Source organism: Notolabrus celidotus, chromosome 12 (assembly GCF_009762535.1).
Source record: "Notolabrus celidotus isolate fNotCel1 chromosome 12, fNotCel1.pri, whole genome shotgun sequence".
Taxonomy (NCBI): Eukaryota; Metazoa; Chordata; class Actinopteri; order Labriformes; family Labridae; genus Notolabrus; species Notolabrus celidotus.
Genome location: NC_048283.1, coordinates 31,571,137 through 31,715,315, shown reverse-complemented (window position 1 = coordinate 31,715,315; position 144,179 = coordinate 31,571,137). Strand labels below are relative to the sequence as shown.

At 40.7% G+C, this 144,179-nt stretch overlaps 5 protein-coding genes and 1 long non-coding RNA gene across 9 annotated transcripts; 3 read left to right on the top strand and 3 right to left on the bottom strand.

Moving 5' to 3' along the window:
* Positions 1-51,914: 51,914 nt before the first annotated feature.
* On the top strand, positions 51,915-67,012 carry LOC117823273. The gene is made up of 3 exons (XR_004633355.1): positions 51,915-52,006; positions 52,225-52,273; positions 66,621-67,012. It is a non-coding gene; the product is annotated as an uncharacterized LOC117823273 (long non-coding RNA).
* On the bottom strand, positions 54,315-60,744 carry prdm13 (PR domain containing 13). The gene is made up of 4 exons (XM_034698396.1): positions 60,577-60,744; positions 58,985-59,116; positions 58,740-58,860; positions 54,315-56,902 (listed from the first exon to the last, which is right to left on the bottom strand). The coding sequence occupies exons 1-4, from the start codon at positions 60,742-60,744 to the stop codon at positions 55,413-55,415; spliced, it is 1,911 nt and encodes a 636-aa protein (XP_034554287.1). The 3' UTR covers positions 54,315-55,412.
* A 112-nt stretch (positions 67,013-67,124) lies between the features above and the next one.
* On the bottom strand, positions 67,125-71,525 carry zgc:172323 (uncharacterized protein LOC564165 homolog). The gene is made up of 13 exons (XM_034698397.1): positions 71,305-71,525; positions 71,013-71,172; positions 70,707-70,856; positions 70,138-70,257; positions 69,958-70,053; positions 69,743-69,877; positions 69,547-69,657; positions 69,356-69,466; positions 69,084-69,208; positions 68,549-68,991; positions 68,282-68,425; positions 67,681-68,059; positions 67,125-67,462 (listed from the first exon to the last, which is right to left on the bottom strand). The coding sequence occupies exons 1-13, from the start codon at positions 71,523-71,525 to the stop codon at positions 67,369-67,371; spliced, it is 2,289 nt and encodes a 762-aa protein (XP_034554288.1). The 3' UTR covers positions 67,125-67,368.
* A 1,976-nt stretch (positions 71,526-73,501) lies between these two features.
* tstd3 (thiosulfate sulfurtransferase like domain containing 3) lies at positions 73,502-76,287 on the bottom strand. Its single transcript, XM_034698398.1, has 4 exons — positions 76,000-76,287; positions 75,702-75,869; positions 74,336-74,495; positions 73,502-74,101 (listed from the first exon to the last, which is right to left on the bottom strand). Exons 1-4 carry the CDS (start codon positions 76,136-76,138, stop codon positions 74,041-74,043), a joined length of 528 nt encoding a protein of 175 aa, XP_034554289.1. The 5' UTR covers positions 76,139-76,287; the 3' UTR covers positions 73,502-74,040.
* Positions 76,288-77,563: 1,276 nt separating this feature from the next.
* usp45 (ubiquitin specific peptidase 45) lies at positions 77,564-127,183 on the top strand. Its single transcript, XM_034698563.1, has 18 exons — positions 77,564-77,886; positions 80,324-80,434; positions 81,894-82,063; positions 84,513-84,613; positions 85,057-85,157; positions 96,181-96,332; positions 97,595-97,690; positions 98,118-98,248; positions 110,891-110,978; positions 117,401-117,482; positions 117,729-117,820; positions 120,337-120,393; positions 120,625-120,756; positions 120,918-121,578; positions 123,005-123,102; positions 123,201-123,287; positions 123,450-123,594; positions 125,576-127,183. Exons 2-18 carry the CDS (start codon positions 80,332-80,334, stop codon positions 125,704-125,706), a joined length of 2,427 nt encoding a protein of 808 aa, XP_034554454.1. The 5' UTR covers positions 77,564-77,886; positions 80,324-80,331; the 3' UTR covers positions 125,707-127,183.
* A 7,656-nt stretch (positions 127,184-134,839) lies between these two features.
* Positions 134,840-144,084, top strand: pnisr (PNN-interacting serine/arginine-rich protein). 4 transcript variants are annotated; one of them, XM_034698559.1, is made up of 12 exons: positions 134,840-134,981; positions 135,479-135,585; positions 136,197-136,442; positions 136,768-137,003; positions 137,334-137,496; positions 139,893-140,083; positions 140,202-140,342; positions 140,439-140,538; positions 141,114-141,167; positions 141,545-141,739; positions 142,066-143,182; positions 143,732-144,084. In XM_034698559.1, the coding sequence occupies exons 2-12, from the start codon at positions 135,498-135,500 to the stop codon at positions 143,763-143,765; spliced, it is 2,565 nt and encodes an 854-aa protein (XP_034554450.1). In that variant the 5' UTR covers positions 134,840-134,981; positions 135,479-135,497; the 3' UTR covers positions 143,766-144,084. The 4 variants fall into 4 exon arrangements, with proteins under 4 accessions (XP_034554450.1, XP_034554453.1, XP_034554451.1 ...); XM_034698562.1 differs by having other exon boundaries at positions 134,853-134,981; positions 136,197-136,373; XM_034698560.1 differs by having other exon boundaries at positions 134,975-135,080.
* The last annotated feature ends 95 nt before the right edge of the window (positions 144,085-144,179 follow it).

Sequence of the window (144,179 nt, the reverse complement as noted above, 5' to 3'; positions counted from 1 at the left end):
GATGAGGCCTTGCACTCAGCGTGAGGATTCTTACACTGAAATCTAACGTGACATGTGTGATCATGACCCAAAGTCGTGTTTAATTAATTTGTGTAGCAGCACAGGCGCACAGACATCATTCCCTGCAGCTCTCATCACTGAAAACAAGAAACAACCGTGTGCTAAAATAGGCCACTTTGAATCATTCTGAGCAAATATATGAAGGCTTGCTGAGTTAATTTATGCATTATTTACGAACAACCTCAACAAGTGACAGGTGCACATATTTTGTTTACAACCCAACCCTTTCTTAAAATCAAAAAGTGTGTCCATTTGATGTGTTTTAACCTACTTTAGTGGAGTTACACATCATGTTGCCCTTAGCATTTAAGCATGTATTTGCCGCCTCATGAATGTCGGCACATGCTAGCCAGGCTTGTGCTTATTATTCTGCTACAAGCTCCAGATGGATCAACACATGCTGAAAATATTACAAGCAAGACATTTGCATGTGACCTAAATCCTCTCTTCTGCTCCACCATGCAAACAAGTCAGTCCAAAGACATTTTTGATGACCCTGGCATTTTCCCTCACTGGATATCCAAAAAAAGGTTAAACTGATAATAACTGAGTAGTTTGTGAGACATGTTATATCTTTAAGTGTGAACTGTGTTTTATTTTGGGATATTTTTATGATTTCTTAATCTCTATTTTGAAATATCCGCCCCCTGAGATGTTGCTGTGGATGACATGTCTGTGTTGTTTCCAGTTAGTCAGCCTGTAATGCATTTCTTATCACTGTAAGTTTTAGGTGCTACTTATTCCTTCATAAGCCCTAAACGTGCATTTTATACGAGGTCAAGAATGTAAGGCCTTTAATGGATGCATTGTTTTTCTTACCCCCTGTACGTGTTGTCCATCTAATCACTAATTAGTTTCATAAATGACTTCTATTACAAACCGTAATGTATCCTCAACAAGTAGGCGTGAAGACAATGGTCACAAATGAATAGAACTATTGAAAGGTAAGCCCACCATCACACTCGGTGCACTCAAGACCAGTGAGAGAGCATGGATAATAAAAACCTGAATACACACTGAGGCTGCCTATTGTCTGAAATCACATTTAACATGCATACACTTTACAATATTAACATGCATGTATTTGCAACAACAGCCGCGGTTATTGTTTTCTGGATCTTCATTAATTCTGTAATTGTTCGCTGGCAGTGATTTACTGCCAAGTTGCATGAGCATCAAAGCATTTCCATTTTTCTGAAACCAGACATAACCCATTAAGTTAACACGCATGTTGCATCTTCAGCTCACTAAGTTGCCTAATTAATTGTTACAGCTATACAAAGGTATACAAAGTATGTTGTCTCTTTAGATGGTATGTCCTGCTGAATGTATGTTCACTGTCTGTTGTTGATCATAAGGATATGAAGACAGGGTGGTGTATGTGGTGGTAATGCAGCCTCCAGTGCTCTCCTTGCCCATTAATAACCAGGTTCTCTTTGATGTGGCCACGCAGAGAGAGGTGGTCCCTTTTCTGCATCACTTGCAGCATGTAAATCCGCCTGCTGTGTTATCTCCTTACCAGCTCAAGGGTCCACCTGAGTTTATCCACCTGACACATAAATTAAACAATCTACAAAGACTGTATTTTTTCTTTTTGATCAATGTGCCCTGTACCAACCCGACTTCACACGTTATTCTGGTGCAAAGGTTCACACTCCGGTTTAAGGCTTGGCTTTCTTTTACAAATGACAAATTATAAATTCAGCCTTTTTTGTTTGGATGAATTTTGATTGACTTGATTTAGATATAAAAGTTTAATCACAATCCCTCTGATATTTTGGATTCAAACATCTTAACGTGCCATATGAGTTACAATCATAGACTGTATAAATAACAGACATAGTATCCGTGACGTCACCCATCTGTTTCTGAAGCACTGTTTTGAGGCCAATCGTCGACAGCAGCCATGTTGTGACGTAAAGAGGCGGGCTTTGAGCCTCCTAGCCAACAGCTACAGTGTTCCCGCCTGTCAATCAAGTCAACTGTGCCTCTCATTGGAAGACTCGTAATCTCAATATCTTCGAAATTGCTGCATTACAAAATAATTCACCCCCCGTACAGTGTGTGCCGATCGAGAAATGAGCTATCTAGACTACACTCGTTTTTTGAACCAGGCTGTAAACATGTTTATTTCTGCTGTAAAGATCGTCTTCTTTGAATTGGTGTGTATGTGGTTTCCGGTACTTCCGGAGCCAGCCTCAAGCGGACACTCGATGAACTGCAGTTTTTAGCACTTCTGCATTGGACTTGTATTTTTAGACCGGAGGTTGCTGCTTGGTTACAAAATGAGCAACCCATAGTCCCCCTCAGCTAAGCAGTGTGCCTCTGGCTAACTGCTTCACTTTCATTACCCACAACAGTGCTGTACTTGATCAATTTCATGGCTTTTTTATTTCTGAAAATCCTAAAATAAAGAAAATAACTGCAAATCACCAAGGCCCAAAACAGCAAAGTTTGAAACAATTCAAAAGATGTGGGATATAACTTCAGTCAGCCACAAGCTGCTGCATATAGCGGAGCATCTGGATGCAAAAGCTCTGTGGCAGAAACATGGCTCCAAATGAATGATTGCTCCATATCTGGACCTGTAAATTAGCAATAGTTTGCTTTGGTCTCATATCTCCAAAAAAGGAGTTCAAATGCCAGTGTTCTGATAAAAAGTACCAAGCTTCAACCTCCGACCGCGAGAATTGAAGCCAATGCGGAGGTGTTAAAAACTGCAGTTTCTCAAGTGTCTGCTTGAGGCTGGCTCTGGATATGACTGAAACCACATACACACCAATTCAAAAAAGACGGAAACAAACATGTTCACAGCCTGGTACAAAAAATCATTTTAGTCTGGATGGCTAATTCCTCGACCAGCACACACTGTTCGGGGGGGAGTTTTTTCATAACGCGGCTGATTCGAAGGTATTAAGATCACAACATTTCCATTATGAGAGGCACAGCTGACTTGACTGACAGACGGGAACACTGTAGCTGTTGGCGAGGAGGCTCAAAGCCCGCCTCTTTACCTCACACTAGCTCGACAGAGGTTAGGTTGAGCTCAACATTTCCAATATGGCTGCCGCCGATGATTGGCCTCAAAACTGCGCTTCAAAAACAGATGGGTGACGTCGTGAATACTACATCCATTAGTTATAAAGCCTATTATAAGTACAAACAAATGTAAAGGTAAAGATAGACTGCTTCAGAGAGAGGGGCTCAAGACTACATATGTTATATTAAGACATGTTTACCTTGTTTGAGTAACATTAGTGTCTTCTACATGTATGTTGCACGAAGAAAAAAATGTGATGTTTACACTTTTAGAAATTTCAAAAAATACATTCATATGAAGGCTGCTTGTGCAATGCACTCTGGGTAGTGATGTCAGATGGTTGCATGGCTTTTCTTAATGTAAAAAGTTTCGCACATTTCTTTCATGGGACAGGAGTGACAGAGGAGAGGAGTGAGACCATCAGAACAAACTACCACACACAATCTAACATGTGAAAAAATCATGTATTAGGCAAACCTTGCCTGATGATGAAGGTATACCACAGAAATGTTGCTAATGAAGGTATTAGATATTGTGCAGGACTTTTGCATGGTCTTATAAGTATTTTCGATTTAGTCCCAAGTGCAGTGAGTGTTAGTGAAGAGGACAAGTAGAAAGAAGTTACTTGCAATAAGATTTTGGAAGAAGACAAAGCTAACATTTGACCTTACTACCCAGAGCGCATTGCACAACAATGGCAGCACACGTGTGATTTTTGTTTTTTGTACTTTTCTCAAAATCTAAAAATGTAGCATGTGTCTTCATACTACATAATATTAAAGACACTAATGTTAATTCAATAAGGTCAACATGAAGGGTTCCTTTTTAAAAAAGAACATGTAGTCAGATGCAGCAGTGGCAACACATCAAAAAAAAATCGGACAGTAATGTTATATTAGTGATGTATCTTTCATTTGTCTACGATATGTTCTGCCAAAAGTCTACAAATTCAGCCTGAGGTAACCATGTTTATATCCTGAAGACCGTTTAAAATAGTCATCTGTTCTGCTGGTCCCTAAGAGTCTCCTGAGGGGTATACTACGAAGTGATTTCAACATATCCCAGATATCTTTTCTTGATCCAGCTTCAGTGAACCTAACAAAGGAGATCACGCTAATCTGTCACAGGAAGCTGGTTATCAACATGTTGAGTCAATCCAGAATTACCCTGAGCGCTTTCACATGAACGGGGTGGAAAAGGCAACATGTGACCAATCACAGACACGGACAGTCTGCCGTCAGCACATCCACATGTTCTTAAAACACTGCACTGATATTAGAAATAGATGAAGAAGTTACCAACACATAATCCAGATTAACTTCAACACAGGTGAGTTTGAAACATGAAGGAAGAACTAAGAGATCAGACAAAAACACAGAGAATCTGCAAAATATGTCTTATTCACTTCATTGGTGCAGATAGATCTGATAATAATAATGTTTATTCCCTGACAGTGATCTCTCTCTCTCTCTGATTTAATCTTGTGTCGTGTGTGACAGTTTTAGACATAATATTTCAGCTGCAGCCCTGATGGTATCAAACTGAGCGCTGTGGAGAAATACAAATGAGAACATGATTCAAAGTGATAAACACACGCAATTTTATATTTAATGCAGGACAAAAACTTCACCTGACTCACCTGTTTTAGACTCTGTTTAAGTCTGATGTCAGGAAAGAAAATCAATCAGTATTTGATATAAAATCATACAGGTAGACAAAGTATCCTGTCCGTCTCTACCCCCTCGCGATCAGCTCACAGAGCTCTGTGATCGAGCGAGCTGATTGGTCAGTGGGTGGAGTTTTCTACAAACTGATCTCTGACCCTGAACAGAACCTGTCCCAGAGCAGGTTAGGAGTTCAGCATGAGTAACCATGGTGATCTACCCAGGTAAGACGGGAACCACCTAGTACTGAAAATCCATAGTTAACCCTGAAGTTACCTCAATAACCCCTCTGGCCTGTTAAGAGCACCTGATCACACTCTCAACCTTGTGCTAAAGCTCTCTGTGCTTTCCTCCACTCCAAACCCAAACCTCCTGACCAACTCTCAGAGGAAGGGGTACAGGCAGGTCAGATTATTTCATGACAAAAATATTCACAAATAGAACAAGTTTGGAACAAGTGAGGACATCACTGATGAGTGTTTGTGTATTGCCATAGCAAAATAAAGCAGTGTTTTTGTGAGTGTGTTGGGCTCCTGCTGGCTGTAAATGGGTGGATAGTTCATTATCTATTGTCAGCAGGCATAATGGCCTGGAGGCCAGGCTATGCTGGCCGAACAGCTCCAAGCACAATACCTGTAAACAGTGAGCAACCTAATTGAAAACACAGACTAGCATCAACATGTTTTCTCACAATAACAAAGCCCATCATGAATAGAGAGGTGGGCTTTTAAAAGGGAAGCTTTTTCTGTTGAGTGTTCCTAATAAAGGCTTCAACAAGTGTAACCTCCAACATGTTGTCTGTTTTTTCTGCAGGTTCTCAAACTGCAGGTGCTCTGATCTATTTTATCCTAAACAGGATGTTTAGAACTGAAATGAAAAATATTGGCATCACTACATTTGGATAATCGTACATTCATGGTTAGACATGTCAACATAAAATACAGCCCGGGATGATTCACAGCATTGATTTGCTTGCTTTTAAAATGTTATGCATCAGCACACTAATGCATTTAACTCTCGCTGATTGAAACCAATGTGCCCCTCGAATAAGCCTGTAGCACTTAAATCAGAGATGTTATCGTTGTGAATGTTCCAAATGAGGCCTATACGTCCTTTAAATGACATACGCAAATGTGGAAATGCCCTTCATGTAGGTCACTGAGTCTACATCCATCCATCACCTCCACCCACCAGGATCTTTGACAAAACAAGAGAGAGGGGATGAATCTAAAAAAAGAGCTTTGTGTTACTCATGCTCGGCTGCATGTGGTCTAAGTAACAGTAATCCAATCAGATAAAAGACTAGTCAACATACAAGTTTTCCCGGATAGCTCAGCCGCTTCCTGCCCACCACAAATTCACTAGTTCCCTGTCAACTTGTTGGCTTCCATTATCTGAGCTCTGATGGTATGGACCTAATTCTTTTGACGCTGTTCTTTAAGTGGGTTTTGCGATTAGGCTCATATTTCTGCCTGTTTGCTCTCATGCGCAATAAAAAGCCTCAGCCATGTCTCCCTCTCTGCCTCCATCTATCTTGTATCCCTCTCACCATGTAGCTGTTACACTTCCTCTGATTTGTCTCTGTTTGTACACTGAGCCCATGTTCAAAGCCTTTGGTGGGTCACTGTAATATCTTCTGGTCGATGTTGCTCACCTGCTGAGCTTCACATGCTGCTTGTCCTGAAGGTTGGTAGAATGGACACCACATGTTGGTCAAAATTCTGTTTAAAGATGTGCATTTCCAAAACAGTGGCACGAATTCAGCTTGGTAAACATGCCCAAGTGTCCTTGAGCGAGACACTTAACCCCGAACTGCCCCTGGTGCTGTGTGTGAATGGGGTTTGTTAATACTGATGGACTCTTTACATAGGAGCCTCCTACATCAGTGTGTGAATGTGGTGTGAATGTGACATGGAATTTAAAAGCGCTTTGAGAGGTCAGAAGACTAGAGAAAGCGCTATATGAACACAGTCCATTTATGCTAACTGTATCGTAAATAATTGTAAAGACTACTGCTCACACTGAATTTCTAGATTTCACAAACTCGTTCTCGTTAAAGGGACATTCCACCAAAGATTTGTGTACATATAACAGAACTATTCATTCAGACAGTTCTATAAGGTCAAAGTCTACCACAAGATACTTTCCAAAACAACAATCACGATGTCATCACTTTTTCCAGCTTGGAACCTGCATAAGGTTCTGATGAAAAGATGCTCACAGGCTCCATTATTGGTATTGTATGATCCAGCATTTCTGGACCTTGAGCTTTCAGTCATCCAAGTTAGGGTGTCTTCTTTCTTTCCCTTTCAATGTTACATGGTAAAAATATCACTGATATTTACTTCATTGAGAGAAGAAAAAAAATGGAAAGAAATGTATTTATTGGGATAAACCTCTTGAGATGTGCCATCTCGTTTTAGAGGGGGTCCCAGAGAGACCATGACAAATAGAAAGCAGTAAAATACAAAATACAGAACAAAACATGAATCCTTCAAAACAAAAACAAACAAACAAACAAACAAACAAAACAAAAACAATCAGACAATCAACCGACTTGACAACGACGACAACAACAACAACAACAAAACAGGGGCTGGTACAACCTTAAAGGTGACATATCATGCAAAATGGACTTTTTAATGGTTCTTTACCTGAAATATGTGTCCCTGGCATGTCTACAAACCCCCCGAGAATGAAAAAAATCCATTCTGCCCCTGTTCTGATTTCTCCACCTTTCTGTAAATGTGTGTGAAACGAGCCGTTTCAGACTTCCGTGTTTTTGTTACGTAACAACAATATCCGGTCTGTCACGGAGTCAGAGCTCGGAGCTTGTTCAGCCCATAGACTGTATAAAATAATACTGAATCCCCCCTCCGTTTTTCATTACCTGCACAAATGTGTGCTAACAAGGAGCTTAGGAGGGAGGCATGCTAGTTGTAGGCTGTCTTAATAAACACAAAGGTCGGTTTTACTCCCCACGTCTGCAGATTTGAAGATCTAGTGGATGATTTTTATTTTTCATGGATAAGTGCTAGCGCCAGTTAGCATAGCTACATAGCTACATGTCGTAGCTGTAGCTGTGTTGCAAGACACACGTCGACATACTGACAAATAAAACAACAAGAAACACAGAATCTGTGACCAATCCTTCAGAAAAGGTCCTGCTGCCTTTCTGGCAGAGGTCGGTTTTACTCCCCACGTCTGCAGATTTGAAGATCTAGTGGATGATTTTTATTTTTCATGGATAAGTGCTAGCGCTAGTTAGCATAGTCACATAGCTACATGTTCGTAGCTGTGTACCAAGACACACGTCGACATACTGATAAATAAAACAACAAGAAACACTAAATCTGTGACCAATCCTTCAGAAAGGTCCTGCTACAGGCACCTCTCCGTCAGGATCAGATTCTGGATCAGATTCAGAGGGTTGAAGTAACGTGATCTCTGAGCAGCCGTGTATATTCAGCCAACATGTAAACATTAGATCAACGTGCTGGAGAGCCGACGCACATCCACTTCCTGAGGGGGCGTGGTCAGAGGGAAAACAGAGTGTTCTGAGTAGGACTGAAGAAGAGGGTTTTTCAGGCATGCCAAAATCTGATTTTTAAGTGTTTTTTTGAGCATTAACTTTAAAGACATGTTTTGGGGACCTCTCAGACCAATATATATTGATGAAAAAAGCGTGATATGTCACCTTTAAACAAGCTACAATCGACAAGAGAAAAATAGAATAGAATTCAATAAACCAAAGGAGCATTGATTAAACACACACAAAATAATAATAATAATAATAATAATAAAAATACTAATAAAAAAACTAACCATCATAAAAAATAAATGAATAACCAAGTAAAGGAGGTAGAGGAACAGTGAGGGCTTTACTGAAAACATAAGCAGTTTGTTTTGAGATGAGGAAACAAATAATTTTTAAATAAGGGAAAAGAAGATATACAACGAATATCTAAGGGTAAATTATTTCAGTCGGGAGGAGCCTGAAACATAAGAAGCCAAAGATAGAAAGCAGTGAAAAAATAAAAAATAAATAACAAGCTCAGAGTTCACAAAATACAACATGGTTCAACATGTGAAATGTTTGAGGATGTTTTTGAAAGTCGTGAGTCTATGTTTAGTTCAGTTTTTCCTTGTGTTTTATGCCTTGGTTCCTCCCCGTGTTTATTCTGTATTAGTTATCCCTTGTGTCCCTTGTGTGTTTAGTGATCCATGTCTCTTGTTACTTTCTTGTGTTTCTTCCTCTTGTCTTGTGTTCTCTGTTTTGTATTTCTTGATCCCTGTGTTTCCAGTTTAGTTTCTTCCTGTCCTTGTGTGTTTCCCTCCTTTTTGATGAACCTGATTAGTTTCACCTGTGTCCTGTGTTCACACCTGTGTTGATTACTATGTGTATGTAGTTTCTCTGTTTCCCCTGTTCCTGGTTGGATCATTGTCTGTCTCTCCTGTGTTCTGTGTCCCTGTGTTTCTCCAGCATTTCCTTTACGATTTAGTTTTTAGACATTTAAGTGAGTTTTGTTTGTACCTTTTGTTGATTAAAACCTTTTTATTTTAAAATCTGTACTTGGGTCCTCCTTAAGTCTTTCCCCCATCGTGATAATTTACTCTTTTTATCTGAAGGATGACAGTTTGCAGAGTTGGTTTCACTAGGAAGGACCACACCAACAACAGAATAAGATTTGAAAGATAGTTTATTGATTACGGATTGTTGTATTGATCGATGTTGAACTAGTAGTCGCTTTAGGGAAGCTTCGTAGGGCATCACCCGTAGCACAACCTCAGGATTTTTATTCTTGTCACTCCACTATTTGTGTCCATTTTTCACTTCACACTGCCCTGCACTTTACCTCACCATAACTTCTTTGCACATTGGTAGATCATATGTGTGTGTGTGTGTGTGTGTGTGTGTGTGTGTGTGTGTGTGTGTGTGTGCGCGCGCGCGTGTGTGTACGTGTGTATACGTGTGTGAGTTTGTGTATGTGTATATATGGGTATACTGTCGCCTGTTAATTTTGTGGGGTTTTTGTATAACTATTTTCTTTCTTTTTTACAATCCTTATAATTTAAGTGTCTGTTTTTTTGTATTCAATGCTGCTCATACGTGCTCAAGTTTTTTTAATTGAACTGAATTGAATTGAAGGGAAGGAGGGATGCGGCAATTGAGAGCGAGAAAGGAGGAAATGGTCAGGTTTGAATTTATGGGAAAACGCAAGAGGCGCGGTTGAGTTGTGGCCATGCTCCTGAAATTTTGATATCATCACCACTAAATTGTCTGTATCTGCCTAGCTGGGAGACTAGCATTTGTAGCTTACTGGCTAACGTCAATGAAAGAAGAAAGAAAGCTACCTGGATTACGTTGGGGGTTCTCAGTAGCATTAGAGTAGACTAGGGTATCATCAGCATAGTAGCATTAACCCACTGTGGGGGCTGTTGCTGCCATACAAAAACAATGCTGCTCTTTTATTTCCATGCACCTACGGCTGATTTATACTTCTATGTCGAATCAACGTAGCCTACACCGGATGTCTGTGTAGCTCCTGTACCTACGCAGACGTTGCTGACATGCACCTCCTCCAAAATATAACTACCCATAGAATTGACACGGACTGCAAGCCCTGTAATTGGTTCGCTCAGCGGCATTGTATTCCCCGCATTTTCAGCACTTACGGGATCCCCGCTCATCAGCGGCACATCAGCCGTGTATTTCATCTCCTCCTCTCTATTCTTCATGTAATCATGTCTGTATGATAAACAGCAACATGTATCAGCTGTAGATTATCATAACATGCTCTGAATCTCTGTGGAAAAGTAAACAGACATCGTAGCGGGGCAGGAAGCAGGCGACCGGCTATCAGAGAGACCACACTGCCCTCAAGCATTTCGGCGGAGAATTGCTGCGCGACACGGACACATCAATGACAAGTATGTGGTGCTAATGTGTGCATCAGCCCCTGCTGTGTAGGGGCGATGCAGAAGTATTAATCAGCCTTTAGAAGGGCCGCCCTCTTGTGCTTGTTGCCTCTTTCTTCAGTCTTTTAGTTTTAGCCTCAGTCTTTGACATTTTTTGTTATTATATCTCATAAAAAAGAGTTTTCATTTCACACAGACTTTTTAATAAACTCTTAACCCCTATGGTACCAACTAGCTTTTAAAGTATCTTCAAGGACAGTTTTTTTTAGCATCAAAGAGCGTGCTTCTGGTGATTAATTTGCAGTGCTATCTGATCAAAAAGAAAAATTTTGCTTAAAATGTGAACTACAGAAGTCATTTAATAAGTCAACAAAACAGCAGTGTTTTTTCAGTTAATTAAATGTGCTGAATCGTTACACTCGAGGTCGACTCAGCTGTAAAATAACTCGGAACTCAATGCTTTATAGTCTTCCTCTCTGACCCCATCCCCTTCCTGAGCAGCTCCACTTAAGGAAAACACGCCCCTTGCTCCATGCGGATGAAGCGCTCCAGATGTTCATCAGTCCAGATCTTTTCCCAGAGAAAATGAGGAGGGGTCATCATGTGGCCATCATGTGTCTCACTGTGCTGGTCTTTCTGGGTCGGTCAGCCTGTCTGGCCCTCTCTGCTGCTGCTTTTTCAGCACCCTGAGGGCACTAGAGCTGGTCAGTGGGGCCACATTTCCTGAGGCCATGGGTAAACTCGGGCAGGTCTTGGGCCCAGAGGTGCCGCCTCAGATTTGCAGTTAGTTAGTCTGAGGGGCCTCTGAGATGGGCCTGGATGTGATCCGATCCGAGTAGCACTAATCCACTGGGCTGGTTGGGGCGGGTTGGGACTCTGGTGTCCCATTAAGTTTGGCCTGGAGGGTCATAAGGTTACAATTTCAAGATTCTGGACTAGCCTTAGGTAATGCAATCCGAAGGTCCACAGCGCGGAGACACTGGTAAGACTACAGAGGAAGAAAAGAGGCTATTAGCCTATCAGAGTGACAGAGAGAGAGCGAGAGGTGGGAGGGTGAGGAGAGGAGAGCACTCTCCAGGCCTGGATAGAAAAGCTTTTACACAGTCCTCATACTTCTTAACTGATCACGACACAAACATTTAAGAGAAAGACTTCCCGGCATGTATGATAACGCATGCACCAGTTGAAGAGCAATATGTTGGGTTTGGGCCAAAGCCCTTATTCTCCTTATGTGCCTGTCAAGGATGAAGAAGCAGCACCATCCTTTCATTTATTCAAAGTAGCAATGCCACAGTGAAAGAATTCTCTGTTAGCGAAAACCAGTCTGAGGTGTGGTGTTAAAACGTTAGCTAAAACATTAGCAAGTATCAATCTCTCCCAAACGAGGAATGCCTGTGTACAGCTACACAACATATCTTTGTCACTGTGATATGAGTGAGTTTACCCCTTTATTCACAGTACTCTAGCTAACTATTGTTATACACCGAACTAAGAGGTTCTGACCACATGTGGTAATAAATGGGTTGGATTAATGAGGTTTTTGTTGTTTGGAAGTCTTCTTTCCAGACTGATGATAACAGGTGAGTATTTTAGTACCAATGATGTGTAGTTTTTTGGACTCCCTTCTTTCTTTATGTCCACCTTGAAGACAAATTCAAACCCTGCAGGCAAAAAAAACCCTCAAATTATAGCAGATGTAATCAGATTCAATTATGTCCTGAGGAAATGTCCCCATTAGGTGCCTTTTTTCGTTTCTGTGGGAGGGTTCAGTGCATAATATTAATTGGACCCAATGCACAGCCCACTTTATTGAATGTGACACTCCAAACAGGCCCTGTCTTTGCATCTACTGATACAGAAAAAAGTGAACTAATTGGTAGACAATGGACAGAAATTATAAGAAATAAATTAGACCAGTTAATTTGGCAATTATGATCATTTAGCCAGCACGTGGCCAAGTGTGAAAATTACAGCAGGCTCAGATCTTAAAATGAGCATTTTGACACTGTGACCTGTTTCAGCCTCAAGGGGCAAATACAGTAGATGTTTATGAGCATAGTGTGACAGCCCCTGCTTGTATGTTTATATTCTGGGGGCCACATCTACTAATTATTTAAGTTCATATTTTTCTTTGAGGTGCCAGGAGAGCTGACTGAACATGTCTTCTCAGATAGTGAGCACCTGAGCCTGGTGCTTCATACATGCAGCCTCATTACCTCTCTTACCATATCTGCACCCTTGTTTCAGTTAGATGCATCCTGAAGGCGGATTTAAACTGCTGACGTGCAACTCCTCCAAAATGTAGCTACGCTTAGAATCGACGCGGACCGCAAGCCCTGTGATGGTCCTCTTGGCAGCATTTTTTCCCACATTTACAGCACTTCCAGGATCCCCGCGCATCGGCCGTATATTTCATCTCCTCCTCTCTATTCTTCATGTAATCATGTCTGTATGATAAACAGCAACATGTATCAGCTGTAGATTAACAGAACACGCTCTGGATCTCTGTGGAAAAGGAAACAAAGATCGTCAACTATCAGAGAGACCACACTGCCCTCAAGCATTTCGGCAGAGTATTGCTGCACGACACAGACACAACTACGCACAAGTATGTGGGGCTCATGTCCGCGTCAGCCCCTGCTGCATGAGGCCTGCTGACACTATGATACTACAGATTTATATAAACACCATATCCATTGTTACCATTCAGTTTATTTAACTTAGTTATGTAATCAATCACTTATATAGTTTGGTATCTTGTCTCCAACACCTTAATTTAACTACAAAATGCCAAGGCTTCATGATAAAAACACCTGAGCCATGACTCAATTGATGAGACACTTTCTGTCACATTTTCTATCACAAAAATGACGGCCCTCCATAAACACCTCTAACAATATAACTTAACCGTTTTAAAGATGTTGCCCCAAATATGCCATAAGCCAATGGAGTCCAATAATGGCATCACGTTTTGTTAAGGCCATCACCATCAACATGAATATTTAAGTTAGCTTCAATTATTACTTTATCTGCACCAGTCTGTTTAACTGATCTTTTTTTTTTTTATTGAATATTATCTGGCTTTCTCACTTATCACTGTCGTGTCTTAACAGCCCGTGATGTGCAGATGTAGAATGAACCTCGTGACACTGGCCAGCTTGAATAGTAATTCGATTTATTACAATCAAACAGCATCAGCATCAGTAACAAGCACCGCGACTGCTTGGAGGACAACCGGGCCAGATGAAGTCGCCTCTCTTCTGTCTCCACGTTCTGGCTTAAATACTATGAAGGTGCACTCAAATTAGAATGAGGGTGTCCTTCAAACATACACATATATGGACTCTTCAACACAAGTTTCAAGTTAGCTGCTATTTGACTCCATTTATGGACGCCTTGTTTTAAGTATTGACAAAGACGTCAGCTGTCTATCATAGATTTGCCTATGTCAAAGGTGATCTTTTTTAGGCCCTTCCTAGAGACTTCTGGAGCCTACTATTGTATCTCATTCTTCTGGCCCCCTGGACTTATTTTAAACAACACAGACTAGCAACATATACTTAATCTTATGTGGTTGAATATCAGATACTTCATCACCCAGCTCTTTATAATACTTGATTCTGATTGGTCAAAACTCCACAACAGCAGTTATGAATTCTGACTAGTAAGACTAGGGACGGAGAGTGGGCGATGTTAAGTGCAGATCAGTGTTAACTAATCCATTCACATACATTCACAGGCTACATGTTATGCCACTGGAAGCAATTTAGGGTTCACAGTATCATGCCCCTTCAGTGTTACTTCAGCGCTACTGGTGCTTGAACTGAGCCCTAACTTTCTGATAGGAAGATGATCACCTCTACCACTGAGCCACAGCAGCCCACAATGTGCACACTGATTCATTAATATTAGTGACTTCTAAGTGTGGCTCTTTAATTTGATTCTCTCTCACCTGCTAAAAAGTTCCTTGAATTACAAAATACATGGCATAAAAAGTGCGAGGTCATTTAAACTAACAATAATGATTCAATTTTAAATACTACTGAATAATTAGTGCTTGAAATGAATCTCTATTTGAACTGTTGTCAATATCATCATATTTTGATCACACAGGACACTGGGCCATCTTTAAAATATATATACATATTGATATTGTGCTACAAAATAAGCATATGGTGATACCATGTAACTCATTGATTCATTTTAGGGAATGGTTAGTTGCATAAAACAGAGGGAAGACAAAGGAGAAGCAGTAGCAGCAGAAGAAGAAGACTCAAGAGCCAGCTAGTCAGCTATCCTTTACCACAGTATCCTGTAAGAGGAGACGACAGATGAACGCAAGGTGTCCAAACAAGTTTCCGGTTTGAGAGTTTTTTTTATATTTCACGAAAAAGACGAGGTGGTTATTTAATTTAATTTTCATTTCATTTGATGCTCAGACCATGATCACATAGTATGGAGCCACAGAACATAAATTACAAACAACAAAACAATATAATGATGGCACACAGCATGGTTGAAATACAGCAGATCTTACTTAAACAATGGAAGGACATTCTTCATAAAAGCCTCTAATGTACAGATCATTTTTGGCTTATCTGATTGCAAAAGTAGAATTAATTTAAACACAGAGGGACGTTTGAAATGGGTATGAACCTCTCTCTATTATTCAGAATGCTTGTGTTCCTGCATTCAAACACAATATGGTACTCACCACCCACCAGATTATCATTACAGAGATTACAAATCCTCTGTTTTCTATCCAGGCCTTTATACCTTCCAGTGACCTCAGGGATCCTGGTGTTATTCGTTCTTAGATTACAGATAGCCTGTCTATACTTCTGGTTTTCAAATAACAAATATTTTTCTAGTTTTACATCTCATTTAAATTGTACATATAAATCACATGATGTAATTTTATCCAGTTCACAACATATTGAAAACATGTAACACAAAATCAGAAGCAGAAGAAGACAGTGAGTTTCGCCTAATCAGACGTTTCTGTCACAGGGCTGGTGATGCAAATAAAACATAAATTTGATCATCATCAGAATCAGAAATACTTCAGTCACTCTGGGGGGATGATGAAATGTAATGATGTAAGTAAATCAGAGGGTTATACGGTCAGCTTTAAAAATGATCATTGTCTCACCTTTCCCTAATTTGGCTAAACATAGAACGTTTTCCATCATTATTGCTGTAATATATTTATCCTGAACATTTGTGATCATGATAATTGTTAGTTGAACTGATATTGTGACAACCTGCCCCATACATATTCAGTACAAGCTAAAGTGTGTTTTTAAGCTGATGATTCATCTCAAAATGATACTTACATTACTCCTAATTGAGCAACATTTCTGAACTGTAGAATACGATGTCTCAATGATGTCTGTGTGTTTCCTCGCTCTGCGGTAGAGGCAGAGTTAAACAACCTGCCGTGAGAGCGCATAGTGGCACTCGTGCTGTGCTCTGTTCCAAACATAACGGCTTTCGTATGGCTCAGAGGTTACTGAAGGGATGAACGTTAAACGCTTCACTTCCCCACAGTAATAAGCAATGCCACAGAGCCACTGATAAACCAATGGTCCAAATAAAGTCTGTGTCAAAAAAAGCAGCGTATTAATTCCTGCTGGTGATTTTGGTCTTTGGTATGTCTGAGTTTTCTTCGCCTGCATGTTTATTTCTCACGTGGAAAACAATAGCATGGTGATGTAGTGCTGCTTTTCCTTGTCACCAGTAAAATGAATGGATTCTTCCCTCTAGGGATCTGAGGCATTGAGACATTCAGTCCAACACCAGCAACACAGAGAAGAAAATAGATCTGTCTTTCTGTGCTGTAGCCTTTTGTTCTTCCATTTACACCAGTTTGCCAGCTTCCTCCTTTCTCCATATTCAAAGGTACAGTCCATCAATTAGAGAGCTTATTCTATCTGAAGGGGATGTTGGAGTTCAGGTCGAAATATTTGGAGAGAGAGGTGAGTTGATGCGGCAGAGAGGCCGTTAGCAGGGCTTAGAGACAAACAAGAGTTCTAGTGCTGCAACAGTGACCCTCAAAGCCCCCTTCAACGCCACACACACGTTCCCACACTGTCACAGTCCATTTCTAGAACCTCTCACCTATAAACTGCTTTTGTTGGAAGCACTGCTGGGTTAACAGCTTGAATCTTTGCCTGTGGTCAAAAGTATCTGAATGTGCCATTGTTGGAGTCTTCTCCTCAGGAAATTTTGTTGTGGCACAAACCTTGAGGTGGTGGTGAGTATTTTCTACTGTTTGAGAAAGGAAGACTTGTATCTCGAGACCACAGTGTGACCTCCTTCATAGCTCATGAATTGATTTTATTTAGAAAAGGAGAATAAGCAAGGCCAGTAGCGATTGTTGGGGAGGTCCTTTGAAAGAGTGGAAGAATAATGGAAATAACCCATTTGCCTAGCAATTTCTTAATTCTTAAGAAATGTGTCCATACCACTATACAGTGCCCTCCGCTGTAAGGCATGCGTCAATAGGGATGAATGTGTTTACATGAGTCTGACTGCTCCTGAGGTCATTTGCATTGCTTGGTGCCAATCCTTTCACTTTCCAGTTCAGTAAGATTCTGAATGTCTTCTGACAAGTCGTTTGATATCTCTGCAGTTGAGCGGTTTCTAATGGTGAGCCGTCATGTTCTTCTTCATACGAGGTGCGAATGAAGGAGGCGACTCCTCTCGAGGCTCTTATTAAAGTGAGCGATCTCTGAGGCCTCAGTGTTCTGACCTTACTGACCTCTTAAGGCCCCACGGGCAAATAACACTACACTGACACTTAACTGTTGGCACAGGACACAACAACACAATTTAATAATGAGCATATTTTATGGAAATACAATATGGCTGTCTTATGCGACTCAGAGTAAGAAAACAAAAAACCTGGTAAATATAATAGTAAGGATCATTGAATTTCTCTCATTCTCAAGGTGTTAACAGGAAAACAAGCATAGCAAATATAGCTGTTGTCATGCAGAAACCTTGTATCTCTATATTTCATTATTTATTGATTTTTTCCCCCCAAAAAAATTGAGTAACCAAAAATTCAGCCAATGGAAGATCTTGTGACTGAGTGTTTTATTATTTAGAAAACCCTTTTTTTTATTTCCTGAAAAGCCCTAGTATTGGCGATATGAGGTTTCAGCATGACAGAAGTGATATGTTTTTAAACTAGTCCTCCTTTGCATTACATCTCTTGCCTTATTCTATAAGATTTTCATAATAGCTCTTCATCAGAGGAGAACAGAGAAATTTATTGCATGATTTAAAAAATAACTAGTTCCCAAAAATTCAAACAAAACATAACAATATAATGTTTTGTATATTTTTGATATTTAATAATATCAAAAATATTTTCTCTCCTAAATGAAACTACAAAAAGAAAAACATCTCTGCTTCAGGATAATTCTCAGAGTTTTGTGACATGCATACATAAATTAAATTAATTTACCTCGACTTTGAATCAATGCATTAAGAGTCTGTCATGTTCATTTTAATAATAATTTATGTCTCTCAGTCCGATCACCTGAAGAGCCAATAACAGTGATAAGACACAGGTTACAGAGCCGGTTAAAGGTATTTTAAATCGAGAAGTATCGGGCAGTTAGAAAATCCCTTCAAGGAGACTGGGGAACCAATTATGATAACAAGAATACTTTTTCAAGAAGGCAGTAGAAATAAGAAAAGAAGGGCTTTCCATGGCTTTAGTCTGCTTAATCTGGTTGGTTTGCTGAGGACAAGATACTCAAAAACAGCACTTAGCCTTAAGCAAAATTATTAATTCATTATAAAAAGAAAGAGAGAAAGACCATGCAACGCAAAGCAATAGAAGAATGTTTCCCTGAACATGCACTTGAATCCAGTCCAATGCACTTTTGCACAGCGCAGTATCCCTGTCTGCTTTCACAAGCCAATCCTCCCTCCAGGTTTGAAAAACTGCACTGGCCTCTCAGACCCCAGGGCAAGGCATTCATCTGGCGAGCGAGCCGCGTATTAGACACATATGGTGCCGAAACAGATTTATGAAATAAGCTGTCATCAAATAATCAAATCATTCATGTTTCAGGGAGCAATAATGGAGGTATGCAAGCAGATACGTCCGGGTTCTCTCCTAGTGGGACTCCTTTGTGTGTGCTTGGTGTGCCTTTGGACAAAGGCTTGTTGCTGTGCTCTCCTTTTTGCTTCATGGTCTCACAAATACATGCGCTTTCAATAATTACAGCGAACTTGATTCTAATAAGGATGCTAATTGGCAAGCTGATAGAAATAAGATCAATGGTCTACCCTCATAAGATCCATGTCCAAGTGCAGCTGATTAGATGACCATTTCATGCTTATTCATGAATTACCTCTATACTGCTTCACTGCCCTATTGGGATCTATTTTTTGACTATGAAGTACTTTGTAATCTAATGATCAAGACAGAAGTATCAAATTCCAGATCAGTGTTTCTTAACAATTAACCTTCTTAATTTGATCTTCAGTTTTCTCAGTCTTAAATACTGTTAAAGTTTTTAGGATTTTAAAAATCTGGCCTATGATCTGACCGGTCCAGAAAAAGGTATGCTCTCTAATCTGATGAAATGATCCCTTTGTTACATAAATGAACAAATTCCACTGTTCTGTTCACAAACCAGAAAGAGGGTAACTACCAAGCAGGAATTTAATAGCTGAAATCATATAAGGCTGAAAGTCTCATTCAAATGAATGTTTTCTTCTCCTCAAAAGTAGAAGCCTACACTTTCCCCTCTGATAAGATGACTGCTGATCAATTCCCACTGGTCCAGATAGGCACTGTATATAAATTAATTAGAGCCTTAGCCAGGCAGTGGCTGGATATGATGCACACTATGCAAGCACTAGAAAAGACAAGCTGATGCTTCCCGTACCCTGTCTGCATTCATCCCATCAACGTCAACCAAGTGCAGCATCCTCGCTGAGAAAACAAGCCAGCGCAGAGGAAAAGGGGGAAAAGAACATGCACCACTCCGCCCACCAAACCCCAGGCTCTGCTTTTTTAAACCCATGCCTCCGCTTCAGCTCGTGCCCCGCCCGCTCGCCTGCTACCCCCCACCCACACACCCACCCTCCACTTACAACCCTAGGCCATGAGTCCAGGCTGTGCATGACAGCTCCAAACATCCCCTGCCACAAATGTTTTCCCAAAGCATCCACTTCCGTGACCCTATCAGCAGATAAAACCTCCCCACAACCCCTGATGGAGTGTGCCTCTCACTTTTCTGAATGTGTCAACAATTTCTGGCTGGCTGGCCAGACAGTGCGTCCTGGCAATGTCTGCTACATGTGTGTGTGTGCCACAGTGTATGCGTGTTTGTACTTGCCTATGTATGTTTGAATATATTTACGTCTTTGCGTTTTTTTCCCCGGTCGTTTTCTACATAAAGCAGGACAAAAAGGGCCATGTCATTCTTCCACAACTTAATCAGGAGCTACACACAGGAGAGGGCTGCTGCAGCACGGACCTCCCTGATCATGTTAATGAGGTCCCCTGGCTATGCAGTCATTGAAGTATAATTGACTTGTTCGTCTCTTATCTTCCTAATAGACACTCTGACCCAGAGCACGTTTATTTCGCTATGAGAAATGTCAAGAAGGATTGGAAGTTTCCTTAGTGTGCCCATTAAAACTGAAGGCATGCCACCCTGTCTCCAGCCAGCCAGGGCTGCCATTGGCTCCCTGCCTCATTATGCAGATGCCAAACGTAAATAAATGATTTGCAGATCACTGCTGCCCCTGCTGTTCTCCCCCCTGCCCCTTCCCCAAACTGTGGTCTTCTGCCCTCACCCAAGACGGACAGGAAAACAGCAAAGGGAGAAGGGGAAGGAGGAGAAGAAACCTTGACGATTTGTCTCTCTGGAGCAAAATAAATAATACAAAGGTAGTAATTATAATAAGACATGTCCCTGACTTGAAAACCTGGTGAAGCGCATTGATGTTGTTACAGCTACGTATGTCTCCTGGCTTTCAGTACCCATCAGAATCAAACAGGGCCGTGTGTAATGTGGAGGAACCAAGAGGCAAGCTGCGTAAGCTGGCGCCAGGCAAGGGCAGACCAGTGACTGTGGTCACACGCTTGCAGATATGAGGGGGAACATCTGTGCACATCAGCAGCCTGTATCTTCCCTGAATGTCCACCATGTCTTCTCGAGCCAGTCGCAGAGTCACGGGGAAATTGCTTTTGGTCACAAAACAATGTTCGCAGGAAACGTCTTGCTTGGAAAGGCATACTTTCTGCACGTACGGCTTCTGTATCTTCACTTTCACAGCTTGCTTTAGCCTTCACTTCTAAAACAACAGCTACATAAAGGTGCTTCTTGGTAAAAGTGAAGGATTTTTCGTGGATGTAAAAGTTTATATAACTAAGTTTTGTTAATTTTATTATCACTTACTGTGCACAACAAAATGAAGAATCATGAAGGATAACTTTTTTAAAACAATTTTACTTCAGTAAATCTTGTAAAATGTAGCTAAAAGGCAACGAAGTAATGGTAAATGACATCAGTGAGATGCACAACTGCATGGAGTAAATGATGGATCATATTCACAATGTTATTGTCTTACTTAATGTGACTTGGTAGGAACAAGCACACACTCACAGGCTTTTATAGGCTAATCTTTCATAAGTTTTATACATTTGAAGGTTAGCAAAATACACTATTATTTGAGCGACATCAGTAGTTAGGTGAATACATATCTTCAGCTCAAAGGGGTAGTGCATTTCAGCCTTCAAGCTACCTTCTTCATGGGGACCACCATTTATAAACCATTAGCTATCGCCTATGAAGTTGTTACATCAACACAAATTTAGCCTTGTAGCCTTCACTTGTTCACAGTTATCTTCAGTGAAAACACTCACATGTTATCTTATACTGACATGCTAAGGCTAAAGACACACAGGAAACAAACCAGCTCTAGAAAAACCATAACGTTGTGCTAAAGCTGCGTTCGGGAAACAACACATTTTGCATATTTTCCTTCATTATATGTTCTTCAAAAGAACTCAAATTTAATTTACAACAAAGGAAGCACACAATGTGTCAAAACCAACAATCCACAAATGAAACGGAATAAGACACAATGTGTGACCTTGGTCTGCAAAAGATGATTAAGACAATAATGCTCATGTGCACCACACACATACACATACTCAAAAGTTCTTTTTGGATGTGCTTACTTCCGTGTCATTGGCAGCAGTTATTTGCACACCTATAGCACCCACAGGTGTGCAAGCCACTGCTGATAATAGTCCTAATGAAGACCATCATAATGTGTCAGCCTTTTCTCAGATATGTTTCCATGTAAAATAAAGGCATTTTAATTTTAAACCAGTACTACAGTGTGGCTCGGAGTGTTCTTGAAGCACAGCTGCAGCTTTCACTTTTGACTGAGCTCACTTTCTACCAATGCAGCTACTCCTCATAAGCAGAATTAAGCACGCCAAGATGGAAATATCCAAAGAGCGCTTGTTTGGGGTTTATTTCAAGACCCAGCATTACTACTCTCTTGTCTTTGAACTCCGTTTGGATGATTTGATGATCTTATTTGTTTCATTGGTTTAATTTTCTATGTTTTGGTTTGTGATACTGGTCAAAAATACTAAAATATATTTATTTAAGTCAAAATAATTATTGAACTTGCACTTTGCATGAGACAAATAAGTGTACAAGAAAGCTTGTGACATGCTTAAATGCATAAATACTAAGGAACAATACAAAATCAGCATCTTCTGTATAACAGCTGGAGTCTTAAATTTACAATATCAGTTACATAAGTGAGTTTATTTTTATAGTAGAAGGCAAAATGTTATTATTCGAACACGTTACAACCTACAAACTTGAATATCCTGTGCATGCACACAAAAACAAAGCTGTCTTCTTCATATTTTAAAAACCTGAGATGCATTCCTCTGTCAGTTGTCCTTATTTAGTGTACATTAATGAGATGACTGTAGCTGCCTTATGTGCCCCCTGAAATTTGTATTTCCTGATCAGCTTCTGTGTGATCGCGGCACTGGCTGTGCCTTGACTTGGAGACATCATTATAGTAATTACCACAAGCTCTAGTAGTTGCAGGCAAATAATTCTGCTGGCTTCACCCCCCTCCCCCCTTTTTTTTTTTTTTGCTGCAGCTCCACAGAAGAGGGGAAATTACATTTTTCACCAAGCCTTTCTGTTGTCTGTATTGTGACAGCGGTCATACTCCATCACGTAGTCCCTTTCTCAGCTATGAGTATCCCACAATCGGGGTAATGGTGAAAAAAGAAAAAATCAGAACAGAGGAAACAGCCTATTTACAGTACAGTCCCATACCACCTTTAGCTTGTGAATAGAAGAATAGGCTTAGTTCAATAGCTACCTTTCATTTGCATTCATATTAGCGGTTATGGACAAATTTTAATTACACCGATCAGAATTGAAGGATTCCTTTTTATCTTCTGCAACACTGGCATGGCCACAAGGAAATAGTGTCTTTCTTGATTTTTCCTTTCAAGTTCTGAACCTTTTATTAGATGGGTTGTATTTAATATCCCAAAGGAAGCTTCCAACAGGCAGACTTGTGCCTTGGATTACTGGTATCCATTGGTTTTGTGACCTGTGAGTTTGTTTAGAAAAATGTCTAGCAAAACAATGAATCAGAATTCTACAAATTTTAACATTAATGGTGTAAAAATCAGACACATGCTGTCTATAAATTACAGACAAACCAGTTCTAACTTATTTAAAGTCTGTATTGTGCTCTGCTAGCTGCTTCAGTTATTACAAACCACATACTGCAACTGGATCCTGCTGCAACAACTACTTTAGCTCATGATAACAATTTAATTTTACTAGCTTAATTATTATTGCCTGATAGAATGTGCAGTATGTGTCTGCTTCATTTGTCTCACTCTTCTTCTCCTGAGCCTGTCGGTGCAGGTGGCATCCAGCCAAGGCCTGGTTCTGTTCAAGGTGACTTCCTGTTGATGGGGAATCATTTCTTTGCACTGTAACTTACTGAGTGTTACATTATTAAGTCTTTGTGAATATGACTACATCTACTGTCTCGACCTGTGCCATGTGTGTAAATCGTGCTTGGATATTGTGGCACTTTTTATTAAAAACTGATCTGATATCGCCCCTTTATCAAGGCACTTTTTCAACAGTGGAAGCAAACAGACAAAGATGTAAATTTTCAAATTAACATTTTGTAGATTTTGTTGTGTGCTTATTTGCTTAACTATCTTTGCTTTTAAAACCCAGCTCATCCAAACCAATTGCTTAGCTTGTAATAACAAACATAATTAGCATATCTTTTATATTTGAAATGATTTTTTGATGAAGTGTTTAAAAACTACACATTGTCACTATGCTGAAGTGTACTCCAGTGTTAGCTTGTGCGCAATATTTTTGAAGTGCAATTGTCGTTCCTCACTTGTTGTCTGGCGCTGTAATTCTCTGTTTGACGAATGAACAATTAAGAGTGATTCAATTAATGCAAAATAGATAAAAGAGAACTGGTGAAAAGAAATGCATAAAGAAAAACCTTAACAATACAGGGAGAAAATGTTGTGAAAACACATTATATGAGCATGAATATCAGCCACCGCTTCACGCGCAAACACACGCACGCATACATATAGTTGAGCTCAGGAGGGACTGAAGTGTACGCTTTGTATCAGGAGGATAAAATATACAGGTTTAAGAGTGTGTCCCCTCAGATGATCAGGGTGAGAGTCTGTTTGTTAAGCCTGACTGTAATTTTGGAGAGCAAGCTGGATAATTTTTCTCTCTGTAATTAGGTATTCAAGCCAAGGCCGAGCTGGTCACTGTCTGCATATTCTGTTCTAATTAGCCAAATTGAACAATTTGTTTCTCCTTTCAAACCCCAAATCATCCCCCAATCTAACAGCCATTTACATCCAGAGGTGACAACAAGCCACACGGATACACCTCCCTCAGCTTTTTACAACACAAGCACATCAGACATGTCCTTCTGATAATCACCACACGCAATTAAGAGTTAAGGTGTTAGATGTGACATGTATAAAAAGTTGTTTTTTTCCTCGTTGGTTGATATTGCACCACTGCACTACCTTTTCCACACACACTACACTAATAATGTTAGGCATGCACTTTGTATGATTTTTTGCAAAAGTTCACGTGAGCTTGGTCACCATTGTTCAGTTTGCTTTAACATTTTCAACTGTTCATTCTTAGAGCATAGCATTAGTGTCAATTTACACCACACTCAAAAATAACCCTACTTTAGCTAGCAGACTGATTTCTTATCATTTTGTCCACTTGGTAATATGATGTCTAAAACATTACCAGGGCTAATATTCAGTACATTTTTATGAAGAGCTAGAATAACAGCCTACTTGAGAAATTATTTGTTAGGGTTGTTAAATTTTATTCAAAGACTTGCCTTCTCTCTTTCTCCTTTCTTTTTTTCTTTATAGTATCCTGATTTTGCTTTCCTGGGAGATATATTATGATGCAGCATCACTCACTTGACTCTCAAAGATCAATCCTGTGACTCTTGCTGGGCGGACTCTGATACCCATGCTCAAAACGTCCCCAATGAAGCGGCTACAAATGATAGAACAAGAGGTGCTTAAGGGATTGATGAATCATTGTACTTTAAAGTATATCTACTCTTGGATTAATCTTTTGATAGTCAGTTCATCCAGCAGTATATTTAAATTTTAAGTACCACTAACATAGCTTTAGTTCAGGCTCAAATAGCAGTATATATATAGCTCATATATTAGCACTACTGTCATTTTTTCTGTTGAGCTACATTTCCTAAAAGGTCCACATGTTGGTGGTTGCCTGTTTAAATCTTTAAGATTAGAGACTCCCGCAATATTATTTAAAAATAACAGAATATCATTCTGGATACATTCTAATCACAGGAAGGAACTAAATTTATACAGATATAAAAATACCCAAATACAATTTCCTAACAGATCGCCAATGGTAATTTTGAAATCCCTCAACTTTACCTGGAGTTACAAATACCGTCTAAACTGGGGGGGGTTAAGCCAAACTAACACTTCAGCTTCATCCTGATCCAAAATGTGTTAATTTTAAGGGTAAAAAAATTATCCTAAGTAAATTTCCACCTGTGATGTGCCTCTGAAAAATCAGCTTTTACTGACATGGGTCCCAGACTGTGAACTTTGGCCTTTCATTGATAACCACAGAATATTACCACAAGTGTAGCTAATCCCTTCTCAAACCCTCTGCAAGTGCCTCTATGTAAAGAGTGTGTTTGTTTCTATTTGTGCATCTGTGTTAGTGTGTTTTCATTTGTGTATGAATAGATTATGACTGTGGGGGTGCACGTGTCCTTGAGTGTGTGTGTGTGTGTGTGTGTGTGTGTGTGTGTGTGTGTGTGTGTGTGTGTGTGTGTGTGTGTGTGTGAGTGGCAGCGTGTGTTGAACATGTGCTGGCGTTCTCAGAGGAACAGCAGGGCTCTAATAAGGACTAGTCCTGCATGGCAGCTGGTAAACTCTGTCCTCAGAAAAGGTGTCCTTTATTCATACACAAAGGAATGCAAATTAGTCCCAGTGCCAAGTGGACACTGAGAACGGATCCACATGGCGCACACACTCACTCTCAACATGCATTGAGAGTTGCAATGCAGTGCAACTTCCTTCAATCAAAAGAAAAACAAGCAGGACTAATGACAAGGCCCACCCGCACAGCTGTTTGGCTTATTTGGGTGAGAGACTTTGCGTCTGTGTATGTATTTGTGTTTTCTGTTTGTGTGTGTGTCCATGTCTGTGAGTGTGGGTCGGTTTGTGTGGGTGAGTCTCAGCATGAGCAGCTACCAGGGATCAATTTTAGCTATAAAACTGTGTCAAATAAAGAAGCATGGCACTTTAACCACGAAAATCTAACACACACCCACGCTAACTCAAACCAAGATATATTCTGAAAGCATCACGAGATAGCTTTGTATGAAGGACCTGCGGGTGACCTCATCATTGCTCTTGTTTTTTTTCTTCACTTACATTTCATCCTGTCTCAACAAATTATCTTCTATTGATTCAAGTGATACAGCCTCTTTTCAGCGTGATATTCAAGTCCATATAAATATCAAGTGAGTGACTTTTCATGGACGTCAGCTCAGGTCTTTCTTGATACAGTATTCAACATGTCCCTATTAATCCTATTTGTATATAGCACAGCAGTATTTAATCACGGCGCTCATTTCACTTAGCATGTTCAGAAATAAAGGCCTTGAAAACAAGCTGATGGTTAGAGGTACGAAACATAGATGTCTTCACACGAGAGTAAGTAAGCTCTTGACCTCACATACTGTATGTATTTTGTGTGAGTTTGCATGCGTACTTCAGAGGTCATTATGAAAATGCAATGTCATCACCTCAATGAAAATTCAATTTGCCATCTTGAACCTAATTTCCTTCCACAAAAGACAAAATATTACATGTAATTGAGATGTTCTTCATGCTACTCATGGTCGCTGCAATAAGATGTTTCATATTAATAATGAATTGAACTACTTTGAACAATAGGAACAGGTTGGCTTGGGGTGAACAACCAATTGATGAATATCATCTTACTCAGTTGTTCCCACCAGTTTTACAGAGTATTTGAGCCATCTTCAGCTCACTGTTCTGGTTCCAATTGTGCAACACCATTGCTGCCAGGGTTAAAGGTTGTAGTATTGTTATCACTTGGATGTGATACCTAAAAGTCTTGCACATCCATACAGAGCAGAATGAAAGTCTTGCAGAATCTATAATAATTCTACAATCATGGGGAAAATGTATTGTATGTTTGAATTTTTGGTCTTGTAAATAAACAGTTGTTTCTGGAAGAACTTTTTTTTTGCACGGCAAGCCTCTGCACTTAAAATGTCTAAGTATCAACAAATACGCTCCTAAATATCAGTAAAGGATGATTATCGTTAATGTGAGAAAACATTTGGAGATATTAAAAAATATATAATAATTCAAGAAAAAATAATGTAATTTTTTTGTCAGTGCCCTTAAAGGAAAACCCTCTGAACTCTAGTCTGGAGGAGCTCCCTGGACTTATTAAAACTAGTGAAAATGTGATAATTGCAGAACTTAAAGCCGGGTTGGTAGTCCGATTTAGATCCACTTTTTGTTATACTGGTTAAAATGATCTTTATGTCCCGATGGTAATCAATACATAATGTGTTCTTAAAAAAGAGGGGAAAAAAGCTGCTATCTACAGCCGGGGTAAACCTGGGAAAACACCAACCAATCCCTGCCATCAGGAGCCAAATGATGAAACCAATCAAATCCCGTCCTGCCGTTCTGCCCGCCTCCTGTAAAGCGTACATTTCATGTTTGTTTGTGTTTTTAACTTTCACTATGAGAATGTTTTGGTGTTTTCTTACCGCTGAGTGAGACATGAGTCGGCATAGTGCAAAACACAAACCATGTGCTGAGGACCGGTTTGGAATCGATGAGACTGAGTCCTGGGGAAATGGTTTTCTGTGACTACCAACCCTAGCTTTAATAAAAAACAGCATTTCAGAAGCTAGTATAAATTTGAACATGAAGTTGCGTTAGTTGAGTCATTGCCATTTACACAGACTGTTGACAGAAACAAAACTTGTGTTGATTCAACTCTGGCCATGTCAGAAAATTTCACAGGGATTTCACTGAACTGAAAGAGAAATCATCTTGAAGGAAGCAGCAATTGGTGTAATTCTTATGATGTTGCTTGATTAAGGATACAAATTATTCTTTTAATCACAAAGTTAACAGATGGGATCTGAAAGTATCGAATCACTGCAGAAATATCTCTTTAACTGTCATTCAGAAGGTTAAGTAGATATTAAATATAGCATCAGTTCTGAACAATAACTTCAAATGATTTTGCAGATAGACTACACAGGAACATGGGAATACAACCCACTATTCCAATATTAAATACTGTCAAACTGGTAGAGTGGAATATGCTCAGAGTCAGAGATCTTAATTTAGAGAGCTGCTTCTGTGCCATATACAGTAAGAGTACTACTTTATTGTGAACCATAGAATGAACACTGGTCAGGTGTCTCTATCTGCAACCATATCTATGCTTACAGTGCAGAACTTGTCAATCAACTTTACATTCTGTCACACACATATTGAATAATAATGCATTACAACGTATTCCTTATCAACAAACTGTAAAATGATCTTAAAGGCACTGACATGCTTTTAACAGTCTCACATGCCCTGTTATTCCGAACAGTACTTATAACTCATAGCCATTAAGGGTACAGCACTCAAAACCAGCTATTAAGTTGAACCAACAATTAATTATTGAGTTATCCAAACAATTAATGTTGTTCTAATTATTTGTGGATCAATTTTGTTGAGTTAATATTCATGTCCAAATACCAACTTTTGAATGTACAGGGGGAGGCTGCGTATGATGTCATCAACGTCACCACGTAAGTCTTCACACACTTGAAAAACCACAATGGCTGTGCTTCACGAAGCGGCAAAACTAAACTGGAGACACAAGGATTCAGAAGTACAAAATAAAACAGGAAACACAAGACTAGACTAAGAAAACACAACAAGAGACATGGATCACTAAACACTCACCAGAGACAAAGGATAACTAATACAGAATAAACACGGGGAGGAACCAAGGCAGGCTGCATAGTGGTGCGGTGGGTAGCGCTGTTGCCTCACAGTGAGAAGGTTCCTGGTTCAAGCCCTTGGTCAGGCAGGTGCCTCTCTGTGTGAAGTTTGCATGTTCTCTCTGTGCATGTGTGGGTTCTCTACAGGTACTCCGGCTTCCTCCCACACTCCAAAAACATGCTCTCCAGGTTAATTGATCACTCTAAATTGCCCGTGGGTGTGAGTGTGTGCGTGAATGGTGGTGTGTCTCTCCATTTTTGCCCTGTGATAGGTTGGCAACATGTCCAGGGTGTACCCCGCCTTCCACCTGAAGTCAGGAGGGATTGGCTCCAGCCCCCCATGACCCTGAAACAGAATAAGCGGTCTGACAATGGATAGATGATGGATGAAACCAAGGCATGAAACACAAGGAACAAACTGAACTAACCAAACCATGACATGTACTCAGTTTCATCTTGTATGTATGAATTAAAAATATATAAAAGAATGTAACGAACACATTTGAGCTGGGGAAAATTTTAAATTTTAAATTTAAAAAAAAAGAAAAAAGAAAACAATTGAGTAAACTGAAATCGTATTTTGTAATTTCAGTTCTATTCAAAAATTGTATTTCTGCTACTTAAGAACTATTATGTAAACAGTTACCACAAACATTTGGAGTCATTTCAACTTGTTCAGGTTTACAGTGTGGCTTTGCTCCGATAGGTTTGTCCGAAGTTCAAGTGACCGCCACTGTCAGGCTGCTACAATCCTTAGATTCCTCTGTACTGGCCAGGAACCAAGGAGAAGGGTTGTCACTATCCAAATGAGAGGTTCAGATGTCAGTGTATCAAATGTCTGGAAGTTAAATCTGGCCTCTTCCAAACTCTACACCAAATATCTTATGTCTAATGTCTTACAGATTTGCAGTTTGTGTCACAGTGTTTTGAAACAATTTAGAGGATACTTATTTATTTTAAGTTGTTTTTGGGGGGTATTTTTTTTTTGCCTTTATTAGCCAGGGCAGCAGAGAGACAGGGAACATGGGAAGTAGAGATTGGGGGAAGACATGCTTCAAATGGCTATGGCCAGCAGTCGAACCAGTGACCGCAGTGACAAAGACTATAGCCTCTGTACATGGGGCGCATGCTTAAACCACGAGGCTAGCAGATCCCATTTTTCTCTAAAAAGACCTGATAATCCTCCAGCCGTAGTAAAAAAGAGTTTAGTGGACCAAACAATCAAAAGGTTTGTCTCATTTTAGTCATAAGGTGAGAACTATCCATTTCTGGGTGTCAGGGAGCAGCCCAGGAAGCTTATGATATTGCAGCATGGTGTCAGATAGAAAATGATTTCACCATTCTGAGAATAGCATGAATAGATCCCCTGTCAAATGCAGCAGTGAAGGTGGTCCAGTGTGAGCCCAGTCAGACATCAAAGGGGGCCAGCTGTTTTCTCAAACTGGAGGGGGGTTAGATGAGAGGGACAAGAGGGGCTGAAAAGGAAGATTGAGATGACACGTCGGTTCTCCAGTAGTGTCACTTTGTGTAATAGGTGAGTGGCGGGTATTCATCTGCCTTGAGAGAGAGCGAGAGAGATAGAGAGAGAGGGGAAGAATACTCTACATGGACTTCAATGAGACTTCAGTAATTACTTATTACTGCACATATGGATGAGATGGGTGAAGAGAGGACTTGAGGCGTGCGTGGCTCTTCCTCCATCTGAAAACCACCTCCGGGGTGACTTCAAGAACACCCCTGTAATGCTCCAAGACAAAAGTCTCATTACAGGTAATTATGGACTGCCTATATGCTCCCCCAGCCCCCCTTTTTTACGAAAGCCCTCGGCCTCATCCTCTCTACTTTTATCCTCTCATTCAACAGCAGAGGCAGCCCGTGAGAGGGAAGCAGGGATGCAGAGATGGAGCAGGGGGAGGGCACGGGGCTATTACCTGGGAGCAGACAGTGATCATGGCCGCTGATGCTTTACTGCACTTCCATTCATGTGGAGTGGCTCACTTGTGGGCAGCAATTACTCACCAAATGATCCAAACTGGGCCTTGTGATGAAATAGCTGGACTGACAGCGTATTGAGCTGCTCTGTTTTTGGCTAGTGTTCGTGGTACTGTCGGCTGTGCTGTTATACATGTATAGATGTGCTGTGTGTGTTTGGATGGCTTTATTTTTCTTATGTGTGACTAAGTTGCCTGTTGGGGAGGAAACCTTCACTCTGTAACATCTGTACTTTGTTATTTGCACACTTAGTTCAAGTCAAGTCAAGACAAACTTAATTTATATAGCACATTTAAAAAACAACCGCAGTTGGCCAAAGTGCTGTATAAGCTTAAAACACAATCAATAAAAACAAATAGTAATTAAAAAAAGAATAGATATTGAAAACAGAATAGATAACAAAAGAAAAAGTCACAATAAATAAAAGCAAAATAATTGTTTTTATTTAATTTCAATCATTTCATCTAATATGATGGATTGGATTTTAATTTGTGAAAATATCTAAGAAAACATGGAAAAGGTAGTTTGGGGAAAACAACAAATATACATAGGAAGTCAACGTCGTGATGGCAAAAGCTCAAATTGTGTTCCCTAAATAGATAGGAATGAAGACACTGTTTTTTTGGGGGTTTTTTTTAAAGAAAATTTAAATTATTTAAACCCCGGAAGGATTAAATGACAAACTACGTTGGGTTGGGATCACATGTTGGACCTCAAAGGGCAATGGACAAAAATTTGGGGTGTCCACTATATTGAGCAAATGTGCATTTGATATTTTGGGGGAATATTGGATGGAGATTCAGACCAAGACTTCAATGCACTGGCCATTCTTTAGGGTCATAACTTGAGTTTGATTTGAGACTTCCTCTTAAATGGATTATTACCTGCTTTCTCAACAATTAGTCAATAACAGTAAATCAATGACTCATAGTTAGAAGAAAAATATTTCCAATTATATTTTGTTATTTCTTTAAATATTTTGAAATTAAATTTTTTTAAATTAAAACATCACGATTGGGTAAAATATATAAAACATGGTTGGCATGTGGTTTTGGTATCTTATGTTTGGTGGTTATAAAATCTGAAAAATGAATGACCTTCAAAATAAGGTTACCTCAGAACAAAATCCGGTAAATGGCAGTTCGAGTATAATATTAAAGACAAGTGTTTTGTTGTAAATTGTGTTGATATTAAGGGCCTAATTGCTACTTTTTCTTCAATTTGAAAGTATTTTAAAACATTTGCTTTAAGAGGCTTCTACCTTTGAAATAATTTGATGTAAATGCAATTTTAAAGATATGTAAACACTTATAAAATGTATTCCTTTTACCAAAGAAAATCATATTTTGTTTCTCTATCGGCTAAATTCAGCTGTTAGAACACCAAACGATCTGGCGTTGGTGTTCAAAAGGCCATATCTGCAAAACCCTGTTGTGTACTGTACACGTCCCTGAACATGTGCCCTGCTCCCCTCTCACCATGAGCTCGCCAGTGTGGAGCTGGTGCAACAGGCAGGGCTGTCATCCACAGATCAGAGGCAACAATGGCGCCTTCCTCGGCCGTCTTTGAATATGTCACTGTGGGAACAGCATAATCAACCCCATGTCACCACCAGCTGCTCCATCCAGACCACATTAGAATAAACAACAGGCCAGGAAGACGCAGAGCTATAAAGAGGGGAGACGAGTGGGTAGGGGAGACAACAATACACGTGGCCTGTCTGCCACCAATGGAGAGATGATATTGTTCAGGGTTATTTGGCTCAGTGTCATCGTTGTGCTCTATCTGTGGCTGCTGGTGAATGAGGAGGCATGAAGCACATCCTGAACTGGAAAGTGAGGTGAGAAAAAGCATGAAGAACCTCTTCTACTTGAGTGTGGTACCTCACTGTCGTCAACTGAAAGAGTGGTCGTACCATGTACAGAGATAACCCTTATTTTGAATTTCTGATTCCCTTTAGGATGCGAAATGTTGCACTGTACGTACCAGTATGTTACTGCAGACTTTTCCTCATTCACTGCCTTCACTTTGGATGAGCTTTTCTCTTTCATATAAATGTGTGCAAACAGTTTGGGTGAAACAGCAGCAAAGGTTTACCAGTACCTCCTTGGACCAAGGATAAAGGAGTAGGCAACGGAAACAGGAATGAAAGCAAAAGTGCCCAAGCACCATGACCACAAGAGCATTCATTGTTCTTTATTATGAAAGATTTCAGTCAGGCTTGTATTTGACGACAATGGCATGTCCTTGGAAAACTCTGACAGTGTATGAATGGCGGTTTTGTCATCGTCTTTGACAAAGGACCAGTACTACCTGTATAGAAGAGGCTATGCTTCCAATTTGTCTGAGGTCCAATACAGGTCATCCTCAAACAGGCCAAAATATAACGTTTCGTGACAAGCATGGCTCCATGAAGCCTCCCTGAAACTTCAGAAGTCAAAATCTGTTGAACCCACCTTGGACACACATTGAGAGAAAGAAATGTACCACGATCGCTACCCCATATGCTGTAAATTACATTAAATATAGGTTGTGTAATGCATATACCACTCCCTATTCATCCTGTTTGAAGTGCCCTCTCACTAGCCAGAATCTCTTCTCATCCTCAGTACCTGTGAATTACACAAAATGATGCGTTCACCATTGATTTCATCAGTCCACTGTAGTCGCTAGTAATCCCATTATAACATGTCTGTTAGTACAATAGCCAGATATGGCCTGAATAATAGAAGCCTTTCTTTGCCTTGTCAAAGGTAGGCTGTCTTCCAAATTACTTCTTCAGAAGTTAAAAGGCCCACTGCCTAATCAGTCTTTTATATCAGGCTAATAGATGACCAGTAATTGCAACTAATAACTTATTACTCATCTACACAAATATTCTAATAGCTCGTATTTAGAAGCCAATTTTTTCAATGGTAATAGTATGAAGGAGGAGGGGGTCCTATTCACGAGCCAGACAGAGAGCAACACAAAGAAATACTCCCACAAAAGGAGCTGAGAAAGCAACCTGTAGCATGTTTTTTCTTCTCTTCGCTCTTCTTAATATCTAACCTTATTCATGGGGATGTGAAACCTCAGCTTCGTCTTCATCTCCAGAGCTGTCTAGCAGCAGGGCTTTGTTTGGTGCCCGAGCCCCTTTTGAGGGAGAGACAGCGAAGGGAATTATAGATGATGTCCTTTATCCTCTCCCCCTGCTAGCCTGCTAGGCCTCAGACATAGAGCTCAGTGGGGACCGGAGAGGTGAACACACTGTACATGATTTGAGCTTCAGCAGCCATTGTAGTCCCGACAGGCCTCACAGGTGGAAATACATTCAGTCACAGCAAGGCAGCAGGATATTACCTGACAAAATAATAAAGTGCAGTACATGGTGCTCACATTTGTTTCATGATGGTGTCTGTAGCTTCAAACATTGTTCAACTTTAATTATTTCTAAAATGTCAAAAAGTAGTTGCTACTATTAGGTTAGGCTAGCATATTACAAATTTTGAGATAATTACTTGTCACACCGTAAATCGCAACAAAATTAGCCAAATTGCTCTTAATGATTTTAATTAGCCAGCCAAGCTCAGAGGTAGAGTTTACCCGTCCTGTTTTTCCCAGAATTGTTCTTTTATCACCAGCTGTCCCGGGGAAATAAAAATGTCTCCCGGGACACAATTTGTCCTGTTTTTTGGGGAAAATGCAAAAACCCTTATTTGATTTCCTTCGTTTTGTAGACTAGAAAGGTCCCCGTGCTTCTGCAGCTATTTAAAATTGTCTCTGTTTTCTTCCCGTCTATGTGTACGTCACAGGCGTGCGCCCTAGCGCTCAAATCGTCTCAAGCAGGGAGGGAAACTTGACCGAAGAGAGACAGCAAGCTGAATTGACCGACGTACTCCGCGCTGAGGTCTTCTTTTCACCAACTTTTGGCGTCTCCATTTGAAATGGGAGGAGAGACGACTGACGAGGAAGGAGATGGAGCAAATTCATGCAAGACACCAGCACGAAAAAAAACATATACTAGTTACAATCCTGACTGGACGACACTGTCAGAGTGTGAATAAACCATATACTAGTTACAATCCTGACTGGTGACACTGTCAGAGTGTGAATAAACCATATACTAGTTACAATCCTGACTGGGAGACACTGTCAGAGTGTGAATAAACCATATACTAGTTACAATCCTGACTGGACGACACTGTCAGAGTGTGAAATAAACCATATACTAGTTACAATCCTGACTGGTGACACTGTCAGAGTGTGAATAAACCATATACTAGTTACAATCCTGACTGGGAGACACTGTCAGAGTGTGAAATAAACCATATACTAGTTACAATCCTGACTGGGCGACACTGTCAGAGTGTGAATAAACCATATACTAGTTACAATCCTGACTGGGAGACACTGTCAGAGTGTGAATAAACCATATACTAGTTACAATCCTGACTGGGCGACACTGTCAGAGTGTGAAATAAACCATATACTAGTTACAATCCTGACTGGGTGACACTGTCAGAGTGTGAATAAACAATATACTAGTTACAATCCTGACTGGACGACTTTGTCAGAGTATGAATAAAACATATACTAGTTACAATCCTGACTGGGCGACACTGTCAGAGTGTGAATAAACCATATACTAGTTACAATCCTGACTGGTGACACTGTCAGAGTGTGAATAAACCATATACTAGTTACAATCCTGACTGGGCGACTCTGTCAGAGTGTGAATAAACCATATACTAGTTACAATCCTGACTGGGTGACACTGTCAGAGTGTGAATAAAACATATACTAGTTACAATCCTGACTGGGCGACACTGTCACAGTGTGAATGGGTGCGGCCGACCCAGGGAGACTCTTTTTCCACCACATGCGTTTAGTGTCTGGCGAAAATCTCTGTAAAATCTGAAGGGAAAAACGCATTAGAAATCCACGCAAAAACAAAAAAGCATCAAGCTGTAGAATCAAACAAACAAAAACAGGCAGCCATTGCAACTTTTAGGACCAAAAAAGGTTCACCAGAAGAAGACAAGATTGCAGCAGCAGATCTTACCAGTGTCCTATGTCCCAATTTGATGTTCATTTGGTCAGTCTGAACTGGTAATTGTGGCCGAGCCCTCCGCCCTCCCTTTTTTTTCACAAATCCAAGGTGGCAACCCTACTCTACTGTCAAACAACTTCAGACTCTCCAGCACAACACATTGCCCAAGCTTTAGCTGTCACCTTAAAACATGTTGAAAAGGAAAATTTGAAATTCTGATTAAACAAGCCAACAAGATAGTAAGCAAGCACTTACTCTCAACAGCTAGCTCAAAACCATTCCCACTAAATCACAGCAATCCGCTGATCAAAATGATATCTCCTCCTCATAGGTCACTGACTTAACACAGCCCACAACAGGAAAAAAAAAGCCATCACACAACAGCACACCTAATCAGTGGCTAGCATTAGCCTTTTAGTTACAAAAAAACAACAACATGTGATTTTTGCATGCTTACTGCTATAAGCAACAGGTGTTAAAAGCTAGCCAGCTGAATTAAAGTGCTACCCTAAAACTTAATACATATTACTGTCAATGTTGCCAACCAATGTTTTGCACCACTACAATGAAAATCAGCTCTTTATTTACCAAAAGTGTCATGGTTTTGATCAACCCACCTAAGTTTCAAGCATGTACTTTTTTGAGACATACATTAGCCTGAATCTACACTTGGGAGGAAGCATCATTAACAAATATACTAGGTAAGTCATTTTTACTGCATTGATGCCCTTTGTTTAGCTTGGACAAATCCATATATTGACCTAATGATGATGCTGAGTAGAAAGACAAAGTATCATCAAACTAGTCCTGCTCTTTCTAAAGGGGAAACTAATTTGTTACCAAATTTCATGGTGATCAAAACTAGAGTTTTCAAGACATCTGACTAAAAGTGTGTGGCAGAAGGACTTAAAACAAGGATTAACATCTCAGTACCAGGAATACCTTTGCAGAATTTGTGTGATTCTGTCCATGTACTTTTTTGAGACATACTTTAGCCTGAATCTACACTTGGGAGGAAGCGTCATTAACAAATATGTTTATTGACCACAATGCATTGAGGATTGAATAGGCAGAGTACAATGGCAGTAGTTAAAGGGGCAGGACACACAAAAACCCACTGGGAGTATACGGCCCCCACTGATCAATGACCTCATCTAGAGTCAGTTTCTCTTTCAAAGGCGGCGAGACCAAAGAGCAGTGGGGCCTTTTCAGCCTTGCAGATAACAAACCAACACCAGACACCCAATAAAGAGACTTCCACTTCATTTAAAAGCAATTAATATTCTTGGTCGGCCGGCATGATCCCTTTGGTGTGGCAGGTCTGTACACGCCCCCTGCACTGTAATGGAGTTGACTGGTTAACTTTGAGTCTGTGGCCACAGTGTTGGCTGCTTGGATAAGAGCATTGATGCACAGTGGGACACAGTGTTTAGATCAGAGTGAATGGACCTGTCTCACAGCCCGCTGCACACCAAAAGAGCCCCCTTTTTTCAGACTCTCTCTATACGTAGTTCACTCTTTCCGTCTTTCCCTCTCTGTATTTCCCGTCCTCTTTCTCTTCTCCACGTTGTCTCAGAGTCTATCTCGTCTATTGTTCCCTTTTTCCTTTTCCTTCTAAAGTCCTTCAGTAGATAGGAATTGGCTTTCTATGGGAGCAAGGGTGCAAATAGTTTGCCTTTGTAGTGTTTGGTAATAATTATCCACTGAAGATGTGAAAGACAGGCTGTACGGGAAAGAAATATTTTATTCCTTTAAGCACACACAACCTTGCCTACAACAAAAGGTTATGCTGGAGAAATGTTTGAGTGGTCGAGTTAATGTCCTTTATGTTGAATACAATGTTAAATACATCCATTGGATTTGAATGTAGAGCAGGAATACAACAAAATAATGTTCACTACAGCCTTGAAGAATCTTTAACTGTTCACATCAAGAATATGGAGCATTATTACCAAGATGTTTTCATTTTGACTTTTTGCTCCCAGCTGCTATTTGTATGCAAAATCTGGACCTCTCCCTGCTGAGAAGATTAGAAAAAGTAGCTTACACTGACATGGCAGTGACACTGCAAGTGACAAACCCAAGCAGATATACACTTGACACAAAATTAATCAATATAATAACAATATATGCTAAGGTCAGTTCACTGTATTTGTAAAGGGAGAAGCCTTGGTAGTAATGTCTGAATTCAAAGCAGACTGTTAGTGGCACTCCATCACATTGTTTTAATGCTTGACCTGATCAAAACAGTAGGGCTGGAACTCTGCCCATGTGTGAATGTATCTGAGCCAACACTACAACTGTCAAGACCGTTTTCATTTACATAACATGTTTATCTTTTAGCTTTAAGAATCCTAAGGCCAAGAGAATACACAGCAGCGCTATGATTTAGTAACAAGTGGCAACATCTAGACTTGAATAGTGAAGTCAATGCAAAAATCTAACACTAAAACCAATAACTACAAGAATAAAACAAATCATTTTCAAAACTTAAAGGTGACATATTGTCCAAAATTGACTTTTTAATGGTTCTTTACCTGAAATATGTTTCCCTGGCATGTCTACAAACCCCCTGAGAATGAAAAAAATCCATTCTGCCCCTGTTTAGATTTCTCCACCTTTCTGTAAATGTGTGTGAAACGAGCCGTTTCAGACTTCCATGTTTTTGTTACGTCACAACAATATTCGGTCTGTCACAGAGTCAGAGCTCGGAGCTTGTTCAGCCCATAGACTGTATAAAATAATACTGAATCCCCCCTCCGTTTTTCATTACCTGCACAAATGTGTGCTAACAAGGAGCCTAGGAGGGAGGCATGCTAGTTGTAGGCTGTCTTAATAAACACAAAGGTCGGTTTTACTCCCCACGTCTGCAGATTTGAAGATCTAGTGGATGATTTTTATTTATCATGGATAAGTGCTAGCGCTATTTAGCATAGCTACATAGCTACATGTCGTAGCTGTAGCTGTGAACCAAGACACACGTCGACATACTGACAAATAAAACAACAAGAAACACAGAATCTGTGACCAATCCTTCAGAAAAGGTCCTGCTGCCTTTCTGGCAGAGGTCGGTTTTACTCCCCACGTCTGCAGATTTGAAGATCTAGTGGATGATTTTTATTTGTCATGGATAACTGCTAGCGCTAATTAGCATAGCCACATAGCAACATGTTCGTAGCTGTGTACCAAGACACACGTCGACATACTGATAAATAAAACAACAAGAAACACTAAATCTGTGAACAATGGTTCAGAAAGGTCCTGCTGCAGGCGCCTCTCCATCAGGATCAGATTCTGGATCAGATTCAGAGGGTTGAAGTAACGATATCTGTGAGCAGCCATGTATATTCAGCCAACATGTAAACATTAGATCAACATGCTGGAGAGCCGAGGGCACATCCACTTCCTGAGGAGGGACAACAGAGTGTTCTGAGGAGGACTGAAGAAGAGGACTTTTCAGGCAGACCGAAATCTGATTTCAAAGTGTTTTTTTGAGCATAAACTTTAAAGACATGTTTTGGGGACCTCTTAGGCCAATATATATTGATGAAAAAAGCGTGATATGTCACCTTTAACTAATTGATCAAACCAGCATTGACGACTAAATAAAAATAAATAAAACAATGTCAGAACAAAATAAGGATAAAAACGAATGGAAATTTCCAAACTAAAACAACCTTAGCACGCTTGAACTCCCCTCTGTGTCTTTTTACTGGGTTGACCAAAAGTTAGATTGAGTCAGCATTTCTAATGGTGGCTTCAAAATGCCATTTCACAAACCAGTAAGTGATTCAACTGAGACTACATCCATGTTTTATAAAGTCTATGGTCTATTCTTGGGTACAATGGTGCTTGAGCTAAATGTCTGTATGCTAACATTCTCACGATGACAGTGCTATCTTGTTAATATTAGGTAAGTCATTTTTACTGCATTGATGCCCTTTGTCTGGCTTGGACAAATTCAGATATTGACCTAATGATGGTGCTGGGTAGAAAGACAAAGTATAATCAAACTAGTCCTGCTCTTTCTGAAGGGGAAAATAACTCTGTTACCAAATGTCATGGTGATCAAAACTATAGAATTCAAGACATCTGACTAAAAGTGTGTGGCACAAGGGCTTAAAACAAAGATGAACATCTCAGTACCAGGAATACCTTTGCAGAATTTGTGTGATTCTGTCCAGTGATGTTGACATATCTCACTAGGCAAAGTGTTAGCAAGTGACAACAAGAGGACCATCTCTGTACCACTTAAGTCTAGGGGATTCATCATCTGGTCACCATGATGGTGTATTATCTCCTGGACTACAATCTAATACTGTAGTTATTGAAATGTTTTACTAAGACTACAAAGTCTCAAACTCTTTCTATAGAAAAGGTCAATCAATCAATCAATCTTTATATGTATAGCGCCAAATCCCCACAGGCGTTATCTCAAGACTTTTTTACAAACAGAGCAGGTCTAGACTACTTTATGTTATATCACTTAAAGCTAGGGTTGGTAGTCACAGAAAACTAGCATGAATTTGAATCCTTAAGACTCTGTCTAATCCCTCCCCCTCCCCTCGGAGCTCCTCCAAAATGATGCCCCCGCTCACATGCAAGAGCATCACTGATTCATGACCATATGATGGTGACTGATTCCAAACCGGTCCTCAGCACATCGTTTGTGTTTTGCACTGTTTTGTCAACTCATGTCTCACTCAGCGGTAAGAAAACACCAAAACATTCTCATAGTGAAAGTTAAAAACACAAACAAACATGAAAAGTACGCTTTGCAGGAGGCGGGCAGAACAGCAGGATGGGATTTGATTGATTTCATCATTTGGCTCCTGGTGGCAGGGATTGGTTGGTGTTTTCCAGGTTATATATATATATATATATATATATATATATATATATTATTATTATTATTATTATTATTATTTATTTATTTTTTCTTAACTTATTCTATTTTTAGTTGTTTTTATGTACAGCAGTTTGTGTTACAATGTCATTGTATGGAAAAAAACTTCATAAATAAAGTCTGACTGATTGATTGATTGATAGCTTTTCTCAAACAAGTGATGAAATTGCATCAATGAGACCAAACAACTTAAAGAAAAGCACAATTAAAGAGTACACTTTAAATGGAGGTCAAATCCTTACTTTGCTTTCCATTCTTTAACGTAAACTTGGAACACTTGTGGTAAACAGTTTCACAACAATGAACGTCCTTGGAGAAAGTGGAGAAAGATTTGCCTTCAGATACATTGTCCAACAAGTTGAATTGCAATGACAAGTGCATTAGCAGTCGCCTGGTTGTTAAGTAGGCTGTGTGTAATGAGGAAATCAATAGAGCACATTAAACACATCTTCACTTACAAACACAGGTTACAGACAAAGAGCTATTCAATAAGTAGAGTTTATACATTCTCAGTTCTGAGTTATAAAACACAGAGTGAATTTCTGAGTCTCACCTGAGCAATTCCAACAAGGATGATGTGAAGTGAAAAGTTCAATTCTACTCCCTTATAGACAAGTGTAGGCAGCCTGTCGATACAGTAGCTAGTAGCAGCACATGTGCTTTAGTTGGTCAAAAAAAGCTGGACGTGTAACTTTAACTGCTTTACACTTACTCTTTGACCCTGTTCCACATCCTTATAGAGCCCAAGATCTATGTTGAACAATTTATACACAATGATACACATCAGCCTGCTGAATTCATAATTTACAATAACACCAGGAAGTGTAAGATTGAGAAGTTCTGAAGACACAGTGTGCTCTTTGTTATAACAACAATATCAGCATATACATATCTGTAAATGCATGAGCTTAGTTGTATGTGTTTATAAGCTGGACATAAATAGACTGCAGTGCACAAAAACCTGACTGCATGATGTGACGGACCTAAACAATAGGCATTATAATTTTTAGAAACCTGTGCAAATGAAAATTCATCCTCATTATTCATGACATCAAACAAGGCTGGGGCCCAAAGCGGGCTCATTTGCAGTTGAATGTGGGAGGCAGCAGAGACAGTGACCTGTTTAGCATGTGTTTGTGTTGTAGAGGTGGCGGAGGGACGAAGGAGGAGAGGGCACCAGTGGGCCACAGCTGGTGTGCCACAGTCTTAACCTTCTACCTGCTGCTATCACAACTGACAAGCTGTGCCATGACCATGGACTAATAGTCTCCCTCTGACTGAAGTTGAGGCTTTGGAGTTTCCCCTTGCACAGACCTTGTTATCTTCATGTCTACTTGTTTATCTGTCTGAGCTTAAGCTGTCAGCTTGTTTCCTCCAATGCAGTCTTTCACGTCAGGCAGTGTGCTCACCTGTCTGCCTCCATCACTAAAAAGAGCAAAATAACCCTAGTAAAAATGTTTCCCAAGCATTATGTGAGGTAGTTTCTTCTGAATGATTGTTTTCTCTGAAATAAACCCATTTTCCTTAAAGCTATAGGAAGGGATTTTCCAGATGTCTGTCTTTTTGATTGTGTCCTTTCCATACTGTCCTATACAACTCCCTACGGTTATGCATTTATGTCTACATGCATCAGACCGTCATTTCTTGTTCAATTGTGCTTTTCGTCCATGCATGTGTGTCTCATCCTTCACTGCAGCTTTGTGAAACCAGCTGTGTGTGTTTACTCTACCTGGCTCACCTGCTCCAGGAGAACAGGCTGCAAGAAGTGGCCCCATCACTTCACATCCACTCTGTCAGACCCCCGTCACTGCCAGGACAACTGGATGTCAACTCTAGGATTTGGGTGTACAGCTAGGTCAGTTTTTTAGATGCAGTTGTTGTGCATGGGCTTACATGCATGTCGTGTGCATGTGGGGTCATTTGTTCCATCTCTTTCCAGTTCTGTCTGACTGGTTGTGCGTGTTGACTCTACCTGCATTCATCTCCTGGTCTACCTGCTCCAGGAGAGCAGGCTGCCAGCAGCAGACAAGTCATGCCGCATCAGCTCTGTCAGGCCCAAAACAGGCTGAGAAACTGATATGACCATTCCTTGCCTCTCTGTCACAGAGGGAGAGACATTTTGTTTATACCAATAACATTTCATCGGAAAACGGAGCCAACTGGCTGTATGCTACAAAAGCAACTATGGAGCTGTTGCATGGAAAGCATGACAACATGTTTTGATCATTGTGGAATCTTACAGGAAACTACTATCGACTTACAAATACTCAAAAAATGGGCACCTGAAGCTATTTGGAATGTCATTCCCTTGACAAACATAAGCTAACAAGTATTTTGTTAAAAAATGTATGGACGAGATGAATCAGAGGAGAAATGTGGATCCTTGGAGGCAGTAGGATTCACTCTTTTAGGATTATGAAGGTCTGTACAGTATCAACAGGAAATTCTGCAAACAGTTGTTGGTATGACGTCTATGTCTAAGTGGTGCTGGCTTTATTAGAAAACCCTTTCTAGTGTGCTTTCAAATGGCAAGACGGGGGACCAAATCCACATTCCAAATGTATTTGGTTTAGCAACGTTAAGTGAAGAGAATTTAATTAGGGTCTTTAAAAGAAGTCTTTGTAGTACTGAATCACCTCTTAAAAGGCAGTTTTTCTGTGCTTAGCTGTATTTAAGATGATAGCACAAAGAGGAAATGATTACTTTGAGTGGACCTATATCTTTGAAAGTCATGGCGAACCTTAGTGCTGGGTCAACACAGCTGAAATAAGGTTAAGGATATGAGTTTTGCACACCAAGGGGCACTGCTGACTTGACTGACAGGAAACACTCTGTAGTTGTTATCCAGCAGCCTGTTGCATCAGCTGTGCGTAAGTTCAAACGTAGCCTAGTTGAACATACTTTTTAGGATGGAGTTTACACTCTACTAACATTTTGGGTGTTGTACCAGCTGAGATAGTTCCAACGTCAGCCTAAGTTACCACTTAACTCTTACACTTAGCTCCTAGTAGGTGTTAAGTCCTCTGTAGAGTACCGGATGCCATGGTGCGTCGTTTTGAAAGGTGGGATGATTTGGAGGATGAGGAGATACAGAGGGTTCTCCAAGTATATTACATCCTTTGAAAAATATGATGACCAAGATTTGCACTCCTCAGTATTAAAGCTGGGGTTGGTAGTCTCGGAAAACTAGCATAAATTTGAATGTAGCATGTCTTCAGGACTCCGTCTAACCCCTCCCCCCCCTTCCCCTCGGAGCTCCTCCAAAACGACGCCCCCACTTGCATGCACGAGCGCCTCTGATTCACGACCATATGAACATGACTGATTCAAAACCGGTCCTAACCAAAACATTCTCATAGTAGAAAGTAGAAAGTTAAAACCACAAACAAACATGGCTGCTGTTAGTACTCACAACTGTCATGCTAGCATTATCCAGTTGTACTGGTGACACGATATCAGGAGAAAAGTTATAATACATATATAATACTGTAACAGCTCTACTGTTTGTTTCTATCTTACACCATGAGCAGAGAGCGTTGGTGTAAAAACTAAGAATCATTACTACTTTCCACCTAGAGTTGTCATTTTTAGACCCAAATTGTGTAAACAGCAAATAAGCGTGCCCATATTTGCAAACATGGGTGTGTTAGTTCAGGCATGTGCAGGCATAAAGGTGGTGCATTGATATCTGCTAACTTGCAATGCAGAGGGTGACTACACCACTTACGTGAACCAAAAACTTTGGCTGTTTACGAATGGCCTGCTACATACTACTTACTAATGTAGTGGACAGTAGGTATTGCCTACAACATACTGCATTTGAATTTAGTATGTGGTATGAGTGTTTCTGTTTGAGCTGTGTTGCAGTACGCTGGGCCAGACCTCACTGAATTTCCGGTTTCTGAAAGTGGAAGTTAACAACGGCAAAGCTGATAGAGAAACTGCTTCTTTAGCATCACTTATGATTTAAAAAGTTAGGAAGTGGTTTATATGGAATTTAATAATTTTCACAGCACCTGAAAACTGAGTGCTCCCCTCAAAAGAAAAGAAGAGGAAAGAAAAAAAGTGGAACGAGCGCTGTGCATTGTGGGAAACAGTACACAGTACGACTGGTCAAATGTATACTGTGAAATTTTCCAGAATCAGTAGACATCTGGGGAGTTCTGGCATACTGCAGATTTTGCACTTTTTCACTTCCTACTTACTAAATACTGAATTTTGGCCAAATCAGTACGTACTGCTAGTATAGTACAGTCATGGCCAACAGTTTTGAGAATGACACAACTATTAATTTTCACAAAGTCTGCTGTTTCAGTTTTTATAATGGCAATTTTCATATACTCCAGAATGTTATGAGGAGTGATCAGCTCAACTGCAATTAATTGCAAAGTCCCTCTTTGCCTTGAAAATGAACTTTATCACCAAAAACACATTTCCACTGCATTTCAGCCCTGCCACAAAAGGACCAGCTAACATAATTTCAATAACACACAGGTGTCACACACATTAACACAGGTGTGGGTGTTGATGAGGACAAGGCTGGCGATCAATCTGTCATGATTGAGTGACTGGACACTTTAAAAGGAAGATGGTGCATGACACCATTGTTCCTCATCTGTTAGCCATGGTTACCTGCAAGGAAACACGTGCAGCCATCATTGCATTGCACAAACAGGGCCTAACAGGGAAGTTTACAGCAGCGAGTAAGATTGCACCTCAGTCAACTGTCTATCGAATTATCAAGAACTTCAAGGAGAGAGGTTCAATTGTTGCCAAACAGGCTCCAGGGTGCCCAAGAAAGTCCACTTCTCTCCAGTAAAAACATCAGGGACAGACTGATATTCTGCAGAAGGTACAGGGACTGGACTGCTGAGGACTAGGGTAAAGTCATTTTCTCTGATGAATCCCTTTTCCGATTGTTTGGGGCATCTGGAGGAAGGCTTGTTCGGAGAAGACGAGGTGAGCGCTACCATCAGTCCTGTCTCTTGCCAACAGTGAAGCATCCTGAGACCATTCATGTGTGGGGTTGCTTTTCGGTCAAGGGAGTGGGCTCTCTCACAATCTTGCCTAAAAACACAGCCATGAATAAAGAATGGTACCAGAACGTCCTCCCAGAGCAACTTCTCCCAACCATCCAAGGGCAGTTTGGTGATGAAGAATGCCTTTTCCAGCATGATGGAGCACCTTGCCATAAAGCAAAAGTCATAACAAAATGGCTCGGGGAACAAAACATTAAGATTTTGGGCCCTTGGCCAGGAAACTCCCCAGATCTTAATCCCATTGAGAACTTGTGGTCAATCCTCAAGAGGCGGGTGGACAATCAAAAACCCACAAATTCTGACAAACTCCAAGCATTGATTATGCAAGAATGGACTGCCATCAGTCAGGATTTGGTCCAGAAGTTGATTGACAGCATGCCAGGGAGAATTGCAGAGGTCTTGAAAAAGAAGGGTCAACACTGCAAATATTGACTTATTGCATGAATTCTGTGTAATTCTCAATAAAAGCTTTTGATACTTATGAAATGCTTCTAATTGTATTTCATTATACCATAGAAACATCTGACAAAAACACCTAAAAACCCTGAAGCAGCAGACTTTGTGAAAATGTAATATTTGTGTAATTCTCAAAACTTTTAGCCATGACTGTAGGTGGTTTTGAAAACAGCCTTGGTCCAAAAGCTAAATTCAATGGTGCAGGTGTTCCTTATATTCAGAAGGCACATTAGAAAAAGGGACATACATAGGCGAGTTCAGAATGCACATTCCTGCTTAAAGTTATACACAAACTTACAGCAGCACTTATTCTTCCTTTTATACACAGACACCCACTCTTACACACATCCTCACACACAAACTCAGGATTCTTTCTTATAATCCTCAAACATATGAAATAGGGCAAAGTGTCACCAGTACTCACAGGGTCAAGGAGAAGATCCCAGTGTGAATGGACAGGCAATATGAAGGTTTTCTTCTTTCGTGACCATTTCTCGAGCCACGGCTTTCTTTCAAAAGGGCATGATTGAATTATCACTTGAACACACATGATAGGCAAATGTATGAATTGCCATATAGGAAAGACACAGATTCTCCAGATGACCGAGAAATGGGATAAAGCACAGGAGAGGCTAGAGAGAACCACACATGCACACACACACACCTACACACACACATATTATCTAACTTTTCTCTTACCTGTTTTGTTTTGTTTTTATAGCTAGCATGCTAACTTTGTTTTTAATGCTTTGTGGTGTTTATTTCATTTTTACTGCATCAGTAGCTGTAAAATAAATGTGAATATCACACTATATGAGAGGATATGATAAGATAAAACAAATCTCTCTTTTGATCCTTAATCACATTAAAAAAAAGAGTTTTCATCTGCAGTTGGTTTCACTCTGATCAAACCATTCTACCCTTTCAAATGAATCAATTTAAGATCGCAAACCACATGTGGGATACACATGGCCAGTCTCTTAACACTCTCAGTTCAATGAAGTTTCCATCAGTTTTTTGGTAACATAGTTGGACAAAAAGAGTCCTTCGCTATTAAAACTATATGTTCAGTTTAATTTCCATGCTGCAAAGGGTTTTGATTGAAATCATTTACAAGACATTTAAAATGTTTAAATGTTTCTCTTTCCTTTCCTGCTTCAGTGTCCAGTCTTTTTGGTGGATAGCAAATTTAGTTGATGAAAAAATCGAACATGAGTGTAAAAAATCTGCTGTTATTATCATGTATCATCTGTATTGGTCATTGGAGGCTAGCGGCTGAAAGGGTTTCATGTGATCAAGGATGCCCGCATCAGGCTGTAGAATGGACTGAATCGTAGCCTGGAAACAGGTTGTGTGATGGTTGGCCTGCCGGTGAAGTTTGGATCTAATTCAAGGCTGTGAGTCAAACTCTCAATCAAACTCTTTTTTCCAATGTTCCCACTAATGAACGGCACTAATTGATTAAAAACGCTGGTGGGAGGGGATGAGCGAGCAGGGTGTTATAGTGTGAGAGAGTGAAGGGGGTTTGAACACAAACAGCATCTGGATTGGGTCCAAACTACTGTGGGGGCCCACAGTGGAGGACCTTGAGTATTGTACATAAAGGAGAGGATATTATACTGAGTACAGTGGGTGCCTTGCCCACTGCCACCATGTTTTGTGCTGGCAGTGCCGGTTTTCTATTCAAACTCGGTGTGATTCAGCGTTTTCAGCGCTCAGCGTCCTTGGCGCAAAAACGCCCGTCAGCTTATTTTTGTCGCAGGGGTCACGGCCTTCTAAATTAAAACAATTAAACTTTTGGAACACCGCCGCACTTATCAATTTCAATTTGTGATCACCGACCAATAATAATCAAGAAGGGGCGGAACTTCTGCAATCAACTTTGTCTACAACAATGGCAGATGTCCATATGGAGGAGAAAAGATATCACACTTGTTTTTCAAGAGCTGCTGATAATGCTATGACACGATTTCTATGAATAGTTTATACAGTTTTTTTGTTGAAATGTTATTGAATGAAAGCATGTATGAAGCATGCTGAGCATTTGAAAACAGAACACGCAGTCACTGTGTCAAAAGGAAAAACGTTCAAGTATTGTAGGCAAAGATTAAATCCAAACAAATTTCTCATCACCACCAATAATGTGATGCATATGTTACACTCAGAGAACCAGATGTCTTTTTTTTCCCTCAATAATTTCCAACAACAAGCCATCTTGTACGAAACTAATGAAATCTTCTATCAGGAAGGTTACAACCGCTGCAGAAAAATCTATTCCCCTAAAGCTTTTGACCAGTAGAGGAACAAAGATCAACCATCAAATCAAAAGCCTGTCTTTGTTGTTCACTTCTATCTTTGCCATCAGGGGCAGCCGACTCATGCTCAACCCTGCCATCCATTCCACCGTCACCAGTAGTAAAAAAAAAAAAAAAAAGTCAAGATATCTGCTCTGCTCCACTTTGGGCTGTTGTTATCTGGGAGGGAAAGGCCATATTTTCAGAGACAGAATCAAAGCTTTCACTCAACCCTGTTGAAACCTAAAAGACAGAGTTTGAATTGGGATAGCAGTTTCCTGTACAGAGTGTCAGCACATTAGATCTCTGATAAACCTGTTACTTTGTAATGAATGTGGGTATTCTTCTGTTTCACTAAATAGGATTCTTATTTTCTGCCCAAACTTAGTAACAGAGGATTCAGAACTGTGCCGCCATGAAGGCACAAAATGTGTCCGGTTTGTATCTGGAAAGGTGCATTAATTGTCTGAACAGACAGCAGCAGGTCATAATGAAAAATGTTAATTTGTGCAAGTTTTAACAAACAGCGTTTTGCATACTGTATAATCACGTAACACAGTAATGTGATACATATTTTACTCAGGCTTTAAAATTGAGTCTAATAGGCTGAATGTTCCCCAGTGCACCTGCCATTGTCGTGTTTCGCATTGTGCTGCTGCATTCATGGAATGGAAACTATGGAAAAACTTAGCAGTGAAGATTATGTGGTCAAGGTTGGATGCTGCAAAATCAAATTTATCCAGACAACTGAGCAGCCTTTTTGGGAATTAACTCTAATGGACACTAAAGCATGCAGTCGTGTTGATATTTAACCTGTGTCTGAATAGAACTCTCTCATTGCTATTAAGTACACTCGCTCCAGGATGCATGGGTAGACTTAACTCAAGGTACTAATGATAATTCTGAAGCCTCTATAGGCCCTACGAAAGTAGAAATAAACACTATGTGTATATGCTTTAAGTCCATTTCCATTCTTAAGTCTTCATCCAGAACCATCAAACTAAGCATGCTTACTGGACTATCATCACTCGTGGTCAAACTTGGGCCGCTGATGTTGTCTGATAGACAGGGCAGGTAGGGCAGCTAGGGATATGTCTGATAGTAACTGTGATTCAAATATGCCTTTAGTTGGTGAAACCCTTGGTCTTCTACCTTAAATTAAAGTGCCTCATCAAGGGCTGTAGATTCAGTCACGTCATGAATTCCTTCAGCTTTGGTTTGTCTTTGGCAAACATTCTGCAGTTCTCCAATCAGCGCTACAGCACTTGCTGATTTCTTTGATGCAAATGTTAGCTACGTCTACTGCAGCTTTGTATCATTTAAAACATCTTGGTTGCGATGATGAGATTTCAGGTGACTAAAAAGATTTGTTAAATTAAAATTTGAGGATTTTTTGTCTCCTTCACATAATTGGAGCACATGATGAGCAAGGTGCAGTCGTGTTATCCTCCACTGAAACAGTGATCAACAGCCACACGGCTGTGCTTCCTGTTCTCTGCATGTCATGGCAGATCACACCTACTGTGTCAAAATCAAGCGGCAACCTCCGGTCTAAATATATTAGTCCAATAGAGAAGTGTTAAAAACTGCAGTTCATCGAGGATCCACTTGAGGCTGGCTCTGGAAGTACCGGAAACCACATTCACACCAATTCAAAGAAGCCGATCTTTACAGCAGAAATAAACATGTTTACAGCCTGGTTCGAAGGACGAGTGTAGTCTGGATAGCTCATTTCTCGATCGGCACACACTGTATGGGGGAGGCTCAAAGCCCGACTCTTTACTTCATAATGGCTCGACAGCAGCAATATGGCTGCCGCAGATGATTGCGCTTCAGAAACAGATGGGTGACGTTGCAGATACCACGTCCATATTTTATACAGTCTATGGTCAAAATGTGTAAGTTTGCAAATAAGTAAATGAAAGCAACTTTTATCAGTTGTTTTTATGAGATAAATTGTATTATCAGAATATATAATAAATGCTATATCAAGCAACTCTACTATTAACCACTGCCAAGTGGCTACACAAAGAGAGTTACATCACGCTGCCGAGAGCCTTTTTGACAAATTTTCACAAGAGTCACAATGAATGAGATGTTTGACTCTTGCAAGACAGCAGGGTGAGATTTTTCCATCGGGAAGTACACTTACACATTTAAAGAATGAGATGAACCACTTTGTCCACAGGAGGTGCCAAAATCAACACAAAGCTTCAAGGTTCACACTGGTGCTTCAAAAAGAAAATGTGTTTTAATTTTTCACTACTTCATGAATCGCACTTGACTTAATTGATAAAAAAATGTTACCCCAGCTCCACCATTGGTTGAAAGAATTATTCATATACACTTCTCTGAGTATAAAACACTCAGGACCTACAATGTGGCAAAATGTCCACTTTCTATTTAATCTACAGATAGATGTTTGCAGTAGCTGAGATTCACTTCTAGTTTATTTTGTTATTGAGAAATTACAGAATTTATGTAAATACTTATTGATGTTTTAGATATAATGATTATACTGTATTTTAGGAATGTCATGGGTTGCTTTGGTTTAGTTTGGTTTCCTTGTTTTTGTATCATGTCTTTGATTACCTGTTTTATTTTCTAGATGTACCTTGTGTTTCAGTCTTGTGTGTTCTGTTTGTTAGAAGTTGACTTCATGTCTTCCTTGTGGATTTAATTTTTAATGTCTTGTGTTGTTTTCCCTGTTTTATTTTTTAAGTTTTTGCTCCCTGTGTTTCTGGTTTATTTTTACTTCCTGTGTTTTCCCTCCCTTTTGATTGTCTTCACCTGTGCCTAATTGTCCTCACCTGTGTACCCATGTGTATAGTGTATGTGTATGTGTATGTGTGTGATCTGTGATGTTATGTCAAGTCATCACCGGTGTTCCAGTGATTCCTGTGTCCCCGGTGTTTTTGTTATTTCCTGGATTTTGAGTTAAGTACGTTTTTGTTTATTTATTTTGTTAATTAAACCTTTTTATTTTAAAACCTGCACTTGGGTCATCCATCAGTCTTTCCCCCAACATAACAAGTACATGTTCACTGAAAGACTCAAATTACAGTTCTCCACACTGTACATCATGTGTTAAATAATCATTGTTTCAGCCTTTCGTAGTGTGTCACAGACTCATTTGATCACGTCTCTTTTTTATTACAGCATTTTGCAAAGGAATATTCTGTACCTCAACCCAGGATGAACCAGTTGCGTAAGTTTGCACATAGACGACACATAGAGTATGGATAATATTCAAAATGTGAATAGTGTGAGAGTTAACACGATCTGGACACATGTATAACCCAGACAGCTTGAACACTATGAAAGGAAAGAAATATGTTTGTGTCTGTTTCCTGCTATACATGTATGCAAGTGATTCAATACCTTGACAACAACAGTGAATAGAGGTGGCAGGGGCAGTGGAGATTGAATATAGGGGCTCATGACACGCAGACTCTATAAAACTTTCACAAGTGGATTTAGTATGTCTTACCAGGGTTCTTCTTTCTATTCAGTCCGAAGAAGAAGGCAGCTTAACAGCCTCAAATTTCAAGTCTTAAGATGTCATGACACTGAGTGAGTGATATCTGTTCTAAATGTTGCATTATTGCACCCACAGATATATTTAAGAAGAAGTTGTATGGTGTACTCCAATATTTTTAAAGGAGACACAAGTATGTCAAATGTTGCAGCAGAGGAAATATCAACCAAATCTATCAAAGGACCAACTGGAGAGAGGTTTGCCGTACGGGGGTGTTATAACACTTTTAATTTTGGATTGAGACATATTTTAAGAAAGAGTACCATTATGCTGGAAAGTCCCAAATACAAGATGGTAACAGTTGTAGTTTCTGCATTTGGAAGATACAGTATGTGACCGGCTGACATTAGTTTATCAAGTCTCAGCATACCAAGCCTGCTGGAATCCACCAACCCCAAACAGGAGGTGTCAGCTTTTCTTTCTATTTTTCAATGAAGCCTAAGGCCTTTGGAATGTAAATGCACAAAATTAACAAGGAGTCGCTTCTAAGATTGTGTTTAAATTCCTTCTCAAGAATTCTCCTTGACAGCTGAGTTCTTATTTGAAAAGTAGCAGCACCTAAATATTTCTGACCACATGCCAGGGTTCAAATGTGTTCACTGTTAAATGGGAAATGTACTTATTTCACATTAGTTATTGTAATGTGTTAAATTTGAGTTATGAGTATTTCTATTTACTGTTAACTGAGCCTTATGATTCACTCCATTTTCATAATGTACAGAATACCTTTTTATTCAAACTCTTTTGAAACCTCATACACATATGTGTTTCCAGATGAATTATTTATAAAAACCTGATCAGATTTCGAATTATGATAGTTTGATAAAAAATTTAAGTATCCCTCAAAATTTGTTCTACCTGCACCAAAACAAAATCCTGTTCCTATGAAGTGTTTTTTTTTTTTACTTTGGCAAGAAAAAATAACATTAAGATATATGCACACTTATGTTAAGTACGATTTCTATGCAGGACGTAAATACTGGTATAAGAGAGTATTTTAACACTGCGTTGTTTCCACTTCTACCTGTGACAGCAAGATCGCTCCACGCGTCAACTTGGCATGAGGGGTTTCTAAATGATTGAAAAAAAGAAGGCAATCCTATTATTATTTTCATTATTGTAGTAATAGTAGTTGTGGTAGTAGTAGTAGTAGTAGTAGTAGTAGTAGTAGCAGCAGTAGTAGTAGTAGTAGTCGGGGGCGTTGCGCAAAAAGATCGGCCTCCTATAAGACACTATGTGCATCCTGCATCCACGGCCGTTTATTATTTGATCTATGGGCCCCTTTAACATGTGATTAAAGGTCCGACGCCCCTGGCAGACGTGAATGTATCGTTAGCATTATTATTGCTTTATTTAAATGTGAGTGTATTGAAATATAGGAGAGAGAAGAATAATGTTGCTCGCTTACTGCGAATCATCAGATGCGCAATGTTTTGTTTTTTTATCCAAACGGATAGGCCCGACTAATTGAGCAGTGATGCTGGTTCCCTCCGATCAAGGGAGACCAACACTGTAGAAAAACGGCATAAACCTAAACCTCCTTCATTTCGTCTCTCAGCCACATACCGTCTGCCTACACGTGTGTGATTATTATACAACATAAAACTTTATTATAACAACTGAGGCTGCATCGTGTTTCAGGTGGAAAGGTTAGAGTGTGGGTTCATTTGGCACATTTCACAGAAGAAAAAGAAAAGCTCAAAACAACTTGTTTGATATTTTAAATTAAATTTATTCAAAAACAACGACTTAATGGACAGGAGTAAAATATTGTGCTCATAGACAGGATCACTTATAAACAAACGTATACAACACTTGTGAAATATCATACTTTACACTTCTGTACATAACTGCAATCAATACAATTTTTGTCGCTAGAAATAATGCCATAAATAAAGAGGGCGCCGCTGCTTGCTGCTTCTTTAAGAACAGCGCGCCTCGGCAAGAAAGTGCAAATTGAAGTAGGTATTCGATGAGGCGCAGGGAATCCGAAGTAATTCACCCCTTATCTGTGGAGCTGGAAAGCATTTCCCATTGCTGTTTTAAAGTGCACCTGATAGTTTTAAAGGGGGTATATGGGAATAATGTGGATTCGTTGCCCTTTTTTATTCACAATAAAGATAACATAAGAAGAATTGTATTCTTTGCGGCTCATATTTTCCAAAAGTGTTCAGTCTGATGGAATGTGTCGTTGTTTCAATTTGACCTTTCGTTAAGAAGCTTCCAATAAACAAGAGGCCACATCTTTCCAGGGGAGACATCGATTTTAAAAAAAAAACTGACTCTTCTCACTCTGCAAAAAAAACATATATAATTTAATTCACGGGCCACCTCGCCATTTATTCCACACATTGGTGTCTTTTGTTCGATTTTTTGGTGTTTTTTTTTCTTGACTGTGACTGATGTGGGCTCAGTGTTCCTATTGTGTGTGCAGTGCAGTGATAGTGGTGTAGACACATATAATAATTTGGGTGATTTGCATTTGAAATAGATGACAATGTCTGCACCATGGGGAATTTCTTCTAGCATTATTTATAAAAAGCGTGTCAAATCTAAAAAAAAAAAAAAAGCCACAGATTAGTGTTCTTGAAGCAGAACATGGTTTGAGTGTCATTGAGGAAACGAAACTTTCTTCCTGATAACAGCGAATTGTCATAGAGTTTGGACAGATGGGTGTCTTGTAGTTCAGACGCGCTCGGATCAGGATGTAAAAGGTAGAAATTAGATTCCGTAAAAGCTGAAATGCCACGTAATGTTGTGGGTGTAATTAAAAGTCAATGAAATGTGTCTATGTGGGCGTGAAAATGTCTCAGTCATTATTTTTGCTCGACTCTTGGTCGCTCTGGTCGTCGGTGAAGCACACGTCCACATCACTGTCATTGTCGCTCTTGTGCTCTGCGTCCTCGAACAGGCCGCTCGCTTTGTCCTCCAGTTTCTTGATGGTCTGCCCTGGATGCCTGGACTTCACGTGCCTCTCCAGGTCCCGCCTCCGCACGAGCACCTTCCCACAGAAGTCGCATCTGTAGGGCGTGTTTCCCTCCGCGTGGAGGCGGATGTGTTTATTCAGGTTGCTGGGGTCTCCAAACGGCCTGAAGCACACTTTGCACTTGAGCGGCTTATAACCAGTGTGAGTCCTCATGTGGATTTTCAAGCCGTATTTTCTCGAGTACAGCTTTCCACAATATAGACACAGGTGTCCCTTTTTTGGCTTGCCTGATCCGGTGCTGCCAGTGCTACCAGCGGGGATCGTGTCCAGCCTTGTTCTGTTCTTCTCCGCTGCGATTTCAGACAGCTGTTGCGTGTGCATGGCGATTTCCCGGTCGATGTTGGTGATCGAGCCTATGTCTTGACTGAGAGGAGGTGCACCAAAGTAGGACACTGACTCGGGGTACTTCAGGAGGTTGCTGAAGTGGAATTTCAGCGGGTAGTATGGTGAGCTGTACAGAAGCTCCCCGTTATACACAGTGAAGGGCATGAGTGGGATGTTACAGTCTCCTCCATATGTCTTCATACCGTCGAAGTGAGGGAGCGAGAACCTCTCAAAGTGGAGTCCAGGGGGCATCTGGGGGTAGCGGGATGGGGATAGGCCGGAGTGCATCCTGCTCTCCACGTGCTTGAAAGCTGATGTCTCTTCCATGTGAGGCAACAACGGGAAGCCTCGGATATTGTTTGTGCATGGCACTATTGGAGAAGTGGAGTCCATAATTGCAGGTGTGCACTTTGAGGGATGGTTCCCTCCTCCATTGAGAGCCTCTCCAACATTTCGGATTGGTTTCATGTTTCCAATGAGTTTGCTGAATCCCATGCTGCTCAGTTTCCCATTCGCGTCTTCCCTGGACGCGTCCGAGCCCGGGACTTTGGAGATGCCAGTCGGTTTGAAGGCAGAGCGCACGCCCGGGTGGAAGCCCATGCTGCTCAGCATTGATGATGTGGCTCCGAGACCTAGGATGTGTCCTTGGTTTCTGGCTGAGGTGACACTCATGTCGAGCGCCCTATCCTGATCCTCTGTGCTGCTTTTCTTTGACAGTCCTGCTTTGCTTAGAAAAGGTGAAGAGGACACCGCCCTCCTGCCAGAGTCTGAGATGGAGGTGTTGCTGTGACCGCTCCTCGGAGAGATGGAGGTGTTGGGGATATCTCCTGACTTTGGTGACCTGCTGAAGGTCTCTGTGCCTCTGGCCTGCTCGCTGCTCACAAACCCCCGCCCGTTGCTCAGGGCGCAATGAAAGTGCACGTGGGCCTTGAGTGTGTTCGGGAATTTGAATATTCTCCAGCAGTACCAGCAGATGTAACGCTCCTCACCTGTAGAGACAAAAACAAACATGACATTTAATGATCAGCTTAATGATGATAATTAATTCAAACAACACAGGCCCGTGCTACATTATATCATGTCATTACAATATACAATATATTTCCGTGCGTAAAAGCCCAGGTCCGTGCGTAAAACCAAATTACAGGTTTTTCAACCTGTAGGAAAAAGACCTGTGAGAACCTATAAGCCCATTTACCATTACCACCCCAACCTCACACAACTCACGCACACACAATAAACACATTTGGATTTAAAATGTAAAAAAAGAATGTTTAAATTAAAAATGAATATAATTTAATCGAATTTCCCTTTAAGTCCCTATTAAAAACAGGATTTCCTCAATCAGCTGATCCAGCACATCAACTACATTTTAAATTGAGGCCCTAATGGATATGATCCGATTTTTAAGATGTTGTGCCAAGTGGTAATAGACACAGGAGGCTATTTAAATGACCCCAGTCGAGCACTCGGGGGTTAATATAGATGTAATGATTTTGTAATCCTCATACGGGCCTTTGTTTATGATCGCCATCAAAAGAGCAAACGCCCTGCCCAATCTGGCGCTCCGAATGTGAGGCTTTGAATGCGGTACTTTTTCTCTGTCTGCGCGCTTTCCCGTGGAAGTGACAGCAGCTGTTGCTTGAAATCGCAAGTCTCCAGAAACAATGGCGAAGGCCCATCTGTTGACGCCTAATAATGGGAGCGAGCGTATGTCCAGGAGCACACACGGTGTGTTGGGCCGGAGAATCAGGGCAATATACACCCCACATAAAAGTTAGTATTCATTAGGCCACAATACCTTGACGCACCCACCTAATTTACCGTGAAGCACTTGTTTTTGAATTTATTTGCTTTTGAATACATGAATATTAATGACGCGATGACATTTGTTAACCTCTGTCTCGCAACTGAATCACCAGCCTCTTCTTCCTCCACGCTCACCGAGACACGTCTATTAATGCTTTTAATTGCTTTTTTTATTCCCTATGTCGAGTACCATTATTACTGTATCACTATTATTTTTCACGATGCAAGTGTGGCATCATTTCAAGCTGCGCTTTTACATTTATTCAATTAGTGAAGAGGCCCCTCCAGTTCCAAAAGTGAATAATCCAAAATCATCGTCAGCTGATGAATTTCCCTTCAAAGTATGTGTAGAGGATTATTTTCTTTTCATTTCATAAACGGATTAACTCCTGTTGAGCTGGTGTCTAACAAAGATTAGACAATAATCCTCACGCGCAAACGCCAAATTCTCATTACCAGCCCAAACAAACAGATTAAAAGACCAAACATGCTGATGACAAGACTCTTTCCATGTTATCAGAAGGAGAAAATGTCGGTCATTTTGACGAATTTCATTTTTGCTACAATTTTTTTTCATTTCTTGGTATTGATATGAACTAACATCTTTATTTTTTATCGATTCTTGGTTTAATAAATTGATAGATAACAAAAACTAGACAGGCTGCCTGAGGTAGAAACAACAATCAATGGACTTTCATCACTGAGCTACAAAGAAGAGGCAATTTTTATTGGCAGTCATTTAACTGTGTAGTGATGGACACTCAACATGTCGATGGTATGACAGTGTGAGCCCTCCGTGTACAGCTGAGGCCAAGCAACAGCCTCCTTTCAGAATTTATACTTAACAATTTTATTACAGTAAAAAAAATGTAAAAATAGTGTAGACTTTTTCGTTTAGCCATCTTCTTTTTGTATTATTATTATTATTATTATTATTATTATTATTATTATTATTATTATTATGATTGGTTTAACACATCCAACCCCCGGATAATTTTTAATAGCAGTCTGAGTTACCTTTCTCGTCGTGCGTGGGAGTGGCCGTAGTGGGGATGTCGTACCACTGCGCCAGGGCGTTGGAGTACCAAACACTGAGCTCCTCTCCGGCAGGGATTTCTCTCAGCACGCGGTAGAAAATCTTTATACAGAAAAAAAGAGTAGTTAAGACACTGAGGTTAACTGACATCATATTTTTTTTCCATCATCCAAGAAGTGGATGATTAAAAATCAAGGCCTTAAGATGTGTAGTGAAAGAAGCTCACCTGTCCCCCAGGTAGGTCAGACACTGCCTCCAGGTTTTGCTCCTGACTGTTCCTGGCTGCGCGGATGAATCCGATCCAGTCTGGCACGGGGCAGCCCGACTCATCCAGGAACTCTCCCCGAACCAAGCGAACCTGGAAAAACAACAAACGGCCACAGTGAGCTTGAGCTTCGTAAAACAGGTTTTACGGGGAATTAGACACTGAGGCCTTTACAGAGACGAACAGATTCAGGTTGATGTGTGAAGAGACGCTTAGTAAAATATTGTGTGTTTTTAAAAGTGCACTCCTTCCCAAAACTTTATTCAAAATTCCCCTTTTTTGACCGTTTTTAAAATTCAGTTAGGCCGTAGTGTATTTGACATATTTCATTAACAGCATTATTAACAATATCATTGCCCAAGGCTGCCTGTTCTACCTGGAGGTGCTGCGACCACTCATGACCACGACGCGCTTAATGCGTCTTTATCCGCTCTGCTGATGATTTACTAAAGAGAATGACACTCGGGCCTAATTGAGTTGATATGGGAAACGAATTTGAGGAGTGTCAGAGCGTTTCTAAACTGTTCAAGGACATTAAAGATCGAAGCGCGACATTTGACACAGAGAGTGCACCTGATGATCGCCGGCAGCCTGGGGCCACGCATTTAGACGCATCAATCACATGTGCTGACAGCTTCAACAATAACAGGCTGCGCATATAGATACACTTATATTCTGTTTTTTTAAACTATTCTGTGAAAAAAATACATGTTTGGAAGCTTTAATATTTTTAAACTTTCATTTCATGTCATAATAATTTTATATCTTCATTTTCTCGATTTTAAAATCTGAATTTATCACAGCATGTTTTAATCTGAATTAATCCTGCCCGATGACATACATCCACGTTGTGTAATTCAATATTTTTATATTTTATTTATTATATCATATTTTTCCCTTGCCTCAGGCTGTGGTCCGCGGCCTCAGTGGCATCTTTCTGTGGCCGGATTACATTAAAATTAAACGGCTCATCGGGATAACAGGCCCGCCAGGCAGTGAAATGTGAGGCGGCTGAGGGCATGAAATCCCACACAGCGGAGCCGGGCCGCCCATTAGGCCGGTTAAGTAGAAGCACAGACTGACAAGTCGGCCACTAATGGAGCTCAATTATTTCCAACCTGACAGGCCAAACCAATTAATGAGTGCAGGCCCGATGGAGTTTGACAGTGCAGCTTTAAAATCCACATCCAGTCCGCTCCTTTTTTTGAATATACACAATATTTTTTAAGGAATGCAAAAAGTGTGTTAACACATCGAGGGATGATTTTTTTTTCACTCTATGGAAGAAAAAAGTTTGCAAAAAAGTTTGTGAAAAATTGAAGTTGCTTTTTAGTGCAATTTAAATCAACTAAATTGGCAATAAACAAATAGGCCTATATCATCATGCAACATCTGTTTAAGGCATCCAAAGCGCCTAGTAAAGAAAAATCACTCGTGATGTTGCAACTAAAATAACACATCTTCTCGATCTGATTATAAAAAAAAATCATTCATTAAAATCTAGAAAACGAATCTAAAACTTAATCTTCAAAGTTCGAATATTTGAAACGTACCTTCTTCTTGGGTCCTACTTCCTTTCGGTCCGACACGTACTTTCCGAGTTTGAAGATGCCCGGTACCGGTCCTATTCGGAGCCCGGCCGGGATGCTGCAGTCCGCGAACACACAGATGGTGGTGGACGCCCGGGTGGGTTGCATGGCTTGGGGTGAGATCAGAACCATGAAGACTGATGGAGAACGATTGAAAGAGTGCAGGGAAGGAGGAAGAAGAGGATGAGGAGAGGATGAGGACCGGCCGATATCCGCCCTCAAAGTGACGCGCTGGCGTTATGCACTCCGGCTTTTCTAGTGATGGTGCAGGCAAGGTAGCCCCCCTCCCCTCAACAGCCCCCCACCGCTCCCGACCTCTCCAGCTCAGGATGCGTGTGTGTAAGTGTGTATGTGAGGGGGGTGGGGGGTGTAGAGAGGTGATGCTGTGCTGTTAGGTACTTTAAAGGGGGAGAGGAGGGGGCAGCGGTCCTGAGTTTGCAGCAGCAGCGTGCAGGATGTGTGCGTGTGTTTGTCCATGTGTGTTTGTGTGAGGGAGTGTGAGAGAGTTGGGTTCTCCCAGCAGCTGTGAGGAGCGGGGAAACGGGCCTGCCTGGTCACATGGAGACTTTCCCTCACCCCGTCGCATAATGAATTGCTCCAAAACGGTCAAGAGACACAAAGGGCCAGGCGACCTTCCCATCCCCAAAATCCAATTTGTCAAGGGCAGAGAAAAGAGGGAGCAGAATCAAAGGTCCAGAGCGACCATTAATCCTCAGCATGTGGCTTTGTCCCCCAGACAGTTCCGATATTTTAACTGACAAATCCACTGTATAATTTCTCCATAAATCCTCACCCTTTCCTATTCTTCCCTTTCAAGCCAGGTTTTGGAAATCAGTGGCTACTTTAAATCTACTTGGCTGGCATTCTTTGGCTTTTATTCACTTCAAAGCGCTTTATTCTCCCTCCGCCTTTGTGTCCTTAGTGCAACAAAAGGAGCAGGAAAGTTTAGAGGACTTGTTAACTTGTATTGACTCTCGGCGTGTGCCGGGTTGAGATCAGGCAGGTACTGAAGGGAGAACCACCAGCAGGAAGAGGGAGAGAGAGAGGGAGAGAGAGGTGAAAGGAAATGACCGTCCGTATCTTCTTAACGCACTTAACGAGTTTTCCCGTCCTGTTTTCCTTGTTAAACACTGTAAGAAATTAAATTGCAAAATCCGTTTTATGATATTAATTGGAAGAAAATACTTCTGTTTTTGCTCAACACGTGTGTAAGAAATACAGGTAAGCACTTATTAAAAAGTTTCTCCTGTAACAGCGTGGCAAAAATAGAGCGTATTCACAAAAGCGTATGAAGCAAAATATTTCAATAATCTCTTTATTGAGGAAATTACATCTAACATTTATAAAGTGAGTCATTCGATGGAAATTTAGACCTAAGTATCTTGAGTATTTGATTCACTGTTTGGGAATGGATCGATGTTCTTGCACAACAAGAATCAAAAAGCCCATTGCCTCTGTTCTGTGAAACTTCGAGTTTCTAGAAGGGGAAAAGCAGCTCTGAATTCAGCTCGCTCCTCATGCAGTCCAACTTAATTCTCAAAGATGTTTTTGAAACATTTTGCCTGTGCAATACTGTCGTCTAGCCTTACATTTTCAATACGCCCTACATCTTAGAGTTACATGATTTGAAAAGCCTTTAAGTACGCGCTTAATCTCCCCAGTTACATAAACAAGAATATTATAGACTCAAGTCACGCCATGACTTTTGACAAAATTATCCTTGAATTACTGGTTCCCTTCTTGGTTGACATTTGAAACTTCATTTGTATTAATGGCGCCCTGTTATGAAATGTGTTGAGGTTTGGAGCTCAATGCAGCCTCCAGTATTTGTCTCCGTGCAGCAGCTTGTATAAAAGGCTGTTGGAGCCTTTTGATACTCTGCTGATGAGTCTCTGCGGAGCAAAAGAACAAGAACCTGTGGGCGATCAACTCAGACCATGACCATGCTGACCTCTGACCTCTGCACTGTGGACTTCATCCTTGAGTCACAACAAGTACTTGTCATATCTAAAACCTCCTGACGAGACTCCAGGACAGCAATAACATAAAATTGAACAATAAAATGTCAAGAAGTGGAAAGTCTTAAACCATCCTGCAGTATTCTATAATGCTGTTCAAACGATCAAATTAAGAACTACAATCATACGCTGCCTTCTTTCACTCTTTCACTATTCAGTACATTATTTGTTTACAAGAATGGGAGCCAATCATTTAAAAAGCTGTAATAAAGACAGAGCTAGTAAACACCTCTCTCTCTCTCTCTCTCTCTCTCTCTCTCTCTCTCTCTCTCTCTCTCTCTCTCTCTCTCTACAGGAATCCCATGTTGCCCCTCTCTTTCTCCTCTCTGCGCTCCTCCACAGTCAAAGAGCCTGAACGACACGCGAACAATCTCATCAATGGGCGCAATGTTTGCGCCTAGCTGTGCGGAGGGTTATTTATTAACGCCTCGCCATTTGCGGCTGGTTCCCATCCACCCCGCTCCTCTCCAGAGTGAACAGAGTAAAATTAATTATACTCCGTGAAGAGGGAGGGCCGGGTTGGGGTGGAGGGGCGGCAAAAAGGAGAAGACTTTTCCTTTTCTATTTGCGGTGAAGTCGCTGCGGTGAATCCGCGCTCCGCTGTGCGCCCTGGAGTAGTCAAAAGACTCCATGTCAGAGAGAAGACGGGGTTGGAGGCAAATGGGATAGAGAATTAAATGAATTTAAATGGCCTGACCGCCGGTTTTGTTCCTCCTCATTTTTTAAAAGAAAAAGACACATTAATTACATGGCTGGATCTTTATTCTAGCACAATGTTGCAGAGTCCATCAGCAGTATTCCACAAGTGCGCTTCTCTCAAATCAACTCCGCTTCTCTTTAACGAACTTAAATAACGACCTGAGAAGAATCGGGGCTGTGAGAGGAGGGAGACGTTTTTATGGGCGGCCCTGCCTGGCTCTTGCCAGCCTTTCTTAGATTTTAACTGTCTAAACGGTGGGGCTCTGATTTAACTGGTTGGCCATTAATGAGCCATGAATATAGAGGAACAACCTGCCTGCAAAGCAACGCGGTAAATACTGAGAGCAATGCCCCACCAGGGATCTCCATTCATGCTCCCTGACTATACTTCAGGGGTGCCAAGGGTTCACCACCACCTCTCCTGGGCTGGTTTCAATAGCCTACCATTAAGACCCCTCTGAGCTCAGAAGAAAACACATTTTTTATGTCGACCCATAAACTTTGTTTGGCTCTATTCAGCAGATCCCAATCATTGTCCCACTTAGCAATGTGGCCTATTTCTCACAGATTCCCACGTCTCAGAAGTGACTTTATCCATTTATTTCTCAACATGTAAGCCTACACCTTTGGCACCTCTCACATTTATTTAGTCACACTTGTTGTGTTTTTTAAAAGGGAAAGTTAAGTCCCCGCGCGTTTGGTTTTCTGAACCCGATGGACTCTGTTCAGCTGAAGAATCAGAACTTGTTATTATTCCTTTCAGATCTGAAACGCTGTGAACAAAAAGAGAAAAGCGTTGGACAGGCCTGTTTATCTTACTCCTCGCCTCTCTTGTCTTTATTTGAAAGCTGCCTGGTCATTTCAGAGGTGTTTCCTTTTCTGTGAAACCTGGGGAAAGTTGCAAGCTGCACCGAGGGCAGACCAGCTGCCTTGATGCGGGTGGGACATTAGCGACGCGTTTGAATAGTAATGATGCTTGTATGGGACTCCCACCAGATGACATGATTGGGGTTTAACCCAGACTAATATTCAAAATCGCATTAGAGAGGAGCCGAATAAACGGCACCTGATTCAACGCTGTTCATGCGTGATTTCATTCAAAATGCCTCCTCTCCTTTTTATCCAAGAAGTGGGCTGAACCATTTCGTTATTCAAAGTCTCTACAAAGTTTCTCCGCCGGCTTTTTTCAAGGCACATTTCCCTGACTTAAAATCACTTTGTCTCGCATGAAGAGACGCGGAGAAAAGCGTGAGAAGTTTCCTGAATTGATATGTTTCGGTGTACCTTATAAATTCATACCTTTTTTCACTCGAGCGCCTCAGAAAGAACGTGTCAGTCAGGCCGATTCTCTCTGCTGTCCAACGCATTTAGCAGGAGATCTATTTGAGGAGTTCATTCCTAGGCAAATGTATGCACGCAAGGCCCTGCATGAATAGAGCAGCGTGTCAGCCGACCCTAATTGGGATTTAGCCACCCAAAGCATATGCACAAAGTGACAGAAAATCACAGGTTTCAAAGAAAGTCACAACTTTTGCCCTTTTCTGTGAATAAGGAGTTTTCTCTTTCGGCTTGGAGTTAAACTGAATTTTTCTCAGAGGATGGAGGTTAGTGACCCAGTTGGCTCTGGGATGTGTTTCTGCAAACTGAAAGTGTGAGCAAAACAACTAAAATGGCAAAGAGCATGTTTTAAGACATGTAGCTTTGACTGCCCTGTATATTTGAATTAGGCCGGACGTTCTAGTCAAAGTCATGGTTATTGTCTGAGTAAATATCTTAGTCATTTTAAAGCTTCTCCTCTTTTCATTGAATTTCCCACAGTTATTCCATCAAAATTGTTACCTTTAAACAGGTTTATAATAATTATAGAAATAAAAAAATAAATAAACCTAAAAACAATAATAATAATTATTATTATTATAATTATAATGCGTATAATATGTTATAAATCTAAATACAATCAGCTTTATATTTGCTTATTTAACATTTTATATTCAGTATAATCTAAAATTGTGAAGTTTCTTTTTCATGTCTCTATTTGGCTTAAACCAGCTCTCGTTCGTTCCGCTTCAGCCTCAGTTTTCCAGCCTGAAGACGAAGCACCATGGAGAGCTCCGCGTTCCATACACACGTGTCATAAATTATAATTATAATAAATTCCGTCTCATCATGAGAAGTGCATTTATCTCCCATAATTTAAGCCTAAATATATAGCCTGATTTACATCTCATGGGTTGGATGCACATCGATAATCCGCTGTAACGAAATGTAATCTGATGATATGAGCGTCTCCTCTCTCGCGCGCGGCTCCTCATTATATCTACGATTGACAGTCCGAGGCTCAAACTAATTGTGTCCTGCATGCTCGGGTGGGATGAGCTTGTGGAAATGATGTCCGAAAGAAATGTTGTGTATTTCAGTGTCTGTGCATAATTGTATGTGATGATTAAGAAGAAGCAGTATCTGTCCATAGATCCATAGATAGACCTTTATTGTCAGTGCACCAGTGCGGTAGCCTACAACGAAATTGGATGGATGTCCTTACCGGTGCAAAAAATCTTTCGGAATTAACTACATTAATTTAGAAAAAACTTCAAGAAAAAAAGTAATTTCAATGTACATGAGGGAAAACTTAGCCTTGCCACTTTACTAAAACCACAAAAAAACACACCCAATATTGCACATTTCCTGTTATCGCAACCACTTCATGTGTATTGCACAACCTCCAAGTATTGCACATTTGCTGGGGGATGATACAATAATCTAAATTTATTGCAATGTGTACATGCTAAGGTGATCAAGTGTTCGTAATGCTGCCATAGGCATAATTTAAAATAATCCAAGATGCTTCTAAAAGAGAGGTGCAAAGGCTCAATGAAGCACAATTTAAATTTACTGGCTTTTGTTTCATATTATAACTTGTATCACATGTTTTATAATAATAATAGCAGGAGGAAGATACATTTCTTTATTATTGTAGCCAAAATGTCAACATTGTCCCATATTGTTCTTACTTGGACGTTTGAAGAATTTTATGTTAAATCCAAAATATTTATTACTTCGAAATGTTTCATAGTCTCATTTAAATCAGTAAAAATTAAACAATAAACTAATCTATCTAACTATTTCATAGGAGCATTGCATGTGATGTAGAAACATTCTGCTGCAAAATAACATTTTTGTTTTTGTATTTAGTTGATGTAGCACTCAGAAGTGTCTTATTAGAATAATAATGGCACTGTGGTGTTATTGCTGCCATAATAACACTGGTCCTGTTCCTATCTTTTGTTGCAGTTTCTGTCAGAGGATTGGTGTGTTGCATGTTTCTGCTCTCAGGCCCTGAGTGGGACACTGAGTGTGTTTGGCATCTGCTGGCCAGATCCAATCGCTCCCAATCAGTAGTAGGAGGAAAAGGTGTGGATGTGGATGGAATGAGGACAGAAAACGGCTGTGTGCCGTCACTCTGCTGCAGGACAAAATATGACTGATGGATTCCTCAGCCCTGCAGAAAGTGTCAGGGCGACCGCCTCGACCCTCAGGTGATTCAGTCCTTCTCTGTCTTTTACTGTTCCCTCACTTCTTCATTTCTCTTTTTTTATTTTTACTCTTTACCTTCAAGCCAAAGCTATGAATATAAGCATTTCTCCCAGTTGAGACAAAAATGTACTTTAACCTGCTTTTCACGAATACTGGAAAACCTAATTGTGTCCTGAAAAGCTCATTAAAATCAACCACTGAAAAAGACATCAAAAGATAAAAAGGACAAGGTAATTGAATGCTGATAGCTTTATTGCAGCAAGTAGGAAAGGGTGGGGGTTAGGGAAGGCACAAAAGTTTTGAAACCATGTTGAGTGTTCAGGGTGAAGCATATTTAAACCCTACGAAGTAAAGGTTTCATTTAGTAGCAAAGGGTCATCCATGGTCTTCATGTCCAGGGCAAAGGGCGGAGGTCAGTGTCCAGACACGGGGTTTGGTCAGTGCAAAGCTCAGAGGGGCGTGGGCGGTGAAGGGCGAAAGGGGGTCAGTTGCGGATTTGAGCTGCTTAGTCTTCATCAGAGTCACTGGCTGCGCCAGTAATAGTGTAGGTTTGTTCCTGGTGGTCCATTTCAAGCACGTCATCCTCATTTTTCACCGTTCTATTGGAAAGAGAAGAAAATGGAGAGGTCTTAGGTAGCTTTAAGCATTTGACAGCTGGAAAATATGCTGGACCAAAAAAAGAAGTATAAAACAGACACTTGTATTCATTCTTTTGAAATCGAGGGCATATCTGATGTTAGGTCCAGAGGTTTAATGCTCTACAATCAAAATATACTATACTTTTGTTAAAGAGAAAGATACCTGTTGGTACCTTTACCTAATGAGCACAGTCCTTCTCTCTGTCAGCTCCACAGCCTGCTCCGCGTAGGCCTCATTGTTGCCATCAAAACCATTGGATCCATATCCCATCCCAGAACCCCTGGTGTCACCCATTCCTCCACCAATCTTTCCTGTCCCACCAACCCCTGACAGTGCAACACCTTCATCTCCTCCACCTACACCCTCAGTAATTCCACCAATTCTGCCACCCATTCCAGGATCTTTACTTGCATCCCTGTCTATACCTCCACCTGTCACATCACCCATCCCTCCACCAATGCCACCTTTACCACCACTGAACCCCACACCAGTGCTGCCTGTGCCAACTGAACCTGCAGTGTCACCACCCGCACCACCTATGGCAGTGCCACCCTTGCCTCCAACACCAGCAACTACACCTCCAGCACCAGAGCCTACACCTCGCTGACTGCCAACTCCTGCTCCAGTACTCAGACCGCCAGCACCAATGCCCCCTGGACCAGTGCCCAGACCTCCAACACCCACACTTCCAGCCCCAGTGCCCAAGCCCCCAGCACCCACACCTCCAGCCCCAGTGCCCACACCTCCAGCTCCAGTGCCTAAGCCCCCAGTACCCACACCTCCAGCCCCAATGCCCAAGCCTCCAGCCCCAGTGTCTAAGCCCCCAGCACCAACGCCTCCAGGTCCAGTGCCTAAGCCCCCAGCACCAACGCCTCCAGCCCCAGTGCCTAAGCCCCCAGCACCAAAGCCTCCAGGCCCAGTGCCTAAGCCCCCAGCACCCACACCACCAGCCCCAGTGCCCAAACCCCCAGCACCCATACCTCCAGCCCCACTTCCCAAGCCCCCAGCACCTGCACCTCCAGCCCCAATACCCAAGCCTCCAGCACCCATACCTCCAGCCCCACTGCCTAAGCCCCCAGCACCCATACCTCCAGCCCCAATGCCCAAGCCTCCAGCACCCACACCTCCAGCTCCCAATCCATGACCAACACCCACGTCTGCTCCCCCTGTCCCACCTGCCCTACTCAGAGGACCCCTCTTGTCATCTGGGCCTCCAGTACCCATTCTTCCGCCCATTCCTCCAGCACTGCTGCCTGATCTTATCCCCATGCCTCCTGCACCAATGCCCCCACCCAATCCCACTCCACCCCCCATGCTCCCAACGCCACCACTACTACCTCCAATCATCCCACCACTTACTCCACCAGCACCACCCATGCCTCCTCCACTGAAGCTCATCCCTGCACCAATGGCGCTCATGCTACAGGTGGTGAGAGACAAGGTTTTCACCATCCCAGAAAGGCGCAGGTCTTCTCCTTCAATTAGTTTTCTGTAAGCCAAAAAAACATTTTTTTTAAGTAAAATCTTTTAGTAGCAGTTATTTAAAAATATAATTGAAGGAACTTATTTTATTTCTTTTACCTGTATGTTGTGATCTCAATTTCCAGAGACATCTTGATATTCAGGAGGTCCTGGTATTCACGCAGGTGCAGTGCAATTTTCTCCTTTATGGTTTTCAGCTCAAGCTGCAGAGTCTCAATCCGAGCCTGTGAGTGAACATTGCTTTGAATTACTCATGGGATTAATAATTGTGCTAGCTTTGTCCTTTTGCATTAGATAAAGTACGTTTTTGAGTTTCTGATTTGATCTACTGCAACCAGGGATGCACCCTTATTATGCAAGCATTTTTTTACCTGCAGTACTTCCTGTTCCTTCCTGTACTTTTCCTGCATCTCTCGGATCTGGGCCTCAAGGGCTTCATTCCTGGTCCTCAGGGCGTCCAAGTCGCGCTCCTTGCTTTGGATCTGGGGTTATTTTTGTATGAATTAGTTATGATAGCCATTCAAGTTGTCAATCAATCCTCATTTTACATTTTGATACTCACATCTTTTTTGGCACCTGCCAATTCCTCTCTGAAGCCTCGAACCCTATCCACATGCTTTGAGGCCTTACTGGTTAGATCTTCAAACTTGTTTTTATACCAGGAATCCATCTCCTAAAAAAGATAATAGATGATGTAATCATAACTTAAGAAACATAAAATTTACCTTTAGACAGTGCCATTGTGAGATTATTTTTACCTCAAGATTTTTGGCTGCAATATCGTCATACTGGTTTTGGATTTGTTTCAGAGCAGCTCCCAGATCAGGCAGGGCAAATGCACTCTGAGCTGAGGCATGAGCTGCATAGATCTGTTTCATGAGTTCATCTATTTCCTGGAAGAAAAAACATCTTTAGATGTTATGAAAACAAATGTAATCAAACTTTGTTGTTTATTTGCAAATGTGTTATGCACCTGCTGATGGACGCGCCTCAGGAACTCAATTTCAACTTCCAGCTGCTCCAGCTTCTTCTCCAGAACAATGCGGGAGGATGTAGCTTTGTCAACATCCTGTAAAAAAAACATTTTTAATAAAGGAATTTAAATTAAAATAATGGCAAATAAAATATTATTGGATTATAAAATGTAACTTACTGGACGGAAGGTTTCAATGTCTAACTCAGCTTTCTTTCGCAGCTCCACTGCCTCCTCATATTTGATTTTGATTGCCTCAAGTTGAGCAGCTGTGGACTCTTTAGTCGCCAAGGAGATGTCCTGAAAACCATAAACCAGAAGTAATATAGCTGTCTATTAGATTTGAAGGTGTGTGCAAGGGTTTGTGCAGAATGTAGATCAGCCTCTTTGCATTTGTGTTTGTATTTGAGTGTGGGTGAATGTTTTTTTTTGTCTGTGTGTGTGTGTTTGCAAATGCATAATCTAGCCATCTCATCAGTGCCTAAAACATGGCTGAAGACAGCTGTACTCCATGACACCTCAGTACGCTCAGGCACCTCTCCATTTGCCTGCCAGGAGTGAGCCTGTTACCAGGTGAGGAACCTTAAAAACACCAAGTTGACGTCTTGTATTGTTGCTTGGATGGATCCTCTGCCACTCAGTGATGTGTAAACCTCGCCGGAAACAAGGAATTCTTTCTTATAGACAATAAATAGTCTGAAATTGAAAAAGCAGAAAGGCGGTGTGTGACTTAAGGAATTCTGTCTCACCCGTTGGACTCTCAACTGGTCAGCAATCTTCTTCAGCTCCCTCAGTTGTTCCTCATATAAGAGGCGCAGACCTGTTGGCTTCTCAAAGCGGTTCTGGTAGGCCTCAATCTCTGTTTCCAACAGCGTGTTCTGCTGCTCAAGTGATCGGACCTGCATACAAAAGGAAAGCTCCTTAGCAATTTGAAGACCTGAACCACAATGTCCTCTGTTCATGGGCTCACTTTTTATTGGATGGCATTTAAGCTCAGCCTAACATGTATTTCTTGACTGTAGCAGTACAAAGTGATCAGTTGAAAGCTGTGTCACCTTGTCAATGTAGACAGCAAGTCTATCATTGAGGACGATCATCTCCTGTCTTTCAGTCGTGCGGGTGCTGAGGAACTCTTGGTTCTCAGCTGCAGCCGCATCCAGATCCATAGCAGGTTCTCCAGTTGGTCCAACACACACCATGGCTCCTGCACCCACACTGAAAGCAAGTGAAGGGGGCATATCAGAAAAAAGACGGATTAACAACAAAAAGGTTGAAACAATACTACAAGTTCTTGAGAAATGAAAATAAACTGTTACAATCTAAAGTCAGTGTGTGCACAGAGCTTACCCTGCTCCAATCATGCGAGATCTGCGTGCAGCTGAGACGTTCCTCCGTCCCACTGACTCCACACGCATGCTGCTGGCCCCTCTGCAGGAGTAGCCGGCAGAGGCATTGCGGGTATCTCTCCTGGTGGGGGATGGGCTGGACACCCTCACTTGGTAGGACGAGCTGCTGCTGTCCTCAAAGTGACGGCGGTAGGATGAAATTCTCTCTGGGCTGTGGCTCATGGTGGCGGCAGTGACTGTGTTCCCTCTGATCGGAAGGAAGAAATACTCAAGCAATGGTAGGTGGTCTGCTGCACTTCAGGGTTCCACCTTGTTTGCACTCCCTGTTGGTCAACCCAATGTCAGGTTTTATACTGTCCATACTCAGCCATGCCCCAAGGTCTGCCAAAGACAGCCCAGTTCATGAACCAACACCTGTGGAATCTTGAACCTCTGCACCAACTGAGGCCTGACCTGCCGCTCAGATATCTGTCAGCAGCTTGTGAGGTGCTGAGATGACCTGGGATAGTGAATGATGGCATTGAGGGTTCACCCATTAGTCTATCTGCATATGCAGAGTTATAATGTTTCTTTTTTTCCTTAATAACAACCATAATAGGTTTTGCAAGGATTATAAAACATCCACCTTTTAAGTGTTCATCACAGCTCCAAGCAGTAGATAGACAAGCTGGCCAACAGGCAAGCAGGCAGGGTCTGCTCAGTCATAGCAGCCAGTAGGTGCAGCACTGATGTGATCTGCTCTGATGGGGCGAGGGATTCTAATTGAATGCTGAGCAAAAGCTGGAGGGTGACCTGATGAGGCTGTGGCTGCAGAGGAACCATGAGCCCTGGCAAGATTTGACATAAATTAGTACTTATTAGTCTGGTCTACTTTCAACATATTAAAACTGGAAGATGCAGAAACAAAAGAAAGGGGAATTAACCGCTTCTGAGGGAAATAAAAGATGCAGAAGAAAAGGAGGGGGTATAAGTCTGGAGTTTACGGTTGACACGGCACAGTGATGTGAGGGGAGAAATCAGTGGTCAGGTCATCGAAGGCCCTTTCTCCATGTACACCTACAGAGTCAGTGGGTCAGGGGGCAGTAAATACTGCTGTCTTTAATATATACTGTAAAAAAGTTGGATGACAAAACCCCAAGATTTCATAAACAAATAAAGATAACCAAAATATAATTCAAACCTGACAATGAATCTGCTTTTTTTGCACATTAGAGCATAACAGTACATCTTGTAAAAAGTGTTGTGAACTCCTGACTTAGTAGATTAAACAAGCATCTATTCCTTTCTCATTGACCTCACATCTTGCAGTAATGTGGGACTTTTGGGAAGAGGTGGAACTACATGGCAACTATCTATCTCCATGTGCCAACTCTTTTCCAACCACGACCAGGGACATCCCTCATCATTGTGGTATTTTCTATTACAGCATTAATAGAGCCTCCGTCCACTGCCAGCACAACCTCACCCCTGTTTACTCAGCTTAAAATGACTAAACAAAAACAACTAGGGGTAGGGGCATGCTTCATTTACTGCATTTTATGTTTTAATAAGTAAAAAGGTCAAAAGATAGGCTGAGATGATAGATTCAGAGCTTGCTTTTACACCAGAATGATTTATGGTTTTTCTTAACCACATGCGGCATACTGCGCAGAGTAATAAGCAGCAATAGTATTAGCACATCTGAGCTAGATTGTTTACTCATGCATTTGGACAGCCACTCAGCAATCACTTTCCTATTCAGCGATAACAATTTAGAGTCAACAAACTGCTACAAAAGTTCTGCAAGGCTTTTGGATTATTTCTACATCTTGAACAAACTGATCAGGACAAATTGTCATGTGCTCGGACTTTCAGCTGAAGCTGTATAAGGGGAGAGAATAAGGAACAAAGTCCGTGGCCAGGATTGCTATGCTGTAGTAGAGGCATTCCTCTCACTTGAAAACAAACGCATTCATTATCAAGGATGATAAAGGAGTCAGTGTATGTTCCCTGAAGGGTTGGTGGCAAATTCATACTGGGACGCCGTGGATATTAGACACAGCCCTTTAGTGCTGTAGATCATTACAGCCTCAGTAGCTGTCACCTCAGCCAACCCATGTCTATTTATATCACAAAATATGCTGATAAATAGACCTGTCAGACATTGTTCACAAGTTGTACCTAAAGTTACATTAATACAAAAGACAAAGTGGACATCATTGTTAATCAAAACTATATATTTTATTGAATCGTGTTGGCAACAACTGAACATCTTCATCTATGTGCAAAAAGACATTAAATATTTACAATACATCAAGTTGAAATGTTGAGCTGTTGATATTGTGCAATGGAAGACTTCATATTGAATCACAGTCATACAGAGTTAAGTAGTCTTTTGCATAGATAGTCTAAAAACTGATAGTAGCACTTCTTTATCTCTTTTGTTATAAGGTTGAAAAAGTTGCAAGTTATTTATTAGTTTGTTCAGGAGTCATAAAGGTTTTTATCAGTAGCTTGTTTTACCAGAAGACAGGATTGTTGATGTCTACTGAGCCCTCTGGTTTCAGTCTTTGGGATTCATGGCGTAAGAAAAACATCTTTAGATCACTGTTTTTAAAAACAGAAAACTGAATTAACTTTTGAAGCACCATATACCCACCTCCTTGTTTTGCAACCTCACTTAGTAATCAGATTTCAATTGATTTCTTTAAAAACACACAAACAAATCTGGAGATAATCTTTCTGTTCTGTTCTTGTTTTAGGAGTTATGTTTTTCATTCTTCATCCAGTCTTGCCATCCACCCGGGTAATGCTGCACACTGAAATGGAGAAAAAAGTAAGAAGTGAATGAGCTGGTGCATAAACAGAGAAGTGTAAAAAAAACAGGAAGAAAACTTCAAATGGTATAAATTTATTTTTTGTGATGCAAAATGTATTTAATCTTTGTAACCTGGAAAAAAAAAAAAGAAGACTACAACAGTCAAAAAATGTAAGGGCTTTTCGATGATATGAGAACCAGTTATGTTGACAGGTGCCAAACAAACATGTCTCACTCATTGTATCCCAGTGAAGTGGCTGCGTTGAGAGCGTTCTTGCTTCTGATCCCTGCCAGACAAGAGAATACAATGTGATCTGTCGGCTGGGGCATTTCACCACCAAACTTTTCTTTGAACTCTTCTGGAGCCAGCTGGAGAGCAGCGTTCACCTGTCCCACTGTAAAATCAGAGAAGCACACACAGAGAAGCATGTAATAAGGAGATAGGAGGCAGGGTCAATTTACCAAGTTGTCTGCTGTATCATCAATGTTAAATTCAAAATAGTTTTCTTTGTGATGGCAGTGCAATATTCAAGACATTTTACCCCATCACTTGCAGACAACACAAACTATGGTTGTACATTAGGATGTAAGGATATATCGCAAGACGGTAAAAATGGATACAAATAAGGGTGGATTAAAATCGATTCAACAAAATTTGTATCTGATATTATTTTTAAACAGTAGAAGGCCCTATCTGCATTATACTCTACTTATTCAACATCATGAAGTCTCTTGCTGCTCTCTCGTCACTCGCTGAGTGGAGGAGTTTTAAGTTTAAAGCATGTTTCAGAATCAGCTGACTGAAGGTGTTGAACACAGCGGAGACGCTCAGCTGGGGGCTGCAGCTGAGTGACAGGTCTCCACGAGCGCTTTTTTTCTCCGCCACCGGATAAAACGATAATTGATTGGTTTACATTTCCAGAGATCGATCACGGAAAACACATGAAATTTACATCCCTAATTTCAGAATTGGAATTAGAATCAGAATCAGCTTTTTGACTTAGGTAAACTGTGCTCTCTTTGTACAAGGCATAAGAATAAGGCATACAAATAAAATCAAATCGAAATAATAACAATAACATCAGCTATAAATACAAAAGAACAACAAATAGGTATGACTAATACGTACAGGCTAAAAAATATGATAAATGATGATAATTTAAAGAGATTTACCTTATTTGTTTTAATATTTAATACTTTCATTTGGGATTTCTTCACTTTCCATTTCTCTATAATTGTTCTGAAATTTTCAACAAGGTATTTTTGTATGGTGATTTCAGTTTTTTTGCAAGTTGCAGAAAAAAAAGTGTGCAGTGGTTTAATTTGAGTTACAACACACCTTAAAATGAAAAAGGATTACTTTGTTTACAGAGAAATAAAATAGAACAAATATATATTGCAACTGTGCATATCTGAGAAATAAAATAATAGTTATTTAAATTTTGAGTTCAATCCAGTTTTCTTGAAAATCGTTAGAGAATCGTGAGTGAATCGTATCGTGAACCAGAAATCTGGATTCGAATTGAATCGTGGGTTGAGTGTATCCTTACATCCCTACTGATCTGTGATCCTCAGTGTATTTCAGGTGGAATGGCACTCACGGGGTACGTTAATTGACCCGGGGATGAAGCCGTACTCCCTGAGCTCCCATGGCTCCCTGACATCGATGACCACAGACTTCTGTGCAGCCAGCAGCTTCTTCAGCTCCTCATAGCTCACCTCCGTGCTGGTTGGCCCTGAGCTGAATCTACAGGGCAGCAACACAGTAGCTGGAAGAGACACAAATAGCATATTAATAATTTCAGAACTTGACATTGTATTATATAAGCCAGAAGGTGATGTGGAAAATAGTGAAGCTCTCCACTTATTCACGTTCTAACGTTAAAACATGAAACTCACTTTTGCAGCCGGGGTGAGAGTTAATAAGGCTGGGCACAAAGCCTTGTCCTCCAGGGACAGACGCTCCAGGCAGGACGCTGTTGTTCCATATCAGCCGTGGGACAACCCCTGCAAACCTCCAACACCTTCTGAGAGCCATTTTTGTTCACTTATATTCTATTTTAACACTTTGACAACATAAAACCTGCAATTATGCACCAATACTGCGTGACACTACAATTAAAGTCACACGCTCACCGTACCAAAAGCGACATGCGCATGCGCAGATGTACGGGTCACCTTAAGGACAAAAGTAGTCTCCTTTGACTTTTTGTCAATGTAAACGAGGTAAACGCGTTATTTTAACGTCATGCCATTGAGTTCAAATATCTGTCAGCACAAAGATAGCGTTATGTGCTTTCATACAGTCTATGGTTATGTGCTATTATTATAAGATCCCATTCATACAGGACAGAATTACCGGAAACATTATGAGTGATGCGTTCATAGTCGTGTGAAAAAAGGAAAAGTAACAACCAAACATCTAGATCGGATTTTTTTGAATCGCATCTTCCATACATTTATGCATGCATATCCGATGCAGCCATTTGAGTTATCGGGACACCACTTCCAATTTCTGATAACAAAATAAACTCAACACTGTTTAACTTTCTCCAGTCAAAACAGAGCTACCATGGACTGAGCAATAACTCAACTCAACTTTATTTATAAAGCACCTTTCATACATAAAAACATGCAGCCCAAAGTGCTTCACAAAATAACAGAGACAGAAAACATAAGCAAAATTATAAAAGGCATGATTATAAATAAAATACTTAAATAAAATAAAATCAATACAGTAAAATTAATAAAATAAGTAAGAGTGGAAAGAAAAGTTAAAAACAAGGTAGCATTAACAATATCAGATGAATACAAGAAATAAGTAGATAAATAGATAATCAAATAAGATAAATAAATGTTAAAGCGATGATGAAAATAATAATAATTCAAATAATAAAAATAATAAAAACAATATAATGCAGTAAAAACTTTACTCCAAATTAAAAGCTAGATTAAAAAGGTAAGTCTTAAGTTTACTTTTAAAAACACCCAGAGAGCTCGCTGCTTTGATGTCCAGAGGCAGAGAGTTCAACAGCTCAGGGGCATAAAAACAGAAAGCTCTCTCTCTTTATCTGAGACACACGAGGAACATTAAAAAGGAAGCATTTGAGGACCTCGTGATCAGGTTGGAACACAAAATGACAGATCAGTGATGTATGGAGGAGCAAGGCTGTTAAGAGCTTTAAAAACAAGTAAAATAACTTCAAAATCAAATTTAAAAGAAACAGGGAGCCAGTGCAGAGTTTTAAGAAGAGGTGTTATGTGATCAGTTTTCTTTTTCCTTGATAAAACATTGCCCATAACAAAGGTTCAACATTCTAAGTTTTTATTTTTCACTGAATAAAATATCACAAGTGAATCATCACCCTCTACTTTCATATTTATTATACCCATACAACCCCCCTGGAAAGTCCCAGAGCTGTGACACTGTGGTTGGATTTTTCTTGTTGCCCCTGAACGCAGCAGTAGGGCACGTCGGGTTGCCGTAGTGCGTCACATGTTGACTAAGTCTGCTTGCTAGTGCTAACGAAAGCTTGACACATTTCATAAAGTCAGGGGTAAAAACCAAGAATTATCGAAACAAGTGTCATGTTTTTATCGTAGCGCTGTGTTGTGCGCTGAAATGCGTCACTATCTGTGTGTATAAGTAGGTGAAATACGCCTGTTATTTTATATTTTTATTCTGACAAGCTAATGTAGTTAGCCTGTTTGCTAGTCAGGAAGAGTTAACATATTACTGTTGGCTTAGTTAGCTGACACAGTCAACATAGGAGCCAGAATATAGAGGTAAGTTACTTCTGACAGTACGTTACTTCTAAAGATCTACAAGTCATTTATTTATTATTTGGATTAGTGCCACAAAGAGCTTGTCTGTGCGCACATTTAGACACTGGAGGTGAATTGTTGCTTGTAAACCGTGTTAGTAGCTGGTCTGACTGGGGACAGAGACTCTCTGCTTTAAGGATTCTTTAAGGGGATTCAGTGGTAAATTGGGTTTAAAGATATATTTTCGATCTGTTATAGAACAATGGAGAGTGACTTATCAAATCTGATCACGGAACGATAAGGCCTATTAGATGAATGTATTAAAACAGTCCACCTGAACATGTGTTTTACCCACTAATGAGTTGATTTAAGGTGTAATGTTATAAGTAAATGTAAGCAGATTGGTCAAGTCAGTGACAGGTTATTATTGCAAGCTGTGCAGCTTTTAAATTCAGCCTTTTTGGCATACAACTTTGGCATACAACTACCTCAGCAGACACTGGAAGAGTGTTCTTCTGCATTTTATAAAACAATGTTTAAAAAAATGATGTTTTGGGATCATAACATACAGTGGATATCAAAAGTCTACACTCCCCTGTTAAAATGCCAGGTTTTGTGATGTAAAAAAATGAGACCAAGATAAATCATGTCAGAACTTTTTCCACCTTTAATGTGACCTATAACACGAACAATTCAACTGAAAACAAATGAAATCTTTTAGGGGGAAGAATAGAAAAGTAAAATAATGTGATTTCATAAGTGTACACACCCTTTAACAAATGATTGTTTGAAGCACCTTTTGATTTTATTACAGCACTCCGTTTTTTTGGGGTAAGAGTCTATTAGCATGGCACATCTTGCATATTTGCCCATTCTTTATAAAAAAGCTCCAAATCCATCCGATAGTGAGGGCATCTCCTGTGCACAGCCCTCTTCAGACCACCCCACAGATATTCAACTGGATTCAGGTCTGGACTCTGGCTGGGCCATTCCAAAACTTGAATCTTCTTGTGGTGAAGCCATGCTGTTGTTGATTTGGATGAATGCTTTGGTTTGTTATCATATTGAAAGGTGAAATTCCTCTTCATCTTCATCTTTCTAACGGAGGTCTGGAGGTTTTGTGTTAAACTGACTGGTGTTTGTAACTGTTCATACTTCCCTCCACCTTGACTAAGGCCCTGGTTCCAGCTGAAGAAAAACAGGCCCAAAGCATGATGCTGCCCCCACCATGCTTCTCTGTGGGTCTGGTGTTCTTTATGTGATGTGCAGTGTTGTTTTTATGACAAACATACCTTTTGGAATTATGGCCAAAAAGTTCAACCTTGGTTTCATCACACCAAAAAACATGATGCTTTTGGGAGACTTCATGTATGTTTTTGAAACATGTTGCTGGGCTTGGATGTTCTTGTTCATAAGAAAAGGCTTCCGTCTTGCCACCCTGCCGATAGTGAAACATCTGAAGAATAGGAGAGATGTTGTCACATGTAGTACACAGACAGTACTAGTCAGAAATCCCTGCAGTTCCTTTAATGTTGCTGTAGGCCACTTGGAAGCCTCCCTGAACAGTTTTCTTCTGGTCTTTTCATCAGTTTTGGAGGGATGTCCAGTTCTTGGTAATGTCACTGTTGTTCCATATTTTCTCCACTTGATGATGACGGTCTTCACTGTGGTCCATGGTATATCTAATGCCTTGGAACATGTTTGTACTCTTCTCCTGACTGATACCTTTCAACAATGAGATCCCTCTGCTGCTTTGGAAGCTCTCTGTGGACCATGGCTTTTGCTGTAAGATGAACTGAGGACATGTGATGAAAATCCTCCTAGAACAGCTGATCTTTATTGGGATTAATCAAAGTCACTTTAAATTATGACAGGTGTATACTGACTAGTATTTGTCATGAGTCTGAATTCTTCATCCTAAAAGATTTCAATTGAATTGTTCATGTTATAGGTCACATTAAGGGTGTAAAAAGTTCTGACATGATTTATCTTGGTCTCATTTTGTTACATCACAAAACCTGGCATTTTAACAGGGGTGTGTAGACTTTTGATATCCACTGTATGTGTAATCTAAGAGGTAAAATAGTGCTACAACTAAGTCATAGGAAAAGCAAACTACATATAGAAGAGTGAGTCTGGTATCCTCTTGAGTAAAAATCACACATGCACATTACAATGTGAATTGGTTTTTTTTTGTCAACATCAACATAATACAAACAGATGAAGCAAATATGCTGGTATGCTTCTAAATAAATACACTGTGATGCATAAATAATAGCTGTGATAGATATAAGGGTTTCAAGCTGTTATTTAAAAAAGCTAATAGAATAAAGTTAAAGTAAGTTCAATAATGATGCATTCTGTATTCACACAGCACTGAAACATAGTTCTGTTGAGTGTCAGTGAGGTTTCATTTGGTGTAATAACACAAATATTCTTTCTCTGTCTTCACACCAAGAGCTCCAGATGCGGCTAAAGGACCCCTTCTCCTTGAAAGCCGCAGAAATGACTAAGCGGACGAATAAACCGAGGAAACCTCGAGATGAGGAGTCATCGGATGAAGTCAGTGGTAAGTTACTGAAGCAGCGCTAACCTAAGTCAGGCTGTGGGATTTCATTTGGCAGAGTCTTAACACAATATACAGTAAATGAAATTAACTCATAAGGCAAGGTATATATTTATGACACGCAGAGTGTTTTTGGTGAAGTGTTCTCCAAGTAGATTCAGTGAATTACTGAAGACAGACAGTACAGACCCTGAAGGGAATTTCTTTTAATTCTTTGAAGACCAGAGAAATCAGCTGCATGATAAAAAGCCCCATGACACCCTGATTTACATACATCGCTTCCAAAAGAGAGTCACTCATGATCTTGAATTTTTGTCTTAAAGGTGACATATCATGCAAAATCAACTTTTTAATGGTTCTCTACCTGAAAAATGTGTCCCTGGCATATCTACAAACCCCCCGAGAATGAAAAAAAATCCATTCTGCCCCTGTTCTGATTTCTCCAGCTTTCTGTAAATGTGTGTGAAACGAGCCGTTTCAGACTTCTGTGTTTATGTTGCGTCACAACAACATCCGGTCTGTCACGGAGTCAGAGCTCGGAGCTTGTTCAGCCCATAGACTGTATAAAATAATACTAACCCCTCCTCCGTTTTTCATTCCCTGCACACGTGTGCTAACAAGGAGCTGAGGAGGGAGGCATGCTAGTTGTAGGCTGTCTTAATAAACACAAAGGTCGGTTTTACTTCCCACGCCTGCAGATTTGAAGATCTAGTGGATGATTTTTATTTTCCATGGAAAAGTGCTAGCGCTAGTTAGCATAGCCACATAGCCACATAGCTGTAGCTGTAGCTGTGTACCAAGACATACGTCGACATACTGACAAATAAAACAACAAGAAACACAGAATCTGTGACCAATCCTTCAGAAAGGTCCTGCTGCCTTTCTGGCAGAGGTCGGTTTTACTCCCCACGTCTGCAGATTTGAAGATCTAGTGGATGATTTTTATTTATCATGGATAAGTGCTAGCACTAGTTAGCATAGCCACATAGCTACATGTTCATAGCTGTAGCTGTGTACCAAGACACACGTCGACATACTGACCAATAAAACAACAAGAAACACTAAATCTGTGACCAATCATTCAGAAAGGTCGCCTCTCCGTCAGGATCAGATTCTGGATCAGATTCAGAGGGTTGAAGTAACGCGATCTATGAGCAGCCGTGTATATTCAGCCAACATGTAAACATTAGATCAACGTGCTGGAGAGCCGAGGCCACATCCACTTCCTGAGGGGGCGTGGTCAGAGAGAAAACAGAGTGTTCTGAGGAGGACTGAAGAAGAGGGCTCTTCAGGCAGACCAAAATCTGATTTCAAAGTGTTTTTTTGAGCATAAACTTTAAAGACATGTTTTGGGGACCTCTTAGACCAATATATATTGATGAAAAAAGCATGATATGTCACCTTTAAAGTGAATGGAAGGTAAATCTTTATACCAATATATTTGATTTTATTTCTTCACCAGGGTTGACTTGCCAGCATGTGAGTAAAGCTGTGGACCTGAACTCTGTGAAGAAATCCGTTCTGTCCAACGTGTGGCTCATGTGCTCTGAATGCCTGAAGGAGAGGACTATGATCGATGGAGAGCCAGCAGCATCCAATGAAATCCTGGTGTGCTTAAAGTGTGGATTCCAGGTAATAGTTCCATTATAATAGCAATGATTTTAATTAGTCATATGATTTGAAATAGACAGTGCAACAGTTTGTGATTAGACTAAAGACCAAACTACAAAGGGAAATTTTATCAAAAACGAAAGGCTGGTTTATACTTCTGCATCTCCCCTACGCAGCAGGGTCGACGCAGACATGAGCGCCGCATACTTGTGCGCAGATGTGTCCTCGTCATGCAGAATTTCTCTGCTGAAACGCTTGAGGGCAGTGTGGTCTCTCTGATAGCCGGTCGCCTGCTTCCGGCCCCGCTCAAGCGGCAACCTCCGGTCTCAAACGATGAAGCCCATGCGGAAGTGTTATAAACTGCAATACATCGAAAATCCGCTTGAGGTTGGCTGCAGAAACACAGGAAACCACATAGACATGAATGGGGAAAAGACGATCTTTGCAGCATTAATAAACATGTTTAAAGCCTGGTTCAAAAAACGGCTTGGTCCTATGAAGCTAATCTCTCTATCGGCACACACTGTACTGGGGTGAATTTTTTTCTAACGTGACGGTTCAGAAGATATTAAGATTAACAGTTTTGCCCAAATAAGGACATGACTGACGTGACTCCCGGCCGGGAACACATAGCTATTGGCTAAGAGGCTCACACTACGTCACACTCTGCCTTGTTGAGTTCAGCATTACCAATATGGCTGCTGCCGTCGATTTGCTTCAAAACAGCTCTCAGGAACAGATGGGTGACGTCACGGACACTACGTCCATATTTTATACAGTCTATGGCCCCGCTATGATCTCTGTTTCCTTTTCCACAGTGATTCAGAGCGTGTTATGTTAATCTACAGCTGATACATGTTGCTGTTTATCATACAGACATGATTACATGAAGAATAGAGAGGAGGAGATGAAGTACATGGCAATGTGCGGCCGATGAGCAGGGATCCCAAAATACAATGCCGCCGAGCCGACCAATCACAGGGCTTGCAGTCCGTGATGATTCTACGCGTGGTTACATTTTGGAGGAGGTGCACGTCAGTTACGTGTGTAGGTCTCTGCATACGTACGGGAGCTACGCAGACCTTCAGCGTAGGCTATACCAACGATTCGACGCAGAAGTTTAAATCAGTCTTTAGGCTACATATGTTGGAGTATGACACTTTATGTATAACAATAATTAAATTATTTTACATATATTAGACTGAAAAAAGTTTTTTGTTCTTTCAGAGTCTTTCATGCGTTGTGTCGTGTGCTGCTCTTTAATGTCTATAAATGTGTGAGTTTGTGAGTTTGACAAGCAAAGAGTTGGAGGTAGGGAGGGATAAATGAAACACAAAGCTATCAAAAATTCCATTCATAAATGTTTGTAATACCATTTTCTGTGTCTTATCACTTGTTAGGATCAAGTGTTTTTAAACTGAGAAACATAGATAGGTAGTCAGATCTTTGGAAATGTTAACGATCAGTTATCGATTAATCAATAAAAAAGAGAGTTATCTTATGTCAAAAATAATGCCAAATACGTTGTTTTTCCCCCTAAATTCTATTTTCCACATCAACAAAATGTATATAACTGACGGTATTGAACACATGTTAACAACATGTTTAACGCTGAATATCAACGATCAGGCTCATAGAAATATTCTCCACGGACATACAATCACATAAAGTGAAGGCTCATTATACTAACTGTGTTTTTGCTGCAACAAGACAACTGAATAGAAAAGGACTTCAGACTCACAGAGTCCAGTTTTCTGTCTCCTCGTTCTTATTGATAAAAATGAGCATGTGTACTCGGTCAGGTGTCAGCCGGGAGCGCAACCGGGTCAGGGCAGCAGAAAACACACTCAGACGGCTCTGATGTTGTTGGTCTGCAAACATAGCGTACTAGCAATTCCCACCAATCTGTTGGCTTTGTATCCAAAGGTGGGGAAACGTCCTGTTTAATGTTGTCAACCTTCATGTCCGTGTCATTGTTGGCAGCAGTTGTGCATTGATCCTCTTTAAAAAGCACACCTGGAGACCCAACGCACAGCCACAGCCGCCAAATGAGCATCTCCGCTGAGCACAACACCTTTAACAGCTGATTCACATTGAAACATGCTTTAAACTTAAAACACCTCCCTGATAGAAGAACCAAATATGAGACCACATGATGTTTGTTCCACGTGATAGAAAATGCGTGTTTCAAGTTAGTTCTTAACAATCAATTAATCGATACCTGATTAATTGTTTACATCCCTAGTAGGTAGGTAGGTAGGTAGGCAGGTAGTGTCTGTGTCTGTGTGTGTGTGTCTGTGTGTGTGTGTGTGTGTGTGTGTGTGTGTGTGTGTGTGTGTGTGTGTGTGTGTGTGTGTGTGTGTGTGTGTGTGTGTGTGTGTGTGTGTGTGTGTGTGTGTGTGTGTGCGTAAAAGCAGATTATGTATTGTTTTAAAATGTAACCCTTTTCTTTTACATGAACCATAAACAGGGCTGTAACCAGTCAGAGATCCAGCACGCAATCAAGCACCATCAATCTTTCCACCCAGAGTCTCACTGCATCACCATCAGCCTGAACACATGGAAGGCCTGGTGAGAAACCTCCAAAGTGTATTCATTATATTGATGTAATACTAATAATACTAGTAATATGTGATTAAAAAAAGAGAGGCCAGGACACCACACACTCCCTGTGTGTGTGTGTAAACCTGTAGTGACACGTGTCAGGATGTTGCTAGTGTGTGTGCTCGCATAGAAAACAATTGTACTGGATGTTTTGACTCATATTTTTATTATCATTATTATTATTATTAGTAGTAGTAGTAGTAGTAGTAGAAGTAGTCTTTTTTCCATAGGGTATTTAATGCTGTTTTACCAAATAATTAAATGTCACTGTTAGTAAAGATTTTTCTCCTCAGCCATGTCATTCTGTTAGAAGAGAAAGTTTTATTCCAGCATGTTCCTTGAGGGTTGTTATATTACCTGTAACTCTAAGCCTTCCTGTGTTTGTCTATGACCCCTTCTCATTGTAACAGGTGTTTTGAATGCAACGAGGAACTTTCAATTCACTGCAACAAGAAGGCTTTGGCTCAGACCCTGGACTTTTTACAGAAGCACTCTGTCAAGGCAACATCAGGTAAGGTTTTTGGCAAGTCTCTGGAAGTCTGGCACCCTACTGATGTTGAAAAGAGCTTTAATTAGACACTAGGCTGAAAAAGTGAAGTTTGACACTTTTTAATTTAGCGACCTGGCCATCAGTTAAAGTGAAGTCTGTTGGCCATGAATACAAACACCTTGGATTGTTAGTCATTTATCAATGAGCAATGAAACTGTTTAAAATTGTGCACTGGACAGCTTTGAACAATGTTAATGTGCTCAATTTCACCTGTGTTCAAGAGGCTAACTGAACAATGATAGCATGGCTGTATATCAGGGAACTACTAGTTATTAGACCCAACACTGTTGAACAAAGTACCTGTGGTACATATGAACTGACTTACCTGGTCAAATAGGCCCACATTTGTTCCTGTCACTTTTCAAACTACCTGCTAGAATTGATTGTAGTACACCTGCTCCCCCTGGTGGCAATGGTTTGATTCCCTGGATTAAGCCTGACATCCTCAGTGTAGAGACAGCCTTCGTTGATGTGTTATGGGTGTGTGTGTAGTCTTGCTAGGGTTGCAAAGGGGTGGAACATTTCCAGTAAATTTCCATGGGAAGTTAGGCTGGGGAATTTTGGAAATATTGTAAATTGGAAACTTTCCATGGGAATTATGGGAATTAATTGGGAATTTAGGGAATTGTAATGGAAAGGTATCATATCCAAGCATAGATATTTGTTTTGTTATAAGCAGACATCCATCCAAAATAATTCAATTAAAACAGATTTATTTGTAAGTAGAACGTCATCAAGTGTTAAATATTTTACTGAACATAAATTCTTTCATTGAAGAAAAAAAACATGAATGCTGTTAAAACATAAACAAAGTCCCTTTCAAAATGTTAAAAAAGTCCCATTCAACATGCAAATAAAAAAGCATCTTCCCTCAAGCTTCTCAAGCCTAGCCTCTGCAGGGTTCTAGAAATCATCTGTGCTTCATGTGATGGAGGAATGCACAGTGCATGTAGGGGGCGTGGTCTCAATAGGCCTGCAGTAAGCAGTGTGCTATGTGCATGTGATTGAGGAATAGCATAGATATTCAACTTGCATGAAATCTGGTTGTTTTAGTCAGGATTATGCTAAAATATATTTCCCCCAACTGTATTTAAGTTCCCTGTTAAGAGCCAACCTTCAATTTAGTCAATTCCTGCTTTATTCCCGTTTATTCCCATAAATTCACGTTAATTTCCATGGAAAGTTTCTAACAATTCCCGGAACTTTGCTACCCTAACCTTGCTTATGTCATTTCTTATGCACAAAAAAATACATTTCCTCCAATTTACCAAGCTTACAAAGCCCTTTCTTGGCATTATAAGGGTCATAAACATATGTTTATGAATAGATTCATGGTCATACAAATTATTTATTAAAGTAATTTAAATATATTTCTTGATGCTTACAGGTAAAACCCTGAGAAGAATTTATGCTTGGAAAGAATGAAAGTTTTGTAGCAGCAGCTCGTGTTCAAGCTGATATTTTACAGTCTACTTTCACTCTTCCGTCCTCTCACCTCACTTCTGCAGCCTGACCCCTTTAACAAGTCACTCACCCGTATAGACATTTACACCTAACCCCCCTTTTCCTCCTTCCTCGCTCATACACCTTCTGTTCCTGCCTCTTGTGTACCTCACTGTAGTGTGATGGCCTCTTACCACACTGTTGCTGATCAGGGTGGTCGGCGTTATCACTTTCGGTCTCACTGGGTGCCTCAGCTTGGCCCAGTCGCCAGTGGCCAAAGGCCAGTTGCCCAAGCCCAGTCAAACTGGTCCTCCATCAGTCTCTCAGCCACAGATTCAGAGTTTTGGGATTGATGCTGCAGCTATCCCCCCCACCCTCACCCTCACCCTGTACAGCGCATGACTGCACACATTAGAGGAATTAGGCGCTTGAGCGATGCTTCCCGGCTGGGTTCCCTGAAGAACAAGAGCAGCTGTGTGGGGTTCAGACATTGCTCTGTTGTTCTTTGTCTTTCCATCGCTATCTGTTTCTGTCCCTTGCCTCCTCTGTCAAGCTGCTGTGTGTCTCACCACCTCTGGGCCTGTGCGCTGCACTAGTGGGAGCCAGGGTCCTCAACAAGTCAGAGTGACTGGATCCTAACAGCTGGAGCACACTATCTCTCAGTGGACGAACACACATACACAGAATCTGACAAATAATGATCAAATATAAAAATATAATCTCTGTGTTGAATGTTTATTGGCCATTACAAATGACTTAATGTTTGAGTAATACAATGTGAGGTATTCTCCTGACACTGTGCACAACATGTAATCTCTGCAACAAAGAGCATGAATTCTCCCTGGAACAGAGTCAGAATAACTTTTATTGCCAAGTACATTACATACCTGAGGAATTTTCACATTCTTTCAATAAGATGTGTTTTCAGCAAACTTATACTTTGTGATACTCAGATTCACTGAGTATTGGGCACAGAAAGCAGAGCACAAGCTGTTAGAAATGAGATATTGCTTGACACATGTTCATCTCTCTTCTTAAACTGTCTCTAACATACTTTAAGACATATGTAGCCATTTCTATTCAGTGTTCAGTGTGCGCCTCGTCATGAAAATATATGCAGACATGGTCTTTGAATGCTACATAAGCAAAGGACATTATACCTGAACAGTTATGTTTGTATATTTGAGGGGCTGCGCTTTCATTGACATGGTGCCACTTAGAGGTCCACACTCAGGCAAAACATTCTGCCGAGCCGGACATACTCCTCACAGCCTCCCCTTTGCCTCCTTAAATTACCTGTCACCTTTCCTGCCACCCAATTGTTCCACACCGGTCGGCCAAATGGGTATAGAAGCAGGCAGCAATTGTTGCAGTAAAATGGGTGGTTGTTGTCTGTTAAGGAGCTTGTGAAATTGCATTTCAGTATGAAGGCCATGTTTTCAGGAGAAGCTGCTGTTGTACTGTTTTTCCCCATATACCCCAAACACAAAAGGGCCCCAGCAAGGTTTTTTTTTTTTCAGATTCTATAATAATTTTGTACAACAACAGCGCCGGGTAGAAAGAAAGTCGATTAACTGTGCTCTCTCACCATCAAGGCCTTCAGCTCAAGTACCAGAGTCCCAGTAAAAAAGCGAATTGACCTCAGGGAGGAAGACTCCAGCTTGTAACACAGCTGGAGAGTCTTTGTGGAGCAAATTAAAATGTTGGTTCTGAATAGACATCAGGGCTTGTTTCTCATTAGAATCTGTCAGTTCTGTCTTTGTTAAAGCAGTGATTGTAATCATTTTGGTAAAAGATTGGGAGCTTTTATTTTTAATTTCACAACTTAAAGAATGTGTTGAAATTCTTTGTATTGTTTTAGGTGTATTAGTATTTGATTAATAGTTTTTCAGTTTATTTAGACATAGTTCAGAGCCACATAAATATAATTGATGAGGTACTGGCATGTTTTTGGGTGGACAATACATTTGAAAACAGGGTTGTGTTTTGTGTGCAAGATCTGAGAAAATATCAGCTGAAATAATAAGGCAGTCTAATTTATCTGGTATGTATTGACTTTCTCCTTCAAAGGTTTATTTGTCTAAATCTAAAAAAAAAACATGATATACAGTATATATATCATCATATATCATGAAGAATTACAATTATGACAAAATATTTTTAGAGAGGGTGAGTTGGGATCTTTGAATAGTCGAATAATCCTTTAATAAGAAGAAATTAAATAGTTGATGTTATCATGATCTCATCTTTAAAGTGTATCCTATCTGTTTCTTTTACCAGCTCCTGCGTGTAACTGCCTTTTACTTTATGCCATTAAATAACAAAAATCTTCCATAACAAGATAATGATATTCAAAAGTAACATAAGACAGCATATGTGCAATTTTGTTATGTATTTAAAGGGACAGTGCATCTTAATGAACATTTCAGCATAGTATCAATGTAAATATGCCACAGTTAGCCATACGGCTGGTTGCTGGTAAAATGGATGCGACTCTGTGAGATTCAGAACTGGAGAAAAACCATAGACTGTATATATAATGGACAGCGTTGCTCTGCTTTTTCACATTGTACGGTTTTGAGGCCAAAATATCCCAAAATTTTCTGCAGCCTGAGCAGTAGGGAATTTGTGTTTCCACGATAACAAGCTCCACCCTACAGCGTACCGTCCCAAAGTCCTACAGAGTTTTTCTATAAGGCAGCTGTCAATCAAAGTAAATCCAGGAGTAAAACCCTGTTTTTTAACCTCTAATAACTAACGAAAAAGAAACTTTTCAGAAAAAAGAGGCCTTGAACACAACACAGTCAAATAATAACTACATATCACCACAGCATACGGATGTGAGAAACATTCGTACAACATGTATTTATTTTTTTAAAGTTTGACTGCAGCCCCATTCAAATGAATGGTGGTGACGAAGTTTTTGACTTATACTGCAGCCAGCCACTAGGGGGAGCAGTTACTGTGGCAGCCTCACTTTGAGCCGAGTGAGATGACGTCCATTTTATATACAGTCTATTAGAAAAACACAGAGACTTCTGCAGCACCAAAGAGGTCTGGGAGGAGTATCAATGAAAAAATGTTAAAAAATGAAAGAAAAAGTGCAAACTTTTTCAGTGAAAGTAGAATATTTAGATCATATCGATACATGGATGTATATCATATCAAACTAGCATAGCTACAACATCTTTGCACAGTCATCATCAAACAGGTCTCTCTCTCTCATTCTGTCTGCAGTTGGGGCGAGAACAATTTGAGTAATTAGGGAATAGTTAGCAGTGACTAGCAGATAGCAGTTCTGCATTGAATACCCAAATCCTACTAGCTAAGCAACAAAAACTATTAGGGATGCATTATGCTACCTTCTGTCACTATATCTGACAGACACACACTGTGACATATAAACAAGTACACACTCACCTACACAGATTGCTTTCTAAGAGTCACAATAACACAGAAGTTGGATCTGCTAGCTTATTTTCCATCATGATCAACTGTTTATAGGAGTTATTGTGTCATATTTGCTGTTGGAGCTATATTTAGCCATATGTGATCAAGCTTGTGAAACAACAAACTTTGTCAGAACACTCTCTGGGTCACCAGTTTTTATTTAATGTCTTGGAGTCTACATGTAACCTAGTAAGGGTTGATTAACTACCACATACGAGTTGTTGTTTTCTGGTTGAAAAGACAGTTTAACATCATAAACCAATGAATAAATAACTTGTGTATACAGCCCAGTTTGCTGACATGAGAGTTCATGCGTGGATGTTATCATGTGCTTATACAGTGTGACAGATAATGACACAATGTCCTCTGAGAGTGCATAGCCAAAGACTGAAATAGAAGATAGTGTTGAAGGGTTACTGCACCTTTCTTCACCTGGTTCCCGTCCTCTGGGTGTTGATTCTTGAAACCATAATCCTCCTTTAACTGTCAGTGTTGCTCATCTGAGTCAGTCGTCAGTATGATGCTTGTCCCCTGGTGGTGCTTTCACGGAGGTAATCAAGGGTGATTCTGTCTTTATTCCCACCATCGCACATGAAAGTAGGCCAGAGAGCGGTAAGCAAGTGTATGTGTGTGTGTGTGTGTGTGTGTGTGTGTAAGTAAGTAAGTAAGTAACATGGCACTGGGTTCTTTTGGCCTCAGATGGCAAGGAAACAGGCTTTTCATGCCCTGCAGTCACAACAAATTAGTGAATTAATAAGACATTTGGTGTTGCTCGGCCTTCCCCTTGACTGCCTGCTCTGCATGAAGGGAGCTGGCCTTGCCCCCTCCCCACTGCTGCTCTGTTAGTGAACATGGAGGCATGAAGCCCACTGGCCTTAGCATTTGACGGCCTCTTAGCTCAAATGTGAACCAGATGAGAAAAGAAAAGTGATCAAAAATGCTTTTATGAAAAGTATGTTTTACAGGTTTGATTATGTTAAACTCAACCTTTTGTACTAAATACATATGAGCAGCAAATACTGGTCAAGTACAACTTTACTAGAGGAGAATATGTTTTGTTCATGGCGTTATTTATGTGCTTAAACTCAAACATTGGGTTTGGCCATGCTTCAGCTTAGCTAAATGTCAAAATCTGTGCATCTTCATCTTTTTGGAAAGAGGCCTGCCTGTTTCTTTTTTCCTCTTACAAGTACTCTGGTACTGTGCTCAGTTAAAGCAAATGATTCCCATGTTTCTTTGTGTGTCTCTTGTGTGAAAAAGAGCACAGAGTGCAGGAGGTGTTAGCATACACGCGTGCATGTGGATGATCCCGAGCACTGTGATGATTTCCTCTACCCTGGGGAAAGGCTCCACAGTGTCACTGCTGCCCGAACTCGGTGGCTGAGCAAGGAGGGCCAGGTGGTGGTGCCGAGTGCAGCACAGTCAAGCGTGGATGCAGCGCATGCTGACATTTGCCTTTACTGACTGCTGGAGGGAGAGGAAAAATCTGCTTTTCCATATGCTTGTGCTCGTTGCAACCCTTCCCTCCACCCTCTGCCCTCCTCTTGTCCTCTTCTACCCCCCTCTCCCTGGTCTCAACCAGATGGCTCCCTGAACATTGTTTACCTTGGGTGACAGTCCCAGATGCAGAGTGTGTCCATCGGCATCCCCATTCTGCCCAGTTAGCTTCCTCATTCCTCTGCTGTCTTGTAGCTGAAGTGCCAGTTGCGGTATACTTTGGTTGCATGATCTCTGTTGATTTTGTCTCCTACAACAAACACCTCGACAACCAGATACAATCAACAACACATTGTTAATCTCTTTCAATTTCTTCCTCTTCTGCTCAGTTCATCACACTCACTTAAGCACACCTTATAAATCCAACACAAAAGATATAGTCTGTTCTCCAGGGGCGGCAGTCTCTCCCCTCGTCCACTTGTTTTTAACGTATTATGTGTGCTGACATATGGGAGCTCCCATATGGCCGCTATTGGAGATAGAAATTAGCTTCCAGATGTTGTACGCACAGAGGGCCAGATGCATTTAGCACCAATGGGTTGAGTGCCACAGATTATGGCGTCTCAACAAGCTGAACCTCACCCTTTCATGGTCCCAAGCTACAAGCCTAAAAAAGCCCCCTTTATCCCTCCTCGGTGCTGAACATTTCAGTCATAGCAATGTTAAATTAAAAGAGTTGCAGCTGTCCTAAAAGAGACTGTGTTCAATTAATTGTGATTTTTCTTCTTAAATCCGTTCAGCAGAAAAGATGTCCTTTCTCTTTGAGTTGAACATGATTATGTATGAAATGCAAATTGTAATGCCAGGAGTAGAAAACCCCCCGGTTCCCATTCCAGTGACTGTGTCCAGGGCACTTCTGCTAATGTCCTTGGCCTTGAGGAGGAAAAGCTGGCTGGGTAGCAGCCAGTGGTGGGCTTACTACAGCTGTAGGTTGAATACCTTTTCAGCGAATGTGTTGTAGAAAAGGAGAGGTTCAAAGAATTCAATGTGTGTAAAGGGAAGGCCATCTTTGTGTTAAGGGGATGAACGGAGCAAAGGTGCAGGTTGAAATGATGACTCACAGTTCAATTGAATTTTCTTACTTTGGATATAGGCAGGTTCAGGCCAGTAATCTCGCAGCTAGCCTTCTCTCTTGACTGGCTTATACGGGTGAAGTGCTCATAGACCAAAATCTTTTTGTGCTCACTGGCCTCAAGGTTGATTTTTTTTTCTACCTATAGGCCTGAAGAATTTGTACTTTTTTCCTGGTGTATCTTTTAACAACAAACCTTGTAGTTTCATTTAACATACAATGTAAAACTTGTTTAATTCTTTAAGAAAATAATATCGCTTTTTTAATCATTGTTAATGTACAGCAGTCATGTGTGTAGTTGAGATATTATTCCTCCTACTTGCATTTATTATATGTTATGTGGCTATGCAGTGCATCAAATCCCCTGCAGATCTCTGAAATCTGACCATCAACCATTCACGAAAACACAACATAATGTTACCAAAAAGGCCATCATTTTGACTGTTATATATCAATCAATCAATCAAATCACCACAAACGTTATCTCAAGATGCTTTTACAAACAGAGCAGGTCTAGACCTCTCTACACTGTGTGCACAATTATTAGGCACGTGAGTATTTTTATGAATATGTTAAAAACTATGTTAACGGTCGTTCTCAAATTTGTCAAGAAGTCAGATAGTGGATATATTTCTTCAACTGTGTGGTTAAAATGATGCTTTTCAAATTACGTTGGCTGTATTTTTAAATAAATGCAGAATCTGCAGAAATGAGCGTGCCAAATTATTATGCAAGTTGGTGATAAGAGCATATAACTTGTGAAAATTGAACACTAGGCACCATTTTAAACGTTCTATTGATTGAGAATAATAATATTTACTACAACTGTATTCAAACTTCAACAAAAACAACAGTTTTCTTTACATTTGTGTACAAAATAAAACTGTTAATGTCTTTGAAACATTTCAAATCTAAAGTGTTTCTCAAATGTCCAATATAACCTCCTTTTCTTTCAGTGTGGGTCAGAGGTCACTGTAAACTGATTTAGTTTCTGATGACTTCTCTGATGACTCTGTGAGCTGTACCTTGTGTGGCTTTCCCAAGAGGCTCTTTGAGCTGTATTTCTTGCCATTACTGTGAATTATCTCCGTTATTATTGACCTCAAGTTCTCAGTCAGGTTGAGATCGGATAAGCAGGCAGGCCAGTTCATGAGGTGATCCTCTTTTGTATTTTCCTGCATGGAGGAAAAGACATTCAGCTAAAGTGAAAAAGACGCTCGTGTTCATGCATGAGCACAATGCACATGCACATGCCTCACGTTATTTCCAGGACAGGATGGCATCTCAGGGCTTTAAAGAGGATCGCCTCATGAACTGACCTGCCTGCTCACCTGATCTCAACCCGACTGAGAACTTGTGGTCAATAATAAAGAAGATCATTTACCGTGATGGCAGAAATACAGCTCAAAGAGCCTCTTTGGAAAGAATTTAGCAAGTTACAGCGGCAAGGAAAAACTTCCTTTAACAGGCAGAAACCTCGAGCAGAACCAGACTCATGTTAGACAGCCATCTTTCTCGACCGAGTTGGGGTTGGAAAGAGGGATAGAGGAGATGAAGAGAGATAGGGAGATGATAGTGATGAGACGAATAGTAGTAGTAGTAGTAATAGTAGTAGTAGATGTTGCCGCTTTAGTCCGGCACATCCGTAGCAGCTGGAGTCTGGAACGCCACAGCAGCAGGACGTCTACGGCAGTGACTCTCAAGGAACATTTAAAATCCCAGCAGATATGAATGAAATCTACAAAAAGGTTTTTCAGTTTTTTAACAATTGTAGTTCTGTAAAGAAGCTTCAAGGTTCTTTACAGGCAGCTCCAAAATTGTAAAATCATATTTTCAGAGAGAAGAGGAAATCTTCTCATGTCCACTCAGCATCCCTTCAAGCTTGTTTAGAACAGGACACTAAAACAGCTGATGGTCTGGGTTTAAGACCCTACTCTGTGGTGATAAACTTTGTGTCAACATCCATTACATGTTGCACATAAACCTCTTAACCTCTGCTGCTGTTTGCTGAGAAGATCTTCAGGAAACTTCTGATGAAACCTTGGTTAAGATTCTTACTGATTTAAAAAGCTGCATCTACATGAGGTCTTTGAACCCTTCTGTTGTAATATCAGGGTTTCTTACAATGTAGAGAATCACTAGCTTTGTCACATCTGTTCCATGTTAGTGCTAATGAATTATATCAGCCTTTGTTTTGTTTTATCTGCTGCCTCGCCATCAGCTCACTCAGCTTTACTAACTACTGTAGCCTGTCCCCAGCAGACTATCTGTATGTCACTATTAGACTCCTACCATCTGTGCCTCAGTTTCTGTTTAAGGTTAGTTTTCATTGATGATCAGGAGTAACAGCTGGCTCTAGAGAGCCATCTCTCCAACCCCAGCCCCCAACCAGCGGAAACTTCTACAGCTGTCATCTGCTTTCCCAAATGACCCTGCTTTCCTTCCAGCTGCCATCTCAGCACCCTGCTCCCATCCCCAGTCTCGCTTCAAGGCTGAACCTATTTTTTTTATGTATCAAGCCGCAATCCTAATTTAATGGATACTGAAAATTTCCAACTTCAAGGCTGATTTTCAGCCGCAATCTCGACCAAGTCGCCAACTCAGCCATCATCTCGGCTCTGAGTCTAAGCTGGACTACCAAAGATTGGCAATAAGCCACAGAACTGCATAACTGGTTCTAAAATGAACATATTCAAAGAATTAGGCCGGGAGCCAGGCCCAGCCCTCAGGATGAGTTTTGCTTCCTTTTTTCCACTAGTATTTCTAGTTAGCCTATACCTTGAGCCATCTCAAGATGATAATGAACACTCTCAACTCGAGGCCGTTTGGTCTTTAGGGGCCAAAAACACCTTTTTTGAAAAATGCTCCTGGCATGATAATGTAAATCCAGAAAACAAGGTGTTAAAATTACATTCTTTGATATCCAAGTATGAAATTTGGCATAGAGTATCCTTACACATAGGGGGAAGTGGCAAAATAAGATTCTGGTGCTTGCTGATCTTACATTTTAAATATCATCCACAAAATACACAACAAGACTATAAAAATAACATCTGTTGGATGAAAGCTCATGTGAAATGGTCACTTTTAATCTTCATATGGTCAATGTCACTGCCTCATTTGTATTTCAAAAACTGCCCAACTTTGTAAGCTTCAATTAGAGCTCTAGATGACCTCTGTATCTTAAATATTACACTTCCTGTGGCCATAAATACTTCACCATCCCCCAAGTCAGAGAGGACAGAATTTTCAGTTTTCAGCATTCCAGATGGAGGACAGCCTGTTACCTGAATCTAACACTACCTTCATATGTACCACAACTAATCCCCCTAAATTGAATGATTAGCTTTTCCCCTTCCCAACTTTCAGTTCATCAGTATCAGATTAAAACAATCTACTAATCTACATCTGGCTTGTACTTTATCTTTAATTCATTTAATCTTAATTAACATACTTTTTTGTAGTTTTTCCTTCCTTGATGTCACTGACCTGTTTTTTTTTTGTTTTTTTAATGCGCTCTAGGTGCATCACCCAAGATCATCAAGCTTCAAGAAGAACCATCAGACAACAGTGACCCACCCAAAGGCAAAAGTCCCGCCATTAACAGCACCCTGGTCCCCGTCAAAGGCATTAACAACCTCGGTAACACCTGCTTCTTCAATGCTGTAATGCAGGTTGGTATAACAAGCATGAGACATAAGACTTTTTGTCAGAATAATTATTTTAGGTTGGAGTACAGAAGAAGAATAATTAAAAACCATTTTAGATTTGAGGCATGATCAAATCTCTGAAAAGTGTGGTCCTTACAGTCGACGAGCCGTCCGTTATTGCTCTTTTCCAACAGGTCCTGTGGTAGCATAAAATGTCAACAGTGTTTCCATTCTGTCATGACATTTTGATTAGGGATTCTCTCACAATGCATTAACTCCTTTAAGTGCTGCTTCTTATCAGTCTGGTCTATATTAACAAAATACATCATTAAAATGACAGTAAGTGTAAACAGACTATGCCTAGAGGTCACTTTGAAGTGAATTCATTGCAACAGTGAATGCTGGCTGGCTTGTGCACGTTCACCTGTCCTTACATGAGTGGCACTCAGTTGGTGCAGAGCATGTTCGCCACACAACACCATTATAGAGACTTCCTCGTCTTTCTCTGGTCGGTCATGGTGACTGCAAACTGGCAGGCCTCTCCAACAATGAAGCTTTATTTTCCGACATTTTGTTAATCACACCAAGGGCCTTCCTTGTTGATTGAAATTTGAGTTAGCTGTCCCTGTCTGTTTGTATTGTCTCCTTGAAAATTGCAATCTTTCTGTCCAAAACAGGTAATTGTCTGAGGAGGAGCTGTGTCTGTGTTCACAATGCCAGCTCCATTGTGTGCTTTCCATAGCAACTGTCTTCATACGCAGGATGTGACAAAACAAATATCCCTTGAAATGGAAGGAAAGGATGTTTCTCGAAAATGAAAGGACAATGACAGCTTCAGGCTATCTCATCGCCAAGGATCTTCTCTGTATTTCAGAGCCACAGATCAGGGATAGATTTGAAATGCTCTTGCAGAATAATGCACTCACAAGTTTCCTAAATTCTACTAAATTGGGCAATTTTTTTCATGAGGGTTTTTTAATTGACTGCAGGGTTTGCTGGGTTTAAGTATGGATACAGTTTCACATTTTTTTGAATATGCTTAACCTTTTTTTTTCGTCTGTTCTTGTCCCCAAAATTGTTGCTGGGTCTTTTCATTTGATGATCAGTAAAATCATTAAATATAACCGGTTTGATAATCAACTGAGTTCCTATAATGGTATATAATTTCTTACCACTCCTTCATCCTTTGACATATCTGAACAATACATGTGGATACTCAATTCTGTAAATGTATGAGTGGAAAATGGTTCATCAAACATCTCAAAATATGTCTGTCATCCCTACAGAACCTGTCTCAGACACACATGCTCATCGACCTCATTCAGGAAGTGAAGGAGAAAGGGTACAAGCTGAGGATCAGTCCCCCTGCTGAGTCCAATCTGGTAGAGTTTACTGGCCATTTAGTTTACTGGCCATCTTTTCTACTCTGAAAGTTCTCTTCAGACAATGCAGTGGATTGAACAAATACAAAACACACTGATTCTGATATTATAATGCTGATGTGTTGATTTAACAATCATTCACTTTAATTCAGAAAGAGACTAATAAATACAATTTGCAAGCATCGGTGAAAATGTAAATGAAAACCAATTGATTTCTTATCATACTTGTGACTTTATTCAGGAAATAGCAGACTCTTTTTTTTATGAGTAAATAAACAAAATCAGCTCTGATGTGCCCAAAACTATAACTATATAACTTTTACTAAAATAACATTGTCAAATGTAAAGTTGTATTTGTGTATGTATTAAGAAATTACAAACTAAAAATATAATATATGTATTTTGATCTGCTGTTTTGATATTCCAGAACCCGTTGATGGTATCGCTGTCCAGTCCTGAGCCGCTGACTTCCGCCATGTTTCTTTTCCTACACAGCATGAAAGAGGCCGGGAAAGGCCCAGTCAGTCCTAAGGTTCTCTTCAATCAGCTCTGCCAGAAGTAAGGTTCCTTGTCACACATCTGTTAGTATGTAACCACACGGCTGCTTTCAAAACCGTCTACTATACTTGCAGTACGTACTGATTTGGCCAAAATTCAGTATGTAGTAATCATAAGTGTTGTTAAAGAAGCAGTTTCTCGATCAGCTTGGCTGTTGTTTACTTACGCTTTCTGAAACAGGAAAAGCTACGCCTGTCCCAGCTACCTGCAGAACAGATCCAACAGAACAGTCATACTACAGACTACCTTCAAACGCAGTATGCAGTACCTACTACATTTCTCGGTGGTAGCAGGCGGTTTTAAAAACAGCCACTGACTTCTAATTCTGCAGTCCAGTATTTATACCAGGGTCAGTTATGACAAACTGTGCTATGTGAGAATTGAAATACTGCATCATCACAGCAACAGTTCACTACAACCCATGAGCCAAAGCTTTTACCTGTCTTCAATCCAGCAGACATCAGTATCTACTTTTATCAGCTAAACCCAGCTAACACCTGGTCTCACTTATGGTTGCTATCATTTTTGATACTTGGATGCTTTTCAATACAGTGTGATTTAAAATGATACAATCTGTTATTTTTACTTTTGATAGTATCAAAAAAATACCAACACTTTTGAAATATCTCAGATCTAATGTCGTCTTTTCAATGCAAAGTTGCTGCGAGACGAAGAGAGAGCAGTGATGGAAACATGAAATAAAGGGGAGGTAAGGAGAGTGTGTGCTGCTAATTAAAACAAAGCACTGAAACAGAGAGATAAATGAGTGGTAATATTACATATTTGGTCTATACATTACTTTTATTGAAAATTCTGCTTTGCTAGGATGGATTCTGTCAACTTCATAATTGTTGATGATTGTGATCAGTGTCAATCTGACAGAAGGGGGTTGGTGACAAATAATCTGCTATATTCACTGTCTCTGAGGTAATGTAACTCAATCCTGTAACACAAGTGTTTAATACTGTGACATTTCCAGCTTTTACCTCCTCTGAGTTAAGATGGTGAAGCAGCATAAAAGGACACTATCTTTTGCTGCAGACAGGGTTAATACGAACACACAATTTAGCCAACTTTAAATTACTTCAACCCAAACACTAACGTCGGTAACAGTTTACACCCTGTTTAGAAAATTGTCAGCGGTTTTCTTTGCCGTTAGAAAGCCTGCTAGTTTTTTTTGCACTACTTTGTGGACACAACACATCAATCAATCTTTATTTGTATAGCGCCAAATCACAACAAACGTCATCTCAAGTCTCTTTTACAAACATAGGAGGTCAAGACCACTCTATGTTAAATTATTTTTTGAAATTAACAGAGACCCAACACCAAAACAGGGTAAGACTCAGTCGGACCGCACCTTAATCCACCATGAGCATTGCACCTCGTAGTATTTAGCTAGTTACAGCGGCGAGGAAAAACTTCCTTTAACAGGCAGAAACCTCGAGCAGAACCAGACTCATGTTAGACAGCCATCTGCCTCGACCAAATCAAAGGCCAATTTTTGGAATCGTTAAAATCCTAGTTCCTCTCTGGCGCTCAACACATTTAAACCCCACTGTGGGCTCTGTGGCACTTGAACCTAGCTTTTTGTAACCTTTTCTGCTACTTGCCACGCTGGTGTGCCACCTGTGTCATATTTGATCCAGAGGAAGGTAGCAGGCAGAAACAGCTCTTCATGTGTGAATCAAACTGTGCTTTTGTTCTTTTCTATGTACAGTGTGAATGTTTGGTTGGCTAGGTTCTCGTTTGCTCATGGTACACTGCTGGTTGGGTCCGTGTGTGTGTGTGTCTGGCGCTTGCGAGTGGGGGGTGTTTTACTGTTTAGTAGTGCAGGTGGGTGACCAGGGCATTTGACATTGGATGAGTGGGTACATCTCTGGTGCTGCTTTGACAGTTATTCTGGTACCTAGCTTTCATCAGAAAGGCCTCTGTGTGTGTGCGTGTGCATGTGCGTGTGTGTGGAGGAATGTGTGTATGTGAATAGCCACCTCACCTGGTACCACCTCAGTCTGCCGAACACATGCAGGCAATTGTGCATTCAGACAGTAAACATTGAACACACCTTTATGCATTCATTCGTGACCAATCTCAAGTAGGGTTAATCTGTTCCACTGACATGAATTTGATTAAAGAGATATATGACAGTAAGCCTCAATACCCCCTCTGCATATTTTACACTAATACAACTACTTTTATTAAGACCAATGCCTACCTGTTTTGGACATTAAGACAGCTTGTGCAAATAAACAGCTGTAACCTTTTGTAGTGAATTTAATGTCAATCAGTGCTTTGAAACAAAAAGATGCCCCCTCATGGAGACACCACCTTGCACTCTGGAAACGTGAAATGCACAGCATAAATATTACATTTTAATGACTAAACATTCTATTCATAATTAAAAGGAAAAAGTAATCTCTTTATCTATACCAGCCTGAGAAGCAGAGGTGCGTGATGGTTGCAGAAACTCTTCAATTTCATTTCGGCTTGCCTGTGGCACTCAGTGCACTGTTCAAATGCTGAACATCTGGAGATGTAAGAGGCTCACCTATTTTGCCAGTGTGCTGTTCGCAGTTCTCAACAGAAATAGTCTGTGAAAATGACCTGCAGAAAGTCATAATGACATTCTATCAGCAATATTAATGTCTGTGTCTGTAGAATGAGTCACAGGCTGGAAAAGAGAGTACATTGAAGCTTCTGGTGTGCTTTTCAAATTACAAGTCCTTTCTTGCATTTGTACCAACATGTTCTTATAGAAAAAAAATGTGATTCATGTTGGCCACACATACGTTATATTAAGGTGCATTTCAACCTAGAGTTCCGGGGTCTTTTAGACCCCAGAACTACTTTCCCCTGAACTAAAAGGTTCCTGTGCCCCCATTGTTGTCTGCGTTTCAACCGCGGGCTGAAGTCCCGGGTGGATTGTGTAAATCAGGCCAGTGACGTATGGAGAAGATAAATAGTAAATGCACTACACCACCAGACCAGTAGAGGGCAGTAAAACAACGAGGAATGCCATTCAACACAGATGACACCATAGAAGCAGACGGACAGGCAGGTATCACTATGAGCAACACAACAGTTAGCCTGTTAGCATGAAGAGACTCAGCTGGTGCTGTTTTAGATGGTGCTATATTTCATCACAGATGGATTCACTGAATCAACACGTGAGGGGAGATAAGCGCGAGTAGCAAAGACGTTTCAACACGGCTTTAAAATCCTTTTGAACTCAAAAGGCTGTGGCAGAGATCGGCCGGTGTTTTGGTTTAAACAGCGACCCTGTTAACTGGAGTCTTTCAGCCGGATGCATCCCTCATAAACGTCTTTAGACCATCATTAAATATCTGATGAGGATATTTTGAAATCTTAATAAAAACTAAACTAGTTTGCATTCCCAGGAACTCCCTCTGTGTTTCAACAGCTGTGTAAACTCCACAAACACTGACACGTTCAGCTGAAGGTCTCCAGTTTACAGGGTCACTTTTAAAACCGTAACACCGGGAGAGATGCATTCGCGGTAGGCTGAGAGAAGACTACTGTTACAAGCTGCTAAATCAAGAGAATCACAGCTTCTTCTTTTGAAAAGTACACACACATACAAAAAAGATAGAACAAATAAAAACTAATGAAAGAAAGAGAAATCAAGTGAATCACAGATGTGTGTGATGTTATTGTGGTCGGCAGGCAGAATAAAAACACTGCGGTTAATCTACCAATCAGACATGTTCAGCATTGCAGGCCCTGCCCCCCGAAAGCCCCGGGACCTTTGAAAAGTACTACCCCCCTAGCAGGGGCTTTTTAGGGGGGAGATTATCTACCCCTGAGCTAAATTTAGACCCTGGGTCCACCGGTCGAAACACACGTAGTTCCGGGGTAAAGTTCATCTGGTCGTAAAACGCCTTTAGTAACAAAAGTAGCATCAAGTTACAGGCAGTGTTTCTTCTGTTGCAATCCCTCACTCTTGCATCCATGCATCAGCATGAAGTTTCTAGTGATCAAGTCTCAAGTGGCAAAGCTTTCAGTATGAGTGTTCACACTTTGCATCCACCATTGCTCTCAAGTGACCACTTATGATCAGATCTCACTTTCCTACTTCAGATGCAAATTAGCATGGAGCCCCATTCACATTCATTGGACTTTAAAAAACATGAAATAATATAGGCTGGCTCTTTTTCACTGCATGAGCAGCTGAACTAAGCGAGTGATCACAGACTGCACAACTGATATAGTATCAGACTTTTGCTTTATTACATGAGGCATGAAAATACATTTAAAAGAAATCATCCACTGTGTAAAGAGACACAGCAGAGGAACATTGAATCAGTTAGTCAATGGGTTACTTGTCCTGATCGTGTCATTAGTTTATGTATTTAAGCTGTTTGCAGAAATAAAGGGAAGATTGTGTCTCTTATGGAGTCAGAGATGGAGCATGACAGACAGATCCCGATCATCTGTTTCCTCGCAGTGCTGTTATTACGGACTCTGCTCGTGGATCACAGTATGACACGGGCCATCTCATCGATACAGCCAGTGTAGTGTTTCTCAGTGAATCAATTTGTACACAATATCCGCTTTATTTTCTTTCACACCTGGCTGTAGTGCTGGAGTGTCATGAGAGATCTAGAAAGAAAAGACACTATGGAGACAATTGATACTAAAAAACAGTCAAGATGGTCTGTTCCTCCATGTGATCATTGCATTGGAGACTGGGAGAGTGGGCGGTCTTTAATGTGACCCAGCACACGTGAGCGTACACACTTTAAGACTAATGTGGAATGTTGAAAACCACCTCTGTATGTGGACTGAGTGATAAGAAGCCATCAGTTTTTGATGCTCTTGTATTTGAATAAGCTAGTATCTATTTAAGTAAATGTTAATAGTTTTCTGATAAGCCGAACACTAGAAACCTGTAGAACAGACACGTGAGAACCATCCATAATTAGGGCAAACAAGCGAAGCGAGGCACATTGAGGAGCGCATGTTTATTTACTTGTATGTATACCTGGACTTCTATAGCACCTCAGCAGTGTTAATCGCCCCCAAGCCATTTCCATTTCCTTGATACAGCAGTTTGTTGTAAGGAAGCCCCAACCAAGTAAGATCCTGTGATCGGTTGGTTTTAAAAAAACAATCTGATACTTTGAGATGCTGGATTTCTAATTTACGAGCTTTAAGCCAAAATCACCAAAATAGAAAGTATACATATTAGGGGCGTAAGGATATATCGCAAGTCGTTAAAAAAACGATACAAATAAGGGTGGATTAAACCGATTCAACATAATTTGTGTCTTGATATTATTTTTAAACAGTAGAAGGCGCTATCTGCATTATACTCTGCTCTCTCGTCACTCGCTGAGTGGAGGTGTTTTAAGTTTAATGCATGTTTCGATGTGAATTCTGATCGCTTAAATGCTTAGTTTTCTCAATAAGAACAAGAAAACTGGACACTGAGTCCAAAATCTGATTCTGTTCAGTCGTCCTGTTGCAGTAAATCCACATGTTGTAGCCTGAGTCTTCACTCTATGACCATGCATATATATATATGTATATATGTGTATGTATATATATATGTGTATATATATGTATATATATATATATATATATATATATATATATATATATATATATATATATATATATATATATATATATATATATATATATAATTGTATATCCAGTAAATAGAAATTATGTGAAAGTTTACGTTTGTATATTAAATAATGAAATAAAAGTTAACTTTGCCATGATATTCAGTTTTTTCCCGGCTCACTTGTATGTGACTCCACCACCATTCTGATCTGGCCTGCAATCTCAAACATTTCCTCTAATACACTCCTCCACATAGCAACTCATCTACATTCATTCAGGTCTAAAGCTTTGGACCAATAGTACAGGGTCAAGAACTGATCTTGTTTACTGAGTCATTTTTTCATTTTAGTGACCTTTCACTGTGAGTGTAGCTTATCATTCTCACCTGTCACTGCAAGCTCTTGTCACATCCAATGGGTTTGGTCTGCCCTTGGCCTGTGGGGTCTAAGAGCAATATTCCATTTCTCTTTCACTTTCTTTCTTCATATGTTTGTGGTGACAGGAAGGTTAATAAGGCTTTCTGGCTTAGATTGAAGGCCAGTTTGAGTGTTTATGTGCGACTCTGGATCTCTGGATCTCTATTGAGCCCAGTTTTGTGTGAACGTATGTATGTTTCCATGTGTGCACGTGCATTTTGCTCTACCAGCTGAGTACTCCACAGCCTGTCTGTTCCTCCTCCTCCTCCTCCCCCCTGCAAGTGGAACGAGTCTGGTCCGGGCTCGGAGTCGTGCCAAGCTTGAGTTTGGTTGGATGGTCAGCACCACACTCTCTATCTGGTGCCAATGAGTGTCCCAGCTTGTATTTAGGCTAGTGAGGGCCCATAAACACACAATTTAATTACACAATTAAGTATTTACCCAGTCCCTCATGGGCACCTCAGTTTTATATCAGGTTGGTTTGATTTAGTTAACTGGGAATTTACATTATTCAACACTGAAATAACACCAGGATTTGAAGTCAATTGTTTTTGGGTGTGTATATTTGCAGTTTAAGTTCCTGGCTGTCTGCTGGTAGGCATGTTTTACACAGTGCCTGAGCTTGTAGCAAATTGTCCAATCCAACTAAATCCCAGGTAGCAGAAGAGCTGTCCTTTAAACATCCAGCCACTGTTCTCTTAGCTGTTGCACTAGATAAACTCTCAGTTGCTGATGAATTAACACTTAATTGAAAGTAGTTATAAACTAGCTTGGGCTTTATTTCAGTGGCCCAAATGATTCCATGCTGAATGTGAATACATGGTGCATTAACACAACATGTGTCTTCTGATTTGTGATACTTTTGTATCTGTCATGTCATGATGATAATACTGAAAACATGATTACCAGTAGGGCTGGGCAATAATTTGATAACAACAATTATCGTGATATAATTTTTCTCTATGTAAGTATGAGAAATGTTGGATAAAAATGTGATATATTTATACCTTTAATTACACCCCCAACCACTAGAAAGGGAGGGGCTCTAATGTGCCTTAAATGCTAGTTGCCATCACACATTAGACAGAAGAAGAAGACTTAAAGACGTTTGGAACAGAATGGAAACGCAACCAACGAGCGACAGCGACACTGAAGAAAACTAAAAACCTACCAGCTCAAAGCAGAGTTGTTAGTCTGACACTGAGTCGACTCTGAGTTAAATATTAACTTAATACACTTCATCAAATATATTTCAGGATGTGGGTAAAGGAAGAGCAGAGAGACAACTTCTGCTGTGCATTTCTAACACGTTTAATGTCTACCACAACCATTGTGAATAAACGTGATGCATTCACTGCACTGTGGGAAACAACATCACTCCACCCATAACCCTTAGTAACCTTACAGGAGAGAGCACAACTCCAAACAGTACTCTATAAACTGATACACAGTACACAATTTGATATATATTTGTTGTAAATTTAAACCAAATTATGGAAATTATCTGAGAAAAATAAGAATCTACAAACTAAAACTTCACAATAATCTCATCTTACATTAAAGACCTGCTTCCTGTTAGAAGCATCAGAAATGATGGATTCCAGAAGTTCATCAGAAAACTAAATCCAGATACAAACTAAAAATCTGCCTTTAAATTTAAATGAAATAATGATTAGATGTTTATTGTGTAATTATCGATATCGACCAATATGAACATTTCTATTGTGATAACATATTTTCCCAATATCGCCCAGCTCTATTTACCAGTAGTCATATATCTGCTCTACTGCTGTATTCAATCTACAGCATTATAAAGGAAGTCCTAGAAAGGACAAATATATACCACACCACTACATTATGATCAGTCTATTGGGAGTGTTGGTTATATTGAATGCAATGCATGTTTAATACATAAGCTGGACAAACAGGCCACACAGAAGCATTCAGCTGCACCTGTTTCTCTCAAGGACTGATTACATTTTCAGAACAGCCAGTGGACGTCATCTTGTACTACAAAAACTGAAAAGCTCCATTTGCTGCGTATAAATGTCTACATACCCACATCTTTCAAATATTGCTCCTGTGCCTTTATGAGAAGCCTTGCATCATTATAGGAATAGTGAAGGACAACAATGGATTCCATCTAGTGCTTGGGCATCCAAAGCACATACACCCCTACAGAAAAACACACAGAGGAAGGGCTGGCATACAGGTCTGCTCAGGTGGAGAACCTCTTTCAGATTGAAGAAGGCAGATATTCATAGTTGGTTAGAAATAAGTAAATAGAAATAGAAAAATACATGAGAGATTGTGTACACATGCCAGAACCATGGTACAAGGATTCTACCTTCAAAATGTGATGACTAAAAAGTGCAACAAAAATCGAAATCAAGATACTAATGGCGTCGTGTCCAAGTTGAAAGGATATGAGCAATTTAGCACAAGTTAATAATAAATGCATAACTTTTGATGAATGTAACCTTCATGGAAAAGTTGGACCAAAGGCTTGTTTGGAAACCCCAAAAAGTAGGATATTATAAAATGACATGTAGAGCTTTATATCAGAGTACTCCAATATGAAAGATCATGCAGTATGATGTGATGCCGCAAGGTAATCTATGTATATATTAATTAAAAAGAAAGTAAATAGGAGCTGTAAAAATTCAGTAGTGTTTTATTCATCTGTTGTTTAAGAATTTCCTAAATATGATTAAATGACATTGGCTGATTTACATTTGAGTTTCCCTGTATCTCACGATTTAGCTTGATTTTCATTTTTTACTTTCTATTGGAAAATGGGCAAAATATTTAAAATAACATGTATTCCCTCAGGATTAAAATAAAATCTAAGCAGATTTTGGTTTCCTTCTCTTTGAATATATGCATGCTTATATTGGTATTTATTTGTACCAATATAACTGTGACTGCAGGAATGTGAGGGAGGATTTTTCTGAGCAGATATAATGAAATGTAGAGACCTTGGTATCATCTTTGACTCTCTCCTCAGTTTTGAATAACACATAAATTCCGTTGTCCAATCATTCTTCTTTCAATGAAGATAACTATCCAAAATTTGTCCATTTTTATCAATCAAAAACCTAAAGACAGTAATTCATGCTTTCAGGTTGCATTTCTGCAATTCACTTTACTCCTGTCTCTCACAAAATAACCTCAATAAACTTCAGCTGATCCAGAACGCAGCAGCCAGACTCATAACCAGGTCCAGTTAGGGAGAGAACACATCACGCCCATTTTAAAATCACTTCACTGGCTCACAGTCCATTTTAGAATCGATTTTAAAATGATGGTGTTGACTTTTAAAGCTCATAGGGGGTCAGGTCCAGACTTCATTGCTGACCTCTTGACTCCCTACAAGCCTTCAGGTAACCTCAGATCCTACGGTAGGTCATTACTAACTATTCAACTCAACTTTATTTATAGAGCACCTTTCATACATATAAACATGCAGCCCAAAGTGCTTCACAGAATAACAGAGGGACAAAAAACAACAGCAATGGTAAAATTAAAAAACCCATTATTATAAATCAAATATTTAGAAATAAAATAAAGTCAATGCAGTAAAATTAATAAAATATATAAGAGTAAAAAGAAAAGTTAAAAATAAGGTAGCGTTGACAAGATCAGATGAATACAAGAAATAAATAAATAGATAATTAAATAAGATAAATAAATGTTAAAGCAATGATTATAATAATAATGCAGTCCAGGGATAAAAATGAATGACTCCAAATTAAAAGCTAGATTAAAAAGGTAAGTCTTAAGTTTACTTTTAAAAACACCCAGAGAGCTCACCGTTCTGATGTCCAGAGGCAGAGAGTTCCACAGTTTAGGGGTGTAACAACAGAAAGCTCTCTCTCTCTGTGTGAGACACATGAGGAACATTTAAAAAAGGAAGCATTCGAGGACCTCAGTGATCGAACTGGAACATAAAATGACAGGAGATCAGTGATGTATGGAGGAGCAAGGCTGTTAAGAGCTTTAAAAACAAGTAAAAGAACTTTGATATCAATTCTAAAAGAAACAGGGAGTCAGTGCAGAGTTTTTAAAAGAGGGGTGATGTGATCTGTCCTTTTTTTTCATGTTAAAACTCTGGCAGCAGCGTTTTGAACAAGTTGCAGTTTCTTAATAGATTTTTTGGGCAAACCAGTAAAAGGGGAGTTGCAGTAGTCGATGCGGCTTGTGATAAAAGCATGAATTAAAATTTCGTCATCTTTCTGCGATACAAAAGGTCTGACTTTTGCTATGTTTCGGAGATGATAAAATGAAGTACTTATGACCTTGTTAAAACGAGGATCAAAATTAAAATCTGAATCTATTCCACGCTGAAACAGAAAAACAAAAGGCGATGGAGCGTTTTCTGTTCGGGCCCCTAGGCTGTGGAATGACCTGCTGGAGGAGATAAGGGAAACTAACACACTGTTGTCATTTAAGTCACTTTTAAAAACTCACTATTTTAGACGTGCTTTTTATTGATTGTATGGTTTATTGCATTGATGCTTGTTTTGATACTTCGGTTGGATAATAATTAGTTCTTAATTACTCCCTACTGCTTTTTCAAAATTGTTTGTAAAGTGCTTTGTAATTTGTTTTGGAAGGCGCTGTATAAATAAAGTTATAATTATTATTAGTGTTATTATTACTTAGCTAAGTTTCATTTTTCTTTTGTGCAGCCTTTTGCATTGTCAGATGCACATTTTTTAATTATGTTCTAAATCATTGAGTGAATGCTGGAGGCGTTTAACATGTTAACTGTGTGCGGGTACATTGTGTTACTCATACGTGTTTTTTAATTTTTTATCTTTGTATTCTTATGGAGTAGGGTGGGGGGGTGGGGGGGGGGCCTGCATGGCCTTGCGTCTGGTACTAACTCATCCGGCTATTAATTGTGTTAGCTCCGCAGCTGTTTGCATTGGCCAGATTGAGAGCAGTGCTACAGGGCCCTTCTGCTTCTCTCCACTGGGATGAGCTTCAGACCTCTTCATTTCCACTGATCCCAACCAAGCTTCTCTTTTCTTTTCTCAATTCCACCCTTGTTCTTATTCTTTTCCTGTCGCACTCATTTCCCCCTCTCTCTCTCTCTCTCTCTTGGTTTGTATCACTCTCTTGTGTATCTCTCCTGGGAGATTGACTGAAATCATCATGAGAACAAGAGTGGAGCATTCCATCACATGCTGTTTGTTTCTGAGGCTGGCCAATAAATGACATATGGGCTCTCTACCATCCTCACCCCTCCACCCACCCTTCACCATGTGTCTGCACGAAAAGGGCAGAGAAAACAGATCGTGTCAGTTTTTAAGAATGGGGGCGGGGTGGGGGGTGACATTAGGCTCCTCCAGACCTCATGGTTATGACCTGTGTTGAGGGCAGGTGGTTGGCTAAGTCACCTAAACCAAAAGTCTCCAAATGGGGGGGGTCATGAGATGTCTTCCAGAATGGTTTTTTTTAAGTTACCTAGAAATAGTACATTTTATCCATTATAGGAAAAAATTCGACAAGAATTGTAGCTACATTTGAAATAAAACCTTGAAAATAGAAAATGTAATGAGTTTTCTGCCTTTCTTTTTGCCAGTTTCCTGTCTCTCTTCAGCTATCCTATCAAATAAAGGCAAAAAAGCCCCAAAATATAATAAAAAGTTAAATAAAAATGCTACTATCAATCATCTACAAAACACAACGGCCATGTTTTTATTTGTGCAGGGGTGAAAGAGTTGCTGAAAGAAGTACCTCACATAAATATGAAAAAATACCAGCTCTCTGATGGCTTTGCAAAATACCTTGTTTTATCAAGTTGAACGTGATGTTTGCTTCCTATCTGCTACTCTTCCTGATAATAAAACCATAAGAATATAAAACCACTGGCTTAAATGTGCGTATCAGTAAAAGTAAATCCAAAAATAACCCTCCACCCCAACTTTCCATCCCCTGACATCCTCAACATTTGACTGATGGCTTCTCACATGATCATTTGGCCTGCCTCTGTTCACTGGGCCTGTCAGGCCAACCTGTCCCATGGTTATGTGGCTGCCTCGGCCCTACAGGTTGTAATGGCTGTAGCCTCGGCTGCCCATCTGCCCCTGGCATCTGTCCTCACATCTGCCTCACCACGGCCAGGGGACAGACCCAAGGAGAGGCTCCCCTCTAACTGCTCTGGGATTACTGTCCAGGACTTGTACCTACCTACACACATGCTTCAAAATATCTGGACAAATATCTCAGCATAAACTGATGTAATAGAGCTGTATGATTATTTTCTGTGATAATGTTTACTCTGCACACAGAGAGCTTTGGACCTGAGGTGAACTCTGTGCTGTTGAATGTTTGAGCTATTTCAACTTGTAGACACGCCAATAGTTGCACAAGGACAGGATGCTGTGAACAAATCAAATGACTGATTAGAATAGTTGAAACAATTTGCTTGAAAGGAAGGTGTGCTTAATAACATCATGCTTCATTTCATGTCTTTATAACCTTAAACAAAAAGGTGTTTTTTTTGTTGTTGGGGGATACTAATGTGAAGATTTTTGCTCATTAATTTGTGAGTGCACAGTCAAACATTAAATAACATTAAATTGATCCCTGTGTTTTACTTCACGGCATGTGTTTTCTTTTTTTCTAGGGCTCCACGCTTCAAGGGCTACCAACAACAAGACAGCCAGGAGCTTCTGCACTACTTACTAGACTCCATACGAGTGGAGGAAACTAAAGTGAGCTCCCATTTCTACACACACACCCGTATTTGACTTCTTCTATCAGAATCAGAATCAGAATCAGCTTTATTCGCCAAGTATGCTTGAACACACAAGGAATTTGACTTTAGTAAACTGTGCTCTCTTTGTACAAGGCATAAGAATAGGAATAAGAATAAGAACTACAATAAAAAATAAAATGAAAATATAATAACAATAACATCAGCTATAAATACAAAGAAACAACAAATAGGCATGACTAATATGTACAGGCTAAAATAATATGATAAAGTGCAGTGGTGAGTAGCAGAGGTAGTTTTACATTATAAAATAGAAGTTAAATAATACAAAAAATAGAAATATGGAATTCTGCTTGAGAATTGTTGCATTGTGTATCTACGTGTATATTTACAGAGAGTGTTTATCTGACAGGTATGACACTGTTATGGTTTAGTGTTCATCAGAGTGACAGCCTGGGGGAAGAAACTGTTCTTATGGCGGGTTGTTTTGGCGCACAGTGATCTGTAGCGCCTGCCGGAGGGGAGGAGTTTGAAGAATTTGTGTCCAGGGTGTGAGGGGTCAGCGGTGATGCTACCTGCCCGTTTCCTGGCCCGGGACCGGTACAAGTCCTGGATGGGGGGCAGGTCGACACCGATGATTTTTTCTGCAGTCCTTATAGTCCGCTGCAGTCTGTGTTTGTCTAGTTTGGTTGCAGAGCCAAACCAGACAGTGATGGAGGTACACAGAACAGACTGGATGATGGAGGTGTAGAACATGATCAGCAGCTCCTGGGGCAGGTTGAACTTCCTGAGCTGACGCAGGAAGTACATCCTCTACTGGGCCTTTCTTCTGATTGTGTCTATGTGGGAGGTCCACCTCAGGTCCCGGGAAATAGTGGATCCCAGGAACCTGAAAGAGTCCACAGTAGACACAGTGCTGTTCAGGATGGTGAGGGGGGGGAGTGGGGGGGGGCTTCTCCTGAAGTCCACTGTCATCTCTACCGTCTTGAGCGGGTTCAGCTCCAGATGGTTCTGACTACACCAGAGAGCCAGCTGTTCCACCTCCTGTCTGTAAGCAGACTCGTCTCCGTCCTGGATGAGACCGATGACGGTGGTGTCGTCTGCGAACTTCAGGAGTTTCACCGAGGGGTCTCCTGAGGTGCAGTCATTGGTGTAGAGGGAGAAGAGAAGTGGGGAGAGAACACATCCCTGTGGGGCGCCGGGTGCTGGATTTGATGCTCCCCAGCCTCACCTGCTGTCTCCTGTCCGTCAGGAAGTTGGTGATCCACTGACAGATGGAGGCCGGCACTGTGAGCTGGGTGAGTTTCTGGTGCAGGATGTCTGGTATGATGGTGTTGAACGCAGAGCTGAAGTCCACAAACAGGATCCTAGCGTAGGTCCTGGGGGAGTCCAGGTGATGCAGGATGTAGTTCAGACCCATGTTGACTGCATCCTCCACCGACCTGTTTGCCCGGTAGGCAAACTGCAGGGGGTCCAGCAGGGGGCCTGTGATGTCCTTCAGGTGGCTCAACACTAGTCTCTCGAAGGACTTCATGACCACAGACGTCAGGGCGACGGGCCTGTAGTCATTGAGTCCTGTGATGGTGGGTTTCTTTGGGACTGGGATGATGGTGGAGCTTTTGAAGCATGAGGGCACTTCACACAGCTCCAGCGATGTGTTGAAGATCTTTGTGAAGATGGGGGCCAGCTGCTCAGCACAGACTCTCAGGCAGGAGGGGGACACGCCGTCTGGTCCTGGAGCCTTCTAGTGGCTTTAACGTGTATTTTTTAATGTCTTGGATATATTTATTGGATATCTTTTGTCATATTTCTTCAAAAGTTTGCTAAAGTTTTACTTTTTGTTCAATGAAAGTCCTTCAGATCAGCACAAAGTACCCCTTGTGATTCAGTTGTTTGATGCCTCTTTAGAAATGCTTTTCAAGAAATTTGGCAGGATTTGAAGAATGTGTAAGAATTAAGGACCATGAGTAAGAGCTTAGTCAGACAGTTTGCCAAGATGAAGGAGTTTATTTTTTCAGCTATGGCAATAATAACAAAAACCATCATGCTCTTATTTGTGTGTTGTGTTTTTGTGTTAATAAACTTTTTGGCATGCTGACACCCTGAGCATGAAAGAAAGAATGCCTGCTGACACACAACACAACCAACAAACACATCCCTCTGCAGTCTCAGAGTATGTTATCTTTTCCATCACATAGATTTCAGAAACCTTCTCAATCAACAAACTGAGTGACGGGCGCTCAGGTTTTAACCACTTAATAGTGATACATTTGACTGCTGATGTCAACTGTATTTGTAAAAGGTACTTTTTGCCTCTTCCTTCAATTCCCTGTGGTGTTACACCCAGTAATACCACCTTCAGATCCTTTGGGAAATCTTGGTTGAACACTTTTTTAAGCTACTTGAAAATGCCATCCCAAAATGTTTTTATTATGGGGCATGTCCAGAATATATGTGTATAGCTGCCCAGCTGTGCACCACAATTTCTCCAGCACCAGTTTGAGTGGGTTAAGATCAGATAATATAAGATAGTCCTTTACTCTTCCCACAACGGGGAAATTCAAGTGTCACAGTAGCAAAGTAGACAGTGCAAAAAAATATGAAGCAAGCAAGAGCCTATAAACTATCAATTATTAAAAATGTATTAGTAATTAAAATTAAAGAAGTAAAAATAAGCATATCTTACAACATATATATATATATATTATTGGTTATAGAGTCTGACCACTGCAGGAAGAAAAGACCTGTGGTATCTCTCCGTGAGACACCGCGGGTGAAGAAGTCTGTCACTGAACGAGCTACTTAGTGTTGTTATGGTCTCCTGGAGGGGGGGTGACGTGTTGTCCATCAGAGAAGATAGCTTTGCTATCATCCTCCTGTCAGCCACCACCTCCACAGGGTCCAGTGGGCAGCCCAGGACAGAGCTGGCCTTCTTCACCAGTCTGTTCAGCTTCTTCCTGTCAGCAGCAGAGATGGGCTCACTCTATTATTTCTGGTGTCTTAAATAGTGCTGCACAATATATCTAAAAGTCACTGTCATCGCGACATCAACATACGTGATATACACATTGCAAAAGACTGCTTGACCTGCGATAAATTGTACTCCGTGTGCCATGCATTCACCCTCTGCATGACAATGTATTTAGCCAATCAGATGGAGCCCTACTGCCCTATATGCCCGCCCCCTACGCCCACGATGATAAATGTCCATTAACAACTCATTTTTCCATGACGAAAACGAGACTATGACGAGCTAAAGTACATCACTGATAGTGAAAACTCAGACAGAGGTATGTTTAGTTTTTGTTGACGAGGCGATGACGAGACGAAAATGTTATTGGCGGATAGGGATGCACCGATCCTACTTTTTAGGTCCCGATACCGATATCGATACCTGGACTTTGGTATCTGCCGATACTGATACTAGCCGATCCGATCCCTGCGATCGGAAATATAACTTTGGCACCCCGCCCCGGTATCATTTGTGTGCGGGAAACACATTCAAATTAGAATCATGAACCAAAATAATGCAAACGAGCTGACGTGTTCAGGTAGGCTGGGGTTCAGGCAGAGCAGTGTCAGAAACATTATTTACGTGATGGTGAACTGTACCTGGGTCCCATGTGCTAAACCAGAGGGTGGAATCCCTTACTTTCAAGGATCTGGAACAATTACATCCAATAACCTGTCTGTTTTTTCACACTTTGAATCCATTAATAGAAGGTTTCTTCCTTCTTTGCAGTCTACAGCTGACATAAACTTCTTCCTTTGGGCTTCCATTATATTTTTCAGCGCGACTGCCATCCATCAAAACATTAGCCCTGCACATGTTGCAAGTTTCTAGCGGAGTTGTTAGCAAAATAAGCATGCACCTAAACCGCAGAGTCTCTGTAGTTATCCTCCATCATGCCCCACTGGGCAAAAATGCACAGACCGGCCGGCACTGATGACAAAGGAGACGCACATGGATATTGTAAACATAGAACTGAGATGAATAGATCTGCCATATGGATCTGCACTATATATCAGCCCCTTGTCACCGATATCCGATCTAGCTTTTTGAGTCCGATCTGGTCGATATCCGATGGATCGGTGCATCCCTAGTGGTCGACCGTCGGACATTTAACATCCATGTTTCCCCCGCTGTGCGTCTAAGCTTTAAAGATAAAAGTGATGCATTCCTGTGACAGGCTGAGTTATTATCTGAGGGGCTCAGTGTTAGCTTGGTCTCTACCTGCAGCAGGTGTGCTTTATGAACCGGCTCTCCTCACCTCCATGCATCTGTCTCATCTTCATTGAGGATTTTTACCCCTGGTGTGCGTTAGTGACAAAGACACAACCGGGGGACGTCTGTTTACTATTTACAGTTTTTGCTGTTATCACCGTAAAAAGCTCCCGTCTTCAGCTTGATTTGTTCCAGTTTGGTGATACATCAGACACATTTAGTAAGTTTGATCAACTCCTTGTCATCAAAGATGAAGATGCATTTCAGAGTGCTGTGAACTGACTGTCAAGTGCCCCTGCCACGATAAAATTGTTATCGCATGTTTTCCTAACATCGTGCAGCCCTAGTCTGAAAGGATCTTGTTATTATCTTCCACTTAAATTCCCTCCATTCATTTGAGTTGGTGACTAGATGGGCCTCGGAGCATATTTCCTCCCACGCTTTGTGTTTTAAAGTTGTGCCGCCATGTTTTGGCAAGTTCAGAGAATCCCTCCCTCAAAACCAGTTGCAGTGGCAATTAGGAGACCCCACAGAAGCCCTTTCCAGCACTGAGCTGCCCCCCCCCCCCACACGGCCCCACCAGTGGGTACGTGAACCAAGGAGGAGAAGTTAGCGGGTGTGTTTAGTGGTCAGCCACAGACCCAGGAGGGGGGCCGCAGGCTGGGCTCTCCTGCTCCCATTCAAACTTGTGAACGCTGACAGTTGTGCCACTTAGGGGACTTGCAAGTGGCACAACCAGCATCATTGTGTTATCTTGGGAAACCCACAGCTGCTGAATGAGCTCCAGGGCTGTCCCATTGTGCTTTAGGGTCACCCACAGCCCCCTCCTGCATACGCACAGGCACACACACACACACACACACACACACACACACACACACACACACACACACACACACACACACACACACACACACACACACACACACACACACACACACACACACACACACTCATCAGCCGATCTTCCAATCCAATCAGGAAGGTAAAGAGGGAGGGGTATCCATCCTCTATTCATTCCCTCAGAAACTCATTTAAACAGCCTAGAACATAAAGAGGTACAGTGGCATTACAGCTTGTATTGTTCTGTGGTTTTTTTTTTAAATCAAGCATTAAACCGGCTACACATTTTTTGAATAAAGATACATTTATATCTCCTCCTCAAAAAAGGACACACATGGGACAAACAAAAGTCTGTCCTCTGGTAACACCTAGAGTCCACCTGAATTCACCTGCATAGTTTGAAAAGGGACATTTCAATAACTCACTAATACTCCAACATTAAAAACACATTGCTCTGTGGCACTGTGTTCAGCGAGTCCAGTGCGTTCAGGGGGAGAAACTGGTGTCTTGCAGTTGCCGTCACCAACCTTTGAGAGGCCCTAAGTGTTTGTGTTTATCGGCCATTAGTATCAGAGATCTAAATATGCTAATTTGTCCCCAGTCAATTATCACCAATTAGCTGAGACGGTAGGTATTACTCTCTCAGGGCATGGACTGTCCTTCTTTGCCTCATCTTCATTTTAGTTTCCACCCCTTCACTCTTGTACCAGCACCCCCTCTGTCTCCCCCCCTCCCTCACACAGCCCATCCTGTGTGGGACAGTGCATGCTGTTACATTTGGAGGGGGACTGAGGGTGGGGGTTACTGGTAATTAATTAGTAGGAGAGCCCCCCTTTCTGGTTTGACAGTGCCGACTGAGTGGGGTGCAGACTGGCCAGGAAAGGATTAACAGGACTTTTTGACCTAAATAGCCAGTCCAGTGCGTGGGTCCCGGGACAATGGGGGTCGACTGGTCTCGGCCACAGACATAGACCATGGCCAATTATCTATTGATTGGTCCTTCACTGTGGCTGTGCCTCTTCACAGCTCTCTCACCAACACACTCACTGACCATGTCACCTTCAATAAGAGGACCCCGTGAAGAACTTAGACACACACACAAACACACACAGTTCATTAGAAGATTTAAATGTTAACATTTTTAGACAAGCACAATAATTATTTTACACTAATGATGCTTGTAATAGGTAAACCTGTCAAGATGAGCTGTAGGCTAGAGTTTGATATTTCACTAATGGATGTAATTGACAAAATTCAGGACGAAAAATGTGAATAATTATTTGTACTGCATACACCTCAAGTGCATCTCTTCATGTCTGCATTATTCATGATTTTGTGTTTGTGGTTTCCAGAGAGTGAAAGCAGGAATTCTGAAGGCTTTCAATAATCCCACAGAGAAGACAGCAGACGAGGACACCAAACGCCAAGTCAAAGGTTTGTATACTCATTCCAGTATATGCACTGTGGATGACTAAGATCAATAGTCCCATCTTCTGGCAGTAAATGGAAATACAGCTCAGTTACTCATCTGGCATAAGCTGGTTTGATGGAAACAGAGACATTCAATTCATTAGATGTAGCTCAGTTTGGTGATATAAGGGCTTTTTGTTGTTTATGTTGACTGCATTGACTTTCTTTTTGTAGCATTATTTTGAAAACAATGTCTCTCTTTTCTTCCAGCATATGGAAAGGAAGGTGTGAGGATGAACTTTGTGGACCGCATCTTTGTGGGCGAGCTGACCAACACAATCATGTGTGAAGAGTGTGAACATGTAAGTGTATATTGGTGAAGAACGGCCGGGTTGGCAAATACGGGAGCTCTTAATCCAAACTAAGATAGTAATTGATGTGTAATAACTATGTAATAAGTGTTCCTTATATTTTATTTATGGTTTAGCGCCAGCTTTAAACAGATTTACAAACCATTTTCTTGTATCAATGGTGTTCATAAAAATAAATAATACATTTTATTTGTGGGCGCCTCTCAAGACACTCAAGGTCATCTTCCAAATGTAACAATAATAAACAGACTTATTATAAAAAGTATTGAATAAAACAAACAATATACAATATAAAAAGAACACAATGAATGGAAAGATGAAATGCAATAAAAATATATAAATAAATAAATAAAATACAACAAAAATAAATGAATACAAATAAATAAATAATCAATAAAATAGAATATTAATAAATGTGTGTTGTCCATCAGTCATAGTTTAGGAGGTATTTGGCACTGACCAGACAGAGAGTTGTCTAATACTAGGTTTCCTGATCTCTTCCAACATTTACATGATTCCCTTCAGTAATCAGAGTAATAAGGCATCAATCTTAATTTTGAGGAAATAGAGGTCAACATATAAACTAAACAAAATAAGCCTCTCAGGGACCAGCTCACATTATACCAGGCCAGAGTGGTAATCGGAAAGTATGTGGAACGGTGTTTTTTTGTTTAGTCGTCCTAAAATACTTTTACTATTTAACGCCTCAAGTCATAAACTTGTAGGTTTCACTTTTGGAGCGTTGTGTGTATTCGCCCTAATCAGGTCAGTATTTGTGATAGGGCTCTATTTCAGGAGTGAGCAAACAAGATAAAGCAAATACCCCTGTGATCAGGGATTTTTACTTTATATTCAGAGTGTGTGCCAAAAGCTGGGACAAACACACAAGCTTCCCACAGGGTTAGTAGAACTCTGTAGAGTTGGTGTTGTAACATCAGCTGTGAAAGAAGTCTGCAGTATTAGTGCAAAAATGCATCCCTCCATTTTTTTAACCAAAGATTTACTCAGCTCATCTTTATTTATATAACACCTTTATACAGAAAAGCATGCAGCCTAACGTGCCCCACAAAAAAACAGTGACAGAAAACAACAGAAATGGTAAAATAATAATCATAGTATGTCCTAGGTTGAGCTGCCATAGACGTCCTCCTGCTGCTGACGTTCAAGACTTCAGCTGACACGGACGTGCTGGACTCCCGCGGCAACAGCTATTACTACTCATCTCATCACTATCACAGCTCCCTCTCTCTTATTCTCCTCTATCCCTCTTTCCAGACTCAACTCGGTCAAGGCAGATGGCTGTCTAACATGAGTCTGGTTCTGCTCGAGGTTTCTGCCTGTTAAAGGAAGTTTTTCCTCTCTGCTGTAACTAGCTAAATACTGCGAGGTGTAATGCTCATGGTGGATTAAGGTGGGGTAAGACTGAGTCTCATCCTCATCTTGGTGTTGGGTCTCTGTTCATAATTTGACATAGAGTGGTCTAGACCTGCTCTGTTTGTAAAAGTGTCTTGATGACATTTGTTGGGATTTGGCGCTATACAAATAAAGATTGAATGATTGATAAAATACTTTAAAAAAAGAATAAAATCAATACAGTAAATTTAATAAAATAGGTAAGAAAAGAAAGCAAACTTTAAAAGATCAGATAAATACAAGAAATAAATAGAAGCATAAATAAGATTTAAAAAAATGTAATTAAATTAATGCTAAAAATAATGGAATATAATCTTCAAATTTCAATTTGCATTGTTTCAAACCTTTTCTCTAAATTCTAGCTAGTACCAATCAATCAATCAATCTTTATTTGTATAGCGCCAAATGGAGCAAACGTTATCTCAACACGCTTTTACAAACAGAGCAGGTCTAGACCACTCTATGTCAAATTATGAACAGAGACCCAACACCAAGACAGGATAAGACTCAGTCTGACCCCACCTTAATCCACCATGAGCATTGCACCTCACAGTATTTAGCTAGTTACAGCGTTAAGGAAAAACTTCCTTTAACAGGCAGAAACCTCGAGCAGAACCAGACTCATGTTAGACAGACATCTGCTGAGACGAAGTTGATTCTGGAAAGAGGGATAGAGGAGAATAAGAGAGAGAGGGAGTGCTGATAGTGATGAACACTCGTAGTTTTGAGATCACTATTCTCAAGGTTTTAAAAACCTTTAAACAGAACAACAACTTTGAGAACAGCCACACATTTGTGTAGAAGACTGTAAAAGGACTGCTGCATTTTGGATAAAGGAAAACAATAATGTATTTAACAGCAACAATAATCAAGTCATAATGAAAGCCTTGAAAAGTCTAAATTCTACCAAAACAAATCTAAGCTACCGTTTCTAGATGTAACATTCAGTCTCTATGGAGCTGAGGTAAAATCTGAGAGACCATCCTTCTTCTCAGACTTCATGAAAAATTGATGTTTACTGTCATCAGCTGGTTGTGATGTTGAATATGTATGGACTTTGGTGCTTATGCTGACTCTGGGGATCTCTCTTTCAGATCTCCACTGTGAAGGAGGCTTTCATTGACATCTCTTTACCCATCATAGAGGAGAGGGTGAGCTTTTTTCACTTGTTTATAATAGCGTTTTTACGGAAACAGTAAACATCACTGAATGTGTAAGAAAAGTCAAATCTTTAAGTTTGAGTGTTTGCAAGATTGGTTTGGAGATTTTGTACATTTTAATTTTCTCAGTAGAAAACAGATCAAAGAGATATTCATTGTTTTTTTCCACTCAGAGTGAATAAAGCTTTATTTATTTCTTTGTTTGTTTGCTTGCTCGCTCAGATATCCAAACCATCAAACCCGAGCAGGCTGGGTAAGAGCAGCCGAGAGCAGGACACCCACATGACTCACAGTGACCAGGTTTTCTCTGCAGCTCACCCAGTCAACAGAAACACCAGGAAGCTAAGTGGACAGGTACGGACATGGGAACTATGTGAGATTTTAAATTGATTTATTAACCTGTTTTGATTAATTCCACTCACAAACTCAGTTCTTAGCACAAGGCCAACATGAAAAGTGTGAAACCAGTCTCTTCTAAAGGGACTTACTGTAAGTGTCTTTTATTTGACCCTCAGAAGCAGCAGAGCAGGAGGTCCTCAAGCTCTCTGGAGGAGAAGGGAGCAGGCTGCAGTGTGGACCGTCCAGAAGAGGAGGGGGTTGCAGGCGGATCCGCCCGTGGTTTCTCAGTTTGCAAGATGGCTGTTGCCGGCAGCCTATCAGACGGCAGTGAAAGAGATTCATGTGCCCAGGACAGCAGTAATGACGCTGACAGTGAAGCCTCAGAGAGCGAGTGGGCCCCACGTATCTCCTCCTCTAGCCACAGCCATGGGCACACGTCCACCCAATCCTCTACCTCTACTCTCACTCCATCTCCTACACCCGTCTCTGCCTCCTCCTCATTGTCGTCCTCGAGGCAGGGTGGTGCCGTAGAGCAGCTAGTTACAGCAGTGTCTAAAGTCAACCTTGGGTTCAGCTCTGGGGACTGCTCTCCTTCTACACACTGTTCTCAGGAGGAGCAGGGAGAGACACATACACGAGAGAACCTCCACCATCAACCTCACAAGGGGGCTTTCCAGGTGTTGTCCCACAGTTACACACCCAGCTCCAAGGAGTGCTCCATCCAGTCGTGTCTCCATCAGTTTACCTCTGTGGAACTGCTGATGGGGAACAACAAGCTGCTGTGTGAGAGCTGCACTGAACGCAGACACAAGCAGCTGCGCAAGAGCAGCTCAGCGGGTAAGACACAAATTTACAAACATCAATCAATCCATCCATTTTTATTTATATAGCGCAAAATCACAACAAAGGTTATCTCAAGACACTTCACAAACACATCAGGTCTAGATTTTACTCCATGTTAAACTATTAACAAAGACCCAACATCAAGACAGGATAAGATCCAGTCCCCTCTTACAGGCAGGACTCATCCGTATCCACCATGAGCAGAGCACCTTGCAGTATGTAGCTAGTTACAGTGGCAAGGACAAACTTCTTTAACAGGCAGAAACCTTGAGCAGAATCAGACTCTTGTCAGACACATCTAACATCTGCTTTGACCGAGTTAGGGTTGGAGAGAGGGATAGGAGAGATGAAGAGAGAGAGGATAGTGGTGAGATGGATAGTAGTAGTTGTAGCAGCTGGAGTCTAGCACATCCACAGTAGCAGAGATCCAGAGGAACCTAAGAATGTTCAAATGTTATAATGTTCCTTACCTGCAAAAAATGAACATTGTGTCGTATCATAACAGAACTATTTTAAAATATTGTGATGTTAGTGTGTATGTGATCATTTCCCCCCAAGTTGTCTATGAAACACACTTAAAATGATCCTATAAAGCACTTATTTTAAATGTTAAACTGTTGTGCCCTGTAGGTAGCACTACACTCACTTTTTTATTGTGGCAACATTACTTTATATTTATTTTGTTTAGTTTAGGTTCACTCTATTATTTTTTAGTTTTATTTTTTGGCTCTTACACCTTTATTAGGAGAGGACAGGACAGTGGATAGAGGAGGAATGGGGGAATGACATGCGGGGAAGGGGGTTGCAGGCTGCAATCCAACCCGGGCCGCCTGCTGAGCATGCAACTTAACCATTAAGTCAGCGCCCAGGTTCACATCATTTTAAACTAGATTTTTCTCAGTTTCCCATTACATTTGTAGTTTCTTTAAGCTAGGGTTGGTAGTCATGGAAAACTAGCATGAATTTGAATATAGCATTTCATCAGGACTCCGTCTAACCCCATTATAATATTTGATGCATTTTGAAATAATTGCAACAGTAATGCCAAATTTAAAGAGCACAGGTGCAACAAATCAGCTGTTCTGCAAGTTCTAGTGTCATTAAGAGAAATACAGAACCCAAAATTTCTTTTGAAGGTAGAGCCTTTTTAAACATGCATCTAAAAGGTGCAGTGGTTGGATCCTAATGAGCAAGCACCGAACATATTAACATCTTTCATGAGTGTTTGACAGTTAATGTGAAGTCTAGAACATTGCAGTCTAGAGGAGAGTGCTTTGAGTGGTTTAAAATCAGAAAAGTTCTACTCATTCATTGTCATAATCACTCAGACCTTTATCTTTCAGGAAGTTCATGATTTTGTGTATTTGAAGAATCAGAATGAATTTTTTAACCTGACGTTTCTTTGTTGTTGTTGACATAGATAAAAAGTTGGAAAAGATTTACACAAGCGCAAGGAAGCAGATGCTCATATCATCCCTGCCTCCTGTGATCACATTACATCTTAAACGCTTCCATCAGGTGAGTTGACTCACAGTCTGCCTTTCACTATAAAGCAGAAACAGTGACTGTTTGTGTGTTAATGTTGATACGCTTTGATTCTGTTCTTGTCTTTTCAGGCGGGGATGAACTTAAGGAAAGTTAACCGCCATGTCGACTTTCCATTGATCTTGGATCTAGCTCCATTTTGCTCAGCGTCCTGCAAGGTATCATGACACTTATTTTACAAACCAACATCTATGCCTCATTCTCTGCTTCAGAAATCAGAAACACAGTTAGTGCTAAGTTGGTAGTTTTCCTCAGCCACAAGCTCAGTAACTCTCATGTTGCTTCTCCCATCATCTCTTCTCCTTTCTCTTCTTTACAAGAACCTGGCTGCTGGTGAGCGTGTCCTCTACAGCCTGTATGGGATCGTTGAACACAGTGGCTCAATGCGGGGGGGACACTACACTGCATATGTAAAAGTGCGCTCTCCCCAGAGAAAAACAGACCAGCACCACAGGAACCTGTCAGGTCAGAGTTTGGCCTTCTAGTACTTCTTTAAGACCTTCTATTTACTTTGTTACTTTGTGTTTGCACACTGAGAATGATGGCAGAGAAGTAGCACCATGAAACCTTGAAAGTGTCTCCTACAGAGAGCTGGGTAAAAGTAATCCATGTTTTCCACTTTGCTATTCTCAAGATTTTCTCTTCCATTGATGTCCAGAAGAGTTCTGAATGCAGTCTAAACTCATGTGTATAGTCATCTTTGCTGAGAGTTGATGCAAGCTCCCACTCTACCTCCTTTGCCTTTGCAATCTCAGAACCAATCCAGATATGTTATAAAGAATACAAACCAGGGTTTCTTCTTTTGTGTGCAGAACAGTTGGACTGCAGATAAAAAGAAAATGTCCCTGACCTGATTCTGCAGCTACCTGCAGACATCAGCTTTTGGAGACAAGATATATTGTCACTGGAACCATTAGTTCTCAGTATAATACAGTGCAAGGCAAACATCTTAACCTAACCCTTCAGTGGAAATTTGCTTGGTACAGCTTGTATAGAATAGGGGTTCCCAAAGTGTGGGTCGTGAAACACCAATGGGAGGTTGCGAGATTTCCTCCAGATTTTTTTTTTTTTTTAAGTAATCTAAATGTGCTTATTTTACCCATTATTGTAAAATATAGACAAAAATAGTTTCATTTGAAATAAAACCCTGCAGATAAGTACAGTTCATTAGTTTTCTGCCTCTCTTCGTTGCCAGATGACTCCTAAAGTTAAGGCCAAATTCCACCCGATCTGTTTCCAGTCCGTCTCCAATCCGTCAAGGCACCTGATCTGATAGGTTTCTATTCAAGTCAATGTGTTAACTTCCACTGGATCCACACCGTTGCGTTCCGTCTGCGTCTCTGATCCGGCAGGTTGGAGCCCTCAGGATCAGATGCACAAGACTTCTGTTTCTGCCGGATGCCAGATTACGACGCATCAATTCAGCACAGAGAAGATGGAGCGGGACAGGAAGTCAGGCACCAAACCAAAATGAAAACATCTGGTTAATTTTCAGAATAAAACACTCTGTGTTATATCGTTAGATCGTTTTTCAGAGGACCATAAAGACAACATGGAGGAGGAGGAGAATCCTTGAGTGAGTGTTTGCCGCGGTAAAACCTTGGTCACAAAAAAAAACAATCAAATGTAATTGCTCCAGCTTTCAGCAAGAAGTAGAGATGTCTGAAGCAGTTATTCACGGACTTCACTCAATCATCAATCAAGCTTTATTTAGAGAGCACCTTTCATACGAGTCAAATGCAACCCAAAATGCTTTATAGCTACTGAAAACAAGAAAGAAGCAGAAATAAAATAATGACATTAAAAAACATAAAAAAGGATTTTAAAAAAGAGACTAAAGCACACCGACAACAATAAAATATGTGTGATTAAAATAAGTTTAAGCATCAAATTAACATTAAGACTATAAATAGTTGAAATAAGTACATTTAAAAAGGGTAAGGATAAGAGTTGAAAATAAAATTAAGGCTAAAAATGAGTAGACAAATTAGAATAAGATAAACAGTTAAAATTAGTAAGATAATAAAGCAACATTTAATTCAATATAACATTAAAAAGTAAGTAATAAAAATGTTAAACCCTACATAAAAGCCAGACTGAATAAATAGGTTTTTAGTTTACGTTTAAAAGTCTCAATATCTCGTTCAGCTCCTCTCAGATCCTCCAGCAGGCTGTTCAATAGTTCAGGAGCGTCGTGGCTGAAAGCAGCGTCACCAAATGTTTTTGTTCTCCTCTGAGGAACAGCTAAAAGAGAGGAGCCTGATGACCTGAGAGGCCTTCACCTTTACTCTGCAATGGTTATATGGTTACAACTTTTGATCCCCTTCTCTAAATGCAAAGTCATATGCAAATGTGACAGTTGGTCCACATGTGACAGTTGGTCCACATGTGATATATTTCTCAAACAGTTCTTAACACTCATCATGTGTTTGTGTTTGTGTTTCAGGTGCGCGAGATGTGGGGGGCAGCTCCCAGGGCCAGTGGGTGTACATCAGTGATACCACTGTTCAGACGGTACCAGAGTCAAGGGTACTCAACTCTCAGGCATACCTGCTCTTCTATGAGGAAATGCTGTAATATGACAACAAAAAACAATCGTGTAACTCTGTTCTTTCTTTGTATTCTTTTTGTACATGCCTGTACTGCTCCTCTTGCTGTATCTGTGAGTAGGTGAGAAAGGGAAAGACTACACTTTTCTTATATTTGAGGAATGAACGATGTTCTCTTGCATAGGAATTCTCACAATCTGACACATATTAAGATAAATATCAAATGTCAGTGTTATTATTATTTTCTGATTTGATATAACCTAGATCTTTATTCATGTTTTTAGTTTTAAAAGTCCTCCCTTTAAAAAAGGGCTCGGAGAGGAGAGTCCTGTCTCCTGCTATCTCTGTGGGGATCACGTGCCTGAGAAGGTAACTGCATGAGGGAGTTTGCCACAGTAACTTACAGGAAGTAGGCAGAATTATTGCATGCTAAAACTGTGCTCAGCACTGACTAGCTGATGTCAATTGTGTGTGCTTGTGTTTGTGTGCGCACATGTATGAGTGAAAGAAGAAGTGAGTGAGACACAGGAGATTGTAGAATTAAGGTGCTATGTGTGTCACTTACACATCAGTACACGCAGTGATAAGGTTTACTAACAATAGCATCATCATGAAGATCAGCATCCCACACAAACACTTGGACATTTTGTGGCTCTAACTCACATCTGTTAAGAAGTGTGCTTCATTGTTTCTGCTGATAGCAGACAAAAGATGCTCCAAAATGCAAAGAGCATAATGAGTTCAGACATGTTTGTCCTTTTTAAGTCAAGAGAATGATGCGCATGGAGAAGTGGAGTGTCATTTGTGACTGAGTTTATGATAAATGAAGTTTAAATATTATGAAACACAAGCAACGATGGTGTTCTAAAGAGGTTACCCTAACTTTTGTCCTGTTTATTTAAGAGAAAGATTCCATTCTGCTGACATGCTGGTTTGAATTGCTACACACAGCACCTTGATCGAATAGCACAACTGTTATTTTACAGCCTACTTGGAAAGGGTTGTTCTTTTCTACATCAGAATGTATAATATTTAGACTATCGGTGAATTACATTTGCCAAAGACGAGTTAAAAACTGCAAGTCAGAGCAGGAAGTCAGAACCAAACACAGAGTTTACTTCACTCAGTTTTATTAATGTTTGTTCTGTTGAGGTATCTGTATGATTCTTCAGTGTTGTTGCACAAAACATTGCTTCTCAGAACAACAAAGCACTTTGTCTGCCTTCATTGTACTTAAGCTCCACGGTAACTGTGCTGATGCACATACAGACCTATGAAGATGTCGAACAAAGAGTCCCAGACTGACTTTGAAGTCCTTGATATTCTCAGTAAGTTCAGCAAAATGTAAGTTTGACAGAACTCAGAGGCTCTGAGCCTGACTACGGAAACTGTTTTGCTGACATGTGCATGGGGTTGAATCTTCTATTGAATGTATTGCCTGTTCCTGAAATATCTGTCAAATGAGCTGTTCATCTTTTTCTATGAAAATACAGGTGAAAACATTTTTCTTTCTCATTGGACATTTGCCAAAAACAGTGGATGTGAAATCTTTTAACATCAGAATTTAAAGGATCACTTGTTTATTTTTCTTTTTGCAATCAAAGACAAATACAGTGCCTGTGCTTCAGGTTAAAGGAACCTATGCATGGTGAAAAGAGAAGCATATGTATAGACAATGCAAAGAAAGATATGAGTATAATATTTATATACAGTATGACTTACTGTAATCAGAATTAACAAGGAGTATTTAACTGTACAAACTAGAAATAATACAAAACCATGGTGCTTCAGGCGTGCAGGGTGTTTCCTGAAGACAGAGTTGTTTCCACAAAAAAAGATTTCAGGTAGTAAATAAACATTTGGAATGAGTATAACTACATACTGTATTGAAATAAATCTAATTTATGAACTGAACCCTCTTCCAGGCTCCTCTTTACCTCCTAGTTTTCGCCTCTTTGCTGCAAAATGCTGCAGACGAGAGATGAGAGATCACAAGGGTAGGTTTTGTTGTTTCTGCTTTGGACTTGATGTCATAGTGCTTTTACAGTGAGATGCTGTCCAGCGTTGCTCTCAGCTGTCACATGGTGCCATATTCAAGCCATCGTCACCGGTGATCGGCCCTGACGGGTGCAAAGCAGCACTGCTTCAGAACATGTCGCGAGCTGGTGAAGAGGAGGTGGGTGTGGAATCAGGAAAAGGGCAACGTCCAAAACCATCCTCTTCCACGTCCTCTGTTCCCACATGCTGTGACACCGGAGTCATGCTGCTGGAACATTAAAACAGGTTGTCAAGCCGCCACCAACAAAAAGAGCAAATCTTTTCTGAAATGTATTTGTCTATTTTTAAAGCGTGAGGGGAGGGGGGTTGGTTTTTGGCTTGGGGACATGCAGCCAAAACATTTGATGTGATTTAATCCAATTTAATGAAAGGCCCTCCACCCCCTTCAGAAGACAGCTGTGCAAAACTATTGCTGGAATGCTCATTAGAGTCTAGCTTCAGATTCTACCAACAGTGTAGGTTATATTTTCCTGCTAACACCAAGCAAACCCTTGGCACTGTCACTCGCACCTTTCATGACACCCCACTATAATAACAACACAGTCACCACACTTTCTCATGCAAAAATCAACACATGCCTCAGGCTTTACTACTCAAAGTCAATATATGTATCTCTTGTTATTAACACTGAAAGTACACGTGACAGAGTGCTGAACAACACCTGCAAATATCTTTACAGAGAGTGAGGATTTCCTCATTTCAAGCAAATGCTGACATCCAATAACAGCAACTAGACATAGTCACAGTCTTTTACCTGAAATGAACTGTGACCTAGTTTATACTTTAATTTTGCTGTGAAATATTTGGTTAAATAATGTTGCCTTTGAGGTTTATTCATGAATGCTGTACTATTTATTCCATTTTATTCTGTTTTAGCCCAAAAACGCCAAGCGTATCATATTTGATACATCAGTTTTTGAGACCTCTACATCATCAGTGTGATATATTTTTTACAAAAAAACCCTGATGTATAAAATCAGATACATGCAGTGCATGGATAATCCACCAGGTGTGAGTAACTCATCCACCAGAAGGACGTCACTTGAGACATCCAAAATGTCAGCTGTGGATCAGAGACCCACTCCAGGTTTTTCAGGGATATTTTTACCAAGTTTGAAAAAGTTTGGATGAAAAAAACTTTCAAATTGTTCCTGAAACTTCAAGAGGAATAGTTACTGGATTGATGCAATGTAAAACAAATTAATATTTCATTACTTAATCTATAGTCGTGTTGAAAATGTGTGTATCAAAAGGTATATAAGGTCATTTATTTGCAGATCTGTCAATCATAATTTTATTAAATGTCATAAATGATGCATTTCATAAAGCAACATACAGTCTTTTATTATTTAAGAACGTGTTTAAATGACATAATGAGGTATATTTAGAGGAGAAATTGAGATATTTATAACGTATATTGTATTTTTATATATGTAACCTGCTGTATCATGATGATTGATGGTTGAATGTTGCCATGGCTTCCTAGTAAATAATTGTCTTTTGTTCATTGATTTCCACGAAAAACTGAACAATTCAGAGAATATAAAATAAATTAGGTTTGTTTGCTACAAAATATGTATGACGTTGTCATGCAATATAGAAATAAATCATTTCTAAATTTGAAATTACTTTGGGAAAAATTTGAAGGACTCAAAGTTTAACAGGCTAGAAATGTTGTTTTATATGTTTTAGTTTGTTTAAAAAATAAGAAACTTTGAGATATAAATTTACACCAAATGCCTGATGTATGATACAAATTAAAACTCATACATGAAAATTGCTATTTAATTTCATTTTTTTAATTTGTCAGAAGGTCCAATAAACACTCCATTTTCAAAGAATTAGAATTTCCTCAGTTATTTGATGGTTCAGGCTTTACAGGGCTATATAGTTTAGTTTAACTCGCATAGTCCGCCCTGTCCTAGTCTGTCCTCATGTTGTTATTTTGTCTTGTTTTTATATTCTGTCTTTGTTGTCCGTGTATTGATTGTCTGTTGTTTTATCTGCACTTGCAACACTTTGCACATGCCATGCAAGAAACACAATTTTGTTCAGCTGTATACAAGCTATCCAGATGAATGTCAATAGAGTTTGAGTGGAGTTGAAGGAAAAACAACATCACTTAGAGCATGGGTTACCAAAGTGTGGGTTGGGACCCCTTGGGGGGGTGGCGAAACACAAATTGGGGGTCGTGATATGTCTTCCAAAATGTTCTAAAAATAGTAAATTTTACCCATTATAGTAAAATATATCTACAGAAACAGTAGCTAAACTTGAAATCAAACCTTTAAAATAGAAAATGTAATAAGTTTTCTGTCTTTCTTTGTTGTCAGATGACTCCTAAGTTTAGGGTTAGTTAACAGTTAATTATCTAAAGCATCAGTAGCAGCAGGTTAATTCATAACAGCACAGGAAACACAGACACATGCTCATGTAGGTAGACTAATTTTCTGCAGACCAGCTAAATGAAGCCACATTAAATCACTTTGAGGGACAGTGGGGGTCGCAAGTCTTTGGCACCTATATTTTGGGGGTCGCAGGTTGAAAAGTTTGGGAACCCCTGACTTAGAGTGAACTGCTGTCTGCAGCACAGACATGTTTCTGCAGTTGGAAAGAGCAACTACATGCTAATCCCAAACATTCCAAGCTCTCTGTGTTCTATGAACTCATTTACCTTAGAATCATATCCATTCATCCCTTCATTTGGCTCCTTCTTTTCTTTTTACCAATCATACCACCATGTTGTGTGAAGGGTTAAAGTGTCAGAATATCTTCTTGTGTTTATATTTCCATTTATATTCTGCAACATGTTGGGTTCACTTCACTTGGGTAAAAGTGCTGAATCACAACAACCATGACAGGACACCATATATAGAGCAGCCGATGATCGTGCTCTTTATAGAAATAGTTAAAAAGACCACACAGAACTGCCTGATTGATCCACCAATGAGCAAGCACTTGACCACAGTGGGGGCAGGGTGAGTTGGACTCCCTTATAACCAAGCAGGACCAGACTTATTGGTTGACAGCCTGGTCACAAGAGAGCCAAGAAAGTGGGATAGAGCGAGAGAGAGAAAAAGAGACCACCACTAATATGAAGGCCAATAGTAATTAATATTTTAAAAGCACAAAATAAATTTCACTTAATTATAAACATTTCAAGAAACCGGATGTCCCCTGTTGAAGTATTGCGCTATCAACTCAAGCTCCTCTTCCATCCCTGTAAACACTTGAAATTTTGAACTGGCTCTGCTATGTATCCAGTGTAAACAGGAAATGATAAATGACTGAAGCCAGACAAACTTGGGTTTAGCCAATCACAAACAAGTACCATGGTCCTACCCTTTCTGGTTTCTTAAAATTAATTTTGTGACTCTGAAATGTATTTATGTTCCGTGAAATTTATTTTGCACTTTTGAAATATTTATTACTATTGGCCTTCAGGGCCACCGTAGTAATACACACAACAATGAACAATAACATACTACAGACATATGGTAGTGATGCAAGTTAAACATATGAACAATTGTAGCCTAAACAACATATTGATAGTATATACTAATAATTATTGCAGTTGGAGTAAAGCAGGTACACAGCAGTCTGCAGTAACCATCTGGAACAAGTGAGACAGGGAGCTCAGAGCTTAGGTAGAACAAAGATATACATTATTAAAGTATTACTTTGATGGTGCAGAGAGGCTCATTCTGCAGCATTTGAACCAGCCTGAGACACTAGAAACTAATTATAGCAATCTGGGAATTGCAATACTCTAGCCTAGCGGTAACAAAGCATGGGCTAGTTTTTCTAATGGTTTTGTGAAGCGGTGTGAATACTTTTTTGCATGGTAACACTGTAGGAAAGGCTGTCTTTGAAGTGTGTTTAGATATGAGAGCTGAAGGTCACATCCTGATTCAACATAACTCCAAGAATATCAGTGGTGCTGGATGCCAGGATGATGCCATCAAGGGAACCTAAACTGATCCATAACACATGTTCTAAATGTTTGGTGCTGAGCTCTGTTACTATGCTGCAGAAAAGGGATGGCCATTTTGGTTTTCATGAACAAGTTACAGATGCATAAGGAGTTTTAACAAGGAGTTAAATAATAAATAGTGTTGTGGTTATTAATCTTTAATTTACTGGTTGTTGCCAGGTTGTTACTCTGGTGCACAGCAAACAAGGTTCAAATATGATCCCACCTCATCAAAGAGAAGTATCTTTAAGCTTGTGTATTTCAGTCATTTAAAAATATATTAATACTTTTTACAATAAGTGCCAACTATTTTCAATATGGAGATCACTTACAAAAGTAGCCTAATTGGCTCTTATAAATAGCCTTAAGTTTAATAGGACAGGGATGAAGCTGTGTGTGCGTGTTTAAATTAAATAAGGCAACATTTCAAAGCTTCGCCATCACATGCATGGTTAGCTAAGTCGTATTCATATTTTTAAAAAATGGCAGAACAGTTCTTTGTCTGAGTTCTACGTCATATTTACATTTTGATCAGATCAATCACCGAGAGACTCATTTTTTAACACTGCTTAGCATCATTGTGATTCTCCTGCAGTCATAATGCTGCCTTTACAGCTACTTGGAAAATCAGAAGGAAGTTTGATCCTGTAGATCAGGGGTGTCAAACATGTGGCCTGTAGGCCAAAACCGGACCACCAGAGGTTCCAATCCAAAAAAATTACAGAGAAGACATTAACTGCAATTTTTCAATAAAAGTAACTACTATTTCAAATTTGTCCTCTGGGGGTCACATACAATCATAGTGTTGGCGGAGCGCACCTGAAAAATGCTCCAGTACTTTTTTTCTCAAAGTGAAAAAATAGATGACTTGCTGTTTGCATAATCTGGTTAAGATTCATGAAGACTTTTTAAAGCACTATAAGATGATCCACTAACTACTAGCACTAACACTAGCACTACACCCCTGCATACAACACTGTCCAGCAAGCAAACTGTTCATGCTGGAGCTGAGGGGTCCAAAATAATCAACTTTACCTTCTTCATTATTCTAATCTCTGTTCTTTTTCTGTAAACATTACACTCTGTGTCAGGTGAATGGGTAACCTGTGTGTTAGGTGTGATCACAGCAGGTTTCAGGGCTTAAAGAGTAAAATATTCAGCCCACTATGAGACTCATCATGGCAAAAATACAACAGCTGTTTTTGTAGAAAGATAGTTCATTAAATTTTCAGAATGTACTTTTTTTTACACTAAAACAAAGGGAAACATTTAGAGTTGTCATTATTTATATGTTATTATGTTATTATTTTACTGGTTCGTCCCACTTCAGATCAACTTGGGCTGTATGTGGCCCCTGAACTGAAATGAGTTTGACGCCCCTGGTCTAGATTCAATGTAGAGCAATTTATGAGTACTGACGGTATCAAAATTATAATCAAGACAAGCCTGCTGTGATGTTTTTTAAAGATTTACATGCAAATAAAAACGTCAGGAAAAAGGGTATCTGTCTCAAATGACACCAACATATCGCTAGTCAGTATATAATTAACACAATGTTAATTATAAATCAGATGGGCAGCATATACCTTGTAGTCTATGGATGTTCAATAGCAAAACGTGCTTTAAAAGGAAGACAGTGACACAAAATCGCTAGAGATGTCAAACATACGGCCCGCTGGCCAAAATTGGCCTGCCAGAGGTTCCAATCCGGCCCGCGGGATGACTTCACAAAATGAAAAATGTGTAACTGCTATTTTAAATTTGGCCTCTGGGGGGCGCATACCATCAAACGGCTGACGGAGTGCACCTGATCGGCGCTACAGGACTTTTTTCTATGAGGGGGAAAAATAATATTTGCAGTTTGCATAATCTGGTTGAATTTAACAGACTTTTTAAAGCACTTCAAGATCCAATCAACACTTAAGTTTACGTATATGTAGAAGTGGTGGATCCACTATTTTCGAAAGGAGCCACATATTGTGCACATGCTTACCGTACATGTGGGTACATCATAGGTGTGCTCCGTCACTACTAACACTAGCACTACATCCCCTTCATACAACAATGTCCATCAAGCAGACTGTCCATGCTGGAGCTGAGGGGTCCACAATAATCAACTTTACCTTCTTCATTGTTATAATCTATCTGTTCTTTTGCAGTAAACATTACACTCTGTGTCAGGTGAATGGGTAACCTGTGTTTGGTGTGTTAGCAGCAGGTTTTAGGCATAGACTGTAAATAAAAATGGACAGTGTTGCTCCGCCTCCTCCCATTGTACGGTTCTGAAGCAAAAAAATCCTGCTCCTGGGTGCAGCCATTGTGCAGCCAGAGCCTGTGAAGCCACTGTAACGAGCTCTGACCTACAGCGAAGCGTCACAATACACTGTGTGCCCTTTGAAGTTTCCCTCTACGGCGGCTGTGAATCAAAGGAAACCCGGAAGTAAAACCCCGTTTTTTAAACTCTAATAACTAACGAAAAAGAAACTTTTCAGAAAAAAGAGGCCTTGAACACAAAACAGTCAAATACTAACTACATATCACCACAGTATACAGATGTGAGAGACATTCGTATGACGTATATTTATTTTTTAAAGTTTGACTGCTCCCCTATTCAAATGAAAGGGGGAGACAGATTTTTTTACCTATACTGCAGCCAGCCACCAGGGGGCAGACGCTCTGCTAAAAGCTTCACTTCCAGCCAAGCGAGATACACCCCTGGTTTAAGGGCTTAAAGAATATCATATTTGGCCCACTATGAGACACTTCTGATTCTGTTTCTTCTGATTCTTCTTCTCTTCATTACGAAAAAATACAACAGCTGTTTTTGTAGAAAGATAGTTCATTAGTTCATTAGTTTAAGCGCTTGGAGAATCTTTTAAGCGCTTGGAGAATATTTTAAAGCGCTTTTATAAATAAAATGTATTATTATTATTATTATTAATATTATTATTTTTATTATTATTATTATTAAATGTGAACATTTTCAGAATGTACTTGTACTTTTTTGCGCTGAAACGAGGGTAAACATGTGGAGTTGTTGTTATTTATAGGTTATTATGTTATGATTTTACTGGTCCGGCCCACTTCAGATCATCTTGGGCTGTATGTGGTCCCTGAACTGATATGAGTTTGACGCCCCTGAATAAAACCTCGAAGCTGATATTTCCGGTCGCCCCTGAAGGCAGCAGCAGAGCCTCACACTTCCTGCGGTCAGAGAAGAGACGCCATTTTGATTCGGATCCGCAGCGCTGGAGAGAAACTGTCTGGAAAAGGTGGGATCATGTCACCCAAAGCACAGCTGATTCTAGTCCCTCTTAATGTTCCTGTAGTATGAAAGTGAAGTCATATGTTCATGCACGTTAATTCTCCCGGTGAGTTCAGGAACAACATCCAGTTACATTTCGTGTTAGCTTAGCTCAGGTTAGCTCGGGTTAGCTGAGGGGAGCCTCTCTCCCTCACAAACACATGACCAGAGGCAGTTTCGGAGGTTGTAGTTTAACCTGTCCCTGATGTATCCGTCCACAATTGCTCAACTGCCAAACTAGAAATGAGTTATTTCAGACATTTAAAGGGAATAGTTTCCAGCTAGCTAACAAACCGTTAGCCGGTCAGCTGAGGTGACGCTAGCATGTATCAGAGCTAACGCCTGATCTTCATGGTGATCAGACGACACTACAAGTGTAAGGTTGAAGCACATTCACTGCAGCAGCTCAACGAGATGCAGATGATGCACGTCTGAATCTAAATGTGGATGTGTTGCATGTTCCAGGTGAATCCAGAGGACAGAGATGTGGGACCAGGGAGGACAGCCCTGGCCTCAGTGGCCTCTGAGCCAGCAGCAGTGGATGCAGTCTTTCCAGCACCAGCAGGATCCAGGTTAGTGGGTGATGTGCATGCACTTTCAAGTATTTATTTTCTGTGCAGCATCGTTTGCAATATATATTTCTGCAATCGCTGGATAAGAAGAGTCGCAGCGATGTCTTCTAGATTCAAGAAAGCTTTATTGCTAAGTGAGCCCGCACACACAAGGAATTAGACGTGGTGAATGAAACACTGGTACGTTACAACAAGACAGTAAGGACAATAGATGTATAAACTTAAACACAAATCAAAAAATTCTAAATAAAAAATACTATCTGTACAAAGAAAGGTATAAAAGTACATTTAAATGTTAAATTAGCCGAAGCCAGAGTCTGCACATGTAGTAGATGAATATAATAATTGAATATGTTATGGAGGGCAGGGGGGCACTGATGATCCTCTCTGCAGCCCTGACTGTCTGTTGCAGTCTCCTCATGTCTGATTTGGTAGCAGAACCCAACCAGGCAGTGAGGGATGAGCACAGGACAGACTCAATGACTACAGAGTAGAACTGTATCAGCAGCTCCTGTGGCAGGTTGAACTTCTTCAGCTGGCAGAAGGAAGTACAGTCTTCTGTATGATTGTATTGTGTAACTTCTACATGTTCATTTTCTGTCTCTATAAAGGTCAAGTAGACTGGGCTGCTCTTGCACAGGCATGGATCGCTCAGAAGGAGTCGACAGGAACTGAACAGCCGAGCATTCAGCCCAACGGTCAAGACATCCCGGGCATCGATGCCGTTGCACAGAGTAACCATGGCACCTTCCAGGGAGACCCAGCATTTGGCAGAATGTGGCAGCCAGGTACAGGTTACACCCCATCAGACTGTGGAGAACGGGACAAAGACATGGATTCAGTTTGGAGAGATAATGGTGAAAGTCTAAATAAATTGTCCCTTTGTACAAGATGTCAGACTGAAGAAATGGATGAAATATGATAGGATGTCCTTTATTGACCCCGTAGGGATGCTGCACATGTTACCTGCTCTCTAAAAAAAATCACCACGATGACACAGAACACACATAAATAAAGAAGAAATAATACACATTCATACTACACACAGCATACTCTTAAAGAGAGAGCACCATAACACTGTCCCAACCGTAACAGGCTATTCACTATTTAATATTCACATCCTGGTGAAGCTCTCTGATTGGTGCTTTCATTGATAGTTATTAATTATGTTATCATTTCTAGAATGGGGCATGCATGGCCAGCCCCCTCCTCCTCCACCCCCTGAGCAGGCCTGGATCCCTCCAGGGTCAGGACCGATGGATGTTGTGAACCCCAGCGAGGACAGCAACAGCCAGGACAGTGTGGAGTTCAACTCTGAAGCCCATCACGGGGTTTACCCCCAGAACAGCCATGGGTATGGGGCTCAGCCCGACAGCTACGCCATGGCCCCCATGGCCATGAACCAGTTTGATTATCAGGTATGCAGATGCTGCTGTAGAAACTTTTGAAGCGTTTGACTTTAAGTGTGACAGCCAAGTAACACAGGAGGAGCAAAAACAGCCCCGGGTCCCACCAGCTATGTGTGTCAGTCTTTGCTTTCTTAATGGGATGCAGAGGAAGGTGTGTGCGTGTTGAGGATCCATCCTGGTTTGGTATTATATGATGTTTTTTAAACCAGCTTTCTTGCTCAATCAGGACTGTTGGATGAATATCAGCTTTGTTCAGTGTACGCCACCTGGTGGTAATAACAGGGTTTTTCTTGTTCTTTAAACTCCATTTAATTTTCTGTTTGTGCTCTCTCTTCACAGCATGGAGCTGCCTCATCCTTTCCTCCCACACAAACTGGCTTCCATCCCCCGTACTGGCAGGGTCCTCCTCAGAACAGGCGAGATACAAGACCATCTGGTTTTAGAGAACGACCCAGATCCCCGATCCAGATCCCTGTCAAGCAGGAGACCCCGGCAACTTTAGGTGAGTGTTTACACTGATCTGTTAGCTGTAAGTTAATCTGCTTGAGGTGCTTGCATAAAGCACACAGTCATCTCACACCTGAAATAAATGGACTTCTTATCATTTATGTGCAATATACAGCACTGTGCCTGTAGACAAAGCAAAAATATAATACAACTTTAAGTACTCTAGAGTACACATTGAATACCTTAACATCCCTGAAACACAGACGTGGACATTTGGTCTGATTCCTTCAATAGGCCTTTTTTAGAGTAATTTTTAGTGTACTCAACTATTAACAGTACAACATGTCCCCACAGCCTCTTTCACATCTGCAGTCTGGACATTATCTAGAAATGATCTGGAGCCATCCTTTAAGAATGTTCTAGAGTTGTGCTTTCACACATCCCTCACTCTGGGAAGTCTTTCTTGCCAGACAAGGATGCTTGAGGGTGGGGGTGGGATATCTAAAGCACACGTAAAGCATGCTTCTGAAGCCACAGTGTTTGCGTTACATAACAGCAGACAAAAGTATGAAGATATATGCATTGGTGACAGTTTTTGCATTTACATCAGTGCTACTAGCAAACAGACAGACCAGACATCTTTGCTGTTCTTGCTGCAAAAACAACTTTCCTCTTTAATGTTTGCACTGGTGGCAGAATACAATGTCATCACTCACTCACTCACTCACTCACTCACTCACTCACTCGAAATCGAGACTATGACGAGCTAAAGTGCATCACTGATAATAAAAACTCTGACGAACGTGTGTTTTGATTTTGATGACGAGACGAGACGAAAGCTTTAGTGGTCGACCGTCGGACATTTAACATCCATGTTTCCCCCGCTGTGCGTCTAATCTTTAAAGATAAAAGTGATGACTTCCTGTGACAGGCTGAGTTATCTGAGGGTTAGCAGTGTTAGCTTGGTCTCTACCTGCAGCAGGTGTGCTTCATGAACCAGCTCTCCCCGCCTCCATGCATCTGCCTCATCTTCATTGATGATTTTTACACACTGTGTGCGTTAGTGACAAAGACACAACCGGGGGACGTCTGTTTAATATTTGATGTTTTTGAAGCTATTACCGTAAAAAGCTCTGTGTGTAGAGCTTGATTTGTTCCAGTTTGGTGATACATCAGACACATTGGGTAAGTTTTGATCAGGTCCTTGTCATCAAAGATGCAGATGCATTCAAAGTCCTGTGCTCCTGTCACTGCAGGTGCATTCAGGGCCATTGTAAAAGTGCAATGCAGCCCTTGTACTGCGTTCATGGCATTTTTCTGTGAATCAAGAGAATCAAAATACAGTCACAGTGGTCACATCAAGAATGTTTTTAGCAGAGAAAGGCTGAATTATTCAACTTAAGATATTACACAAGCAAAAGTGTTAAAGGAGTGAAATGTTGACAGTTCTAACACTCGGTATAACCCTGATACTGATATCTGATCGACTACATGAATTATTTAAAGAGTGAAGATGTTTCTGCAAAAATGAGAGACTGAAATGTTTAGATTTTTGGTCAACGAAATCTATAACGGGCTGAAAAGATTAAAACTAACTAAGACTAAATCTAAAATAGCCACCAAAATGAACACTGGCTGGGGTGAATACTTCAGCTGTTGTCCGTTCACACATGTAACCCAAAAAAGTTTGGGAAATAAGTAGGAGATTGACACATGTGTGAATAACTTGTATTGTTGTTGGTTATACAATCAGATTAAGCTTCTCATTTATTAACTTAACAACAGGATTTTACAGTTCAAGTGAGGAGAAGCTTAAATTGAGTTGGGATAAGTTGAGGGGCAACCTCCGGTCTAAAAATATGAGTCAATGCGGAAGTGTTAAAAGCTGCAGTTCATCGAGGATCCGCTTGAGGCTGGCTCCGGAAGTCACATACACATGAATGGGGAAAAGACGATCTTTGCAGCATTAATAAACATGTTTACAGCCTGGTACAAAAGATGAGTGTAGTCTGAATAGCTCATTTCTCGATGTCCTCTCACTGTGAGGGGGGTGAATTTTTTTCTAATTCGGCAATTTCAAAGATATTGAGATTACCAGTCTTCCAATGAGAGGCAGAGCTGCCTGTGGGAACACTGCAGCTGTTGGCTAGGAGGCTGAAAGCCCGCCTTTTAACGTCACACTGGCTCGACAGAAGCAATATGGCTGCCGCAGCCGATTGGTCTCAAAACAGCTCTTCAGAAACAGATGGGTGACGTCACAGATACTACGTCCATATTTTTTACAGTCTATGGGTATGACCCAGATCACAGTCAGCGGGGTCATACCTACAAAAAGGTGTAGATATCATTTTGTCCCTTTTTATCAAACCAGTGTAAAATCTTGTAGAGGATTTATGCCTCAAATATTGTCCCAGTGTGAGTTTAATTGACTTTGATGGATTTTACCTTCAGATGCTGTAAAAAGACGCACACTACCCGCATGGATCCGAGAGGGCCTCGAGAAGATGGACAGGGAGAAGCAGAAGAAGCTGGAGCGAGAGCGCATGGAGAAGGAGCGAGCCAAGATCACTAAAGACGAAGGCAAAGACGAGGAGGCGGAGCAGGAGGGGGACGGGCCGCGTGTGCCGCGCAAGAGCAAATTTGTAAGCAAACCTATCGGTGGCCGTCTTTGAAAGCCAGCTCACATGTTGTGTGCACATTACCACGAGAGCATACTTTGCCACTTCTGTGAAATGTTCTTTTTGTTTCACTCTGCTTCAGGACAGTGATGATGAGGGGAATGAGGACAATGAGGAGGAAGAAAAGATTTCCATAAAGAAAGAGTTCTCTGGCCGGAGTCCATCGCCCCCTGCTGAGGACAGTGAACCTGAAATGACAGATGAAGAGAAGGAGTTCCATCTGGTCAGTTTTGTCACAGATTAGATATCCACTGAGTTAACCTCCATCGTTGATGTATGGAGGAAAAGAGTCTTCATTTGTTTCCCTTCTTGTCTGTAGATGTTCATCACCAAGACTCTCCTGACTGAGATCCTCCTCGAGGTCACCAACGAGGAGATCCAGCATGTAGCCAAAGAGACTCACCGTAAAGCCACTCGAGGTCTGCTCTTGTCTTCTCCAGTTTATGCATCACTTCATTGTCACCAAGACAATTTGCTTAGCAAAATCCACGATGTGCATCATAATCTCTTGTTATTGCACACAGTAACGCCCTGTAGGGGTCACAGAGTGGAGATAGGAATATGTCTGATGTGCCTTTTCAACCATTCTCTGCTAATGCATCAGGAGAGAGCAGAGCAATATTCTTTACAAGCTCTTTAAATGGCCGGTCCCTGGCTCAAAGTGTCCAAGGTTCTGCTGTAGGACTGTTTGATGGGACTTAAAGTCTCATACTGACTCACAGAGAGATGAGTGAGCATTAGTACAGATTGGTTCTTTCCTTCCTGTCCGACTGTTTGACTTGGAATGTGTGACATGATTTTGTTTAACCCTCTCTCTTTTCTCCATTTTTTTCTTCTTTTTTGTTCCTTTCTGTTTTTTCCTTTTGTTACCAATGGCAGCTCTTGAGAATATTGCTCTTACCTGTGACCAGCTTTTCTAGCGACTCTTCTTGCCTTTGAGAAAATGGCAGTATGTGTTTTAACATGTTGTTCCTGTTGTTGATGTGAATCAAAGCTCCTGCAAAACAGCTGGCACAGTCAAGTGCACTGGCTTCTCTGACTGGTCTCAGTGAGTATCCCCTTTTCTGTCACCGGGGCTGGGGAGAAAGGGGCGGGATTCTGGCGGCGTACTAGTGGGGACTTCTGAAAAGCAGTTTACACGAGACATGACACTGAACGTGACAATTTAAATGTAGGTTGATTTAAATAGGAAGGAAGTCTGACTGACTGATTTGGGTTTGGTCTTGCACTCTGATAATAGAAGCATGCTCTTGAATGTAAAGATGATCTCAGTAGGTTTCATGTAGCAGTGTGAGAAGTACAACTACTTTATACAGGATTAAGTTAACATCACTGGCTCCACGGGCTTAGATCAGGACTTTAAACTGTGAGAACGGTTCTCCGTCCTTTCCAACACTCAACAACCGGGGGGCTCTGTTGTGGCAGGTGGGCTTGGTGACTATGGTTCAGATGAGAGCGAGGACGAGGACGAGCGCAGCATGAGAGGGTCTGAGTCCTCCGACACCGACGAGGAGGAGCTGCGCCACCGCATCCGGGAGAAGCAGGACGCCTTCCGCCGCAAAGAGCGTGAGATGCTGCAGCTGCAAGAAAAACAAGCACAAGAGGCTCTGCTTGCACGTGGTGAGACTTGATGATTGTGTCTTTGCAACTATAATTAGTTGCATGTTACATTTCCAATGCCTCAGAATGTAAGCGTGAGGCTAAACACTACACAATCCCAATTTGTGAACCTGTTTCTAACCTCTTAGATGTTTGAATTGCTGATGATGGAACTTAATCTGAAATTACTTTTATACAATTTTAATCTCTGTAAATATTCAAAGTGTGACTGGAAGGAAAATTGGTCCATATCAGTGTTGACATTGATCCCATCTTCATCATATCTCAGGATTACATCCAGGCTCCTAGGTGTGTTCTTTAACACACGTCTTTGTTGTTTCTTACAGAAGAGATGATGAAGGAGAGATTGATGAGAGAAAAGGGGGAATATGATGAGGGCCAGCCAGAGATTCCACATAAACAGGAAATAAAAGAGAGGGAGGCGGAGCCCTTGGTAGAGAGGCGTAGGTCCCGCAGTGAGAAAGAAGGTAGTGAGACTAAACACTCGGCAAGAGGAAAGGAGCGATCAGGGCGAGGCAGTAGTGAATCCCCGGCCAACGGTCACAGCAGCAGTTCCCGCTCCACCTCCAGCCACAGCAGCCGTCATTCTTCTTCCTCCTCCTCTTCTTCCTCAGCATCTTCCCGCAGCTCATCTCGATCCTCTTCTCCGAGAAGGAAGAGGAGGCGTAGTCGCTCCTCCTCCCACAAGGCTCGCCGGCGTAGCCGCAGCCACAGCTCCCACAGGCACCGCAGCGATCGCAGTGAGAAGGGCAGGGACAGGAGGAGGAGCAGCGCAGAGAGGTCTAGCCGACACAAGAAAGACCGCAGTGAATCCAGGGAGCGCAGGAGCCGCAGGAGTAGATCCAGATCCAGGGAGAGGGACAGGGGCAGAGCTAGGGCCAGAGAGAGCCGCAGTCGCAGCAGAGACAGGGAAAAGGAGAAAGAAAGAGATAAGGAGAGGAAGAGGAGTCGAGATCGCAGAGACAGCAGTCACAGCCGCAGCAGCAAACACAAACAAAAGTCCTCCAGCAAAGACAGGGAGAGGAAGAGGGAAAGAAGTTATAGTCATGAGAAAGACAAAAAGAAAAAGGATAAAGATAAGGACAAAGAGAAGGAGTCAGATAAAAAGAAGGACAAACCAAAATCCAAGGAGAAAGACAAAGAACGGAGAAGTTCTGCTGCTACAGAGGAAAATGGTAAATCCAAGAAAAGGAAGGAGAGTGACTCTTGCACAGACTCCCAGAGTGACAAGCACTCGCGGCAGGACAGCAAAGTAAGCAAGAAGGGCTCCGCCAAGGCTAGCAAGAGGTGCTCGGACTCTGATTCCAGTAGATCCCCGACCCCTGAAGTTAGCAAGGAAAAGAAATCCAAAAAATCCAAACGTAGTCGCTCACGGTCGACGGAAAAATCTCACAAGTCTGGTAAGAAGGCAAGCCGCAAACACAAGTCTAAGTCGCGATCAAGGTAGTATTCCTTTTTTTCTCTTTTTTCATACTCTATGTTCTGATTGTATGTCTCTTGTTATTTCTCCGCAGTTGTCTTAATGGGTAGATAGCTGTAACTATAAAGGAGAATTATGAAAAGTGTTGAGTGAATGTTCTAAGAGTTAACTGTCAGATGTAGTTACCACTGTTCAACTGTGTTAAGTCGAGTCTTACCCAATAAAGAGGTGAAATGCTTTATCTTCTTACAGATTATTTCTGCTAATTTGTCCCAAAAAGAGTAAACATTGAGATATCTCCTCGTAGTGTGCAAGCTTCTGTAAGGGAGCACATTGTCAGAATGTGCAACCAGCTATCATCTCCCCAAAATGAAGTGGGGGAATCAAACCAGGTTGTTGTGTCAGAGTGAACTCAGGATTTTAGTTCAGGCTTTTATGGGGATGCAGTCTTTCGTACTACTGGAGTACACTATGTTGGGAGGGCTGGTATTTGTGCATGTTTGTCTTTTGCAGTGTGTATGGGTAAGTGTGATTGGTGCAGTATTAATGTTGTGTCCACCCCTGTCTTTCAGGTCAACGTCCCCCTCCCGTCGTAGCAGACGCTGAGGAGCACAGTTAGCCTCTTGCTCTGTGCACTTGCCATTTTAAATTCCATGAGTTGAACAGGCTTGTCTCATTATAGAGGCAGTTGTGTAGGTGAACCCCCCTCTCATACATTTCTCTCATCTTTGTAAATATGTTGTTTTTTAAGTGTGACTGAAGAAAAAGACTGTTTGAATGGTAGGAATTTTCACTTGTATCATTATGCAAAGCTTAAGAAGACTACGGACACCAAGAACTCAAGTTGTATTATTTTAAATGGTAACAGGATTAACTTTTTTCCAAACATTATTGTAAGATGTCCAATAAAACTGTTTGTTCCTTGTCATGCCTCACTGTCTCGTTTATTCCATTGTAAGATTTAACATCAAACAACATTGAATACTTTACAAATACTCCATTTTAAATAATATTAAAAGT

Excerpts from the sequence above, each read along its gene's own strand:
- prdm13 (XM_034698396.1), bottom strand. The coding sequence starts at position 60,744 with ATGGTTCTGATCTCACCCCAAGCCATGCAACCCACCCGGGCGTCCACC. Across the intron at positions 59,117-60,576 it reads AAGTAGGACCCAAGAAGAAG|GTTCGCTTGGTTCGGGGAGA; the intron begins GTACGTTTCAAA and ends TTGTTTTTCCAG. Across the intron at positions 56,903-58,739 it reads TCCCACGCACGACGAGAAAG|GTGAGGAGCGTTACATCTGC; the intron begins GTAACTCAGACT and ends TTGTCTCTACAG.
- zgc:172323 (XM_034698397.1), bottom strand. The coding sequence starts at position 71,525 with ATGAGCCACAGCCCAGAGAGAATTTCATCCTACCGCCGTCACTTTGAG. Across the intron at positions 69,878-69,957 it reads TGAGGCGCGTCCATCAGCAG|GAAATAGATGAACTCATGAA; the intron begins GTGCATAACACA and ends TTTTTCTTCCAG. Across the intron at positions 69,209-69,355 it reads AGGAACAGGAAGTACTGCAG|GCTCGGATTGAGACTCTGCA; the intron begins GTAAAAAAATGC and ends GTTCACTCACAG.
- tstd3 (XM_034698398.1), bottom strand. The coding sequence starts at position 76,138 with ATGGCTCTCAGAAGGTGTTGGAGGTTTGCAGGGGTTGTCCCACGGCTG. Across the intron at positions 75,870-75,999 it reads CTCTCACCCCGGCTGCAAAA|CTACTGTGTTGCTGCCCTGT; the intron begins GTGAGTTTCATG and ends TGTCTCTTCCAG. Across the intron at positions 74,102-74,335 it reads ACTTCACTGGGATACAATGA|TGTGCAGCATTACCCGGGTG; the intron begins GTGAGACATGTT and ends TCTCCATTTCAG.
- usp45 (XM_034698563.1), top strand. The coding sequence starts at position 80,332 with ATGCGGCTAAAGGACCCCTTCTCCTTGAAAGCCGCAGAAATGACTAAG. Across the intron at positions 84,614-85,056 it reads CTGAACACATGGAAGGCCTG|GTGTTTTGAATGCAACGAGG; the intron begins GTGAGAAACCTC and ends TCATTGTAACAG. Across the intron at positions 123,288-123,449 it reads TTTGCTCAGCGTCCTGCAAG|AACCTGGCTGCTGGTGAGCG; the intron begins GTATCATGACAC and ends CTTCTTTACAAG.
- pnisr (XM_034698559.1), top strand. The coding sequence starts at position 135,498 with ATGTGGGACCAGGGAGGACAGCCCTGGCCTCAGTGGCCTCTGAGCCAG. Across the intron at positions 136,443-136,767 it reads TTCAGTTTGGAGAGATAATG|AATGGGGCATGCATGGCCAG; the intron begins GTGAAAGTCTAA and ends TATCATTTCTAG. Across the intron at positions 140,343-140,438 it reads AAGAGAAGGAGTTCCATCTG|ATGTTCATCACCAAGACTCT; the intron begins GTCAGTTTTGTC and ends TCTTGTCTGTAG.